Source organism: Bos mutus, chromosome 27 (assembly GCF_027580195.1).
Source record: "Bos mutus isolate GX-2022 chromosome 27, NWIPB_WYAK_1.1, whole genome shotgun sequence".
Taxonomy (NCBI): Eukaryota; Metazoa; Chordata; class Mammalia; order Artiodactyla; family Bovidae; genus Bos; species Bos mutus.
Genome location: NC_091643.1, coordinates 14,776,781 through 14,920,959, shown reverse-complemented (window position 1 = coordinate 14,920,959; position 144,179 = coordinate 14,776,781). Strand labels below are relative to the sequence as shown.

At 40.7% G+C, this 144,179-nt stretch overlaps 1 non-coding gene across 1 annotated transcript; it reads left to right on the top strand.

The window, feature by feature from the left end:
• Positions 1–45,091: 45,091 nt before the first annotated feature.
• Positions 45,092–45,228, top strand: LOC138986001 (small nucleolar RNA SNORA51). The gene has a single exon (XR_011462952.1). It is a non-coding gene; the product is annotated as a small nucleolar RNA SNORA51 (small nucleolar RNA).
• Positions 45,229–144,179: the final 98,951 nt, after the last annotated feature.

The following is a 144,179-nucleotide window of genomic DNA, read 5'->3' as shown; positions in this document are numbered from 1 at the left end:
AGAATACATTCTAATAAATTCTAATCACAAAATTAATGCCATCTAGGTAAATTCACCTGAAGGTGACCATAAAATATAACTTTATGCCACTAAGATTAGCACATGTTTTATTTAAAAACCAACATTTACTGCTGGAAGAAATATGAGATGGAAACGTTAATTGTTACTGTCATGTAGAATATGGAAATAAATCTGGCAAGAACAATTGAAAGTAAATATACACCATTTAATAATAAATTCCTACTCCTGGTAGTATTCTCCATTGGAAAAAGAAAAGCTTCAGTGTGTACAGAAGTATGCACATAGATGACTATTGCAGAATTACTTCTACAGGCAAAAAATGCAAGTAAGTTTCTCTTCTACTGGGAAGTAGAAGGATGGGGAAAGCATGGCTGCTCCCACACTAGCAATAAGAAAAACCTGAATCAGCTAAAAAAATCACAACTCTCTTGACATCATCAGAATAACCAGATGTGGACAGACCCCTTCTAGGTGAGACAAACTGGCAGACAGACTTGCTTGTGACAGACAAGAGGAAGAGGAGCTGGTTATTCAAGCTACTCAGATGGGCTCATTTAGGGTCTCTTTTTCATTGAATTCATCAGATGCTTACAAGAAATACTGGTGGCAGGACAGAATAGAGTGGCCCCGCCCCCTACACACTGCTTTTGGTGTCAATAGGCAGGAGGAGATTGGGAACACTATGGTGAAGTCATAGAGCCTCACCACCCCCACCCCCTCCCACAGACATTTATTTCATTTGAAACCAAAGCCTTAGGCATCTAAGAAGAGTTAATAAATACCATTATCTGAAGGGTACACATTAAGACTCATGGTGGCTGGTGGGAAAATAAAACATTACTAGGCATGCTTTCGAACTGTGGTGCTGGAGAAGACTCCTGAGAGTCCCTTGGACTGCAAGGAAATCCAGTCAGTCAGACCTAAAGAAAATCAACCCTAAACATTCATTGGAAGGACTGATGCTGACCACCTGACCTGCCTCCTGAGAAATCTGTATGCAGGTTAGGAAGCAACACTTCGAACTGGACGTGGAACAATAGACTGGTTCCAAATAGGAAAAGGAGTACATCAAGGCTGTATATTGTCACCCTACTTATTTAACTTATATGCAGAGTACATCATGAGAAACGCTGGGCTGGAGGAAGCACAAGCTGGAATCAAGATTGCTGGGAGAAATGTCAATAACCTCAGATAGGCAGACAACACCACCCTTATGATAAAAAGTGAGGAAGAACTAAAGAGCCTCTTGATGAAAGTGAAAGAGCAGAGTCAAAAAGTTGGCTTAAAGATCAACATTCAGAAAACTAAGATCATGGAATCAGGTCCCATCACTTCATGGCAAATAGATGGGGAAACAGTGGAAACAGTGGCTGACTTTATTTTCCTGGGCTCCAAAGTCACTGCAGGTGGTGATTGCAGCCATGAAATTAGAAGATGCTTAACTCCTTGTAAGGAAAGTTATGACCAACCTAGACAACATATTCAAAAGCAGAGACATTACTTTGCCAACAAAGGTCCGTCTAGTCAAGGCTATGGTTTTTCCAGGGGTCATGTATGGATGTGAGAGTTGGACTGTGAAGAAGGCTGAGTGCTGAAGACTTGATGCTTTTGAACTGGGGTGTTGGAGAAGACTCTTGAGAGTCCCTTGGACTGCAAGGAAATCCAACCAGTCCATTCTGAAGGAGATCAGTCCTGGGTGTTCATTGGAAGGACTGATGTTGAAGCTAAAACTCCAATACTTTGGCCACCTGATGCAAAGAGCTGACTCATTGGAAAAGACCCTGATGCTGGGAAAGACTGAGAGCAGGAGGAAAAGGGGATGACAGAGGATGAGATGGCGGGATGATATCACTGACTCAATAGACATGAGTTTGAGTAAACTCCTGGAGATGTGAAGAACAGGGAAGCCTGGCATGCTGCAGTCCATGGAGTCGCAAAGAGTCAGACACCACTTAACAACTGAACAAAAACAAGTACTAGGCATTAGCAAAAAAATAACATTGGGTCCTAGATTCTTATGTCAATGCTATTGGAGGTCACTTACCACTGGGGTGGGCTTCCCTGGTGGCTCAGATGGTAAAGAATCTGCCTGCAATGCAGGAGACCCAGGTTTGATCCCTGGGTTGGGAAGATTACCAGGAGAAGGGAATGGCAACCTGCTCCAGTATTCTTGCCTGGAGAATTCCATGGACAGAGGAGCCTGGTGGGCTACAGTCCATGGGGTCGCCAAGAGTCAGACACGACTAAGCAACTAAACTTTCACTTTCACACCACTGGGGAATATGGTGGAAAATCCCTCCTATAAAATTTTCTACCAATAAAAAGAAAGTTTTGATTCCTATGGCGAGGAGAGACAAGAAGGCTGAGAAAGCCCTACCTTTAAGGCCTGGCTAAGTGTGAATCAGGGCCAGAAACACCACCAGGAGCCTGGCAAAGCACTGAGTAATATGAACTGCAGTCTAGCAGTGGCAGAGGGAAAAGAACTTGGAGCAGTCCTTCCTTTGTCCATGGAAGGACAGGCAAGAAAGGCTGGATGTAAGACTGTAACCCCAGGTGGCTCAGATGGTAAAGAATCAGCCTGCAGTGTGGGAGACCTGGATTTGATCCCTGGTTTGGGAAGATCCCCTGGAGGAGGGCATGGCAACCCACTCCAGTATTCTTGACTGGAGAATCCCCATGGACAGATAGCGTGGTGGGCTACTGCCCATAGGGTCGCAAAATGTTGGCATGACTGAGCGACTAAGCACCAGCACAGCACAAGCCTGTAACACAAACACCAAGAAAAGCCTCTGACATGACAGCCCTCTCCCTAAACACAAAGGAACAGCAGACTAATGCTCGAATTTTCTTTTTTTTTTTTGGTAGCAGCTTTATTGAGATATAGTTTATACCACATGTAATTCATCAGTGTAAAGTGTACAATTCATGACTTTCAGGACATTCACAGAGTTGTGCAGTCACCACTACAATCAACTTCCAAACATTTGCATCAGCTGCCCCCCCAAATTCTGTACCACTTATATATCCTCACCTGTTCCCTTGCCCCCTACCCCCCAGCTCTTAGACAAGTAGACAGCTCGAATCTGCTCTCTGTGTCTGTCAGTTAGCTCATGTTAGTCTGTCAGTCATGTCCGACTCTTTGCGATCCCATGGACTGTAGCCAGCCAGACTCCTCTCTTCATAGGATTTTCCAGGCTAGAGTACTGGAGCCGGTTGCCATTTCCTCCTCCAGGGGATCTTCCCAACCCAGGGATCAAACCCATGTCTTTTGGATCCCCCGCATTGGCAGGAAAGTTCTTTACCAATAGCACCACCTTTTCTATTCTGGACATTTCCTATAAATGAAATCATATAGTTTGTGACGTTTTGTGAGTGATTTCTTTCACTTAGCATGATATTTTATGTGGTGGCCTGTGTCAGCATTTCATTACTATTTATGGCCAAATAAGAATGCCACCTTTTGCCTAGCAGTACAACACTTGGTGGGAGAAGGCAATGGCACCTCACTCCAGTACTCTTGCCTGGAAAATCCCATGGATAGAGGAGCCTGGTAGGCTGCGGTCCATGGGGTCGCTAAGAGTAGGACACGACTGAGCGACTTCACTTTCACTTTTCACTTTCATGCACTGGGGAAGGAAACGGCAACCCACTCCAGTGTTCTTGCCTGGAGAATCCCAGGGACAGGGGAGCCTGGTGGGCTGCTGTGTATGGGGTCGCACAGAGCTGGACATGACTGAAGCGACTTAGCAGCAGCAGCAGCAGCACAGCACTTGGTGAACAGGCAAGTTGTTTCCACGTTAGGGATATTATGAATAATGCTGCCGTTCTTTGAGGGGGTATACCTTTAGGAGTGGAACAGCTGGGGCAAATGGTGATTCTCTGCTTAACGTTTTGAGGAACTGTTCTCCAAAGTGGCTGTGTCATTTCTATTCCTGCCAGCAGTGTATGAAAATTCAAACTTGTCCACAGACTTGCCCAACCTTGTTTTCTGTCCTTTAGATTATACCCATCCTAGTAGATGAGAAATGGTATCTCAACATGGTTTTGATTTGCATTTCCCTAATGATGTTGAGGGCTTCCCTGATAGCTCAATTGGTAAAGAATCCACAAGCAATGCAGGAGACCCTGGTTCCATTCACGGGTTGGGAAGGATCCATTGGAGAAGGGATAGGCTGCTACTGCTGCTGCTAAGTCACTTCAGTCGTGTCAGACTCTGTGTGACCCCAGAGACGGCAGCCCACCAGGCTCCACCATCCCTGGGATTCTCCAGGCAAGAACACTGGAGTGGGTTGCCATTTCCTTCTCCAGTGCATGAAAGTAAAAAGTGAAAGTGAAGTCGTTCAGTCATGTCCAACTCTTAGCAACCCCATGGACTGCAGCCTACCAGGCTCCTCTGTCTATGGATTTTCCAGGCAAGAGTACTGGAGTGGGGTGCCATTGCCGTCTCTGAGGGATAGGCTACCCACTCCATATTCTTGGGCTTCCCTTGTGGCTCAGCTGGTAAGGAATCCACCTGCAATGCGGGACGCCTGGGTTCAATCCCTGGGTTGGGAAGATCCCCTGGGAAAGGGAAAGGCTAACCCATTCCAGTATTCTGGCCTGGAGAATTCCAAGGGCTGTATAGTCCTTAGGGTTGCAAAGAGTCAGACACAACTGATCGACTAAGTACAATAATGTTGAATATCTTTACATTTTCTTGTTGTCCATTTGTAAAATGGACTGAATAGGCCTATTTGGAAAAATTTCCATTGGAAAAGATGTATGAATAGGTCATTTGACCATCTTTAATAGGGTTGTGTGTGAGTGCTTAGTCACCCAGTCGTGTCTGACTCTTTTCGACCCCACGGACTAGCCTGCCAGGCTCTTCTGTCCATGGGGATTCTCCAGGAAAGAATATTGGAGTGGGTTGCCATGCCCTCCTCCAGTGGATCTTCATGACCCAGAAATGAGACCAGAGTCTCCTGCATTGCAGGGGCATTCTTTACCAGCTGAGCTACTATGGAAGCCCCTTTAATAGGGTTATTTGCCTTTTATTATTAAATTGTAAGAGTATTCTGTATGCATGCATGCTCAGTCACTTCTGTATCAGTTCAGTTCAGTCACTCAGTCATGTCTGATTCTTTGTGACCCCAAGGACCACAGCAAGCCAGGCTTCCCTGTCCATCACCATTTCTTGGAGCTTACTCAAACTCACGTCCATTGAGTCGCTGATGCCATCCAACCATCTCATCCTCTGTCATCCCCTTCTCCTCCAGCCTTCAATCTTTCCCAGCATCAGGGTCTTTTCAAATGAGTCAGTTTTTCACATCAGGTGGCCAAAGTATTGGAGTTTCTGCTCCAGCATCAGTCCTTCCAATGAATATTCAGGACTGATTTCCTTTAGGATGGACTGCTTGGATCTCCTTGCAGTCCAAGAGATTTTCAAGAGTCTTCTCCAACACCACAGTTCAAAGGCATCAATTCTTCAGCACTCAGCTTTCTTTATAGTCCAACTCTCACATCCATACATGACTATTGGAAAAACCATAGTTTTGACTAGAGGGACCTTTGTTAGCAAAGTAATGTCTCTGCTTTTTAATATGCTATCTAGATTGGTCATAGCTTTTCTTCCAAGGAGCAAGTGTCTTTTAATTTCATGGCTACAATTACCATCTGCAGTGATTTTGGAGCCCAAGAAAAGAAAGTCTGTCACTGTTTCCATTGTTTCCCCATCTATTTGCCATGAAGTGATGGGACCAGATGCCATGATCTTAGTTTTCTGAATGTTGAATTTTAAGCCAACTTTTTCACTCTCCTCTTTCACTTTCATCAAGAGGTTCTTCGATTCTTCTTTACTTTCTGCCATAACAGTGGTGTCATCTGCATATCTGAGCTTATTGATATTTCTCCCAGCAATCTTGATTCCAGCTTGTGCTTCATCCAGCCCGGCATTTTGCAAGAGGTACTCTGCATAGAAGTTAAATAAGCAGGGTGACAATATACTGCCTTGATGTACTCCTTTTCTAATTTGGAACCAGTCTGTTGTTCCATGTCCAGTTCTAACTATTGCTTCTTGACCTTCATACAGATTTCTCAGGAGGCAGGTTAGGTGGTCTGGTATTCCCATCTCTTGAAGAATTTCCCACAGTTTGTTGTGATCCACACAAAGACTTTGGAGTGGTCAATAAAGCAGAAGTAGATGTTTTTCTGGAACTCTCTTGCTTTTTCGATGATCCAACAGATGTTGGCAATTTTATCTCTGGTTCCTCTGCCTTTTCTAAATCTAGTTTGAACATCTGGAAGTTCACGGTTCACGTACTGTTGAAGCTTGGCTTGGAGAATTTTGAGCATCACTTTGCTAGCATGGGAGATGAGTGCCATTGTGTGGTAGTTATACAACACCCTTATCACATTTAAGACTTGCAAACATTGTCTCCCATAGTGTGGGTTATCTTTTCTCTTTTTCAGAAGTTAACTTACCTGTTTTTGGCTGCACTGGGTCTTTGTGGCTGCACGCAGTCTTTCTCTAGTTGCGGTGAGCAAGGGCTGCTCTTTGTTGCACTGAGCAGAGCTCTCATTGCAGTGGCTTCTCTTGGTGCAGAGCATAGACACTAGAGCATGCAGGCTTCACTAACTGCAGCCTGCAGGCTCCAGAGCACAGGCTCAGTAGTTGTGGCACATGGGCTTAGCTGCTCCACGACATGTGGAATCTTCCTGGACCAGGGATGGAACCTGCGTCCTTGAATCGGTAGGTGAATTCTTATCCACTGAGCCACCAGGGAAGTCTTCACTGTCTTTTCTTCCCAGGTTTCTTAAGATATAATTTGACATATATAGCATAAGTTTAAGGTGTACGATGTGCTGGTTTGATACATATATATATTATGAAGTGTTTACCACAATAAAGTTAGTTAACACATCTTCACCTCACATAATTACAATTTTTTGTTGGTGATGTTATGGTAAGAACATTAAAACTCTACTCACATAGCAACTTTCAACTATACAATGCAATAGCATTAACTGTAGTTACCACACTGTACCTTAGATCTCCAGAATTTACTCATATAACTGAAAGTTTGTAATCTACCTTTACATACATCTCCTGATTTCCCCCATTCCTTAACCCCTGGAAATAACCATTATACTCCCTATTTCTATGAGTCTGATGTTTTTGTGTGTTAGTCGCTCAGCCTGGTCCAGCTCTTGGTGACCCCATGGACTGTAGCCCTCCAGGATCCTCTGTCCGTGGGACTTTCCAGGCAAGCATACTGGAGTGGCTGCCATTTCCTCCTCCAGGAGATCTTCCCAACTCAGGGATCAAACCCATGTCGCCTGCTTGGCAGGTGAATTCTTTACCACTGAGCCACCTGGGAAGCCCATTCTTTTATAATATATACACTCAGTGATATGAATTTGATTCTAAGCACTGCTCTCCTTGCATTTCACAAATTTTGGTAAGCTGTGCTTTCATCTTCACTAAGTGACAATCAAAATCAAACTATTTTTGAATTTTCTTGAAATTTTTTTCTTTGATCTATAGAGGTGTGTTGTTTAGCATTGATATATTTTCTGTTGCCCTTTTTTTGGTTTCTCATTATTTTCTGTTTTGTGATTTTAGTTGAGCATTTTATGTGAATCCATGGTCTTTCCTATCTTAACATATTATTCATACTTATTTTATTACTTCTAAGGTATTTTTTTATATTGCTCTGGAGTTTGGGGCAACTTATCCAACTCCACTTTCAAGTAATACTATGTCACTTCATAGGTAGTGCTAATGTTTTATGATAACAAAGTGATTCTAAATCCTCCCTCCTGTTCCTGTAATCACTGGTATTATTCATTTAACTTAAACATAAACATATTTATAAATACATATACATATATGTATGTAATCCAGTATATTGTTGCTATTATTATTTTAAATAAGCTGTTATTTGTAGATTAATCAAGAGTAAGAAAAATAAAAGTCCTTATTTTACTTATTCCTTCTTTGATGTTCTTTGTTTCTATTTGTAGATCCATGCATCTGACTTACATCATTTTGTTTTGCTCTGCAGTTGACCCTTGGACAGTCAGGGTTTAAACCATATGAGTCCAATTATATGTGGAATTTTTTTTGTCAGTAGTAAATCCTATAGTACCACATGATCTCTGGTTGAATCCATGGATGTGGAATCATGAATACAGAGGAACCCCAGATATGGAGGGCTGACTATAAGTTATACTCAGATTTTCAATTGCACAGAAAGTTGGCACCCTGACACCCATGTTCAAGGGTCAACTATACTTTAAAAAAAAACATTTTCTGTAAGGCAGGTCTATTGGTAACACAGTTCCTTAATTTTTTTTCTGAGAAAGTCTATTTCTCCATCACTTTTGAAGGATAATTTCCGAGGATACAATATTCTAGACTGGTGAGGTTTTTCCTCTCAGTACTTCAAGTATTTCACTCCTCTCTCATCTTGTTTGCTTTGTTGCTCGGGAGACATCAGGTATAATTCTCATATTATTTCCTCTATAAATAAAGTATTTTTCCCCCTCTGAATTCTTTCAAAATTCTTTCTTTATCTTTGACCTTCTGTAGTTTGAATACAATAAACCTACAGTATATATATATGTGTGTGTGTGTGTATATATATATATATATATATTTAATTTACTCTGCCTGGTGATCTCTTAGTTTCCTCATTCTGTGTTTTGATGTTGAACATTGATTTTGAAGAACTATCAGTCACTATTGTTTCTAATATTTCCTGTGTTTCTTTCTCTCTTTCTTTTCCTTCTGGTATTCTCATTGTGCGAGTTATACCTTTGAAACCCATAGTTCTAGGATAGTCTGTTCACTTCGCTTTTATTTTCACGTTGCTTTTCAGGTTTTGAGAATTCTATAGATATATCGTTAAACTCAGAAATTCTTTCTTCAGCCATGTCCAGTCTACTAATAAACCTACTGAAGACATTCATTTCTGTTACACAGCTTTTGATCTTTAGTATTTAGTTTTCTTATAATTTTCATCTCTCTGCTTCCTTCCCATCTGTTCTTGCCTGCTGTTTCCTTGAGGCATGAGAGCCCTTAGCATTTTATTCATGGTTGTTTTAATTTCCTGTCTGACAATTGCAATATACCTGTCATATTCAAGTTTGGTTTCAACACTGTCTCTGTCTCTTTAAACTGTGTGCTATTGCATTTCAGGAGTTTTGCAATATTTTTTTTGATAGCCAGATATGATGTACTGGGTAGAAAAAACCGTTGTGTTGCATTTATTAATTTATAATACATATTACCACAATTTAAGAAAATAATAATGTGATAGACCAAACACTATTGTATACTTTATACAGGTGAATTACATGGTATGTGAATTACACCTGATAAAGCTGTTAAACAATTAAAATGGTAAAATTACAGAGATGGAGAACAGATTAATGGTTATCAGGGGCTAGTGATGAGGGGAGGGAAACTGTAAATGGAGTGGCACAGGGGTCCCTTTGTGTTGATGGAATGGTGCGGATGGAATAAAACTACACAGAACTGCAAACACACACACAGATTTCCTGGATTTAATATTTTACTATGGTTATTTTTTTTTTGGAATTACCATCTAGGGAAGCTAGATGAAGAATCCACAGGACTGTACAGTGTTTACACCGTCTCGCAGGTCTATAACTTGTTAACTAGAGGTAGGTGTAGAGAGAGAGAAAAGGTTATAACCTAATCTTAAAAAAGATAGAGAGAAAGAAAGAGAAAAGAAATAAATTAGTATAGCACAGAGAACTCTATTCAATACTCTGTAATGACCTATGTGGGAAAAGAATCTAAAAAAAGAGTGGATATATGTATATGTATAACAATTTCACTTTTCTGTACATCCCAAATTAACACACCATTGTAAATCAACTATACTCCAATAAAATTTTTTTAAAAAGAAACTAAAATACATAAAAGAAGAAATGATATAGCAGATATAAGCCAAAAAAAAAAAAACAGGTTCAGGAAAAACTCAAATTCTGAGAGTGGCAATCACTTTCCATCTTAGCAAGTGATTTTTGAGTGAGAGTGACAGTTGGAGCTAGAGGTGTAATTTACTGATTAATATCTGAAATCTACACTTTTCCTCCATCAGAAGCTGCTACTGTCACGTAAGGCCCATCATTTCTCACCTGCATGTAGCATCAGCTTCCCAACTCATCTCTCTGATTCCATCTTACATTCCCCAATCACTCTTCACACAATAGCCACAGTAACCTTTTTAAAATGTCAATCCTATCAGGTCACTGAAAACGTCCCTTTCCTATATTAAAATACCAAATTTAAAAAAAAAGTATTCTTTTGGGATAGCTTCTATTTTCTACAGTTTACTTTTTACAACTGACTTCTTAAATGCTCATTTTTATGTGAGTTATGGAGTTCATTTTTCTTCCAAACAATGGACTATTTTGCCTAGATTCAGTCAAGTAAGATTTTCTAAACATCTTTATTTGTGATGTCAGTTTTATCATTCAATAAATCCAATGTGTTCTTGCCTATTTCTGAGTCATTTACTGTCTTAAATTGGTCTGTTAACACATTATTTCATTATTTTAAGTTATAATATATTATATACATGTTAATATAGATTCTTCTTTAAGACTTTTAATATTCAAATTCTTGAATATTAATTTTTGAACATTGAACCAAAAAATTGGGCATGATTCTCCTATTTTCAGATAATTCTTAATTTATACTTTCAAGCTTAAAGACCTTTTGTAATTTTCAGTACATTTGTATTTATTCATTTTATTTTATTTATTTTTTTTAGTTTTCTGGGTTTTTTAAATTTTATTTTATTTTTAAACTGTACAATATTGTATTAGTTTTGCCAAATATCGAAATGAATCTGCCACAGGTATACATTTGTTCCCCATCCTGAACCCTCATTTAAACATATAAAGTAAATTGGCATCCTTAAATACTCAGTTGTCTTGTGCAAGAATGAAATGAGCCTACTGAATTGATTCCTGAACATTTCAGTATCTGCACCGATGGTACTTCCAATACAAAGTCTCTCAGTTACTTAATCTGTTCTCTTCTAATGATCTGATTCTCCTCCTGGCCTCCACCCACTCCACCCACTCCTATAGTCCTATTCTAGACCTCCTGTGCCAATAATCACCCCTCTCCTACATCCTCAGTTGCAAGTGTCACCTCCTAGCTTTCCAGTTTATTCTCCTTAGAACCCGAATTCCAAAGTCCTTAAGTCCTTAAATCCATTCATTTTCTCCCCTATATCTTACATCCTCACTGAATCTCCTATATACCTTCAATAACAGTATTTGCATTTTATTAATGATTATTATCTTTTAGAGATATGCTCAACTCAGCTGCTTTTCTCTCCATTAATCCTATTCACCTTGAAAACTTTCAGTTCAGTTCAGTAGCTCAGTCATGTCCACCTCTTTGCGACCCCATGGACTGCAGCATGCCAGGCGTCCCTGTCCATCACCAACTCCCAGAGTTTACTTAAACTCATGTCCATCAAGTCGGTGATGCCATCTAACCATCTCATTCTCTGTTGTCCCCTTCTCCTCCCTCCCTCAATCTTTCCCAGCATCAGGGTCTTTTCCAATGAGTCAGCTCTTCGCATCACATGGCCAAAGTGTTGGAGTTTCAGCTTCAGCATCAGTCTTTCCAATGAACATTCAGGACTGATTTCCTTTAGGATGCACTGGTTGGATCTCCTTGCGGTCCAAGGGACTCTCAAGAGTCTTCTCCAACACCACAGTTCAAAAGAATCAATTCTTCGGTGCTCTGCTTTCTTTATAGCCCAGTTTTCACATCCATACACGACTACTGGAAAAACCATAGCCTTGACTAGACGGACCTTTGTTGGCAAAGTGATATCTCTGCTTTTTAATATCCTGTCTAGGTTGGAAACTTTAACCCTACGTAAACTCAGTTCCCCTCCAACTCATACCATCCACACATGCCATGGAATGCAGCTGGAGAAAAGCAAAAACCTTGCAGTCATCCTCACTTTAAATTCATGACCATCATCCTCAAAGGGCCTTTAGTGCCAGCTGGCAAATCTACCACATTTCCCTATTCCATCCTATCTCCAAATCACCTAGTGACTATTTCATACCTTTATTACAGTCTCTAATCCTCTTGCCCTTCCTCCTCATTTTCAACTGATGATTTGGTTCTTTTCTATTAAGGAAATTGAAACAAAGGACTTTCACAGGCTCCCATCAGTACAACTTTAAATTCATCTGTATTTGTGCTCATATTTTCATTCCATTTCTAGAGTTTAACTATTTGTGTGGTTTTCTAAGACCACACAATGGTAGTGTAAATCTAAATGCAAGCTGGATCCCATTTCCTCTTGCCTGCCCAGAGACATTGCTCCAGTCAATGTCCCATCTCTTCCAGATCACAAAATTCCCCCTTTCTATAGATTCTTTCCAATCAGTATACACACTTCTCTCATTTTGAAAAAACAGATTATTTTCTTTTATGACATAAGGGTATGTGAAGTCCACTTTCAGATTTTCAAGACATAACAAAGTCCTTGGTTCTCTATCTGTGCTCTCAACCTTAGTGATCTCTTCCAATTCCAAAAATTTTTTATTAGGTTGAATCATATGAAACTGCCATTTTTTCCATCAAAAAAATGATCAGATGTTCCTAATAGTGTATAGTTAACCTACATTCCATTTATGCCACATTATGCCACACTCTTGCTTGGAAAATCCCATGGACGGAGGAGCCTGGTAGACTGCAGGCCATGGGGTTGCAAAGAGTTGGACACAACTGAGCGACTTCACTTTCACTTTTCACTTTCACACATTGGAGAAGGAAATGCCAACCCACTCCAGTGTTCTTGCCTGGAGAATCCCAGGGATGGCGGAGCCTGGTGGGCTACCATCTATGGGGTCACAGAGAGTCAGACATGACTGAAGTGACTTAGCAGCAGTAGCAGCAGCATGCCACACTCTCAATGTGGCAATGTCCTCTCAATCCCAATCAGTGTAGTCAAATGCCCCCTCAGCAAGCCCTAAGGCTGTCTAACAGAACAACCCTGACTGGTTATATCTGTCCTCCTGTTCATTTCCACCAAACCACTCTGTCTTCTGCTTAGCCCATGTAAACTGAAGGTGATTCCATCCTTCCAGTGGCCGACATCAAAGTCTTTGAGTTCGTTGCTGTCTTTCTTTTGCTATACATATCTGGGCTGCCAAAATTTCCATTGACTCTACTTTCAAAATAGGTTGAGAATTTCAAATCCCCCATTAGTCTCATCTTGGGACCAGTTACCATCATTTCTAACTTGGGTTATTACATTTACTTTTTATGTCTCTCTGCTTCAAACTACCCTCTATGAGACTATTCTCAACACAACAGCTACAGTCATCTTTTTAGAACATGTGTGTATGCTTAGTCGCTCTGTCATGTCCTACTCTTTTGCGACCTCATGGACTGTAGCCCGTCAGGGATCAATTCATGGGATTCTCCAGGCAAGACTACTGGAAAGGGTAGCTATTCCCTTCTCTCGGGGGTCTTCCAGATCCAGGGATCAAATCAGGGTCTCCTGCGTTGAAGGCAGATTCTTTAAGATTATCTGAGCCACCAGGGAAGCCCCTTTTTAGAACATATCTCAGGTTATCTCACTTTCCTTCTCAAAATCACCTGTCTCCCCATGTTACCTAAAATAAAAGTCATATTCAATGCGATGATTTTTAGAAAACCCTACTAACCTGGCTTCCACTGCTTTCATAGGCCCACACTGTCCCCTCCTCCCTCATTGGGCTCCAGCCTTGACCTTCCTCTGCCTGAAGTGCTCTTCCCCAGTCTGCCAACTGGTGCAAACTCTTGAACGCACCCCATTTCCTGTCTATCATCACATCCCCAGTGAGAGCTGCCTGAGAAAAAACAGCCCTCCCCACCCCCCACAAAGGCACTCCCATTCCCGCCATCCTGACGAATTTTTCATCATGATTCCACAGCATTAATCACCTTATAGCATACTACACAATTTACTTCGTTTTTATGTTTATGGCCTATTTTTATCTACTCCTGCAAAATTACAACTCCATGATTATCTGCTTTGTTTATTGATTGAATTCTAGGGACATAGAATGGTGTCTGGTACTGGTAAGTGATAGATACCGGTTCATACCATAAATGCTTTCCTTCTTTAATTTTAAAAGTATTATCTAAATATTAGAAAAGTCCAGACAGTCTTACTTTCTGTATTGATTGAGCTGAGCTATCTGCTATACAAAATTGTTGCAATTTTACATCTCCAATTAATATCACCCAGATACCCTTCTCTTAACATATGAACCATCCTCAGTTTGCACTCTTACATCTATCGTTTTCTATGAATGCTTCCTTGCTTTTCCCTTTGGCTTCCAAAATGCTGTCCACCATTTCAGCCACTATTGTGTGGACATCCAAATTTAAACAGAAATATCACCATATTTTACAGCCTTTAAAACTCTGAGCCAATTCACAATATAAAGTTTCTTTAATAACCACAGTTTTCCTAAACCAGGTTTACCAGCAATAAAATGTCTTTAACTGATTTTCCCCAACTTGTCCTTAAACTTTTCAGCTGACACACTAAATTGGTGCAAGTCATGTGATGTGCTGAAATATGAATCTACCATCCATCTTGATACAACCCAATTCAACGTGTCAGCTGAATTCATTTTCAAAAGCCCTGCAGCTCCACAGAAATGCAGCATTTTAAAGTCACATAAAGATAACAAAAGATTGGGTTGGATGTTAACTTTCTAAAACCCTGCAAGTAATGAAAATACCTCCTCAACAGGAAGTGCTCTCTGCCCATCCCTCAGGATGGCACTCCCTGCTCTGCAGCAATATCCATCCTGGACCTTTTCCATGTTCTGTTTCTACAATAAGCAACAGTATTTATTATAAAGTGATCTCATAGAATCTGCAGTCCTGTAGACAGACCTCTAAACTGCACAGAATGTAGCACTCCAGTGTAAAAGAAACTAACTCTGTTCTCTTCTACTTTGAGTAACAATATTCTTTCTTGTCACCCAAGTTGAGAGGTATGTAACTGGCAAATGTACCTTGCCATAGGTAATAGAGAAGGGATGGCAACCCACTCCTGTATTCTTGCCTGGAGAATACCATGGACCAACCTGGCTAGCTACTGTCGTGAGATCACAAGGAGTCGGACATGACTGAGTGACCAACACTGTAGGTAATAGAAGTAAATTGTGAAATCAGATGATGTATCTTAAATGTTTATCTCTGGCACTGAATCTAGATACAAGGTCAGTGTCATTTTGCCAAAGGGGGAAAAACCTTTAGAAGAAATATGTTCATTGTGTGTTCATTTTATGTGTCAAATTTGGCTAGGTCATATATGAGTACTCAGGCATTTGAGCAAACACTCTTCCAGATGTTGCAGTTAAGGTATTTTCAGATGAGATTAACATTTACATCAGTAGTCTTTGAGTGAAATAGATTACCCTCTATAGTGTGAGTGGACCTCATCTAATTAGTTGAGGACCTTAAGAGGAAAAAAAGACTGTGTTGTCCCCAAGGAAGAGGGAATTCTACTTTCAGCAGCAACATTGAATTGCTACGTCTCCAGCCTGCTGGCCTACCCTTAAGATTTTGGAGTTGCTAGCCTCCACAATGGCACCCCACTCCAGTACTCTTGCCTGGAAATTCCCATGGACGGAGGAGCCTAGTAGGCTCCAGTCCATGGGGTCACTAAGAGTCGGGCACGACTGAGTGACTTCACTTTCACTTTTCACTTTCATGCATTGGAAAAGGAAATGGCAACCCACTCCAGTATTCTTGCCTGGAGAATCCCAGGGACAGAGGAGTCTGGTGGGCTGCCATCTATGGGGTCGCACAGAGTCGGACACGACTGAAGCGACTTAGCAGCAGGAGCAGCAGCCTCCACATTTCTGTGAGCCTAGTAGTTCTATTTCTCTGAAGAACCCTGACAAACATACATGATGTTTAACACCATTAATGAAAAGAGGTCCAAATTAATATGAAATAAAGTTAAAATTTGTTATTGTTTTCCATTACCCTCTTTTCTTTTCTTTTTTCGGATTAGAAAAGATACTTTTATTCTGAAGGGTTATTATGAAGAGGAAAGGGGACTATTACAGGAGGATAAGAGTCCTTCAGGGAGAAGGACTATTACTCTAGAGAGGGTATGAATACATAGAGGTAGGACTTTATTTCTACAAGGGGCAATATTACTGCAGAGAGGTGACTAATATGATAGAGGGGAGATACAACAATAAATGGGGCTATGACCACGTAGGGGGGATGTTACTGTGGAGAAAGTGAAAGTTGCTTGGTCATATCTGACTCTATACTGGCCATGGAATTCTCTAGGCCAAATACTGGAGTGGATAGCCCTTCTCCAGGGGATCTTCCCAACCCAGGGAGTGAACCTAGGTCTCCCGCAATGCGGGCGGATTCTTTACCAGCTGAGCCACCAGGGAAGCCCTACTGTGGAGAGGGGACTCATAATAAAGGAGGACCCTTACTGTAGTGGGAGACTATTACTGTGGAGGGGGGAAATTTGTAATAGGGGGACTCTAATACCATGGGGGCAGTTATGAAGGGGAGGGGCTATGACAATACAGAGAACTATTATAATAAAGGGAACTATTACAATAGAGGGGGACCATTCTGTAGAGGGGGACTGTTACAGAAGTTCAGTTCAGTTGCTCAGTCATGTCCGACTCTTTGTGACCCCATGAACTGCAGAAGGCCAGGCCTCCCTGTCCATCACCAACTCCTGGAGTCCACCCAAACCCATGTTCATTGAGTTGGTGATGCCATGCAACCATCTCATTCTCTGTCGTCCCCTTCTCCTCCTGCCCTCAATCTTTCCCTACATCAGGGTCTTTTCAAATGAGTCAGCTCTTCACATCAGGTGACAAAAGTATTGAAGTTTAAGCTTCCACATCAGTCCTTCCAATGAACACCCAGGACTGCTCTCCTTTAGGATGGACTGGTTGGACCTCCTTGCAGTCCAAGGGACTCTCAAGAGTCTTCTCCAACACCACAGTTCAAAAACATTAATTCTTCAGCACTCAGCTTTCTTTATAGCCCAACTCTCACATCCATACATGACCACTGGAAAAACCATAGCCTTGACTAGATGTACTTTATATATATATATATATATAGATATAGATAGATAGATAGATAGATAGATGCAACATATAGTTTATAGAAGGAACATACCTCAACATAATAAAAGCTATATATGACAAACCCACAGCAAACATTATCCTCAATGGTGAAAAATTGAAAGCATTTCCCCTAAAGTCAGGAACAAGACAAGGGTGCCCACTCTCACCACTACTATTCAACATAGTTTTGAAAGTTTTGGCCACAGCAATCAGAGCAGAAAAAGAAATAAAAGGAATCCAGATTGGAAAAGAAGAGGTAAAACTCACTGTTTACAGATGACATGATCCTCTACATAGAAAACCGTAAAGACTCCACCAGAAAATTACTAGAGCTAATTAATGAGGATAGTAAAGTTGCAGGATATAAAATCAACACACAGGAATCCCTTGCATTCCTATATACTAACAGTGAGAAAACAGAAAGAGAAATTAAGGAAACAATTCCATTCACCATTGCAATGAAAAGAATAAAATACTTAGGAATATATCTACCTAAAGAAACAAAAGACCTATATATAGAAAACTATAAAACACTGGTAAAAGAAATCAAAGAGGACACTAATAGATGGAGAAATATACCGTGTTCATGGATCAGAAGAATCAATATAGTGAAAATGAGTATACTACCCAAAGCAATCTATAGATTCAATGCAATCCCTATCAAGCTACCAACGGTATTTTTCACAGAACTAGATCAAATAATTTCACAATTTGTATTGAAATACAAAAAAACCTCGACTAGCCAAAGCAATCTTGAGAAAGAAGAATGGAACTGGAAGAATCAACCTGCCTGACTTCAGGCTCTACTACAAAGCCACAGTCATTAAGACAGTATGGTACTGGCACAAAGATAGAAATATAGATCAATGAAACAAAATAGAAAGCCCAGGGATAAATCCACGCACCTATGGTCACCTTATCTTCGACAAAGCAGGCAAGAATATACAATGGAGAAAAGACGATCTCTTTAGCAAGTGGTGCTGGGAAAACTGGTCAACGACTTGTAAAAAAAATGAAACTAGAACACTTTCAAACACCATACACAAAAATAAACTCAATGGATTAGAGATTTAAACGTAAGGCCAGAAACTATAAAAATCCTAGAGGAAGACATAGGCAAAAGAGTCTCCGACATAAATCACAACAGGATCCTCTATGATCCACCTCCCAGAATATTGGAAATAAAAGCAAAAATAAACAAATGGGGCCTAATTAAAATGAAAAGCTTTTGCACAACAAAGGAAACTATAAGCAAGGTGAAAAGACAGCCTTCAGAATGGGATAAAATAATAGCAAATGAAGCAATGGACAAAGAATTAATCTCAAAAATATACAAGCAACTCCTGCACCTCAATTCCAGAAAAATAAATGACCCATTCAAAAAATGGGGCAAAGAACTAAACAGACATTTCTCCAAAGAAGACATACAGATGGCTAACAAACACATGAAAAGATGCTCAACATCACTCATTATTAGAAAAATGCAAATCAAAACCACAATGAGGTACCATTTCATGCCAGTCAGAATGGCTGCTATCCAAAAGTCTACAAGCAATAAATGCTGGAGAGGGTGTGGAGAAAAGGGAACCCTCTTACACTGTTGGTGGGAATGCAAACTAGTACAGCCACTATGGAGAACAGTGTGGAGATTCCTTAAAAAAACTGGAAATAGAACTGCCTTATGATCCAGCAATCCCACTGCTGGGCATACACACCAAGGAAACCAGAATTGAAAGAGACACGTGTACCCCAATGTTCATCACAGCACTGTTTACAATATAGCCAGAACATAGAAGCAACCTAGATGTCCATCAGCAGACAAATGGATAAGAAAGCTGTGATACATATACACAATGGAATATTACTCAGCCATTAAAAAGAATACATTTGAATCAGTTCTAATGAGGTGGATGAAACTGGAGCCTATTATGCAGAGTAAAGTAAGCCAGAAAGAAAAACACCAATACAGTATACTAACGCATATATATGGAATTTAGAAAGATAGTAACCATAACCCTGTATGTGAGACAGCAAAAGAAACACAGATGTATAGAACAGTCTTTTGGACTCTATGGGAGAGGGTGAGGGTGGGATGGTTTGGGAGAATGGCATTGAAACATGTTTATTATCATATGTGAAATGGATCGCCAGTCCAGGTTCGATGCATGATACAGGGTGCTTGGGGCTGGTGCACTGGGATGACCCAGAGGGATGGGATGGGGAGGGAGGAGGGGGTTCAGGATGGAGAACACATGTACACCCATGGTGGATTCATGTCAATGTATGGCAAAACCAATACAATATTGTAAAGTTTTAGTTTGTATTAGTTTTGCCAAATATCAAAATGAATCCACCACAGGTATACATGTGTTCCCCATCCTGAACCCTCCTTCCTCCTCCCTCCCCATACCATCCCTCAAAATAACATTAAAAAAAAAAAATTGTAAAGTAAAATAAATAAATTAATTAATTAAAATTGTTAGCCTGGAAAAAAAAAAAAATGGATAGCCAACAAGGTCCTACTCTATAGCAAAAAAAAAAAAAAAAAGAAAGAAAAAAGAATGGTGTGGTCACAAAACATTTTTTTTGTGGTGTAAAAGGAAAATGCAGTTAGTATCCCATACTGTACAGTATCATTGCCTATCCTCTTTTCTTAAAATGAGCATCAATAACCAAAAAGCTTATTTGGTTATTTTTTAGAATCAGTGCTTCTAAGAAGGAAATATTTCCTAATGTTGAGTTTACAAAGAATAATGTATAACCCTTTCTGTGATGTTATATTTCACAGATTTAAGAGTTTCTCTTTACCAGTGTAAGCTATTAGGTACTTTTTTTCCAGAATAGTTATAAAGAATGCAATCCTTGGCTGACATTGGAAAACTGTTTTCCAATGTTTGAGAAGTTAGGCTTAAAATTTATTCTCAGAAGGCTTTTTTTCTCCCAAGTAACATAAGAAAAATACATAGTTTTATGGTAGCCCATGTTTAATGTGCTTGAACCCAAGGGGTGGGGAGACATGAACTTCTTATTGGGTTGAAATATCATCTTCTATACCACCAGGAATCAAATTTGGCCATCCCCTGCTTTGTTATTAGCCAAAAAAATAATGTATAAAATGTTTTAAAGTTTTCCTGAGTCACAATTTCACAGAAAAGACAAGCCACCAGTATAGCATGGTGGTTACAAATGTCTCTGAATTGGAATCCTAATTTTACCGTTTCATAGACATGTCAGGTGGGGATCTTTCTTTCTCATCCACAAAGAAAGAAAATAATAATATCTTTCTTTATGTTATTTTGCCACTTAAATGAATGTAATGCATGTAAAACCCTTAGGATGTAATAAACTCTCAATCCATTTGGTCTTTATGTATAAATAGAGAGGCTTTAGTTTCTATTTCTGATTGTGTCTGTCTACACATAGAACTAGTTGAGATTACTAGACACATCTGAGGTCAATATAAAGAACAGGAACTAGTTACTCTTTGGTTGCAAAACTTTTGTTCACTACATGCACTTGTGCTTTTCCGCCAATTGAAACATGAGTTCTGTGTACCCATGCAGCAGGATTAGCCCTGTTTCTCCTTTATGCAGCACTTTGATGGGAGGCCTCAGCTTTCCGAATATGATGGCAATCATCAGCTGTTTTAGATACAGTAGGTCTTCTGCGAAAGTTTCTGAAAAACGTTCCCCTGGGCTTTAGTCCCACTTTCTGCTCTTTTAGCAACCAGTTGTAGGCAAATCATTTCTCTTCAAATTCATTTTGGAGAAATCTCCCATGGAATATTTGGATATTTTTCTTTGTTCTTCCACCTCCAGTCCCTCTCCTTTGCCGTATTCCTGATAAGTTGTGTTCTTTCTTTGCTCTCAGATTGCATCTCTTTTTTTTGTTTATGCTTTGACATCAAAATGTCCTAATGCATAGAAGAGTGGTCATTAAATGCTTTGCTGTCATTTTACTTTGACTTAACTTTAATTTTTCATTTTGTGGCTCCATTTGTATAGGGACAGAATATAAAACCAAAGACCACATGCAGATACCATAATATGAGTTTACAAAACATGAGTTATCCATTAAACAATTCCCTGTTAAGTAAATTAATTGAATCTCAGTTCTTTTTTAGTCTCTATTTCCTCTGTTGCCTTTTTAATCCATAAAATCAAGCTAAATTCAAATCCTCCCCCAACTACAAGAGAAATACAAATGTTCATCTTTCCCCCACTGTATCACCTTTACATAAGGTGGTTGCCATACGAACATGTAAAAATCACATCTAAAATTATATGCATACAGATGTTCCGCAAACACTGGTTTTAGAGAAATGGATTTTTTCCTCCTGAAAATCTGGAACATCAGACATGTTCCATCTTTATTTAATGGAACAGTCTAAACCTTGCTAAAATTAGAACTTTCATGATTGATTACATCATTGATCAAACCAAAGCTATTCTGGCATTAACATCTGTTAATCAACCAGATGTTCCTTATGGTCTCAGTGACTGAAGAAGACTCTTTCCCTGCTGGTTATGGACTAATGGGGAAGTGCTTTTTCCAACGGACTCTTCTCAATACTGAAGGAGAGACAATATAAATTCTAAAAATGAAAAAATGTGTGATGAGTCTCTTGATCTACACTTGCTACACTGGAGTTGTACACAATCTGTGTTCTTCTTTGGGTTAATAAGTCTGACTCACTTTCTGACATCAATCCTAGTCTTATTTTAAGGGAGCATATTTTGACTCCCTTTCAGTGAAACATCTGCAATCCACACACACACACACAAAGTAAGCTACTTGTAAATCAAAAATCTTTACCTATTTTATAACTCAGTTTCTTACTAACCCCTTGGCTTGTCCAAGTACAATGTCAATATGGAAATTTACCTACTGGCAGCTGCCAAATTCTCAGTAAGTGGCTCACAATCAGAATCTCTTTAGTTAGAACAATGACAAATTTTTAAAAATTGCTCCCATGAACTTAGCCTTATTGCATATATACGTATATGCAACAAGGCTGAAAGTTTAGACTATTCCATTAAATAAAGATGGAACATGTCTGATGTTCCAGATTTTCAGCCATATATATATGGCTGAATATATATATATATATACACATATATATTTATATGTATAAATAAAACTGAGTCACATTGTCATACACAAGACACTAATAAATTATAAATCAACTATACTTCAATAAAAAGCTTTTCAAAAAAAGAAAGAGAAAAGGAGTAAGGAAGGAAAAAGGGAAAGATGAAAGGAAAATAATTGCCATAATTTTAATCTTACCCTTAAGGATGTTTTAAATTGAAGCAGGGCCCAAAGCTTTTCCTAGGATACACAGTCAGAGGAAATTTTTCATTTTTTTTTTTAATCTCTCCTTACACTCCATTCCATTCCTAACATTTATATAAATTTTGCTTTAAATAAACCCAAAGAGCATTAGAAATTATAATAAGCTGCAGAACATTTTGGCCTTAGAGGTCTAAAGGGAAAAGGTACCAATAAATAAAGGGATAGACCCAATATCAAGGCTTGGCCTTCAGGTTATGGGAAAGCTAAAGAAATATTTGCACAGTTTTGAGCTCTGGCTTGCTTTAGCTGCAGTTAATAGATCAGCCTTGGCTCTCTCCTCTCCCCTCCATTTCCTTTAGATGCGCATCACCTGCATCTAATCCCTGTCCAGGTATCCTGACCACAGCAAAGGAAAAACAGGACTGGTCACGTGTCCCGGAAGGCTGTATAATGCCCCTTCCCATCACAACACTTCTTTTCTTACAGCATCTCATTTTCATCCTCACAACAAACCTGTGAGGCAGGCATTATGATTCCATAGCCCAGGGAACTAAGGTTCAGACTAGTCAAGTGAATGCCCAGTGCATACACGATGTGTGAGAGAGCGGGAATTCTAACCAGGTCTCCAAATCTCCAGTTCAAAGAGTTCTTTCTTTATCGCCAGAAAGGACGCGGCTCACTGAAATGACAAGGAAAGGTCGGAAGGGATCAGGGCTGAACAAACTGCCATTTCTCCTTCCTCTGCATCACGAATTCTGCCCTGATGGCGTACCCTGAGCCAGGGATACACAGTCCAACATGCTCACAAATCTAAGATGCTGGCTCTCAAAGCGGAGGAGGGGAGGGCGTCTCCAGAGACAGCAGCCCGGCCATGTGACAGTTGTTTGTCTCTTGGATCCGTGGAGAATGAAGGAACAGTGCTGAATTTACGCTCACAAGCAACCGTTCAAAACAAAAAAAGAGAACAAAGAGTCCAAATGTTCCTATTTCTGAGTGATCCTTGCCAGGTGAGACAATGACTGACCTTTTCTGAAGCCACACACGGCGCTGAGCTGTATGCATCTGTGTTTCACCTTAGAAAACTCACAGTGGGAATTAATAACAGCTTTCCTGATGGCGGGAGTGGGGGTAAAGGGACTTTGACTTCACAGCAGGGACCTGGCAGGCCCTTATCATTTCGGAGCTTCTCCTGCATTATGCCAGTGACACGATATTCCGGAGCCAGGGAAAGCTGGCTTTTAAGGTGAAAGTACCCGGGGAGAAATGTCTCGCCTTCCCAGCCAAGGACATTTCCAGTGGCAGCCAAACCCAACAGGGACCATCTCTCTTCTTTCCCACAAGCCGACCACAGACTCAGACGGTCTAAAGGCGAAAGGAGCGCCATGCGCTCATCCGGGCCATCTCACAGCTGAGACGTAATAAGAACTTTTTTCAGTTCACCATCAGGTCCCTGTTCATCTTGCTATCTTTGGTCCATCGCTTGTAAGCTTTCTTCAGCCAAGTTGCTGCATGAAAAAATCTTTATTCTAACTCCTTTAAAAACTTGATTTTTTTTTTTTTTTTTTTTTGCAGTTTAATTGTCTATATTAGGCTGTGCTGAGTCTTCATTGCTGGGCACAGGTCTTCTCCGGTTGCCGCGAGCGGGGATTACTTTCTAGTTGAGGTGCATGGGCTTTTCATTGCAATGGCTTCTCTTGTTGTGGAGCAGGGACTCTGGGGCTCATGGGCTCAGTAGTTAAGTCTCCCTGGCTCTAGAGCACAGGCTCAATAGTTGTGGTGCCGCCTGGGCACAGTTGCTCGGAAGCACACACATCTTCTCAGATTAGGGATCCAACCGTATCTCCTGCATTGGGAGCAGAGAGTCTTAGCCACTGGACCACCAGAAAAATCCCTAACTCCCTTAAAAACTTTAGGACCCATTCTGGATGGGTAGTACAGAAATTTCCAAAGACAAGTTCAGCTAATTGTTGATACATGGTTCTGCCTATCCTGAGTCTCAGTCCCTTTGAGATTAATCCGTTGGGAGCCTTTTCTTTAAATCTCTTTTCATGTGGTTATTAGTAAGCTCTATAGCCTCGTGATTATAAAGTGGGTTAACTTGGGATATAAATTTGTGTTCAAATTCCAACTTCCAACTCTACCAATTGTTAACCTCATATTATCCATGTGTAGCAGGGATCACAATAACTAACTTTTAGAATGATTGTGAAGATGATAAGAGTAATATATGCAGAGCACTTATCATGTTCCCCAGCACGTTTAATACATTTAATGAATAGTAACTATACAGATGGCACAGGAATACATGTATACCACAAAGAAAACTAAGGAATATATCATGCCTTTAATAAAATAAAGAAAACAAAATCCTTTAAAAAAAGGGACACAGCTGAACTCTAATTTTTTAAATATCGTTCTGAAAGTCTTTAATAACATTAGTAATACTGCATAGAGCTATAAAAAATGGTTATTACACTATATTCCTAGTCATACATCTCTTCAGTTGGCTTGGTCCTCATCCCTAGGTCCAAGGTTAGCTCTGTTAATTGAACTTGTTAATGCGATTGGCTCAGAGAAACAAGGTAGCAGCCAATGAGGACATGGAAGGCAAGGTTCTCCTCACATTGTCCTTTATCATTTAAAGAACTCACATGTCTTGTATACTCAGTGGGCAATTCAGAGCAATGTCTGGTTAATTTCCCAAAGGGTGGAATTCAATGTTATAATCATCACACACATGGAATACAGCTTCACATACTTGAAAAAGAGAGCAAAACTAGAATATATTCCTTGTTTGAAGTTAATTAAAGTGGTACTGAAACAGCATATAAAACACTGTCTGCAGCCAACTAACTCTGCTATACTGAGCATGTTGATTTATCGTGCTCCTGGTGCATATATTTTTTTTACAGTTCTCCTACTCAAGTAAACAAGAGTGCCTTTTTGTGTGAAAAATTAACAGGGATGCTTAAAACTGGATGTTTCAAGTGCTTCCTGCTGGTCTCTTCCAGGGCGCCCATTTAAGATTACAGAAAAAAGGAACAAAGTTTTTCCCATCTTATTTCCTCTCTGTGTTTTAGTAAGTCTTTGGCCTGTACATGCTCACACAATCATTTAGAGAACAAATTCATTCTTCATTGTTTTAAGGCCACCTAGGATACAAACTAGATGCAAGTTAGGCATTTATATGAGATTAACATGGAAATCAGACGTTTTTCTATGCATCTATGCCTCTTTTCCTCCCTGCACCAAAAATGGGGTCCAGGTAAGTTATAAATCCTCATGAATGTTTATTGAGGGGATACACAAATTTCCACTCTTGTTTTCTAATCTGCTTAAGCCAACACATGTTTGTTCTTTTTTATGTAATCAGTAAGGATCAAGAAACTCCTAGATACTACAAGCTGATTCTTTTTTCCCCCCAAATTTCACATGAAGAACCTTCTTTGAATTCACTCTCTATCACACTCGTCCCCACTGGCTTAACTGTTCTCCTGTTGTCTTGCTAGCACTCACACTTAGAATTATCTACTAAAGATCTGGCGTCATGCTTTGTGTTTTATAATCAGTAATTTTTAAATATCTTAAAACAAGGAGTTAAATTCTACCAATGCCATCTTTATTGAAGTATTGTTGACAACATTGTGTTAATTTTAGGTATACAGCAAAGTGATTCACCTATCAGTTCAGTTCAGTTCAGTCACTCAGTCGTGTCTGACTCTTTACAACCCCATGGACTGCACCATGCTAGGCCTCCCTGTCTATCACCAACTCCCAGAATTTACCCAAACTTATGTCCATTGAGTCACTGATGTCATCCAACCTTCTTATCCTCTGTCATCCCCTTCTTCTCCAGCCTTCAATCTTTCCAAGCATCAGGGTCTTTTCCAATGAGTCAGTTCTTTCCATCAGGTGGCCAAAGTATTGAAGTTTCAGCTTCAACATCAGTCCTTCCAATGAATATTTAGGATTGATTTCCTTTAGGATGGATTAGTTGGATCTCCTTGCAGTACAACAGACACTCAAGAGTCTTCTCCAACCCCACAGTTCAAGAGCATCAATTCTTCGGTGCTCAGCTTTCTTCACAGTCCAACTCTCACATCCATACATGACTACTGGAAAAACCATAGTTTTGACTAGATAGACCTTTGTTGGCAAAGTAATGTCTCTGCTTTTTAATATGCTGTCGAGATTGGTCATAGCTTTTCTTCCAGGAAGCAAGCATCTGTTAATTTCATGGCTGCAGTCACCATCTGCAGTGATTTTGGAGTCCCCAAAAGTAAAGTCTGCCACTATTTCCACTGTTTCTGCATCTATTTGCCATGAGCTTTGTTTTTTGAATGTTGAGGCTTAAGCCAGCTTTTTCACTCTCCTCTTTCATCAAAAGGCTCGTTAGTTCTTCTTCACTTTCTGCTATAAGGGTGGTGTCATCTGCATATCTGAGGTTATTGATATTTCTCTCGGCAATCTTGATTCCAGCTTGTGCTTCAACTGTCCCAGTATTTCACATGATATACTCTGTGTATTAGTTAAATAAGCAGGATGACAATACACATCCTTGACATACTCATTTCCCAATTTGGAACCAGTCTGTAGCTGATTGTGGCTCAAATCATGAACTCCTTATTGCAAAATTCAGACTTAAATTGAAGAAAATAGGGAAAACCACTAGACCATTCATATATGACCTAAATCAAATCCCTTATGATTATACAGTGGAAGTGAGAAATAGATTCAAAGGATTAGGTCTGATAAATGGAGTGCCTGAATAACTATGGATGGAGGTTCATGACATTGTACAGGAGGCAGGGAATCAAGACCATCTGCAAGACAAAGAAATTCAAAAAGGCACAATGGTTGTCTGAGGAGGGCTTACAAATTGCTGTGAAAAGAAGAGAAGCTAAAGGCAAAGGAGAAAAAGAAAGATATACCCATCTGAATGCAGAGTTCCAAAGAATAGCAAGAGGGATAAGAAAACCCTCCTCAGTGATCAATGCAAAGAAATAGAGGAAAACAATATAATGGGAAAGACTAGAGATCTCTTCAAGAAAATTAGAGATACCAAGGGAACATTTCATGCAAAGATGGGCTCGATAAAGGACAGAAATGGTATGGACCTAACAGAAGCAGAAGACATTAAGAAGAGGTGGCAAGAATACACAGAAGAACTATACAAAAAAAGATCTTCATGACCAAGATAACCATGATGGTGTGATCACTGACCTAGAGCCAGACATCCTGGAATGTGAAGTCAAGTGGGCCTTAGGAAGCATCACTGTGAACAAAGCTAGTGGATGTGATGGAATTCCAGTTGAGCTCTTTCAAATCCTAAAAGATGATGCTGTGAAAGTGCTGCACTCAATGTGCCAGCAAATTTAGAAAACTCAGCAATGACCACAGGACTGGAAAAGGTCAGTTTTCATTATAATCCCAAAGAAAGGCAATGCCAAAGAATGTTCAAACCACCACACAATTGCACTGATCTCACACACTACCAAGGTAATGCTCAAAATTCTCCAAGCCAGGCTTCAACAGTATTTTAACCATGAACTTCCAGATGTTCAAGCTGGATTTAGAATAGGGAGAGGAACCAGAGATCAAATTGCCAACAACCATTGGATCGTCAAAAAAGCAAGAGAGTTCCACAAAAACATCTACTTCCGCTTTATTGACTATACCAAAGCCTTTGACTGTGTGGATCACAACAAACTATGGAAAATTCTTCAATAGATGGGAAAACCAGACCACCTTCCCTGCCTCCTGAGAAATCTGAATGCAGGTGCAGATTCAGTTAGGCATATATATTATCTTTTTAATCTTTTCCACTTTAGGTCATTACAAGATGTTGAATATAGTTCCTTGTGCTATACAGTAAATCCCTGTTATTTATTTTATATATGGTTGTGTATATATGTTAATCCCATACTCCTAACTTATCCTTCCCCACTTCCCACTTTGGTAACCATAACTTGGCTTTCTAAGTCTGTGAATCTGTTTGTGTTTTGTAAATAAGTTCATTTTATTATATTTTTAGATTCCACAAATAAGTGATATCATATAACATTTTTCTTTGTCTGACTTACTTTCACTTAATATGATAATATCCAGGTCCATCATGCTGCTGCAAGTGGCATTGCTTTATCCTTTTTATGGCCAAGTAGTATTCCATTGTGTATACATATGGTACATGTTCTTTATCCATCCATCTGTTGATGGACATGTTGGTTGGTTGCTTCCATGTCTTGGCTACTGTGAATAGCACTGCTGTGACGAGAAGTATCAGTATCATTTTATAGAAAGGAAATGAAGTTTAGAGAAATTTAATGATTTGATCAAAGCTGCATCATAGGAACGAAACTAAGCAGAGTTCGTTTCTTCATTGTCATACGGCATTGCCTTCACTAATAATAGGACTCAAATTGGTGAGGAGAGAAGGAACTTGGAAAACATCGAGCCCAACTGCTTCGTTTCACATATGGAGAAACTAAGTGAGATTAAATGTTTAGCCCAAGCTTTCAAGGCTAAGCTGATCTAAATTAGAAATCTTAATCCAAACTCAAGTCTATTGCTCTTTTCACATTTTTAGAACTTACGATTTACAATGAAATTCAATTCAACAGGAAAATGCTCCTTGCCAATGCCAGCATTTGTTGCTAATTTATTGCATCCTTTCCTTGTTTCTGGGCCTTTTACTTCGCCTGCATTTCTCAGCAAGTGTTTCTTCACTCATCTTCATTTCTCCATCTTCCCTCTCCTCAGTCCCTCTATCTTGAAGTAAATGACCGTTTTCAACTCCTCTTACTTCTTGCTCAAGTTTGCTTTGGTTCCCTTGGCTGTCTTTTCTCCCCATTTTCTTTCTATTAATACATGCATGTGTGTGTGTTAAGTTGTTTCAGGCATGTCCGACTCTTTGCTGCCCTATGGACTATAGCCTGCCGGGCTCCTCTGTCCATGCGATTCTCCAGGCAAGAATACTAGAGTGAGTTGCCATACCGTCCTCCAGGGGATCTTTCCCACCCAGGGATCGAACCCGCATCTCCTGTGACTTCTTCAGTGCAGGCAGATTCTTTAACCGCTGAGCTACTGGGACAGCCCCTATTAATGCATACTCAACTGCTTTTTTTCAATCTCACTTCCTCTCCTCAACCAGGCCTTATAATGTATGGTCCCTAATGCTTCATCTATGGTTTTATCTTCTTTATCTCAATCACAACTTTATTTATACCATCACCTACATGCTCATGATTTCCACATCAGCAACTCCACCCTGATATTCAAACTCAAACTGAATACTATCTGCAGAATATTCCAACCATCATGAAATTATACATGCAACATTGACTCAAAATGCTCTTTGCTTCCCATCAGACTTGTTTTTTCTTTTTCTTCTTTTCTTGCTTCATGACATTACCATCTACTGACCACTTGAACAGTTACTTGCCAACTGTTCACCAATATCCGTGTTCTATTCCTTAATGTCACGTGGCTAGACTACATTTCCTGGCTCTCTTGCAGTTCAGCAGGCTTCCCAGGTGGCGCTAGTGGTAAAGAAGCTGCCTGCCAGTACAGGAGATGTAAGAGACACAGGTTCAATCCCTGGGTTGGGAAGATCCCCTGGAGTAGGAAGTGGCACTCCAGTTTAGTATGCTTGCCTGGAAGATTCCATGAGCAGAGGAGTCTGGCAAGCTATAGTTCATGGGGCTGCAAAGAGTCAGATATGTCTTTGTTGAAACTAATTGTCACAGAAATTAGCTAAACCCTGACCAACAGTATCACCTAGGTGATACTCACTAGGTGAGAAATGTTAGTCAGGAATGGCCCTGTCGCCTTACTTCCTTTGCATACACAACCATTATCAACACCAGGATTCTCCCTATTATCTTTTTTTTTAATCTCTCCATTTTTACCATTCTTATCTCCATGTGTGTGTGTTAGTCGCTCAGTCGTGTCTGACTCCCTGTTACCCCATGAGGTAGCCCACCAAGCTCCCCTGTCCGTGGGATTCTCCAGGCAAGAATACTGGAGTGGGTTGCCATTCCCTTCTCCAGGGGATCTTCCCAACCCAGGGATCGAACCCAGGTCTCCTGCATTGCAGGCAGATGCTTTACTGTCTCAGCCACCAGGGAAGGCTCTTATCCCCATGTAATTGTCCCCATTTATTCTCATGGTTTCATATCTTTTATTAGACCTAATGCAATTTATTCTCAATTGTACTTTGCCTCAAATATCTTGTGAAATTCAACCCTCTCCTCTGCTTTCTTCTTAGGTTAACATCTAAAATACCAATGCCTGGAATCATTTCATGGCCTAACATCACTGTTATGTGTGCAAAAACGGCATGGCACTCAAGTCTCTTTGAATTTCCTTCTCTATACTTTCGTCATTCCAAATGTTTCACATTTTACTCACACTATTCACTTTCTTCTTCCCTCACTTTATTTATTCTATTTATAAGTATGTAAAAGCTGACTCTTTGGAAAAGACCCTGATGCTGGGAAAGATTGAAGGCAAAAGGAGAAGGGGGCGGCAGAGGATGAGATGGTTAGATAGCATCACTGACTCAATGGACATGAATTTGAGCAAACTCTGGGAGGTAGTGAAGAAGGGGGAAGCCTCACGTGCTGCAGTCCATGGGGTCGCAAAGAGTCAGACACAACTTAACAAAAACAAACATTTATAATGGTAGAGAATTATATTTTTGTTCTACGCTGTAAAAATTCTACTTATTCTTCAAAGTCCAAAGTCTTTGTGGTACTGGGGTACTTTCTCCCACCCCAAGGTCAGGCTTGAATCCTATACCCTCTGTGTATGTAACTATTCCACCTCAGCTCCAAAAATCCTTTGTCTCCTCATTATTTTGAAGGATACTAAAAGCCTAGTATCAATGTCTGTTTCCAGTGTTTATTTCCTATTTCAAGGGAGCAAGCTTTGTTCTTAAAGAAAGGAGCCAATAAAGATTTGGCAAATAACAGAAAATGAATGAAAGTCAGATGCAAGGTCAAACATATTTCATCTGTGAGACGTGTTGCTAGGTACTGGTGTTTAGACAAATGGCTCACAGACCACTCTGCTTTCAAAACAAAGTCTAATGGTTTCTCTCTATGTATCCCAACTCATCAAAGATTTGTTGTTTTCTCCAGTCGTTCATTTATCTCAACTCTTTGAAAAGGTTGGAGTTCAAAGCTGTCTTTTAACTTTTTCTTATATTTTATGACATACTTTAGGCTTTTCTTGGACTAAGAAGCATAAACCACTTACCCTAGAAAATGCATAAGAGATCAAAGTAATGTACCTCTGAAGAGTACACTTAAGAACTCAGAAAGGGTAGTAATATTACCATATAATTATTTCAATTTATCTATCTCTCAAAGCCCAAGGAATCCTTTTTCACTTTTCCAGACCATAAGTGTATCACCTCCTTTTAGAAAGTCCAAGAAGATGGTATACAGCTGATTCATAATACTAATTAATTAATCACTGCTTTTATGTAACGTTCCATGTTGTAGCTTATGCTTTTCTTAATTAATTTTAGTATCCATACACCTTTATCTCCTTGCTATGTTTTAAAGACTTCAAGCATAAAATATCCCTTGGAAATTAGTGGTCTATTTCATGTTGTTTAAATAATCACTCCAGTTTTGTTTTGACTTGGTTTAATCCTTAGAACACACAGCAAACTATTCATGCTTCTTGTGTTTCATTTGGAGAAGGGGGTGTATTTCTTTTGCTTAGTCTGTTTAACTGTAGGTTATATATTCAACCTTTGCTCTTCCTTGCTTCTGTGATGATGATCAAGGTAGTTATTTCCAGCTGGGCTCACCTGGTGTATTTTAATTGAATAGGAACTGGTAGGTGGGATCATATTAAAACGAATCATATTGCGACTCATATTATTTTGCTTAGGACTTGAATGTCAAACCATACATGGTTCTAGAATTGGTTCTGAGAAATGACAGGAGGGAGAGAACAAGATCGCCTCTGTGTTCATAACAATGGAGTTTAAATGCCACGTCTGATTTTAACTCACGGTTTTTTACTTTTTTGTGCCCTGATGCGGTCGCCGTGGTTTCACTCATTTCATTGTTTGTGTTACCGCTCTACGCGATGTCAGGAAGGAATCTGCTTCCTTCATGGCTATGTACTCATGTCAGATTTAGATTCATATATTTTTTTCAAGGAGGAAGAACTGGAATCAATTGAGGGCCTGCAGTTGGATCCTTGAGGCTATTTAGTTAACATAAATAAATAATCACAGGAGTCATGGTTACATGGTGGCCATAAACCTGCTCCAACTTAGGGTCTGAAAGCACATAAAAGAGAACAAATGATCTCTCTGCCCCTAACCTTCGACCCTGGCTGTATCCTGCTTGAAACACCAAAATGAGCCATCTGTCTCTCTTCACTTCTAATTTTAAAAAAAATGCTATTTATTTATTTTTGGCTATGCTGGGTCTTCATCGCTGCATGGGCTTTCTCTAGTTGCAGCAAGTGGTACGGAGAAGGCAATGGCACCCCACTCCAGTACTCTTGCCTGGAAAATCCCATGGACGGAGGAGCCTGGTGGGCTGCAGTCCATGGGGTCGCTAGGAGTCGGACACAACTGAGCGACTTCACTTGCACTTTCACTTTCCTGCATTGGAGAAGGAAATGGCAACCCTCTCCAGTGTTCTTGCCTGGAGAATCCCAGGGATGGGGTCGCACAGAGTCGGACACGACTGAAGCGACTTAGCAGCAGCAGCAGCAAAGGGGTAGCTACTCTCTAGCTGTGGCGAGTGGAAACTGCTCTCTGCTTGCAGTGCACAGGCTTCTTTTGTTGCAGAGCATGGCCTTTAGGGCGTGTGGGCTCAGTAGCTGTGGCACCCAGGCTTAGTACCACCCCCCCCCCCAAGTGGCATCTTCCCAGGTCAGGGATGGAACCTGTGTCTCCTGCATTGGCAGGTGGATTCCTTACCATTGAGCCACTGGGAAGCCCTGTCACCTCTCATTTTGAATTCAGAGGGGGGAAAAAAGGGAAGGTGGTCCATCAGAAGCAAAGGGTATAATTAAAGCTGTTCCTAAGAAAAGCAGGACACGAGCATTCTTTCATTTCTAGGAATTTTTCTTTCCCTTCCCCCCATAAGAACAAAAATAAAAATAAAAAAGAAATTAGAAGTGACTCTAATAACATTTGAAAGTGAAGTCATTCAGTCGTGTCCGACTCTTTGCGACCCCATGGACTGTAGCCCACCAGGCTCCTCCATCCATGGGATTCTCCATGCAAGAATACTGGAGTGGGTTGCCATTTCCTTCTCCAGGGGGTCTTCCCGACCCAGGGATCGAACCTAGGTCTCCCACATTGCAGGCAGACGCTTTAACCTCTGAGCTACCAGAATTAAGGAAATATTGGTATTCAATGCTTTTCAGAAAAACAGTCAATGTGTTGCTTCTGAAAAACATTGAATTTTCTGCACAGTAGCTTTCTTCCCCCATCCGCACGGCCAGAATGCCTTCCCAAGCATCTAACAGAGCAACCATTTATCTGACTGGCATCACCCTGCCCAGGCTGCAGAGGCTGGACGGTGTTATATTTTGAACGTCAGTGCAACCTGCTCTCCAAGGCCTCTGAAACCCCTAAGCCAGAAAGTCTGCTTGCAGAATGGAATTCCTTAATCGAATGTTCAAAGCTCATTACCTCTAAGGAGCTCCGGACTTCCTGCCCCACAACCATCTGACAGATGGAAAAAGGAGAAAGCTCCTGCTGGGGTTTCCCAGGGACGAAAATCTTTGTTCATATTTGTTAATAACGTGAAACTTGGAATCCTCAGACAGCATTTCCCTTCATTGAGTCTGCAAATCTCCTCCCTGTCCTTTTTGTGTGTAACAGAGTTAATTCCCAGAGCCAGCACTAAACTAACACACGATGACAGCTTCTCCCTCAGCTCAGTCAGGCGAACACGCGGCGTCAGATTGAAAATGAAAGTCCCACGTCCTTCTGTTTCCTGGCAGTGAGGAACAATACAGGCCGAATCCAATGCAAATCCTTCTTTGAAGTCGGTTTGCATGGGTCCGTCCCCTGCCCTCTACTGCCGATAGGTGGCGCTGCTGCAAAGCAGATCATTGCACGCTAGGCGTGCGTGCAGGACCGTGGTACAGAGCTCTGGAGTCGGGTATGCAGCCTGGTGGATGTACCCTGGCACATTCTGACAAACAACAGCGGGACCGGCCCTCGTTCTGGCACCAAAAATGATATCTACTCGTCAAGAAGCAGATGATTCAACCACAAACTAAAATAGCATTTTTCCACAGGACCCAAACTTTGACCTATATTTAAATAATTCTAGGCTTCTCTTTCATCATTTCCAGATTCTTGTCCTTAAATGAGCTTAACTGTAGTTTACCTCATTAAAACATTTAAAAATATTCATTACATTACAATTCCCTCGGCACGTGCTGAGATTATTCTTGTTGTCTGTTTTAATATTTGAGACTCAAGACTTCATTTCCCCCTTTCTCCCCTTAATCTGGGAGCTGTCTTTCAAAGGATGGCAGGGACCACAGACAAGAACAGAAGCTCTGACTTCAGAAATATATCCATCAGAAACAAGGGGAAAAAAAATCAAAACCGGATCAAGAAGAGATACACACATATGCATATATATGTTTGTGTGTGTGTGTATATGTGTGTATTTATCTCCCCTACAGAATTTATCCATGTTTTATTCTTTAATGCCTTTCCCTCTCTTGACAGAAAAAATGTGGTTATTTTATTGAAATGATGTGTATGAAGATAAAGTGAGGTTAAAACAACAGCAACAAGTTGAAAATCATCCTTACCCATCTGTAATGAGTTGCTGATCAGCTCAAGAGAAGCTACAAGGAATTAAATGCTACGTAAGGCCCATTGTCCTGTCCACGCTATGCCTGTCCATCTTTTCTTCACAACTCGGGATCCTTAGCCAGTGAGTGATCTTGAAGCTCAGCTTTCTAGAACCATCATGCCACAGAGAATGGAATAGGGAACTAAACAAACTGTTCCAAATTCACAAGACATTTCTGAATTTTTTTTGCTTCACAGGAAAAAAAATCACTCTAAGCCTTCTAAAACTAGTTCTGAATATTTTTGCTCCTAATTCTGGCAAAACATCAATTTCCAGTGACACTCAACACATCTTTCCCATCACAACTCCCTCTCACCCCCCACTGCCCCCACCCAGATGATTCCCTTCCCCACAAAGCTACTTTTCAACTGCATAGTCTCTGGAAGCCAGCTATGTACTCCTTTCATGACTGAGCACAGGGCAATGTTAGTTTCCTAAGCTGGGAAGAACTGGGTAGAACAATAGTAATCAGGATGCAGCACAGGCATCAGTAGCAATGGTCCACATTACAGTTACTGAAACTCAGTTGGTTTTAACTCCATTTTCATTACTGGGAAGCTCATTTGTTCCTGAGAAGCTCAACCTTTCTAAGGGGGCCAACCCCCAGAAACACATTTGCCACATTCAGTGTTAGTGCATCTGGAACCTAAGCTGAGTACCATCATGAGTTTCTGGACGTTCTCAAGTTATTCTACTGGCCAAAGTTCCATGATTGATATCTTAAAATACCTACTTTCAGGAAATGTGCCTCTTCCTAGGTTAGGTAAATAATTTATTTCTGCATAAGAGAAGTTTGAGGGTATCAGGAAAACTGCTCTGATACCCTGACCTCCACCCAAATGGAAAGTTATTGAATCATAAATCTGATTTTATAAAAATCTGTTTCTAATCTTCCTGCAGCTAAACATTATTCTTTCCTGCTACTATGTTCAAAACTGTATGTCTCTCCAAAAGATGTGTTCAAGCTAATTCATAGTTTTCTTTTTAAAAGAATCATTGTATCTTGCATTTCTAAAGACAGGAATACTCGTAAGCCAATTGAATTATTTTTCCTTAATAGTACAAATATTATTCAAGTCACTTTTCATCAATACAGGGTCTATCTTAGATGACTATCAAGAAGTCCCCACTGTATAGCGCAGGGGATTCTTCTCAATGCCCTGTGGTGACCTAAATGAGAAGGAAATCCAAAAAGGAGGGGGTATATATATATATATATCTGATTCACTTTTCTGTATAGCCAAAACTAACACATTATAAAGCAATATACTCCAATAAAAACTTTTTAAAAATTCCTTCTACTTCTGGGACATTCCTGGTGGTTCAGTGGTTAAGACTCTGTGCTTCCAATGCAGGGGGCACAGGTTTGATTCCTGGTTAGGGAAATAAGATCCCACATGCCATGTGGTACATCCAAAAAAAGAAAGGAAGGAAAAAGAAATTCCCTCTATTTCTGATCTCCATCCTCTTCTGCCCCCCTGCTCTTTATTCTCAAAATTACATTTAAAAAAATATACATATAAACATAAAACAGATGCTCAAGTCTACTTCAAAAGATCCTTGTTCACTTGCTATGCAAAAAAGAGAGTTTAGAACCAGAGATCCAGTGAAAGATTGTAGCTTGCTGAATTTCCTTTGAACAGCACATTTCCAAAGCATCATATCAGAACACCCATGACATATCCATTGGTTTCAATGAATTTTTATTAAGTTCTTATTCAGTGGGGCAAATGAAATTTTAAGTCTGTAATTCTTCAAAGTGGTTCATCTCAATCTCAGAACAATCATCTTAATAGTATTCATCACTCTCCAAAATTATTTATTTATGTACACTTTTATTTTTCTCTTCCAGTTGAATAAATCTTTATTAAAATACACTGGAATACTGGTTGACACATAAAGACTTTATAAGTAATTGTGATGAATAAATAACGTCCCACACATTCTGCTGTTACAGGTGGAAATAAAATAAGAAGTTAATTCGTCTTCACTCATTGTTGGTAGGAATGCAAAGTGGTTCGGCCACTTTGGAGATCAGTTTGTTAGTTTCTTATGAACTTAAGCATACCCATAGTGTATGACTCATCATCTGTGGGACTGAGCAATCCTACTTCTGGTTTTTACTCAAATCAACTGAAAATTTACATTCATCTAAGAACTATGTTGTTGGAGAAGGCTCTTGAGAGTCCCTTGGACTGCAAGGAGGTCCAACCAGTCCGTCCTAAAGGAGATGGGTGTTCATTGGAAGGACTGATGTTGAAGCTGAAACTTCAATACTTTGGCCACCTCATGCGAAGAGTTGACTCATTGGAAAAGACCCTGATGCTGGGAGGGATTGGCGGCAGGAGGAGAAGGGAATGACAGAGGACGAGATGGCTGGATGGCATTACCAACTTGATGGACATGAGTTTGAGTGAACTCCGGGAGTTGGTGATGGACAGGGAGGCCTGGCGTGCTGTGATTCATGGGGTCACAAAGAGTCGGACATGACTGAGCAACTAAACTGAACTGAACTGAAGACCGGTACAAAACCTTTATAGCCACTTTGTTCATAATTGATGAAAGTTAATGTCTGTCAACAGATAAATAAAGTAAATTGTGGTGCATCTATACAGTGGAACATGATTCAAGAGTAAAATGGAATGAGTTCCTGATGAAACACATTCATTTTTGCTAAATATAGGAAACCAGACCAAAAACACTACATGTGTCCTAGGCCATTTGGTGTGATATTTTTGAAAAGGCAAAACTACAAGGATGGATAACAGATAAGTATTTGTATGCAGGATTTGAGGAAGGGGAGTGACTGACTCAGAGGGGACACAGGGGAATTTGTGGGGTGACAGGACAATTCTATATGGTCCTGTGTAGGGGTGCATATGACTGTGCATTGTTCTTCTTTCTTTTTCTTTATTTGGCTGAGCTGGTTCTTAGCTGCAGCACGTGGGATCTTCATAGCTCTTAGCTCAACCAGGGACTAAACCCAGGCCCCCTGCTTTGGGAGTGCGGAGTCTTAACCATGGACTGCCAGGGAAGTCCTTGGCAGTATACAGTGGACTTTATTATGTACAAATTAAAATAAACAAACAGAAGATGTTGGAGGATCCTGGATAAAATGCAGACTCTGATAAATGAGTCTAATTATATTCCAAATAAGGGAGAAAATCTCACTGGAGAGAGTGGCGGGGTAGCGGGGGGAAATGAGGTGACCTAAGTACAAAAGGTAAACAGTGGTTTGACTAAAAAATATGACCAAAGGAAAAAAATGACTTTGCCTAAATATCATACTATAGTTGGTAAGTTTGTTTTTCAGGGGTGCAGTTTAGCTATTCTGAAACTACATGTACACTAGAGTTTAACACACGAGTCAGTGGTTGTGAATAATGGGAGCTAAGGTTCTCACTGCCAAAGAAAGAAGTGACGAAATCAAATAAAGGTGGATTCGAGTAGGAGCTATAGTATCAGAGAGGAAGAGAAAATAGAGGGGCGGGACTGAAATACAGCAGGAATATAGACGTGGGATAGTGTCCTGATGTATATATTATGTAGTTCTGTGCAGTGAGAGAGCCCCAAAGCAGAGACAGGCCAGTAGCCACAAGCGCAACTGTGCCCAGATCTTTGTTTCTAAATGCCATTCATTGATAATAGGAACCCGGGCTCCTTGGAGAAATTGTTGATTCAAGGGTCCAGGAAATGCAAAATGATTCTGGAGCATCTGGAAATGTCAGACATTAAAGAAGTGCCCCCTCCCCCAAATAGAGGCATGTCAAAGACATCCAAGCTTCTGACAGCCAACACTGGAACAAAATAAAGAGAATATTGGATTATAACACAAATAATAATACAAAAGTTCATGACATGGTGGCATAACTAAACGATTAAGTAAATGAATAAGTGGGGAAACAGACAAATAGTCCTTACAGAAGAATCCCAAATATTAAATACAAAAAGAAAGATAGAAATAGGAAGGCGCCCCCGGTCCACCACAGTAATAACCGCTTCTTGCAGAATCCACTGAGAGATGCTAAAATTCTGTGAGCAAAATGTGAAGGAGAAATAGGAAAAACGAATAGCCTGAAATCATCTCTGCCATAACTTATTAACTACCGTCATGGTTTTTAATATATTCCCAGAAAGTCTTAGGTACTCCTCCCTACACAGGAGGTGGACCTTAATGCCTCTCCCCTGAAATGTGGGCTGATCTTAGTGACTTGCTTCTAATGAATAGAGTATGAAAAGAAAAATAAACAAATAGCAGCAGAGAAGCCTGGCAGACAGTAGCTTAATAAAGGGTTTGAGGCTAACATCGTCAATGATAAGTCACACTGATGTCATGTGCCTTCTGGTAGAATGTGATAATAAGGGCACTTCATCTCTTTAGTATTTATCCCTTAAACTTGTAGCCTCCATCTAATCATGAGAAAACCCAAGACAAACACAGACGGCGATACAGTCTACAAAACCCTTGTACAGTACCCTTCAAAAGTATCAATGTTACACACCAATATAAGAAAAAAGAAACATTGGTGGAATATAAGGTGACGTGATGACTAAATGCAATATGGAATCCTGGATCAGATCCTGGAGCAGAAAAAGGACTTTTTATTTATTTATTTTCATATTTGAAAAACTGGGGAAATCCAAAGAAGCTCTAAAGTTTAGATAATAGTTGTTTTAGTTGCTAAGTCGTGTCCAACTCTTTTGTGACCCCATGGACTATAACCTTCCAGGCTTCTCTGTCCATGGGGTTTCCCAGGCAAACATAATTGAGTGGGTTGCCCTCTTCCTGACCCAGGGATCAAACCCACGTCTCTTGCCTTGCAGGTGGATTCTTTACCACTGAGCCACCTGGGAAGCTCTTAGCTAATAGTAGTACTGCACTAATATGAATTTCTTAGTTTGGTAAACTTGCTATGATGGGGCTTCCCTGGTGGCTCAGATGGTAAAGCGTCTGTCCGTGACACGGGAGACCTGGGTTTGATCCCTGGGTTGGGAAGATCCCTTGGAGAAGGGAATGGCAACCCACTCCAGTACTCTTGCCTGGAGAATCCCATGGATGGAGGAGCCTGGTAGGCTATAGTCTGTGGGGTCGCAAAGAGTCAGACACAGACACAGACACTGAGCGACTTCACTTTCACTTTCTTTCAAACTTGCTATGATTATGTAAGATGTTCGCATAAAAGGAAACTAGATCTAGGGTATACAGGACTCTCTATACAATTTTTTTTTAAATGGGGCTTCCCTGGTGACTCAAAGGGTAAAGCATCTGCCTGCAATACAGAAGACCCGGGTTTGATCCCTGGTCGGGAGGATCCCCTGGAGAAGGAAATGGCAACCCACTCCGGTACTCTTGCCTGGAAAATCCCATGGATGGAGAAACCTGGTAGGCTACAGTCCATGGGATATACTGTATTTTCAACACTTCTACAAATCTGAATTAATTTTAAGACAAAACATTTTTTTAAAACTATCTGATTGTGCTGAATCTTAGTTGTGACAAGCAGGATCTAGTTCCCCAATCACGGATCAAACCCAAGCCCCCTGCTTTGGAAGTGTGTGGTCTTAGCCACCAGATCACCAAGGAAGTCCCTCAAGACAAAAACTTTAAAAAGAAAACAAGTTAGCTGGTAATATATGTCAAATGAATATTAAAGACCAAAACTGATAAAGGATAACCACTCTGAGTGTGGACCTTATCAACAAGGAAGCAGATTAGAAGTTGGGTGTTGGAGGGGTGTTTAGGATTCAAAAATCTAGAAAGTAAGAGGAAGGTGTAACAAGAACAGAGTTGTAGCAACAGAAGTGCTCAACTGGTTAAGAAAGTTCTGAGTGAACCAGTCCAACCGGATCTCAGGCTGGAGAATAATGGAGAGCAGAGATGACAAGACTTTCTTATGGTATAAATAATGGTTTTGCAATGTGGGTGCACGATTTGATTACCTGCAATATTTATTTTTCTCAATGAAATATCTTTGACTTTATTCCTCGGTAAAAGGGTGAGTTCCTTACGCTCACCCAGACGTTATCGCATCAGCTTGTGTAACTAGTAGAAATGTGTTTGTGGTGATTTGGTTTGGGGCATTTTTTTCAGCCACCAATGAACTTGTTACTGACCCAAATATTTGAGTCAATGTCTCAGAGGGCGTTTAGGCGGAGATGTTAAGATCACGACATTTGATTGAACTCTTATGAATGGGTTAGAACACTGAGAAATGATGTAGGCTTCCTGGATCCCTGGATCTAGTTTTCTCTTCTTTTCTTTTCTTTCTTTGCAGCTGTCAGTCAAAGACCCTCCCCAGTGCTCCTGAGTCACGGTCCTCAGACACTGGCCACTCTCACAAGGTGGCCCCTACCCAAAAGTGTTGTCATCTTTGTGCTCGAAGGATTTGAGCTGTCTTTACTGGAATGTTAGTAGTGTTTCTACATGACTTAACATTTGTTAGTTAAGGAGTCTGCCTAGAGCGACTGTGGCCTCGTGCATTGTCACATCCTATAATTCCTGTTCTTCCCACGCACTCAATAGCCCTCTGTGGTCTTCTTGGATGAGCAGCATCTTTTTCACTTCATTTTATGGGAGAAATGCAAAGCGAAGTCCTCTAGGGGGCCAGTTGCCTACTTAGTTGAAGTTCAACTAATGATAGGAACTGTAGCTGAAGCATGGAAGCTAATTCCCTTCACTATCTTCATTCCATTGGCTTTCATTAAATGTCACTGGCCATGTGTTTTCAAGTACCAATCCTGCCATCCAAATGTAAACAGATATTGACCCTCCTCATTGCAATCAGCAACTCCCCCCAACACACACACACACACACACGGACTCCCCATGGACTCACACACATACTTTGCTTTCATTGCAGAGAATCAAGCTTGGAAATAATTTTCTGCTTTGGGGCAGGAAAATTCTTTCCTGCTGGTAATGAAAACTGTAAAAATGTGCCCATGAAACCTCTGTCTCCTTGGAATTCACTGCTGCTCAAACCAAGATTTTGCTGGTAACAAGTTGCTGAGGGAGGGGCTGGGAGGGTGAATTTTGCATGATTGGAGGTGTCTTCATCTAGTCCCATGCTAAAATCCGGACTCATGTGATATAGTAGCCATGGAAAGTGAGCACAAATTTTGCACTCCCCACAATGTGATCAAACATGGATAACTCTTTTGTTCTTAAAATTAATTATGGGCTGGTCCAGAGAGCACTGAGGATCAACTCCCCCCTGACAATAGTGTCTCACTGTAGAGGTTGGCAGGAAAGCATTTCCTAGGATATGAACCTAATTAAACTGAAAATACAGAATGTTAAGGATAAAACCTCAGATTCACAGTGTGGTTTGAGCCAACAAGGAAAAAGGGAGGGGGCTTTAATCCAAGCAGAAAAAGAGGATGCATAAGAATATGAATTTGATGGTATTGAGGGATCCCAGACAGAGTCCCAGAGGTCAGGAGAAAGCCCAGGCAATTGTAACTAAGAGCGCTCATCATTTTTTTTCCCCCCTACCTGCTGGGCACCTTGGCCATGGCCCAGAGAGGCATCATTCATTTTACAGAGCAATGTGTTGCCCCCTTCAGACTTTGACATCTCTGTGAAAATTCAAACGAAGACTTCTTTGCAGAAGTGGTTTGCCTCCCGTGGACACCCCACATTCTGAAGGGAAAAAGGACTGTGCTGATGAATTTGCCCACACGAATTCTCATGTGCTCTCCCCATGTGCCTGAGTCCCTTCTCCCTAGCGTGTGCGTGCACGTACACACACACACACACACACACAACTCTTTGGAACTGAGTCCCCAAGAAATCAGAGACATAGGCTTCTGTTTTATGTGTGATGCCAAGCAGGAGCAAAAACTGTCTGCTCCTACTCATAAATTCTGTTTCACTGCAACAAGAAAGCATGCTCTTTCTCTGTCACTCTCGCACACACACTCACACACATCCACTCCCAGAAATGTTCCTACTTTTCAGCACATGATCAATAGGTGGATACCCACCTCAGGAAAGTTGCAGTTGCTGTTTGCATCTAGCAGGCAATGGGAACTCTGGCAAAGCTGTATTCTGGAAGAGCCATTGGAGAGGTCAGCATGAAGCCTGACTTCAGTCCCCAAGAGAGAAAACAAGTGAGCCCTGATGAGGGTGAGTTGGTCCCCATACCATCATATCATCAGCTCAACTTGTCACAGGGTGTCCTGACATGCTAGCTTGACATTCGAAAAATAGATACACTGGATGAGAAATCATGGAGGAAAATAATTGTACGTGGCAGAGAGGAATAGGAAGACATTTCTGAACGCCTGGCTCCCTAGGTGGCTCAGACAGTAAAGAATCACCTGCAATGCAGGAGATGCGTGCTTAATCCCTGGGTCAGGAAGATCCCCTGGAGAAGGGAATTGCAACCCATGACAGCATCCTTGTCTGGATAATCCCATGGATAGAGGAGTCTGGCAGGCTACAGTCCATGGGGTCGCAAAGAGTAGGACACGATTAAGTAACTAAACAACAACAAAACCTTCTTTTCTAAGAAAATCACTCCCTGGCACCCCAAAATGTCAAACTGAAAGTCTAATAAGGTTAAGGGATTTGATTCTCTCCAAAGAAAAAGGAAATAAGAGTCAAACCAAAATAATCGTTTAATAGGAAAACAATACCCTGGTCTCTCTCACACCTCAGATGAGAAACTCAAAAATCAATTTACAAAGAAAGTTCTTGCTTTCCTTGTGAACTAGAAACTCTGCAGATGAAAAATTCCTGTCTTTGACTTCAATTTCTGCCACAAACCTGAGAAGCAGCTCAGTTGGTGTTCTCGAAAGCTGCCCCTGAGGGCATGTGATGTCCAATTTTTTTTTTGATAAAATGATATTTTCCAACCTCATGCATATCCCTTCCATTTTCCTGGATGCTTCAGCAGATACATGCAAGACTCTGCATTCAAGTGGATTTTGTCATCTATGTCTCTCTAAACATCATTCCCAACCTGAATAGTTTTGAATACCACTTAATGAAATCATTTTCTTTGCTTTAAAAAAAAACAGTATCAAGTTTTGAAATGTGATCATTCTGTTATCTCAGCTCATTATAATTACCCTCGAAATAATCAGTAATTACCTTCTTTTAACCTTTAGTTCTATCTTGGGCTACAACTAAAGGATTCAAGTGAGAGGAAATGAGGGTTCTCACTCTCCTTGAAAAAAATCTGTTCTTAAGCAAATCTTTCAGTATACACCCTCTGATCCTTTTCTGCCTTGGTTTCTTTACTTGGGTAATTTTCTCTTCAATTGCATTCTCATTTTCAAAGAAAATGAGAATGTGTTGGTTTTAAAAAATAAATAGGTGACTTTCAAAAGGAGGAAAACACCACCTTCTAAAAGGAAGAGAAGAAATACATACCCCACTCACACTCTATCAGATATTATCTTGTTTTTTGCTCAGCATTGATCTCAAGTCAGTGGTAAAGACACAGGGTTTATGTTACTTATGCCCAGATCAGCTGAGAGGTGGAACTCCAGTCCAGACTTCTGGGATCCTAACGTCCCTGTCAAGGCCTCTGAAGCTTCCCGAGGTCATGAAATGGATGTGTGAGAACTATCAGAAAAGTTCTAGGATGTCTGAAATTGGGCATTTGTTTTTTTGCCATCTTTTCCAGTATTTGCATTGTTTGAGCTTCAGTATTGAATATTATGTTGTAAAAGTTTGTGTGTGTGTGTGTTTTAGCAGTAGTAGGAATCATTAATGTAAAATTATCTAAAATATTAGCATCAGCCATCTTGTTGCTTACTGCAAGCTGTGTTCTTACACTGACCATATAGAAACAGGAGGCAGAGTAAACCCACCCCATGTACACTTCAGTCCAGGCAGGCCCTTTGCCTGGTCTGTATTGTGAATGGGGGGACATGGAATATAAATAAAAATAATATTAATAAATAAAAATAAAAGTAAAAATAATTTTAAAATAAAGTGAAATTTTTAAAAAAATTAGCAGTGAATAAATGTATTTTTTAATGCTAAGAAAAATATAGAGAATTTCGCCCTTTTAAGCATCTCCTGGATCTTTATTTTTTTTAAATGCCAAGAAAAGAAAAATGGCAGTGCTGAAAGCCAGAAACTTAGTAGAAAGAATCCAAACCTTTAATTACCCAAGCTAAATGGAATTTAGAAGCACATCGTGAATGATGAAGAATCTTCCTTTTTTTCTTGGGAAAAGAAATCTATTTTATGTCACTAACAAGAGCCAGAAATAACTTTTAAATCTAAAGTCTTGTGTAAGGCATCTACAAATAGATCAAAAGGCAGAGTCACTTCTGCGGTTGTTGTTTAGACACTAAGTTATGTCCAACTCTTTCGCGACCCCGTGGTCTGTAGCCCGCCAGGCTCCTCTGTCCATGGGATTTCCCAGGCAAGGAGTGGGTTGCCATTTCCTTCAGAGGATCTTTCCAACCAAGGGATTGAACCTGGGTCTCCTGCATTGGCAGGTGGATTCTTTATCACTGAACCACCACTACCTACAAATATAAGTATAATCTCAGCATCTTTCTTCTGAAAGTCCAACTCATCCACTTTACCATATTAGAAGTATGAATTAAAACTTTCTTTATAGCAGAAGAAACCCATGTAATTGTATACCATAAAATTTATACACAATGAATATGTAATATCTAACTAAATTCTCAATTATTATTTTTTAAATTATAATACTGATCATGCTGCTGCTGCTGCTAAGTCACTTCAGTCATGTCCGACTCTGTGCGACCCCATAGACGGCAGCCCACCAGGCTCCCCTGTCCCTGGGATTCTCCAGGCAAGAATACCGCAGTGGGTTGCCATTCCCTTCTCCAATGCATGAAAGTGAAAAGTGAAAGTGAAGTCGCTCAGTTGTGTCTGACTCCCAGCGACCCCATGGACTGCAGCCCACCAGGCTCCTTCATCCATGGGATTTTCCAGGCAAGAGTACTGCAGTGGGGTGCCATTGCCTTCTCCAATACTGATCATAGTGAGTGAATATCAGAATACTATCACAAAGACCAGCTGAATATCATACTTGTATGAGAAGTAAACTTATTAAAAGTATAAAAGAGTTAGTAATATACTGCATACATATGATTATAATGTATACTGCTTCTATATCAGGAATTAGTAAACTAAACTTAAAGGCTAAATCCTGCCCCACTTCCTGTTTTTGTCAATAAAGTTTTATTGGAATACAGCCCTGTTCATTTGTTTACGTATTGTCTCTGGCTACTTTTATGCAAATGCAATGGAGAATTGAGTAGTTGCAGCAAAGATACTCCATCCTGCAAAGCCTAAAATATTTATTCTTTTACAGAAAAAGTTTGTCAATCCCTGATCTACATATTTTGTGGAATTGAGTTTCATTAAGGAGCTTTCCTGGATTTACTGCAGTGACAAATTCTGGAGTTAATTGATGAGCTATGATGTGCTTAGTCGCTCAGTTGCGTCTGACTCTTTGTGACCCCATGGATTAGAGCCTGCCAAGCTTCTCCATCCATGGGGATTCTCCAGGGAAGAATACTGGAGTGGGTTGCCATGCGCTCCTCCAGGGAATCTTCCCAACCCAGGGATCGAACCCAGGTTTCCCACATTACAGGTAGGTTAATTACCGTCTGAGCCACCAGGGAAGCCCAATTGATGAGCAGGTAAATTTGTATTTCTGGATAAATTCTGTGATTCTATTTCAGTTCAATGTGATGAAATTAAGTACATGTATAGACATATATAAATCCTAGAAGTATACCTAAGAGTTATATAAACAGATGTATATATACAGGCAAGTGTTCATATAAACTCTCCAAAAGATTTAAAGTTGCTACCTTTGTCTTTCTAAGCCTCAATTTCCCCATTGGTAAAAGGATAATAGTAACTGTTACATTATTTCACCATCATCATCATCATCATGATACTCACACTCAGTCATGTCTGACTCTTTGCGACCCCATGGACTGCAGCCTGCAAGGCTCCTCTGTCCATGGGATTTTCCAGGAAAGAATACAGGAGTGGGTTGCAATTTCTTCCTCCAGGGGAACTTCCCCACCCAGGGATCAAACTGGAATCTCTTGAGGCTCCTTCATTGTCAGGCAGGTTCTTTATTGCATATTAGCAAAATAATGCCATAATGATTAAAGGAAATGAATGCTGAACGGAATGCCAAGCATAGAATAAGCACTTAATAAATGTAAGTTACTAATATTTTAGGTTGCTTTATTGACAGTCTTTACCCCCAAGGAAGCAGATCTGTATCTGAGAGAAGGTATGTGATCTTTCTTATAGGGAAGATCAAAAGTCATTATCAGAATGCTTGTGTTGCCTTCTAGACCACTCATATATAAAACCAAACGATGTGCCTTATCAGTGGGCTGACAATCTGAACTCGATTCTTGTCAGAGCTTAATCCAGATTAGCTCTTCTTTGATGCATATAAAAAGAAAACTCAGAATGATTGGTTTGTACCAAGACAGAGTGCCTGAAGAATTATGGATGGGGGTTTGTGACATTGTACAGGAGGCAGGGATCGAGACCATTCTCAAGAAAAAGAAAGGCAATGGTTGTCTTTCAAAGACAAATGGTTGTCTGAGGAGGCCTTATAAATAGCTGTGAAAAGAAGAGAAGTGAAAGGCAAAGGAGAAAAGGAAAGATACACCCATTTGAATGCAGAGTTCCAAAGAATAGCAAGAAGAGATAAGAAGGCCTTCCTCGGTGATCAATGCAAGGAATGGGAAAGACTAGAGATCCCTTCAAGAAAATTAGAGATACCAAGGGAACATTTCACACAAAGATGGGCACAATAAAGGACAGAAATGGTATGGATCTAACAGAAGCAGAAGATATTAAGAAGAGGTGGTAAAAATACACAGAAGAACTGTACAAAAAAGATCTTCATGACCAAAATCATCACAATGGTGTGATCACTGACCTAAAGTCAGACATCCTGGAATGTGAAGTCAAGTGGACCTTAGGAAGCATCACTATGAACAAAGCTAGTGGAGGTGATGGAATTCCAGTTGAGCTCTTTCAAATCCTAAAAGATGATGCTGTTAAAATGTGGCACTCAATATACCATCAAATTTGGAAAACTCAGCAGTGGCCACAGGACTGGAAAAGGTCAGTTTTGATTCCAATCCCAAAGAAAGGCAATGACAAAGAATGCTCAAACTACTGCACAATTGCACTCATCTCATATGCTAGCAAAGTAATGCTCAAAATTCTCCAAGCCAGGCTTCAACAGTATGTGAACCGTGAACTTCCCGATGTTCAATCTGGATTTAGAAAAGGCAGAGGAACCAGAGATCAAATTGCCAACATCTCTTGGATCATTGAAAAAGCAAGAGAATTCCAGAGAAACATCTATTTCTGCTTTATTGACTATGCCAAAGCCTTTGACTGTGTGGATCACAGCAAACTGTGGAAAATTCTTCAAGAGATGGGAATACCTGACCACCTTACCTGCCTCCTGAGAAACCTGTATGCAGGTCAGGAGGCAACAGTTAGAACTGGACATGAAACAACAGACTGGTTCCAAATCGGGAAAGGAGTCCGTCAAGGCCGTATATTGTCACCCTGCTTATTTAACTTCTATGCGGAGTACATCATGAGAAACAGAAGGGATGGATAAAGCACAAGCTGGAATCAAGATTGCCAGGAGAAATATCAATAACCTCAGATACGCAGATGACACCACCCTTATGACAGAAAGTGAAGAAGAACTAAAGAGCCTCTTGATGAAAGTGAAAGAGGAGAGTGAAAATGTTGGCTTAAAACTCAACATTCAGAAAACGAAGATCATGGCATCTGGTCCCATCACTTCATGGCAAATAGATCAAGAAACAATGGAAACAGTGACAGACTTTATTATTTGGGGCTCCAAAATCACTGCAGATGGTGATTGCAGTCTTGAATTTAAAAGACACATACTCCTTGGAAGAAAAGCTATGACCAACCTAAACAGCATATTAAAAAGCAGAGACATTACTTTGCTAACAAAGGTCTGTCTAGTCAAAGCTATGATTTTTCCAGTAGTCATGTATAGGTGTGAGTGTTGGACTATAAAGAAAGTTGAGTGCTGAAGAATGAACAGTTTTGAACTGTGGTGTTGGAGAAAACTCTTGAGAGTCCCCTGGACTGCAAGGAGATCCAACCAGTCCATCCTAAAGGAGATCAGTCCTGGGTGTTCATTTGAAGGACTGATGCTGAAACTGAAACTCCAATACTTTGGCCACCTGATGCAAAAGAACTGACCCATTTGAAAAGACTCTGATGCTGGGAGGGATTGGGGGCAGGAGGAGAAGGGGATGACAGAGGATGAGACGGTTGGATGGCATCACCGGCTCAATGGACATGAGTTTGGGTAAACTCTGGGAGTTGGCGATGGACAGGGAGGCCTTCATTACTGCGTGCAGACTTTGTCTAGTTGCAAAGAGTGAGGACTACTCTCCAGTTGCAGTGTGTGGGGTCCTCATTACAGTAGCTTCTCTTGCTGCGGAGCAGGCTCTGGGGTGCGAGGGCTTCAGTAGGTCTATCACGCAGGCTCAGTAGTTGTGGCCCATGGGCTTAGCTGTTCTGACGCATGTGGGATCTTAGTACCTGCACCAGGGATCAAACCCGTGTCCTCTGAATTGGTAGGTGAATTCTTAACCACTGGACCACTAGGGAGGTCCCTAATCATCCATTCTTATAGCCTTTTAAAAGTTTGTTTAGAAGCTGTCCCCTCCGCTGCCGGAGTGGGGCGCTGCGCCGCGCGTTGGGGCCAGAAATTCCCGCGGCCTGAAAAAAAGAAAAAATAAAAAAAATTTAAAAAATAAAAATAAAAGTTTGTTTAGCATCAAGTTTGCTGATAAACAGAATACATCATCTAGGATATATTTCCTTCACTTGACATCAACTTATCAGGTGCCAGGGAAGACCTCTGGGGCATCACAAACACTAGCCTAGCTCTACATGAAATTGCTCTGATTGAGTGATTTGTCCATCCACTGACATTTGGGGTCTGTTTCTTTTTCCACCTCTTTCTCTCATCAGCTCCACCTGATTTTTGAATCACTGATGCCCAGTGATAATTTCTTGGCTCTAACTCTGGCTTCTCTCTTCTATGGCTTTTGTCATCTTCTGTATATCTCTTGATCTCAGCATTCAGCTCTGTTTTTCCTTCACTATGGGGAATGAATAAGATAAATTTGTTGCTTCTCCAGCAAAACCCTCCCCACCAGCTCCCACAGTCTTCATCCCTTTGGTGGTATCACACCAGATAGTATAAAATACTTTCACTGAGTTAAAAATCTCACCTTATATCCTTATTTTTGTTTAGGATCACTATAAAAAAAAGTCTATGTGAAGTACATTTTTGTACTTCTAGCCAATTTTCTTTTGAGGATTTGTCTGTTATTAATCAGGAACTCCAATGGGAAGATTTGTATTAGACTGTTTTGCACACAGTTTAATGCCAGACACTCTCTCTCTTCTAAATAACTCAAGTGTGTGGTTTTTTTTCAGACTATGAAGGCACTGTAACCTTTTCCTTTTATCTAACTACCTATCTGTTGGCTTAATAACTGGGTGCTCAGACTAAATATGACATTTGAATGTAATTACTGCCTAATCCAAGTTTCTATGCAAATTTTTGTTATTTTCTATGAAGTCACAAATCTGTTTTTGGTACTCAAGAGAAATATGAAAACAACCCCCCCCATACATTTTTTAAAAATTTCTACATGCCATGATTTCTAAACAAAATCTGAGAATTAATTATTACATTTAAACTTTTAGTGAGGTGATAAAGGTGGATCTGGGTGTATCCAGATGGTGTTAGTGGTAAAGTCCCGACTGCCTATGCAAGAGTCATAAGAGACGTGGGTTCGATCTATGGGTCAGGAAGGTCCCCTTAAGGAGGGCCTGGCAACCCACTCCAGTATTCTTGCTGGGAGAATCCCATGGACAGAGGAGTGTGGCGGGCTATAGTCCACAGAGTTGCAAAGAGTTGGACATGACTGAAGCGACTTAGCATACACGCACAGGTGTATCAATGGCTATTAGCCATCTTGAATTTCCCTGGAATCTTAGTTCAGCATATTGTCCAAAACTTTGTCAGTAGGAGGAAAGGAAGTAAGCACCTTTAACAACAAGCTAAGAACCATATACAGAGTGGAGTTAGGTATTATTAAATACCATGGCTATTGAGTTAGTTCCTCAAGGAGAGGCAGCTTCATTTCACTGACCAGTAATCCCTGGAAACCATGGAATCTCTCAGTTTTGAGCAGACATTTTAATTGAGATACAAGTGATATATAACATTATATTAATTGCAGGTGTACAACATAATGTTTCAACATTTGTATATATTATGAAGTGATCATCACAAAAACTTAACAGCCATTACCATACTTTGTTACAAAGTTTTTATTATGGTGACAACTTTTAAGATCTACTCTCTTAGCAACTTTCAAATATAAACACTATACAGATGTCCCTTTTATGAGTCATGGTTTTCTTTCCCACTGCTTGTCTCCTACAGTCAACAGCAGTCCAAAAATAATAAATAGAAATTTCTAGAAAGAAACAATTCAAAAGTTTTAAATTGCTCACAGTGCTGATAAAATCTCATGCCATCCAGCTAGTCACTTGGTAATCCTCTGGTTATCAGATTTACTGTCAAAGTATCACAGTGCTTAAGTTCAAGTACCCGTAATTTAATAAATAGCCTCAAAGTGCACGAGAGATGAGGCTGGCAATTTGAATATGCCAAAAAAGAAGTCATGGTGGAAGTTCAGCTTTGCTGTTGCACCTCAAACTGCAAAAGATACAGCTACAGAACATCATAAATTCTTAGTAAAGACAGCTGTTGTCATTGTAGTTCAGATGCTCAGTCATGTCTGACTCTTTGTGACCCCATGGGCTGCAGCACACCAGGCTCCTCTGTTCTCCATTATCTCCTGGATTTTGCTCAAATTCATGTCCATTGAGTTGGTGATGCCATCTTACCATCTCATCCTGTGCTGCCCCCTTCTCCTTTGCCTTCAATCTTTCCCAGCATTAAGGTGTTTTCTAATGAATCAGCTCTTCACATCAGGTGCCCAAAGTCCAGGGGTTACAGCTTCAGCATCAGTCCTTCCAGGGAATATTCAGGGTTGATTTTCTTTAGGATTGACTGGTTTGATCTCTTTGTTGTCCAAGGACTCACAAGAGTCTTATCCAGCATCACACTTCGAAAGCATCAGTTCTTTGGCCCTCAGTCTTCTTTATGGTCCAACTCTCACATCTGTGCATGGCTACTGGTAAAACCAGGCCTTTGACTATATGAACCTTTGTTGGCTAAGTGATGTCTCTGCTTTTTAATACACTGTCTAGGTTTGTCATAGCTTTCCTTCCAAGCAGCAAGCGTCTTTGAATTTCATGGCTGCAGTCACCATCTGCAGTGATTTTGGAGCCTGAGAAAAGAAGATCTGTCACTGCTTCCACTTTTTCCCCTTCTATTTGCCATGAAGTGATGGGACTGAATGAATGCCATGATCTTAGTTTTTATAAGACTGAATTTCAAGCCAGCTTTCACTCTTCTCTTTTCACTCTCCTTTTTCACCCTCATCAATAGGCTCTTTAGTTCTTTTTCACTTTCTACCATTAGTGTGGTATCATCTGCATATCTGAGATTGCTGGTATTTCTCCTGAAAATACATTAAATATATACAATAAGATATTTTGAGAGAAAGACAATTTTCACCTAACTTTTATTACAGTATATTATAATTATTCTATATTGTTATTAGTTATTGTTGCTAATCTCTGTGCCTAATTATAAATTAAACTTTATCATAAGTATGTATGTATGGGAAAAAACATATGTAGGGTTCAGGCATCCACTGGGGTCTTAAAACTTATCCCCCACAGATAAGAGACGACTTCTGTGTTATTATCTGTAGCTAACACTGTACATTATATTCCCAGGACTTATTTATTTTATACCTGAAGTCTGTTCTTTTTGGCCCCTTTCACTCATTTCACTTGCCCTTCCTCTGTTCCTGGCAACCACCAGTCTGTTCTCTGTATCTATGAGCTCGATTTTATTTGATTTTTTGTTTTTAGATTCCATTTATGTATAAGTGAGATCGTACAGCATTTGTTGTTCTCTGTCTGATTCATTTTGCTCAGCACACATAATGCCCTCAAGGTCTAGCCATGTTGCTGCAAAAGGCAAGAGTTCATTATTTTTGTGGCTTAATTGTGTTCCGTTGTCTGTGTGTATATTTCCTGTCTTGTTTATCCATTCATCTATCAGTGGACACTCAGATTGTTTGCTTATCCTGGCTATTGTAAGCCATGCTGCAGTGAACCTTGAGGTGCGTGTCCTTTCAGGTTAGTGTTATTGCTTTCTTCAGATAAATGCCCAGTAGTGGAATTGCTAGGTTATATGGTAATTCTAGTTTTAAATTCTGAGGCACCTCCATGCTCTTTTCCATAGTGGCTGCACCAATTTACATTCCTACCAACTGAGCACAAGGGGTCCCTTCTCTCCATATCCTCGCCAACACTTGTTATTTCTTGTCCTTTTGATGATAGTTATTCTAACAGGTGTGGGGGTGGTAACTCATTGTGATTTTGACTTTCCTGATTATTAGTTATGTTGAGCATTTTTTTTTATCTTGGCTATTCGAATGTCCTCTTTGCAAAAATGTCTATTCAGATCCTCTCAGCATTTTTAAATCAGATTGACATTTTTTTTTTTGCTATTGAATTGTTATGAGTTCTTTATATAGTTTGGATAATAACTCCTTATCATCTGTATGATTTGCAAATATTTTCTGCCATTCCCTAGGTTGCCTTGTCATTTTGTTGACAATTTCCTTTAATGTAGCCCCATGTGTTTATTTTTGCTTTTGGAGTCAGATCCAAAAAATCTTCGCCAAGACCTATACATATTTTTACTGTGAGATTTTTTTCTGATTTTTTTTCTTACATTTTATAAATGAATTGGTCATACTATTAACATTCCATATAGTCTCAATAGATAATCACTACTTTAAAATGTATGTGATTATGCCTTTATACACATTTGAAAAAAGAGAACCCTTGGTGAAAATGCATGGAGAGAAAATCAAGCGTTTTGAAATCTGTGTATTGTTACAGAGATCCATTGATATGGTATATTGGTATTTTCGTCTAATAAAAATATAAAAGGAAACTAATAGTCCACCTGTAAATAGTGATTTTTGCATCAGTTGGGGGCTAGATCTTGGGAAATACAAAGCATGTAATAAATAATGCTTACTTAAAGGAAATCACAATTATTCTTCTTTTTCATAGCTTAAAACAAACATTTGTTATTATCCCTCTTGGCTGTGAGAGTTGACTGGGCCTCCTTGGATGGCTCTGATTTTGGCCTCCCATGCTGTTAGAGCCACATGGCCATGAGGCTGGAGTCCTCTAGAGGCTCCTTCCCTCCTGTGCGGTGCCTGAGCTGGATCTGCTGATGTGGCTGGGGGATGGCTGGGTGTTTCCCCTCACTCTCATGCTTTCCACACACAGCCTTTCCACGTTGCTTCCTTTACTGCATGGCCGAACGCTCAGTGTAGCCAAACTTCTCACATGGCTGCTGGCTTCCCCAAAGCAAGTGGACTGAGAGTTTAAAATCATTTTCCATGGCTAAAATGAAATAATAGTCACAGTTTAATGAACACCAATTCCCATGCCAGATATTATGGATATATTTTATTCTATTCTCATAACCACCCAGACCCAGAGATCGAACCTGGGACACCTACATTGCAGGCAGGTTCTTTACCATCTGAGCCACCCAGGAAACCCTAAGAATCCAGGAGAGGATCACTATTCCTATATTAAAGATGAAGGAACCGAGACTCAGAATTGTTATCTAATTGCACCACTGCACACAGCTGGAAAATGGGCAATTCAGGCTGTTTTATCCAATTCAAATCCAGATTTGTTCTCTCTTTAAAACCCATATCCTTTCTCCTCTGCTGAGCCACCTCTTATGAACCCAGGAAAAGTTAAATGGCAATACAAGAGATAAAAAACAGTTCAATAAATGGGATGTCATGAATATGTAAGTTCTCTAGGACTTCAGCACAGGTGAAATTCCCTATGAACTAGAATTTCTGAGCTTTCTTACAAGGGATTAAATGATCTAAGTGCTATAAACTTTTGTTCACAAACTGAAGATAATTCTACAAGGTATATATTTTCTTCTTATCAGACATTTTTGCCTACCTCAAATTCTGTATCTTCCCTCCTGACACAGATATTAAAATTCCAGATCTGCTAACGGCTGAGCAGATATAGTTTTCCTTAAGTAGCTTGGATAATAACTCTTGGTTATCTTGATATTTTTGCTGATTTCCTTTTTGCTGTATTAGACTATACCTAGATGATATGAGCATTGTTATTTAAGCCTAAAAGAGAGTCCAATCCACTGATTAAAGCAGGAAGAAAGGGTGATTCCATTAGAAGAGGCAGTTGCTAAACTGATGGAGTATTTTCTCTGCTGGTTGCAGACAAAGAGAGATAGCCTTGTAAAATCCTAAAATGCACCTCAAACTTTGCCTTACGCTCATTGGGTGTGACCACCAGGTTTATAGCTTCATGTCTGGTTGACTCTTATTTCCTACTGTACCCCCATGTGGAGTGAGAGCCCCATTGAGGGACTATTCCAGCATGTACGGATTCCAAAGACGGGGAGAAAAATGGCACATACCCATATGGGACATGCAGCAGATTCATCTTCATGCTGATTTGTTATTTTTCTGTTGCTCAGTTGTGTCTGACTCTTTGCAACCTGATGGACTGCAGCACGCCAGGCTTCCCTGTCCTTCACCATCTTCTGGAGCTTGCTCCAGAAGTCCATCAAGTCAATGAGGCCATCCAACGATCTTGTCCTCTGTCAGCCCCTTCTCCTCCTGCCTTCAGTCTTTCCCTGCTCCAGGGTCTTTTCTAAAGAATCAGCTCCTTGCATCAGGTGGCCAAGGTATTGGAGCTTCAGCATCATGCTGATTATATCCCCCAAATCACAGAAAGTGGATCCTTGTCAAATTACGCAGTGGAATCTTTAATGAGTTTGCAAGAGCTAATATCATTGGCTACATCTGAGGGAATTAAGTTGGCCTGGATAAAGGCTACACACAAGTTATCCCAATCATTTTCTTTTCTCATGATGCTTTCTAATCCTAGGCTTGTTGTTGTTCAGTCACTAAGTCATGTCTGAGTCTTTGTGATCTCATGGACTACAGCACACCAGGCTTCCCTGTCCTTCACCATCTCCCAGAATTTGCTCAAACTCATGTCCATTGACTCGATGATGCCATCCAACTATCTCATCCTCTGTCACCCCCTGTCTCCTCCTGACCTCAATCTTTCCCAACATCAAGGTCTTTTTCAATGAGTCAGCTCTTCTCATCAAGTGGCCAAAGTATTGGAGCTTCAGCATCAGGCCTTCCAATGAATATCCAGGGTTGATTTCATTTAGGATTGACTGGTTTGATCTCCTTGTTGTCCAGGGGGCTTTCAGATATTTTAATATGTCTGTGCCACCATCCAGAGTTTTTTGGTTTGGTAAAAAGAGGAATCCAATGATACTATCATGCATCTGGACTATAAGTTACTGGAGGTAGGGATGCAGGCAAGACCACCAGATTCTTCTAGGCCTCTGAGGTGGTGCTTGTACACATCATATTTCCTTTATAGACAATTATCTTTTGAAGGTCTGCCCGCTGAACACTTTACACTCAAGTGATACCAAACTCTTGTGTTGGCTTTACACCAAAGTTGGTCTCTGGAATTTTGTTCAATTCTTTGCTCTGTCATTCTTTACTCCTCTTACTCCTGCCTAGCTTCAAGTTCTAGCTCAGATATCTTCTCCCCCAGGAAACTTTCCAAAGCCCCCTTCCATGCCATGCACACTTCTGCATGTTCCTGGAATAGTCCACTGGAGGCATCTGTGTATCATGTCTGTCTCCATAAATCCATTAAGAATAAATATCATTTCTCACTCGTCTTTGCACCCCAGTGCCCACCTCCATGCCTGGCTTGTAGTTTGAGCTCAGTAGGATTTGTTGAACTAAAGAATGAATGAGCAGGAGCTCAATGAGGCAAACCAGAGGACTGGCTGTCCCAAGCACAAGCGCTGTTCTCTGCATGGCTCAGAAAGGATCTCTTGTACAGGGATTCTAACGGAGTTATTCCATGTTGCCTCACAGAAGCATAAATCCATTCTTTTACCCTTCTAAAGTTCAAAATTGCATGGAAAACACAACTGGGAAGGTCTAACAATTCAGTGGGGGCTTCCCTGGTGGCTCAGTCAGTAAGGAATCTGCCTGCAATGCAGGAGACCTGGGTTTGATCCCTGGGTAGGGAAAATCCCCTGGAGAAGGAAATGGCAACCCACTCCAGTATTCTTGCCTGGAGAATCCCCTGGACAGAGGAGCCTGGTGGGCTACAGTCCATAGGGTCACGAGAGTTGGACACAACTTAGCGACTAAACCACTACCAGCCAACAATTCATTGAGTCTAAACTGCTTCCCTTCAGAATCATGGGAAGAGCCAAGAACAAAGAGGTAGGAACTGATGTAACCAAATTGGGAGTTTCTGATGATACCCATACAGGCATTAAGTCCAGGAAAGCAGACAGAGCAGAGTGATACCAAAGTAAAGTGGTGTGTTCCCCTGGCACAGGGAAAGAGACAGCAAGCCAAAGGGGTCAGACAAATAGACAGGGATTCAAGTTAATTTCTTAAAAGAACTGACTCTATTTGAGACTTGTTTGCATGTGCCAAATTTTCAACAGCCACAGGCTGAGTGGATAATGATGCTGACTGCCTTGCTGTGCTTTCCAGAGATGGGCAGCATTCTCTGGCCAGCTCCATGGCAGATCAGAAATGAGGAACCCCGGGATGTTAGCTGTGAATGATCCCAGTGCTGACCGGCAGATCACAGATTTATTTAAGATCAGCAGGAAATGAAGTGGGTATCATGGCCCCCTAAGGCTTTCTGATCAGCTTAGAAGGCAGGACGACAATGAGATACAGTAGACAGCCCTTCGAAATCAGTGAAGTGCTATTTGCATCTCTTTGGGGAATAAGAGCTGGTGCCGATGGGGAAGGACAGGAGGTTCTGTCTTTCATTGTCAAGCTGGGAAGCGCCTAGGAGCTTAATCCCAGCCTCCCTTGCTCCAATGCTACTATTGGAATGAGATCTTCTGCAAAAGGCTGCTTTGGCAAAAGATGCTACTAATGTTTCTCGTTGAGTTTAAAGAAAGAGAGTCAAAGAATTGCTGTATCTCCTATAGCCTCTTCGTCAGTGAATAGGATTCATGACCCTGGAGTGAGTGAGATTTGAGTTTCTTCAGGTCAAATACTATCCATGAGAGCAGGCACTCGGGTTGCCCCAAGCTATCGAGAAATTCTTATGGACAGAAGCGATGAACTGCAGTTCCCAGCTGCATACTGAATGTTTCCTATTAACTCACTATCCTTTGCAGTAAATCAACTTACTCTCCATTACAATAGATGGCAATAGTGTATTACTTGTCAGCAACAAGCTGCCATAATAAGGCTCTTTCAGACAGCCTCTCAGATACAGATTGTGATGTCTGGAGAAATAGAATTGCTTTTTTAAAAAAAGTATGAGCCATGACTGTGTAATGAGGTCAGATCCAGTATTTCAACAGGAGGGTCCCTGAATTTTCTTACATCACAAAAAGAAATTGACTGCAAAGAGCATGATGAACATTCATTATTTTAATTGAAAACTATTTATGAAATTGAGGTCCTATGAATTCAGCAACAGAAATATCTTGTCCAAAATGTTCAAAGCCTACAGAAACTACAAATTATCCAGTGGATTCTGGAAACAGCCAGAAGGCTTGGATCCATTGATTGCCTCTGCAGCTTACCAGCTGTGTGACCACAGGTAGGGTGAAAGTGAAAGTCGCTCAGTCGTGTCCAACTCTTTGCAACCCCATGGACTATACAGTGCATGGAATTCTCCAGGCCAGAATACTAGAGTGGGTAACCTTTCCCTTCTCCAGGGGATCTTCCCAACCCAGGGATTGAACCCAGGTGTCCCACACTGCAGGTGGATTCTTTACCAGCTAAGCCACCAGGGAAGCTCAAGAATACTACAGTGAGTAGCCTATCCCTTCTCCAGTGGATCTTCCCGACCCAGGAATAGAACTGGTATCTCCTACATTGCAGGCTGATTCTTTACCAGCTGGGCTACCAGGTTACTTGGACCCCATCCTTACCTCTCAGGTCTGATGAAGGCAACAATCATCTCTTCTATTGGAACACACGATTGTGGTTTAAATGAGATGACATCCTTAATGTGCCCCCACAAATCCCTGTAACACAGGTATCAGATCAATGTCAGTTAGTGTTGTCTTATGCCCAGTGTTTCTAAGTCTGTACAGTCAGAAGCTCCATTTAATTCAAGGAACCAGAGCATGCCTGCTCCTTATCTCTTGCCCTTCCCCTCATGCCAGCGCAGATTTGAACTCTCAGGAAATATTCCATGGGGGTTGAATGTTGAGCTTCCCAAAGGAACAAATAAAGAGACCAAAGTCAGCTTGTCCCCACTGGGTTGGCATCTGACAAAGATTTGAAGTGGCTCTGAGGCATCACAGAGAATGGCTGCAAATCACGTTGTCAGCCCGAAGTGCATCAAAGCCGTTCGCTGGCTTGAGCCACCCCAGGGAGCATCTCCATTCAACATCGTCCACGCACAATCGTGCTGGGCCCTGGCAGGATGGGGAGGAGCTCGCCATCCCATATGGCCCCTAGTTTGTAGCAAGCACTTGACGAGGAAGAAATAATGACAGTAATAACCCTTCTTCACCCACAAACAGGACCCAGTTATGGACATCTGTCACCATTAGCACCACTGACACAAAATCTGATATTACTCTGTGCTGCAGAAAATGGGAGGAAACGCACTTTGTAGCTAATGGGAGGTTTCCTTGCCTGAGCGATGAACATGGAGAGCGTCCACTGATGGTGACAAGCACGCCCCAGCTCTCTGTGTGTGTTGCTAATACAGAGAAAGAGCCGATAGCTCCACTTGAAGTCATTTTGCTTTTGCTTAGTTCTACTTTTCCAGCCACAATCTTCTTTATAATATCTTAGTAGAATCCTGACTCAGTGGCATCCTTCTTTTATCTCGTCTGGACGATGGATGCACCCGCTCCTATCAAAAGGCCTCTGCAAACTTTGGGAGGAATTTCTGACTAAGAGAACCATAACTGGTCCCTCCCTGCTCTCTGGGTATAAAAAGCCCCTTCTGTCACACAAGTCTGGCTTCCCAAGTGGTTCAGTGGTTCAAAGAATCCACCTGCCAATGCAGGAGACCTGGGTTCAATCCCTGGGTCAGGAAGATCCTCTGGAGGAGGAAATGGGAACCCACTGCAGGATTCTTGCCTGGAGAATCCCATGGACAGAGGAGCCTGGAGGGCTATTGTCCATAGAGTTGCAGAGTTGCACATGACTGAGCAACTGAGCACACACACACATCATACATCACATGAGCCTTGAATAAGTCAGCTTCTTAGTGACTAAGGGTGGACAGTCTCTCTGGATCAGTGGTTTGTAAGAAATAAAAAACTACTTTCAATGTCCTCATAGGTTTAAGGCTGCACTATTTCTTCACAGAAGGAAGCAGGTTAGTAGCAGAAAGAGGTAGGTTTCCAACCTCTTGAGAATTTGACAAAGGTCAGCCCAATATGGAGCCAGTTTTTTCTTTCTTGATTTCTTAGCAGGAGTTGATATTCTGGTTAGCTGGGAGAAAATAGAATGTTTTATGCCTGATTACTCCAAAGCAATGAGCCAGTCCAAGTCCAGTGAAAGGTCTTCAAGCGGGACCAATGTGATCCACAATGTACATGATGTCCTGTTGCTTGGACATTGATGTCTTTGGGTTGTACTTGGTGGTGTCTCCAGTTTGATCACACACATTTTCCTGACATCCTCATCATTCTGCATAGAAGACTGGGCTAGTGGTACAATGATCTGAATCACAAAACCAGCTGGAAAGTTCTAAATTAGATCGTTCAGCTTGTCACTTCAAATTGTTAGCCTACATGAACCCAATTCCATTTAAAAAAACTGCATGATGCAAGCTAATATATTTTACATTAAGTATGTTCTGTGTGGATCACAATAAACTGTGGAAAATTCTGAAAGAGATAGGAATACCAGACCACCTGACCTGCCTCTTGAGAAATCTACATGCAGATCAGGAAGCAACAGTTAGAACTGGACATGGAACAACAGACTTGTTCCAAATAGGAAAAGGAGTACATCAAGGCTGTATATTGTCACCCTGCTTACTTAACTTGTATGCAGAGTACATCATGAGAAACGCTGGGCTGGAGGAAGCACAAGCTGGATCAAGATTGCAGGGAGAAATATCAATAACCTCAGATATGCAGATGACACCACTCTTACGGCAGAAAGTGAAGAGGAACTAAAAAGCCTCTTGATGAAAGTGAAAGAGGAGAGTGAAAAAGTTGGCTTAAAGCTTAACATTCAGAAAACGAAGATCATGGCATCTGGTCCCATCACTTCATGGGAAATAGGTGGGAAAACAATGGAAGCAGTGTCAGACTTTATTTTGGGGGGCTCCAGAATCACTGCAGATGGTGATTGCAGCCATGAAATTAAAAGACGCTTACTCTTTTGAAGAAAACTTATGACCAACCTAGATAGCATATTGAAACGCAGAGACATTACTTTGCCAACAAAGGTCCGTCTAGTCAAGGCTATGGTTTTTCCAGTGGGCATTTATGGATGTGAGAGTTGGGCTGTAAAGAAAGCTGAGCGCTGAAGAATTGATGCTTTTGAACTGTGGTGTTGGAGAAGACTCTTGAGAGTCCCTTGGACTGCAAGGAAATCCAACCAGTCCATTCTAAAGGAGATCAGTCCTGGGTGTTCTTTGGAAGGAAAGATGCTGAAGCTGAAACTCCAGTACTTTGGCCACCTCATGCGAAGAGTTGACTCATTGGAAAAGACTCTGATGCTGGGAGGGATTGGGGGCAGGAGGAGAAGGGGACGACAGAGGATGAGATGGCTGGATGGCATCACTAACTCGATGGATGTGAGTTTGGATGAACTCTGGGAGATGGTGATGGACAGGGAGGCCTGGCGTGCTGCGATTCGTGGGGTCACAAAGAGTCGGACATGACTGAGTGACTGAACTGAACTGAACTGAACTGAAAGAGATCTAAAGACAAATGTTCCAAAGGCCTGAAAATAATAGCTGGACGTTGGATGTTGTTGTTTATTTACTCATTTGTGTCCAATTCTTTTGCAACCCCATGGACTGTAGCCTGCCAGGCTCCTCTCTCTATGGGATTTCCCAGGCAAGAATACTGGAGTTAGTCACCATTTTCTACTCCAGAGGATCTTCCCGACCCAAGGATCAAACCCATGTCTCCTGCATTGGCAGGCAGTTTCTTTACCACTGAGCCACCAGGAAAGCCCAAGCCTTGTGTTGATTAGTAAGAGATTGAGTTCCATGCTCTGCCTATTGTTCAGGGGTGCCCTGCCATCTATCCCCCAAGTGACCTGATCCCTCTAAGCCTCTATTTTCATCTTCAAATGAGAATAATAATATTCCTATCTCCTGGTGGTGGTGATGGTTTAGTCGCTAAGTTGAGTCCGACTCTTGTGACTCTGTGGACTGTAGCCCTCCAGGCTCCTCTGTCCATGGGATTCTCCAGGCAAGAATACTGGAGTCAGTTGCCATTTCCTTCTCCAGAGGATCTTCCCATCCCAGGAACCAAACACGGGTGTCCTGCATTGGAGGCAGATTCTTTACTGACTGAGCTATGAGGGAAGCCCCTTCTATCCCCGAGAGTTGTAATAATGATTAAATGAGCTAATCTACAAATGACACTTACCCTTGTGCCCACAATAAAGGACGCCTTTATGAGCATCACCCATGACGATGGTGATGATTTCTATTTCTCTTGGCATTTACTACTTTACATTTTTCTATTTCACTTGGCATTTCCATGTATGTAAGCATGTGGGATTTTTTTCTCCTGACTGGCCCTGACTCCAGGTATAGTCACATTGAGATTAGAACTTGAATATGTGAATTTCAGGGCAGCATAAATACTCAACCTATAGCATATATCATTCTGCATGTAGATAGAAGTATTGAGAGAGAAATATCTGGGTCTCTGCCCCAACATGTCCAATTCTGTGTATTTTTTATGTTGTTCACCCTCTGAGAGTTATTTTGTCTGGGTTATTTTTGCAAACTTACATGGTTGATTTCCCATCAAAGGAAACACACCATGCTAGGTTAGTAGTGTGCTCTGGACCCACAAGAGTGGTTTTCTTGCATCCACTCAGCATGTGGTTTCTATAGGACCTATTCTATAGAAATATCCTTACATGCAGTATAGCCTTACATACTGCTTATGACACCATCAATATACTGCAACTTTTAATATCTTGACTGATGGGGCTAGTGCAGTCTTACATTTCTATTCCCACTGGACTGACTGTAGCATTCACAGGCTGCTGGTTGAGAGTCTGTGCTCATGGGAATTCAATGTAACATTTCACTGATTCAGAAACAGTGGATGGAAGCGGCCAAACCCAAACTTTGCACTGTGGACCTGCCCTCCAACTTTATCCCCTCAACAAGGCATCAGTTGACAAAGGAAGACATTGTCCCTTTTCTCTTTTCACTTAACACCTCCTGATGTGCACTCTCAGTGATCATGAACACTTGAAGAGATCCTCTTCATCAAGGCAGTGAACCACTTCTGTGAGAACTGTTGCGTCTCCTTCCATTTATCTCCAAAGATGCTCTTCAGGCTGATTCTTCATCCCAGGGTTGTTTTACTCCAAGTCAGCAGGGGGCCCCCAAATCACCTCTACTTTCACAATTTTTTATATTAAATATATAAACACATTTAGTAATTATTTTTTTACTATTTATTTTTCTCAACCAACTTTCCAATAGATATTCCAAGGTTTAAGTGATTTTGAAATAATGACATTTAAGGTGATCCCTTCCCTGCAGGACAGCTTAATCCACCTTAAAGTGATGTTTATTTTTCTTTGTTCATTATTCTAGTTATATAATGGATATATGACATCAGTGCCTATGTTTAAGATGTGCAACATGAGAACTTAATAAATGTATTGGGTTGGTCAAAAAGTTGGTTTGGGTTTCCATACAATGCTATGGAAAAGCCAGAGAATGTTTTGACCAGATCAGATCAGATCAGTCGCTCAGTCGTGTCCGACTCTTTGCGACCCCATGAATCTCAGCACGCCAGGCCTCTCTGTCCATCACCAACTCCCAGAGTTCACTCAGACTCACGTCCATCGAGTCAGTGATGCCATCCAGCCATCTCATCCTCTGTGGTCCCCTTCTCCTCCTGCCCCCAATCCCTCCCAGCATCAGAGTCTTTTCCAATGAGTCAACTCTTCGCATGAGGTGGCCAAAGTACTGGAGTTTCAGCTTTAACATCATTCCTTCCAAAGAAATCCCAGGGCTGATTTCCTTCAGAATGGACTGGTTGGATCTCCTTGCAGTCCAAGGGACTCTCAAGAGTCTTCTCCAACACCACAGTTCAAAAGCATCAATTCTTTGGCGCTCAGCCTTCTTCACAGTTCAACTCTCACATCCATACATGACCACAGGAAAAACCATAACCTTGACTGGACGAACCTTATATATTACAAAATGATCATTGCAATAGGTTTAGTTAACATCTATCACCTCTCACAGTTACAACTTTTTTCTTGTGATGAGAAATTTTAAGATCTATAATCTTTGCAAACTTCAAATATAAATACAGTATCATGAACTATAAACTCATGCATATATGGTGAACTAATATTTGACAATGTGAATCACAACAAAATGGAAAGTTCTTAAAGAGATGGGAATACCACGCCACCTTACCTGCCTCCTGAGAAATCTGTATGCAAGTCAAGAAGCGACAGTTAGAACTGGACATGGAACAATGACCTGGTTCAAAATTTGGAAAGGACTACAAGGCTATATATTGTCACCCTGCTTATTTAACTTATATGCAGAGTACATCACATGAAATCCTGGGCTGGATGAAACCAGGCTGCAATCAGGATTGCCAGGAGAAATATCAACAACTCAGATATGCAGATAGTACCACTCTAATGGCAGAAAGGGAAGAGGAACTAAAGGGCCTCTTGATGAGGGTGAAAGAAGAGAGTGAAAAAGCTGGCTTAAAACTCAACATTCAGAAAACTAAGATCATGGCATCTGGTCCCATCACTTCACAGCAAACAGAAGGAGAAAAAGTGGAAGCAGTGACAGATTTTCTTTTCATGGGCTCCAAAATCACTTCAGACAGTGACTGCAGCCATGAAATTGAAAGACACTTGTTCCTTGAAAGGAAAGCTATGACAAACCTAGACAGCATATTAAAAAGCAGAGACATCACTTTGCTGACAAAGATTGGTATAGTCAAAGCTATGGTTTTTCCAGTAGTCATGTACGGATGTGAGAAAATGTTAGTCGCTCAATCGTGCCTGACTCTTTGCAACCCAATGGACAAAAGAGAAGCTCACCAGGCTTCTCTGTCCATGGGATTCTTCAGGCCATAATACTGGAGTGGAGTGCCATTTCCTTCTCCAGGGGATCTTCCTGACCCAGGGATCAAACCTGGGTCTCCTGCATTGCCTGCAGATTCTTTAGCAACTGAGCCACCAGGGAAATCTTTGAGAGTTGGACCATGAAGAAGGCTGAGTGCTTAAGAGTTGATGCTTCGAATTGCAGTGCTGGAGAAGACTCTTGAGAGTCCCTTAGATTGCAAAGAGATCAAACCAGTCAAATCCTAAAGGAAACCAATCCTGAATATTCATTGGAAGGACTGATGCTGAAGCTCCAGTGCTTTGGCCACCTGAAGAGATGTGGCTCGTTGGAAAAGATCCTGATGCTGGGAAAGACTGAAGGCAAAAGAAGGGGGCTGCAGAGGATGAGATGGTTAGATGGTATCACCAACTCAATAGACATGAGTTTGAGCAAACTCTGGGAGATAGTAAAGGACAGGGAAGCCTGGAGTGCTGCAGTCCACGGGCTCATGAGAAGTCAGACATGACTTACCAACTGAACAACATATATTTGACAAGGGAGCCAAGAATACTCGATGGAGAAAAGAAAATGTCTTCAATAAATGGTGTCAGGAAAGCTGGATTTTCACATTCAAAAGAGTGAAACTAGACTCCTGTCTTATACAGCTCCCAAAAACTTAAAATAGATTAAAGATTTAAATGTAAAACCTGAAACTATAAAACTTCTAGGAGAAAACATAGGAAAAATCCTTCTTGACACTGGTCTTAGCAATTATATATTTTATATATGACATCTAAAGCACTTAAAAAAAGCAAAAATGAAGAAGCTGGATTATTGCTTTGTAGATAATAATGATGATAGCTATATGTACTTGTTCTTACTATATGGTAATAATATGCTAATTAGTTAACATGCCTTATAACATACAACCTTCATAACGGCTCAGTGAATTATATACCATTGCTATCATCATTATGTAGATGAAAAAATTTGAAGTTAGGAGGTGTTTAATGACTTGCCAGGTGACAGAGAAGGAGATGGTAAAGTCAGGATTTGAACCTGGGTGGGTCCAAATTCCAGTCTCTGCTTGTAACCACTATGTTCAGATGATGCCATGACCTCACATCCTTCTAGTCACAGATTTTTTCTTCTATTACTTTATTTCCTTTCCCTACATTGTACTAGTGCTGGTGGTTGTGATTCATTGCAGCGTAAGGCACTCAGGTGTTGAACAAATATTTATTATGGCCCACGAATGTATAAAGGTGGTTTTAGCTGGTAGAGAGGAAATAAAGTGGGTACATGAAGAATTATTTTCTAAATTCTCCCAGATAATTTCTTTCTCCACATTACATGTTAAGTACGGTTTCTCTATCCTACTTTCTCCTATAGAGACTCTGCAGCTTTTTGTACTTAACTCCTATTTTACACTATGCGGTGCTGTGCAAAACAGTGTATAAGCTATTTTAAAGACCACCTTGGGTAACTTTCCTGTAATGCTTGAATCTGAAATATTTTCCCCTAAACCTTCAATTTTCCATATAGTCAAGCTGCTAAATTGCCTCTCTGAGAGGCAGAAATTACCCTGTTGATTTGATTTCCTTTGTTTTCTTAAGCAAGTATAAGATATAACCAATTTCTTTTTAATCCCACCACTAGTCCCATGTCTCTCTCCTCGGATCTAAAACTCTAGACAATTTTGAATATTAAGTACTTGCAGGAATATTAACTTTTAACGAATGGGAAATAAGTTATGTGTTCTAATTTAATCAGCATCCTTAACCCTCTTTAAGGATTTTCTAGCCCAGGTTCAAAACAAAAGTCAAGTCACAAACAAGCGATCACAACAACCCGGACCTGGCATCCTTGTCTTCCTTCTGTGCTTCTGTGTCTATTGTTTCTCAAGCAACTCTTATAAGGCTGCCTTAAAGATCTCCCTTAAGAACCAGAGGCAGGTGTTTTTGCTACTGTTTTTTCTTTTTTAAACTTTTAAACTTCTTTATGTGGTAATGAATCAATATGAGAAGATACAGATCTTTGTGTTTTGAAAATTTATCATAGAGGTGGTACTCTTTTTGGAAACGATGCATTTGAACTCTTGCTTTCTGTAGATCAGGGTTACTTAAAATTAGAAGCAAGCAAGCAGTTAATGACCAGTTCCTTCCCTGAACCTGAATCATGATACAATTAAGTCAAGAGAATATCAAGTAGGGATAATTTCTCTTGGTTACAGAACAAGTGAAGTATTGTAAGGATTTATGCCACTTTAAATAACGGAATCCGATGATTCAAGAGCCCAAATTTGATTATGTGCTTGTGACTAGAATCTCAGCTCTGTGTCTATTCTACTGACTATACAACACCTCCTATTATATTCTGCTTTGGTCAGAAGTTTCTCTATGGAATTTGGTTAGATTTAGAATGTCTGTTCACCTTCAATTTAAAACATTCTGCTTATTCAATCTCAGAGTGGGTTTGTGATGGAGGCCTATGTTGGCTTTGTTCTGTGCAGTCTGATTTGGGAGGTTTCAGAACCTCAAAGGTAAGGATTTCATCAGTTTACATGAGACATATATTTGTAAATAAAAACATGTGCACTTCTATAAATAAAAACAAAGATTACTTGTAACAGAGAAGAACAAACCTGACTCCATATTGGATCTACTCCTTTATCTCTAACCCCTGTGCTCTGTTGCCTGTGCTGAGTCATGAGGGCTCTGCACCTTTTGAAAAAGAATGTTTCCTGTGGCCTGAAACATACAGAGTAGCCCAGTTCTCAAGGCACTGCCTCCAATGCTTGTCCTTTAAAATATAACACTTTTCCATTCACATTGAGGTAAAAAGTCACAGAACAGAAAACGAGTGTCCTATTGCAAGTGTATAGGAGCATTGTGATCAGACCTGCCTGGATAGCTGCAAAAAGATTCCTGCACCAAGAAATTTGCAACAACCAGCCACACCCCTTCCCCTTTCAGTATAAAGGAAGTCTGGTGGCTCAGTGGTAAAGAATCTGCCTGCCAGTGCAGGGGACATGGGTTTGACCCTTGGTCTGGGAAGATCCCACATGCCGTGGTGCAGCTAAGCCTGTGCACACATCTACTCAAGCCATGCTCTAGAGCCTGTGCTCTGCAATAAGAGAAGCCATCGCAATGAGAAGTCCATGCACTACGATGTAGAGTAGCTCCTGCTTGCCACACCTGGAGAATAACCTGCATGCAGCAATAAAGACCCAAGACAGCCAAAAATAAATAAATAAATAAATGCAATTTTTAAAAAGATGTCTGAATTCTACTAATAACTGGTAAGATAGTTCTTTGGGACACTAGTCCACCACTTTCTTAGTGTGATAAATTTCAGGATAAAGTCACTATTCCTTACACCCCAACATCTAATCCTTCAGTTTATTGGACTTTTTTGTGGTAAGAAGTACCAGCTGAGATTTGGTAACATATTTCAAAATTTCAGGCAAAAACACATATACATTTGTATTACATAGACATCCTAAACTTGAAATATAAACAAATTTCACTGTCACACAGACACACACACACACACAAAACTTTGGATTTCTTCAGATTAAATTAGAAAGCACTAGAATATATTCTTCAAATAAAGTGATTCTTTTGAACCAAAATGTTTTCCCTGGTTTAAACATACCTGCAATGAGTTTCATATTGAGATAAATCAGAGCACTTAACTAAAGAATGAATTGAGTATTATTGGCCATAATCTTTTATATAGAATTTTAGACTTTAGGTAATATTTATGTGGATGCTCATAACTATGAAAAATAGCCAGAGAAGTTCATTTGTCCTTACATTATATCAAGCCTTTCTTCTTTATTACTGTGTAGGCTGAACAGAGCAGCGAATGACCTGTGGTTGATGGAGAGGGTTTTCAGTGGAGGCCAAAGTGCCAGACACTGGCAGACGCCCTCCTCCGCCTCATGAACGGTCTGCCCTTTCTGTACCAACTCTTAACCCTGAGCCTTTCATCTTTCTTTCTTTCTCCCAATCTTGTAAGGCCCAGAGGCTGAACCTGAAAAGGTGTGAAATTTCCTTTTCTGTCATCTCTTAACACATCTCTCCAAGTTCACGGAGGTGCCTGGACTGTGCAGATAGACTTTATCTATCTCATGTTAACACCTTCAATGTCCCACAGGAGATGATTCTAAATCCTTCCCAGAGTTACCTCCATCTGCCTAACTCTTAAGAGGTGGCCTTTTCGTTTTCCTCTTTACCTTGTTGAAAAGTGCCAGTGTATCTAGCTTCAATTCCTAATCTCATCTCCACTTCAACTAACAACAAAGGCTTTCCATCATCCCAGGATCCCCAGGGATGGTGCCCTAATCTCACTTCCCTTCTGTCTCGAGAATGAGACCTCTCTCTGTGTGTAGTCTTGATGCTGTAGTCTTTTGCATCTCTCAAGAATTTATTTCTTGAATTAAAAATTCTTTTTAAAACAATTTTAGTTTCTGGCTTTCTGTTGGCTTTTTTTTTTTTCCCCTTTTGCTTTTTTCAGTGTTCAGGTCTCCTCACTTATAACTAAAAACTAACAAATAAGAAACACACTAGTATGTACTTTTAAGAATATAAATTAGAATCTCCTCCTTTCCTTTTGGAGATTGTAAACTGTAGAAAGAAATAATGGGGGAAAAAAGTGCAAGCAAAAAGTTTCACACACTCTGAAATGAAACGAAAATCTGGAAAACTGATGGGGCAGGGTTGTAAGGGAGCTGGCATGGTATTGGACATCAAGAGTAGCAGTGAGTTGTGAAGGAAATGGTGAGGAATCTGAGTGTGGGAGACCGCAGAAAGCACTGGTAACAGTACTTTACTCTTGATCCTGAGGATCAAGGGCATATTCCAAGCTACAATGGCTGAGAACAGAGCTGAGCATTATCCAGAAGCCCCAGTGAGCAGAGACGGCAAGAAAAGTGATAAGGGACAAGACATGGCTGATGCGAGAAATTATTTTATGAAATATCCCTTAAATAAATCCCATGGAAACAGCCTCCTGTGAGCCCAGAGCTGGTAGCAGAAATCCCTCCTGGACCAAATTAATTTTGGAAAAGTGTGGAAGCTTGTTGAGAAGTCACATAGAAAAACACAAAGGAATATCATCCTGGAGTCTACAGTCTGTTTTGCAGGCTGCAGAAGATGGACCCTTGATTTGTACGATTTTTTTCCTTGCCCCACATAGCCCCAGTCCCACCCACCATGGAAAATTGCACACAGCAGGTCCAGAAGCATCTAACCCATTTAACCTTGAGTCATAAAAAAACAGCGGCACAGAATCCATACAAAAATACTATTACAAAGGTGTAAAAAAGTAGTAAAGCTTTCCGACAAGAGAACAGTCACCAGAAAAATACTGCCAAGTTGCGGCTGAAGATTTAGCCAAAGATCCCTCCATTAAAATGAGTTATGAAGCAATCACTGGAAGAAGGAAGACCACAAGGCAGAAAAATAAGAACACGGAGGAAACGGCCCCATGACAGGGAGCGGCGAGCATCTGCTGACGGAATCCAGAGAAAGAAGAGAAGGAAGACTCACAGAAAGGAAGATTACTGGAAAGAGTACAAGAAAGACAGTTACTCTGGCTGTCAGTAGCCACTGCAGCACAGAGTAAAAATGAGAAAATAAAATAAGTAAAATGAATGGAGAGTTAGAAGAGATACAGAGGATAGATGCAAAGGGCAGGCGACATATTTATATATGGAATTTTCTTTTAAGTGAACTAGAGTTGATTAACAATGTTGTGTTAGTTTCAGGTGTCCAGCAAAGTGGTTCAGTTGTATATGTGTATTGGAATTCTTAAAACCAAACAAAAAAGCAAATATTTTAAAACGTAATTCAAAAGTCTTCTCTGGAAACTCCCCTGGTGATCCAGTGGCTAAGACTCAGTACTTCCACTGCAGGAGTCACAGGTCACAGAAAATAAAAAAATACATATATTAAAAGAAACTTCTCTGAAAATAAAGAAACTTTGAACCTACTTTTTGGTCCCCTGAAAAAATGGGCCAGAATAGTCAACTCTATGTAAACTTTACTAGTAAAGTTTTTGAATGTTAAAGATAACCAAAGAATTTTTCCACATATAAGACACGAAAAAAAGTTAATTCTAACAGGAAAAAAATATCCTTTATATAATTAAATTAACATCAGATATCTCTCTAACATGATACCCAGTGCCAAAAAACAGTGAAGTAGCCCCTGAAAAATACTGAAGGTGCAAAGAGTATGAGTCAAAGATTTTCTGTCTAGCCAAGCTATCCTTTAAGCATATAAAAGATTAAAGCTATGTAAAATAACTACCAACTAACAGTTTATTTTATTTATTTATTTATTTATTTATTTTGCCACATCATGTAGCATATGGTATTTTAGTTCCCGGACCAGGGATCAAACCCTTACTCCCTGCAGTGGAATTATGCAGTCTTAACTACTAGACTGCCATGGAAGTCTCCAATACAAAATGTTGAAAATGGAAAAAATTCAGAGAATACATTTTCTGTAAGTTCTACTTGGAGAAAATAACTATAAACTTGGGAAAGGCTTAGCTGCAGACTTGTGTTAAATGGAGACTCTATTTTGCTACAATTAAACTTAAACCAAGGTGCAAATAACTATAACAGAATCATTGGAAATATAAGATGGCTTGAAAACAGAAAATAGCTAACATGAAGAAGAGAAGAAAGCAAGAGGGTGCAAGTAAAAACTTGCAGATGCCTCATCATTAGTAGCTAGGAGGCAAAAGATAGCCTTTAAAGCTGGCAAACCAAATAGTGGAAATACACGCATATTTAAGAGTACAGTGGTGTTGGAGAAGACTTTTGAGAGTCCCTTGGACTGCAAGGAGATCCAACCAGTCCATCCTAAAGGAAATCTGTGCTGAAAATTCATTGGAAGGACTGATGTCAAAGCTGAAACTCCAATACTTTGACCACCTGATGAGAAGAGCTGACTCATTTGAAAAGACTCTGATGCTGGGAGAAATTGAAGGTGGGAGGAGAAGGGAATGACAGAGGATGAGATGGTTGGATGGCATCAATGATTCGATGGACATGGGTTTGAGTGGACTCCGGGAGTTGGTGATGGACAGGGAGGCCTGGTGTGCTGCAGTCCATGAGGTCACAAAGAGTCGGATACAACTGAGCGACTGAACTGACTGACTGAAGAGTACAGTGGTGAACATGAAGGGAAAATACTGTTAAGTCAATTAGGGGGACACTGAGGCAGAAAGGAGGGAGAGAGAAAAGGAATATAAAAGTATCTATTTATTTTTATGAATAGATACAAGATATGAAATTAAAAGACGCTTACTCCTTGGAAGGAAAGTTATGACCAACCTAGATAGCATATTCAAAAGCAGAGACATTACTTTGCCAACAAAGGTTCGTCTAGTCAAGGCTATGGTTTTTCCTGTGGTCATGTATGGATGTGAGAGTTGAACTGTGAAGAAGGCTGAGCACCGAAGAATTGATGCTTTTGAACTGTGGTGTTGGAGAAGACTCTTGAGAGTCCCTTGGATTGCAAGGAGATCCAACCAGTCCATTCTGAAGGAGATCAGCCCTGGGATTTCTTTGGAGGGAATGATGCTAAAGCTGAAACTCCAGTACTTTGGCCACCTCATGCGAAAAGTTGACTCATTGGAAAAGACTCTGCTGCTGGGAGGGATTGGGGGCAGGAGGAGAAGGGGACGACAGAGGATGAGATGGCTGGATGGCATCGCTGACTCAATGGACATAAGTCTCAGTGAACTCCGGGAGTTGTTGATGGACAGGGAGGCCTGGCATGCTGCGATTCATGGGGTCACAAAGAGTCGGACACGACTGAGCAACTGATCTGATCTGATCTGATGATTATAATGGTGACCATCTGAAAATGTAAACTTTTAAAATATTAAATGATGCACAATTTTTGAAAAAAAAAAAAAAAAAGAGTCGACATATGAGAGCTCGTCCTCAGAAGAAACTAGTTAACCAGAGCCTAACCTTCTGGGGTGTTAGCAGAGCTTACCTGACCTGGAGGAAAGCAGACACCAACCCTATCTGGCCAGCTCTCACCATCTTGTTTCCTCTATACCCGCGACCCCTTTCCCAGGGACTTTTTCAGTTTTTTTCTCTCCACTTGTGGGGAGAGGAAAAGCTGAGAAACATTTGTGACTTTCACAGTCCAAATACATGGACTCATGAACAACGTGAAATCTGATCAATGACCATAGAGTACTTCTCCTTCCTCCCCACCTCACACCACGTGACAAAGAACCTATTTATAGTAGTAAAGACATATATTCAGAGTTGCTTATATTTGCATAAAGAAAAATTGGGAAATATATTCAGGAAAATAATACATGTGATTACCTGCTAGAGCCAACAGGCAAAAACCAAAATAAATGAGGGTCTACCTTAAAAGGAAATAGGACCTTTTTATGTTGGTTTGATTTTTTTTCTTATCAAAATGAATGTCTTACCTGCAAAAAAAAAAAATGTATTTTTATTACTTAGAAGTTTAAAACTTAAACATCAACTATTTTAAAATAAAGTAAATTGCATTCTAACTGCAAAAATTTCATCAGAAAACTGTCCTTTTGGGAATTCCCTGGCAGTCCAGTGGTTAGGACTCTCTGCTTCCACTGCAGGGGGCCCAAGTTCGATCCCTGGTAGGACACAGTCAAAAAAAGAAAAAAAGAAAAGAAAAAACTGAATTTTGAGCCTCTTGTTCCTTCACACTGCCATTCTACCTCTTTTTCATATACACACAGACTTGTTGAAAGAGTAATAAATAGTATTTCAATCAAAGTGTAAGCAAATTATATCAGCTTTTTTCCACTTCCTTCCCATCTGTTACATGCCACATAAATACTGCAGTTGACTTGACTTCCCAAGGTCATCCATGATCTTATATGGACAAAGCTATAAAAATTATTATTGTTAATAAACCTACTTTTGGTGAATTGAGAATGTTAGAGAAGCTTGTTATTTAAAAGAAATCAGAAATGAGTCTTTTTCTTAGTACATGATATCTAACTCCTAATTTGTTTTTTTCATGTTGCAATTTTTGGTAATTTCAATGCTGTTAAAATAATCTCAGATGGAATGATTTTTATTCTTGAAATGAAACTTCAGGAAGAATATGACTTGTTGATTCCATTATTTTAAAAAGATCTGTGTATATAGTTAGGTGTGTGGTTACAGAGCCCTGCTCAAAATGTCCATACTCTAGTTCTGCAATTCATGTATTCCAATTCAGCCACCCCAAGCATATACCACACAGTGTCCATTCATGGGAGCTCCTTCATTCTCCACTTCAGAGTCTCTTCTTAAACCTCCCCACCCACACACCCACCTGTTTTGAAAATGTTTATCAAATCCACAATTTCATTGGTATGTACTTGCTTCCTCTCACTAATGCTAACTCCATTTTCCAGGCTTAGTGTGCTGTAAAAGAATCTGAAATTGCATTTTGTCTGAGGTACTTAAGGAGCACTCATTTTCATGACACAATTGAAAGGAAATGTGTTTTTAAAGTAAAAGAAGAACATATAGCCTGGAAAATGCCTTTGTTTTCCTTTTGGTGCCAGAGCTTACTTCATTATGTTAATTCCAGAAGGCCTGCAAAAGAAAACTGACTTCAACCAAACAGTAATCCATAGTGAAATTGACTAATCCAGTTTCTACTTATTACCAACTCTGTTAAATACAAAAGGTAGTACATTACACTGGGGGAAAAAAAAAGAGCACACGCTGTCTCTAAATTGCTAATAAATTGGAAAGTCAAGATCTTTTTTCATGGGGTGTGCATGAAGCAATAAAGGACGTGTGTGCAAATAGGAATTTTGCAGCCTGTCCTTATAAACACCTGTAGGAAATTCTATCAGAATTCAAGAGTAATCTTCAACTCAGGCAAATCAAAGAAGCATTTTTATCTGGCAAAACCAGGCACAGAGAAGAGCAAGTAAAGAGAAATTAAGAATTTCATTAGGAAAAGCCATGAAACAATACAACTGTTCAGTATACTATGTAATGAATTTCAGCTTTGTATTTGCCAGATACCTCACATCCATACATTCCCTGCCCTTCACTGTGCATCAGCTTCTTAAGTACAGACACAAACGCAATTAAAAAAGCATTCTCAAAGATACAGAAAAGTATGTATAGTTTATCATGTTTTAAGGAAGAAGGGAATATAAATATATGTGTGTAGTATATATGTGTATACATCTGGGTATACAGGTATATACATATAAATATAAAAGTATTTGCTGATATTGTTAAGGGTACCCATGGTAGGTAGGTGGGAATACGATAAAGGGAACAGAAATTCAAGCTAAACTTTTTTGACTATACTTTGCTTTAGAAATTAGACTTTGAAATCATGGACATGTATTATGTAATTCTAAAACAAAAATTTTTGAAAGAACTTAGAAATAAAAACTAAAATGAAATAAAAAATAACTGTGATTCAATTTTTGGCATAGCCAGTCAGAGAGGAAATATTTCAAGGGACTTTAAAACATGATAATTTGGCCGTAGATCCACAGTGGAATAGATCCCAAAGGAAACGAAGTGCAAAATAAAAAATGTGGCTGTTTTCGCTAACCATATCATTGGTGGTAATGTGATATTATTCTTAGGAGAACTTTGTGTGTATAATGTGAGATGAGCAAATGAGTAATTACATTGGCATTATAGAGAACTAAGATTTTGAGGCATAGGACAAATGAAATATTGATGTAAGATCAGTGGTATTAAGTAAAATCTCTATAGTCTTGATTTTTAATTGGAAAATAAGTATAAATTAAAAATTCATCTTATTTATTTTATTTTTTTAATTAATTAGTTATTTTTGGCCATGCCACACAGCATGCTTCATCTTAGTTCCCCAACCAAGAAATGGAACCTGCGCCCCCTGCAGGGGACGCCGGGAGTTGTCCTGAGCCGTCAGGGAGGTCCCCTGTCTTATATTTTTTTAATGTGTGTTTTCTAGTTCTGCCTAAAAACAATGAATGACTAAATAGTGCCTAAAATCCCTAGTGCCTAATTGTGGCTTTTACATGCTAAAACCAAGTGGAAAAAAAAAAAAAAAAAAACAGGACTCCTCAAAGAAATAGCTATTAACGGAAGGAAAATGTCTTAGATACTTTTCCAAATAATCAAAGACAGGGTGCCTTGAAAAGTGGATGGAAATATAAAGGAAACAAGATGAGCATTTCCACACCAGTAAACAAGGAAGCCATCAGAGAGGATCACATTGGGTCGAAAGAACTTGGGAGCCAACTTAGGTAGTACTGCCTGTTCAAAGATGAGCCAGTTTGAGCATTGATCAAGAAAATAATTGCAGTGGCTTGAAAAATATTAAACTATTTAAATCCATGAGTTCAGAATGATACAAAAAAGTCAGCCATCACTTTTGAAAAATATTAAGACCAACTCATTATTTTGAAAGCTCAGAGATGAAAAAAAAAAAGTCAAGCATTTAACCTTTAAGAGCTATACCTTAGGGCAACCAAACAGTTGATGAAGACAAATCTCTCTTTATAGAAGTATTCACACTAATGATCAAAGAAAGAATGATAGATTACCTATCTCTAACCTCTAATGAATTAATGCAATTAGTGATTTTTGGTTGCTAATACTATCATAATGAGCGGGAAAACAGGAGAAACTCTGCACCTTCTACCAGAGGGATACACCACCACCTGGGTATGAATTCGTCTGGGAAAAAATCAAACTTGGTAATGATAATTACCAGTGTACATGAAACACAGAGAACAACAGAGCATGTCAGTGTTATGGAGATGAACTCCACAACGCAGTCTGCAAGAAATTCTACCAGAAAATGACGATTCTATAACAACCACCAAAAAAAAAAGAGAAATGGAGGATGAATCCATAAGTCAGAAGACACTTAAGAAACACATTTCTGCAACTAACATGACATTATAAATCAACTCTACTCCAGTAAAATTTTTTTGAAAATCTCTATACAATCCAAGGAATATATTTTGTATTTAAAATGTGGTATTAATTGAAATGTGACTGGAGATATTTAGAGAGAAAATAAATTGAGCCTATTAAGAATTCTCATGCTGCTGCTAAGTCGCTTCAGTCGTGTCCGACTCTGTGTGACCCCATACAAGGCAGCTCACGAGGCTCCCCCGTCCCTGGGATTCTCCAGGCAAGAACACTGGAGTGGGTTGCCATTTCCTTCTCCAATGAATGAAAGTGAAAAGTGAAAGTAAAGTCACTCAGTCGTGTCCGACTCCTAGAGACCCCATGGACTGCAGCCTACCAGGCTCCTCTGTCCATGGGATTTTCCAGGCCAGAGTTCTGGAGTGGGATGCTATTGCCTTCTCTGAGAATTCTCATAGGTTACCAAAATTTTCAAAGAAACGTATAAAAACATAATGTGAAATGACATTCATATATTATAAACTTGAGGCAATTTATAAATAAGAATTTTAAAGTTTCAAGCACTTAAAAAAAAAAAAGAAGGTAACCAATCACAATGCATGGCTCTTGCTTGGCTCCCAGTTCAATAAGCAAAGAGTGAAATAATATAGAATTTGTGAAATGGGAGTGATGCATGGCATGCTGGCTGTGCCCCAGCCACTGTCTCTCAGTCTCCCCAAGAGATCAGAGGTTCTTGGGCTAGCCAGAATCTTCCCGAGTCTCTCTGGAGACAGGTCAGAAGGCCCAGGAGATAACGCTTAACCTGTGAGATGTGACGGTGGATGAATGCCCAGTTTCCTTGACCTTCCATGGCACAATTCTGACATGTGCCCCAGAGAGTGTCTCCCAGGGTCTCCAGGGGGACTGACTCCCTCCTCACACGACAGTGTCATTAGCACACTCTTTCTTGACTTCTGTCACCTCCACTTGGCCACTTCCTCCCACTGGTGTCACCCTCCAAAGTGACACCCCAATCTGTCTTAGGGTCTACTCTTTTGAGGACCCCAGGTTAAGACAATGAGAATTTTGTAATAATAACTTATTTTTTATTTGTCTGGAGTGTGATTATAGCATTGATGCTATGGTTTTATAAAGGAATTCTTCTAGAGGTAATTTTTTAAATAATTGCAGATAAAATTATATAATGCCTAGACTTTGTTTCAAAATATAATTATGAGAGAGTTGTTGGAAAAGTGGGTGGAGTTACAGATATGCAAAACTGCCTCTGATTTTATAATTGGTGAAGTTTTGTGATAGGTTCATGGAGGTTTATTACACTTTTACCACTACTTTTATAGATATTTAATATTTTACATAGTAGAGCTCTATGTAATTACATCTACACCAAAGATATTTCTGGAAGGATTCAAATAAAGTATCAAAATTGGTTACATCTAATGAGGGGCAGTAGGGAGGGAGGAAAATAGAGTGGGAGGAAGATTTTTCAATATATAATTTTTAAAAACTATTTGGTTTTTTTAATTTATGTGGCTGCTTCAGGTCTTATTTGCAATATGTGGGATCTAGTTCCCTGACTGGAGATCGAACCTGGGTCCCATGCATTGGGAGTGCAAAGTCTTAGCTATTGGACCACCAGGCAAGTCCCTGTGTAATATTTTTTAATCCTTAAAAGCTGAACCAACAGAAAGCATAACATTTTCAAAGAGTAGAAAAAATGTTGTACATAATAATAAAGCTACAGCAGTTAGAGGAGAAAGTAAAACGCAGTATGATTGATCACAGCAGTTTCCTGCATAAAGTCTTTCAAATGTAACCCACTGACCTAAAGACAAAAACCGAAATCTTCTAACACATCCCCAAAGTCCCTACAGGATCTAGTCCATGTCCACCTGTCAAGTTTTAGCTCTTAAGTACTTGATTCGACATGCCCAAACATTTTTTTCATTTTTGTTAATCTCTTTCTCTCCTCAAAACCTTTGCACAAGCAATTTCCTCTTCCTTAGGGCAGCATTCTCTAACCCCAGACTAAATTCTCACTTCATGTACATAAACAGTACCCTGTGTCACCAGTCATCACAATTGTGATTTCATTATTTTAATACAATAATCTATAGAGTAGTTGTGATTTTAGTCCACAAATCCAGCTGCGTAAGAAAACAAACCTTTCTGTAATGTCTCTTTCTCCCCTGTTATAACGAACTTCATCTTAATGAGCACAGGAGCTCTTGGTCCCTTTGGAAATTCCAGAACATGGTAGATGCTCACTCAGTATTTACTAGGCAGAGAATGATGAATGGATGGATGGATCAATGGGTGGATGGATGAATTGAAGAACAAATAAGTAAATGAATGGATGCATCTATGAGCAGAATCTTTTGAAGTCCAGCCATCAGTTTTGTTGCCCAGTGAAAGATTTGAATTAACGTGTGGCTGATCTTTGTATTTCACTGTTTCTGAAATCTAATGAAAGGTTTGGTTTTATGCTACAAATAAGGAGAAACAGAATACCCTAACTGAAGCAGATGCCTCTACACTGGGGCTGCCCTGGTGGCTCAGATGGTAAAGAATCTGCCTGTGATGCAGGAGACTTGGGTTCTATCCCTGGGTTGGGAAGATCCCCTGGAGGAGGGCATGGCAACCCACTCCAGTATTCTTGCCTGGAGAATCCCCTTGAACAGAGAAGCCTGGCAGGCTGCAGTCCATGGCATCGCAAAGAGTCGGACACAACTGAGCAACTAAGCACAGCACACAGCTCTACACTGAGGCCACTCCATGCCTGGTATCATAGTAATCACTCTCTTTTTTAACACTTTAATACAGCAGGCAGTGCGGAGGGAATTCCACCATAATATGAGAATATTAAAACTTCTTTTCAGTATTATTATCAGTGTTGATAAGTAATAATATATGTCAAAGTGCTTTGCACATATCAAGGACTTTAAAATCTAAGTCTGTGCTAATTCATGGTCCAGACTCCCTAGAGGAAATCCCAGGTTTATTTTAAATAACCTTGCTGCTTGCATCATATAAAGCAAAAAACTAACATATCTGTTCAAATTCACTCTGAGTAAGCAGGGATATTTAAGCACACACAACCAAAAGTGGGACTACCTGCAAGACCAGTCAACTGAAAAAGGTAAATTGACTGAAAAATAGTGTTGAATAAGTAGACTCTTCCTAGACTTTCCTACTTTTGAATTCAGTTAAAGGGCTTCCCTGGTGGCTCAGACGGTAAAGCGTCTGCCTACAATGTGGGAGACCCAGGTTCAATCCCTCAGTTGGGAAGCTCTCCTGGAGAAGGACATGGCAACCCACTCCAGTAGTCTTGCCTGGAAAATCCCATGGACGGAGGAGCCTGGTAGGCTACAGTCCATGGGGTCGCAAAGAGTCAGACATGACTGAGCAACTTCACTTTCCTTTCTAAAGGGCTAACTTAAAAATCTCTAGTTTTTGTCATGCTCACATAACCTATTTTTCCATTTAAAAATATTTGTGTCTATATGGCTAAGAAGTACTTCCTCATTTCTTATTTTTAATATATTTTATCTATCGATCTATTTCGGTTGTGCTACGTCTTTGTTGCTTCAAGCGGCTTGCTCTAGCGCACCGGATACTCTGTTCTTCATTGTCACGCTCAGTCTTCTCACCGCGGTGGTTTCCCTTGTAGGGCACAGGGTCTCGGGTGCTCAGGCTTCAGTAGTTGTCATGCAGGCTTAGTTGCCCTGTGGCATGCGGGTTCTTCCCACATGATCAGCAAGGTAAATGGATGCTTCGACCCAGGACCTGGCCATGCTTCACTCCATTGATGTTGCAGAAGGTACACAGCTCTTGGTCAACTGGAGTTTCAGCAAAAATGTTAACCCTTTACAGAAGCAAAACTATCACCCGAATCACTGAAGAAGCATGACTCTTTTGAGTATTGCCTCTAATGCTGTTTGTACCATCAAAAATCACTGAAAACAAGGCCTTTTAATTTTGGTGCAAATTCTTTGTGGCAAGTTCTTGATGCTACAAGATATAATATATGCTCATGGAAACTATTTTCTTTTAATAAGCACTTAAGAAACTATTCCTTTTAATTTCTAAAACCAGCAGAGCAGGTGCAAATTTATCCTCATGTACTGAAGTGTATTTTAAGTTAATTAAAAAACTTTCTAAAGAGATTGAATATGGTGATTCCCCTTTGAACTAGTTATAGTGACTCATAGACTCATTCTTCCTCCTCTTTCTTTGGTGCTAACCCATACATCTGACTCAGCCACAAAAATCAGTTGATTCATCAAGTTGAATTTCACTTTGAGACAATCCATAATCACTGTAAGAAGTTCTTCTTCATCTTAAGAGGTTTATTTGGAGTAGCTAACCTAGACTCTGTGCTTATGGTGTTACTAATAGTTTGACCCTTGTAGCCATCTATTTTACTTATTGACATAAGGATTTTGATTGTATGTTCAAATGGCTTCTTAAATTTAAATAACCTTCAATTAGCTTATTCTCAATTCCTCTGCTTCAAGCCATGTTTTCTTGGGGAGCTTCCCTGGTGGTCTAGTGGTTGAGACTCCACGTTTTCACTGCAGGGGCCATGGGTTTGATCTCTAGTTAGGAACTATTATCCCACATACCACATTGTGTGGCCAAAAACCCTGTTTTCTTGGGTATTCAGGTATTAAGTTATGTCTGGTTTAACTCCTTGCCTTTTATTTGATTGTCCAGGAAGTAGAAATAGGGTGAGATTGGTCTTTAACAATTGAGTTGCCCAGGGCTCAATGTCATGGAATTCCATCCTCCTTCATTATATGTGGAATAAGCCCAGTTGATATTATATTTGAGGTTCTTCAACAAGACATATAGGAGAGATATTTCTGTGGAAACAACTGGAAGCCAGCATTAGCAAGACGATGTGAGCTGAATTCAAACAAGACCCAGTTACTCCCATATCCCTAGAATACAGGCTGGAGAACTCAGTGTAGCCAAAAGGCAGATCTGTTTAGCAGCAACACTACCATTTAACTCAGTTCAGCTCTCCACCACACATGGATCATGGATCATTGTGACAAGTTTTGCACCAGTAATTGTGACTGTTCACCAGAGAGTCTTGCATGAATTATTCTGTCAGATCTTTGCTCTCAGGTCTTATATGGATCATAATAATGGGATTGTGAAGGAAAACACACTCAAAATGTCAGTTGGTACCGAGGCAGAAAGTCAGTACTAAGTAAAGGTTAGCTCATGTGGACATGTTTATATATCTATTGCTTTTTTAAATTTTTAAAATATTTTGTTAATTAAAGTATAGTTGATTTACAATATTGTGTTAATTTCAGGTATACAGCAAAATGATTGTTTATATACACATGGGTATATTATTTTTCAGATTCTTTTCCTTTACAGGTTATTACATGATATTGAGTATAGTTCCGTGTTCTATGCTGTCCAGTAGGTCTTTCCTTATTACTTTTAGGTCCTAACTCAAGTTATTACTCTCATAACACAAAACCTATCATGTCCTCTATATCTAAAAAGTAGAGGAGAAGAAAGCTAGATCTAATTTTCTTCTTTCACATATATATATATCATATAGATGTATATATATGCATATACATATCATACACATATATCAATCACATACATATATACATACATTATGGTGCTCCATCGCCCACCTCTTTGCAACCCCATGGACTGTAGGCCAGGCTCCTCTGTCCATGGGATTTTTCAGGCAGGAATACTGGAGTGGATTGCCATTTCCTTCCCCAACATATATTATATATACACACACACATATATAAGGACTGTCTGACTTCCAGTCAATACACTTGCATTTATTGAATTGTTTATTTCTATGACTGAGCACCTTGAAATGCTTTATACCATTGAATTATATGCTATTAATTACATAACTTTTTTTCACGGAGAAAAAAACATACCAAGCAGATGTCATATGCTCAAGGTATGTCATATTTATTTTACAGATAAAGACAACTGTACTAGTTAAAGTAGATATATATTTAGCTCATTCTTCCCCATGCTGTGTTTGTGCCTTTTCTCAAATCATACATATTCTACACCATGAGTGTTTATCTGTTTCAACCCTGAAAGCCTCTTCCACATTGTCAGTAAAGAGCGACCTGATTCCCCTTGTCCACAGCATGATAAGTGAAGACCTGAAAGGAACAGGTCACTTTCACAACCAGCATCCAACCATCTGTCCCTCTCTTTGTGTGTGTGTATGTGGTTTGCAGTTCATACTTCTCAAGAAACAGAATCCTCTTATACTAATATTCTTGCGTAATGCAATTCGTTCCATTGATTTTTACCAGATGGATTTGCCCTGACTTGTCAGTCTTTGCAAGTCTACCTTGTTTACATTTATTTTTCTGAGTTTACTATGAGTCCTGCTCATCATGAGGACCCCATAGATAAGAGAGACACTTCCTGCCTTGTATTAAAAAAAAACCAATTGGTTACCTTGTCAAACACATTTTTCTATAATGTAGCAATAGCAACATTGGTTGTGGCCAAGTTAAATGCTGTGATACACAACTGTGTTCATTCGATAGGATACACAAGCAATGTACCATAGAACTGCTTTAAGTTATAAGGCAATAACTATGCTGGCCCAACATAAACAACAAGAACACACACATAGTTCATTTTGAAATAAAATTAAGCATAACGTAATTGAATTAGATATTGCTTTGGCATAAACCTAACTGCATTTTGCTTTAATGTATGTAATGGATGCCAGTATATTGTTGTATAAAAGTAATGTGACCTTAAAACTACAGAGGGAATCCCCATCTCCACCTAGGAATTTGGTTATAAAGTTGGAAACTATTCTACCCTTACATTTTATTACCAAAGAATCAACAGATATTTTAGATTAGTCATTAAAAGAAATCTCTGTGCTCAATCACTGAGTTGTGTCCAACTCATTGTGACCCCATGGACTACAACCTGCCAGGCTCCTCTGTCCATGGAATTTTCCAGGCAAGAATACCCAAACGAGTTGCCATTTCTACTCCAGGGGATCTTTGTGATGCAGGGATTGAACTAGAGTCTCTTGAGTCTCCTGCATTGCAGGCAGATTCTTTACCACAGCACCACCAAATCTTTAAAAAGAAAGTAGATCAGCTGTGATTGATGACATCTGGGATACCTTCAAAATTATTTTATATATACATTATTTGGAAATGTCATAACGCCAGAATATTTTGATGACTCAGCAGCAAGGAAAGGAGATCCACAAATTAATTTGGCATTGTGTTTATATATTTTCCAAAACACCCAGTGCAGGGGATGATTCTCTTGACCATGAATATATAGTGGAAAGACTCTAAAATGAAGAATGGCAGTTTACATGAATGATAATGTGTCAGAGATGTCACAAGGGGCTCCCGCATCTTCAATTCTGTGCCTTCCAATAACCACTGCCTACAGAATGGGGGCTACTGATCGGAATTCTCCAGCATACATACTGCACACCACAATCCCACAGTAATGGGAGGATTATTTATTTAGACTTTCCCATACATCGTAATAATTGGGCATTCTTGTCTGTCAGTTTCCTATGGGCTTGGAATTATAAAGCAGCCAAGTCATTTCAGGTCAAACCACTGAGAATAAGTTCTTGAACCCATCCAGGTGAGACGAGACTTTGATTAGCAGTGACAAAAATGAAGTGCAGGTCATCCCTGTAGCCATGCTTTGAGTTGAATGCCAAGTTCTTTTTGTTCAATGTAGCAAAATTACTATATTTTTTCCACATGCCTAGTTAGTACAGAGAAGGCAATGGCAACCCACTCCAGTACTCTTGACTTGAAAATCCCTGGTAGGCTGCAGTCCATGGGGTCTCGAAGAGTCCGACACGACTGAAGCGACTTAGCAGCAGCAGCAGCAGTTGGTAAGCAGTTAATGGAAATACTTACAAATAGCATGACTTTTTTTTTTAACAAAGCCAAGCAGATTTTAGTTTCTGTGTCCTCAACTCACTTATTCTAAAATTGTATCAGTATTCAGAAATTTCTCTGATACTCTGTATTTCTTTCCAATCATGATTGTTATCAAAATTGTCCTCATCACATTTATACAGACAACAGAGTCCACTCAAAAAGACATAGGCAAAGAGAAAAAAATACTTGCAAAGAAGTGCCTTCCTTTACAGAGTGGAATCAAGACGTTCTTTTATCTCTAAGAGAATGACCATGAGTCTAAGGACTGGGGTAATTTACCCAATAAAATAGCCTCAAATATTAAAAAAAAAATGTGTTTGGTGATAGAATGATGTTATTTACATAAAAAGAAATAAAATAACATTTTGCAAAAGAGTTTTAATTAAAATGTTAATTATCTATTAGACATAGTCTTTATTATTTTGTTTAACGAGGCTGACCTCCAGAGATCAAGATTCTTGCACTGAAATTTACCAATGGACTCATGTCATGTGATGTGTCCTTTGAATATTCATGCTTTTTAGATAGCTAGATAATTGGTGTATCAAAGCCTGAAGCACCTCTTTGTCCTGTCAGGAAAGATGTAGTTGTTTCTAAGGACTTGCGAGGAGAATATTAGCTGTTGTGACAAAGATAAAATTTTTTTTAAAGTTTCACTTCCATCTATTAACCCATAGGAAATAAATCAGAGGTGATCTTTTACAAAAAAAAAATAAGAATATGCCCCTTATTCAAGTTTATGAATTCATAGATTTGGGGAGCTGGAGTTTAATATATGTTTTATATTACTTTATATAATATCCTGGGATTCTGGAAGGCCCCCTAGAGGAGAGCATGGCAACCCAGTCCAGTATTCATGCCTGGAAAATCCCATGGGCAGAGGAGCCTGGTGGGCTATAGTCAACAGGGTCACAAGGAGTCAGACACAACTGAAGCGACTTAGCACGTGTGTACACACACACACACACACACAATATCCTATTACTAATTTCTCAGAGCCTGAAGCACTGCACCTATTATTAAAATACCAACTTGAATTGTTTTCACTGGATTAGAAGCAAGAAACCATTGTATACTCTGAGTCCAGAAAGGAAGGTGGTAACTGAGACTTAGAAAGATTTACCTGCCACTCCGTGTAGGATTGGAGGGGAGAGAGAAAGTCGAGCAAAATCTTGCAGGAAAGATATGAACCTACTTGCAGGGCAAGAATAGAGACACAGAGGTAGAGGAAGGACATGTGGACATGGTCGGGGGAGGGGAAGGTGGGATGATTGGGAGATAGATACACTGTATACTCTATATACATTACTGTGTGAAAAACAGATAACTAGTGGGAAGCTCGGAGAAGGCAATGACACCCCACTCCAGTACTCTTGCCTGGAAAATCCCATGGACGGAGGAGCCTGGTGGGCTGCAGTCCGTGCAGTCGCACAGAGTCGGACACGACTGAGCAACTTCACTTTCACTTTTCACTTTCACTTTTCACTTTCACTCACTGGAGAAGGAAATGGCAACCCACTCCAGTGTTCTTGCCTGGAGAATCCCAGGGACGGGGAAGCCTGGTGGGCTGCCGTCTATGGGGTCGCACAGAGTCGGACATGACTGAAGCGACTTAGCAGCAGCCACAGCAGCAGGAAACTGCTGTATAGAGCAGGGAGCTTGGCTCGGTGCCCTGTGATAACCTAGAGCGATGGCATGGGAGGCTGGCTGGGAGATCTAAGAGGGAGGGAACATATGTATGCATATACCTGATTCACTGTATGGTACAGCAGAAAGTAACACAACATTGTAAAGCAATTTTACTCCAATAAAAAGCAAGAAAAAGTGAGAGTGTTAGTCATTCCATCGTGTCCGACTCTTTGGGACTCCATGGACTGTAGCCCACCAGGCTCCCCTGTCCATGGGATTCTCCAGGCAAGAGTACTGCAGTGGGTTGCCATTCCCTTCTCCGGCAGATCTTCATGACCCAGGGATTGAATCCAGGTCTCCTGCATTGCAGGTAGGTTCTTTTACTTTCTGAGCCACCAGAGAAGCCAAAAGGTAATGAAAAAAGACCTGAGAGCTCAAACTAGTTGAGTTGTCTGAAAAAAGCAAAAATAAAAACAAGAATGAAAAAGACATCATTAATTATTTGTGCATCTTATATTGAAAATTAAAAAGGAGTCTTTATTCAAGGCATAATCTATGAGAAATTCAAAAATGTATAAAATTAAAACACATTCAAAATATAGAGTATTGGATAATAGTTAAGGATATGGGCTCTGAAGTGAAGAAAATCACTTATTATATGGTTGAAGCTATTTTCTGAGTTTTTAATTTTCATTGAAAGTGAAAGTCACTCAGTCGTGTCCAACTCTTTGTGACACTATAGAGTCCATGGAATTCTCCAGGCCAGAATACTGGAGTGGGTAGCCTTTCCCTTCTCCAGGGGATCTTCCCCACCCAGAGATCGAACCCAGGTCTCCCGCATTGCAGGTGGATTGTTTACCAGCTGAACCACAAAGGAAGCTCAAGAATATTGGAGTGGGTAGCCTATCCCTTCTTCAGCAGATCTTCGCAACCCAGGAATCAAACCGGGGTCTCCTGCATTGCAGGCAGATTCTTTACCACCTGAGCTATTAGGGAAACTCTGATAATAAATTTAGTAAATTTTCTAAATTTAGTAAAAATTTATTCAGTTCAGTTCAGTCGCTCAGTCATGTCCAACTCTTTGCAACCCCATGGACCACAGCATGCCAGGCCTCCCTGTCCATCACCAACTCCCGGAGTTTACCCAAATTCATGTCCACTGAGTTGGTGATGCCATCCAACCATCTCATCCTCTGTCGTCCCCTTCTCCTCCCGCCTTCAATCTTTCCCAGCGTCAGGGTCTTTAATGAGTCAGCTATTGTCATCAGGTGGCCAAAGTATTGGAGTTTCAGCTTCAACATCAGTCCTTCCAATGAACACTTAGGACTGATCTCCTTTAGACGGAATTTTCATTACTTAACATAAATTGCTAGAAATTCAATTTAGTACTTTTAAATGTGTAACTCACAGAAGACAATATCCAGTTATTTTAAGTAAACCAGGCTTTTAAGAAAATGTATGAAGTGTTGTAATTATCACAATTCAGTTTTAGAACAACTCTATCACCTCAAAGCGTTACCACACACAGGTTTACAAGCAGTTCTTGTTCCAACCGTGCCCTCCCAACCCATAACCCCAAGAAAACACTGAAAAGCCCTGAGTGAAATTGCTAGATTAGATATTAAGTGTATGCTAATCTTTTGAGAAAACTAGTAGTTTTTCAAAGCCACTGCATCCACCAGCAATGAGTGAGGGTTCCAGTTGCTGCATATTCTCAACCCACATTTTATATTGTTGATCTTTTATGTTTTAGCCTTTCTTGTAGTTTTATAATGGTCTCTCATTGTAATTTTAAGTTGGATTTCTCTAATCACTAATAATGTTCAATGCATTTCTCTATGCCCGTTGTTCATTCAGATATTTTCTTTGTTTTTTTTTTTTTTTTTTTTTTAGATATTTTCTTTGAAACTCTGAACGTGAAAATGGACGAGGGCCTGACCATTTATGACAAATTCTGCAGCAACAAGTCCAGGAAAGCCAAACAAAGACCTCTGCAGCAATTGGCCCAGAAAGGTCAGGAATTGGTAAATAACCGCCAGATTTCTTTATTTTTGCTTCGGCTTTCAACTCAGGATCAAAGGAGAGCTCTGTTCTTTTTTTTTTTTTCTTTCATTTTGTTTTTAATTATCTTGCCTAGTCTTAAGCTGTGGAATCTGTCTCCTACTCAGTGCAAGGGATGTTTCTTCTTAGTTTTTGATTTTTCCATTTCATTTTTTTTTTTTTGTCTGGCTCCCTAGGGCTTGCTTGTGTTTACATAGTTTAGTGGTTAGCCAATAATTTGCCAAGAGCTTATATTCAAACACCTGAAGCCCATAAGGCTGTCATCCTAGGCAGTTCGATGTCTCTGTGGTTCCGGGAGTATATTCATATTTCCAGCCAGTTCCCACAACTCCGTCGCCTTTTACTTCTTGCTGGATTCTCTCAGGTCTACTTTGCTGTTGTATGTAATTCCCAGTCAGTCAGGTATATGCAAGGAACCTCCTTCAGCTCTTCTGGAGTGCTCACCTTTGCAGAATCTCCCATTAATTTCTGCCTGGCTGCCTGCTTGCCACACGGGGCCCTCAGTCCTGGAGTAGCACGCTTGCAGGTGTTTCCCATTCATTTCCTATTGAGTTTGCCGTTTACAGCTGACAGAGCTACACGATGTCACTCCTGCCCATGTGAGTCTCCCACTTGCAGCAAATCTGCTAGGATTTGGGGCCAGTCTGAGGCTGGCAAACCTACAGTTCTCACCAGTCAAACTGGGTGAGATAAGAGTGTATTGAGGCCAGTGGGCCCCAACTCCCACTGTTCTGCCGCAGCTCTTCGCATTTTATCTCCTTGGTTTGTCTCACTTTCTCCCAATTCAGAGCCTGAAGTGGCTCTTTTTATCCAGTTTTCTTTATCAACTTTGGAAGAGTCTGAACCAGCTGTTGTATTCTACAGCACACCGAAGTTAAGTTAGATAAAACAATTTCTCTGTGGATTTTCTTCTCTTTTGCTTCTTAATGTTATTCATTTTTGGTTTCATATATTCTGCCCTGTCTTCTGTTCCTTTGGGGGCATCTACGTCAACCACAGGAGAAGGCAATGGCACCCCACTCCAGTACTCTTGCCTGGAGAATCCCATGGACAGAGGAGCCTGATGGGCTGCAATCCCATGGGGTCGCTAAGAGTGGGACATGACTGAGCGACTTCACTTTCACTTTTCACTTTCCTGCATTGGAGAAGGAAATGGCAACCCACTCCAGTGTTCTTGCCTGGAGAATCCCAGGGACGGGGGAGCCTGGTGGGTTGCCATCTGTGGGGTCACACAGAGTCGGACACGACTGAAGCGACTCAACAGTCAACAGCAACGTCAACCACAAACACGTGAGGGGCAACTCCTATCTACTAATTTTGCACTGGATTGTAGTCATGTGGAGAAGACAACGACACACCCCTTGAAAGAGAATATCCTGCAACCCTCCTAAGGCAAGTGATCTATTTTGTCTCTTTTTCATGTCTTTTTGTATGATGTTTTGGTCATTGCTCATGTTTTCAATTATTTTGCTTCACTAGATACTATAAAAAGAGGCTTGTTTCAATTTTATTTAAAAAATTGTGATATGTGAATTCCTTAGGAACATGATTCTTTAGCTTGTTGATTCTGGTGATGTGCTCCTTTTTCAAATTTTTATTTTATTTTTCAATTTTTGGCTGCATCAGTTCTTTCTTTAGTTGCAGTGAGTAGCTGCTACTCTCTAGTTGCGGTGCTCGGGTTTCTCATTGTGGTGGCTTCTCTTGCTGTGAAGCGTGGGCTCTAGGGCGCTCAGGCTTCAATAGCTGTGGCGCATGGCCTTAGCTCCCCCATGACATGCGGAATCTTCCCAGACCAGAGATCAAACCCATGTCCCCTGCATTTTTTTCCTAGTAAAAATTTATTTATTTTAATTGGAGGCTAATTTCTTTACAGTATTGTATTGGTTTTGCCATACATCAACATGAATCCACCACGGGTGTACACGTGCTCCTCATCCTGAACCCCCCTCCCACCTCCCTCCCTGTAACATGCCTCTGGGTCATCCCAGTGCACCAGCCCTGAGCACTCTGTATCATGCATTGAACCTGGACTGGTGACTCGTTTCACATATGATAATATACATGTTTCAATGCCATTCTCCCAAATCATCCCACCCTCGCCCTCTCCCACAGAGTCCAAAAGACTGTTCTATACATCTATGTCTCTTTTGCTGTCTTGCATACAGTTATCATTACCATCTTTCTAAATTCCATATATATGCGTTAGTATACTATATTGGTGTTCTTCTTTCTGGCTTACTTCACTCTGTATAATAGGCTCCAGTTTCATCTACCTTACTAGAACTGATTCAAATGTATTCTTTTTAATGGCTGAGTAATACTCCACTGTGCATATGTACCACATCTTTCTTATCCATTCGTCTGCTGATGGACATCTAGGTTGCTTCCATGTCCTGGCTATTATGAACAGTGCTGTGATGAACATTAGGGTACGTGTGTCTCTTTCAATTCTGGTTTCCTCGGTATGTACGCCCAGCAGTGGGATTGCTGGATCATAAGGCAGTTCTATTTCCAGTTTTTTAAGGAATCTCCACACTGTTCTCCATGGTGGCTGTACTAGTTTGCATTCCCACAAACAGTGTAAGAAGGTTCCCTTTTCTCCACACCCTCTCCAGCATTTATTGCTTGTAGACTTTTGGATAGCAGCCATTTTGACTGGTGTGAAATGGTACCTCATTGTAGTTTTGATTTGCATTTCTCTGATAATGAGTGATGTTGAGCATCTTTTCATGTGTTTGTTAGCCATCTGTATATCTTCTTTGGAGAAATGTCTGTTTAGTTCTTTGGCCCATTTTTTGATTGGGTCATTTATTTTTCTGGAGTTGAGCGGCAGGAGTTACTTGTATATTTTTGAGATTAATTCTTTGTCAGTTGCTTCATTTGCTATTATTTTATCCCATTCTGAAGGCTGTCTTTTCACCTTGCTTATAGAATATACAATGGAGAAAAGACAATCTCTTTAACAAGTGGTGCTGGGAAAATTGGTCAACCACTTGTAAAAGAATGAAACTAGAACACTTTCTAACACCATACACAAAATTAAACTCAAAATGGATTAAAGATCTAAACATAAGACCAGAAACTATAAAACTCCTAGAGGAGAACATAGGCAAAAGACATAAATCACAGCAGGATCCTCTATGACCCATCTCCCAGAATATTGGAAATAAAAGCAAAGATAAACAAATGGGACCTAATTAAAATTAAAAGCTTCTGCACAACAAAGGAAACTATAAGCAAGGTGAAAAGGCAGGTGGATTCTTAACCACTGGGCCACCAAGGAAGTCGCTGATGGTGCACTCTTATTGAGGCCAATTTCCTGCTATTCATCATGCAGATTGTAAGCTCATATTTGTCTGGATTTTCTGGAGGAAAACCCTGTGTTCAAAGGTTTGTTCTCCAAACAGGACATTCTTTTCCTTGGCTATATACCCTTGAGACACTACCCATCTTGCACAAGTTAATTTCATGGTTTCGACTTTCTATAACCACATAGGTAATATATTTTTGACCCTGAAACCTATATTTAGAAAAGCCTCATTTAAAATTCTTAAAAACTCTTCTAACCTAGATCTTAGGCCAAGACAGATGAGTCTTCTTGTGGCCTCTCTTTGTTAAGTGGATATTTCTGGTTCACATTTTCAGTTTTGTTGAAGTACTTTATGGGTCCCTGGTTTGTATACAGGTCTCATGTCTAATTCCTCCCCTTCTGAAGATCCAAGGATTAGCTTCATATGCCCAGAGTGAGCATTAAAATGCAATCCTATAGGCTGTAGACTTTGTTAAATCCCCCAGGACAACCCCAGCCTCAAAGGAAGCTTATCTTTCCAGATTTATTTCTGGCCTCTGCATTTTCTCCTTAATTTGAAGGAAACTTTGAACTATAGAGAAGTATATGATATTTTATCCAGCATTTCTAGCTTTTTTGTTTGTTTTTCAGATGCCACAAGCAGAAATCTCCAGGGGGGTTTTAGTAATTTCTAGAATTTAGTTCTGGCATCTTCTAAGTAGGAGAATCATACACGTATGAGAAATGTTTGTTCACTAGTGTCCTTTGGGCTCAGTATAACTTTAATGTATTGCATTGGCTGAATCATCTTCAACATCATTCAATACTGAGAGTGACAGCACTCTAGCTCGTTCACAGTTTTAATGAGAATGACATGCACTTTGCTGTATCAGTTTGGCTCTGGCTTTGGAATAGTCAATCACAAGAGTGCCTTACTCTTTGTAGTTTGATCATTTTTAGTCAGAATATATATGCAAAATGTCTCAGATGCCCTTTTAGCCCCTCCCGAGGTGACTGCAAGGTTTCAAGTACTTAAATATTGTAATGTGTGTGTCGCGCAAGTGACAGCTGTTATCACCTCCAGGGGAGGAGGCTTCCTCTACCTGAAGCAGCTTTCCCCCTGTTGCTCAGTCAGCTCTGCACTGTCAACTCACTCCATGGTTTGGGCTTGCTAAAAGACAGGAGTCACAGAGATATTACAGAGTAACAAGGCTTACTCCCCCAACAGAACAGACAGAGCAACATCAGCTTCAATAGAGGGTGTTAGGCCCCCACCTCAAACTGACACTGGGTAATGGTCTGCATGCACCTCCTCTTTTTTTTGCAAACAATGGACCCTAGCCCCATCCTCTGTACAATCTGAGATACAGAAAGATGAGGCCTGCATAGAGGTCATGTGACGCACACCATTAAGCTGAACAAAGGAGTGTATCTGGAACCAGGTTAAATGCTCCTAAACTGGGTGATGTGCTCAGCACAGGGCTTGGGGTTCTTTATCTCTCTGAAATATCCCAGGCGCAAGGCCACTCTTAAGGGGTCATGCAGGGGTCAAAAGACCACATGCACAAAAGAGACAAACATCTTTTCCCAATTTTTTCATTGTTTACATGTACTATACATATATATGTAAATATATCTATATCATATATAGTCACATATATACATATACCATGCAGTTGTTTTATTAGACTTTTGTAATTATATTCATATAGAATTTATTTGGTATGAAGTTTCTGTCTCTGGTACATACTGTACATTTAAGTGTATGAATTATGTTAGTTTTATAATTAGAAAGGGATTTCTTTCTTAAATTTTCTTTGTTGAAATTTGAATCTTAAAGAAATAATGTTCATTTTGTCTAGTAGAAGAATATAAAGATGCATAAAATAAATTAGTAATCTCTTCCTACTCTCTAACTCTCCCCGCTTCATTTCCACATTTTTCTATTCATAACAATACACACAAAGTTTACATATTTATTTTTGGTTGTGTTTTGGGGTTTTGTTGGCTTGATTAAAATGGAATCCCTATGACTCATGATTTATTTTCCTGAATTATATTCAGTATCTTGTAATAACAGGCTTCCCTGGTGTCTCAGATGGTAAGGAATCACCTGCAATGTAGCTCAGTCGTGTCCGACTCTTTAGATCACCAGTCTCCTCTGTCTGTGGAATTCTCCAGGCAAGAATACTGGAGTGAGTAGCCATTCCTTTCTCCAGGGGATCTGCCCAACCCAGGGACTGAACCCCGATCTTCTACACTGCAGGCAGACTCCTTACCATCCGAGCCACCAGGGAAGCCCATTATTACAACATACTGAATATAATTCAGGAAAATAAATCATGAGTCATAGGGATTCCATTTTAATCAAGCCAACAAAACCCCCCAAAACAACCAAAAATAAAGACCTGGGTTCAATTTGTAAATTGAACAAATTTACAATTTATATATTGTAAATCAACTATATATTTCAACTTTAAAAAGAAAAAAAAAAGAAACAGTAATCATGTAAGTTTCAAAAATATTCCCCATTCTACTGTTTGTTTTTTGATGTTATACAGTTATGACGTTTAGATGTAGTTTTAAAAATCACTTTAATGAAGTGTAACTTACATACAGAAAAATGAACAGATCATAATTATACAGGTTAATGATTTATTACAGTGAACAAAGCCATAAAACCATCACCCAGATCAAGAAATAGGACAATATCTGCAGCCAAAAAATTCTCCCATTGTCCTCCTTTATTCACAATGCCTTTCCTCATTCCTCACTTTTAACAGATATGGATTAATCTTGCCACTATTAAGATTTATATATGTACACATATTTTAAACACACTATGATTTTGTTTGATGTGATCAATTTTCATTTACCTAAAAATGTCACCTTTTTATTGCTTTTTTCCTCTATTTTCATATTTGTCTTTTCACATGGTGTCACTGTCCTTCTGCCTGAAGGACTGTCCTTCTGCCCTTTAGCACATTCATTGATTTGCATCTGCCGATGATAAATTCCCTCATCTTTTATTTGCGGGAAAATGTTTACATGCTTTACCTTCATAAGGGTATTTTTACTGAATATAGAATTTAATGTGGAGCACTATACCGAGTCGCGTGGAGACCTCTACCAAGGTCACAGATATGGAGCCCTGTACCAAGGTCACAGGACAAAAATCTTCAGAACTGACAAAGCTCCATAGCAACTGTTGCTATGTGTACCCCTGGCCTAAACCAGCATTCCCCGACTCCATATTAGGTAAAATATCCACCCTATAGCACCCTAACCAATCATCTAATGCCACCCTTCCAGCAGGAATTTTCTTTGTCTTGAGGCTATAAAACTTGGACACCTTCCTAAAGGAATTGATCCTGAAGGAAACCAACCCTGAATATTCATTGGAAGGACGGATGCTGAAGCTGAAGCTCCAACACTTTGGCTACCTGATGTGAAGAGACAACTCATTGGAAAAGACTCTGATGCTGGGAAAGATTGAAGGCGGGAGGAGAAGGGGATAAAAGAGGATGAGATGGTTGGATGGCATCACCGACTTGATGGACACGCGTTTGAGCAAGCTTCAGGAGATAGTGAAGGACAGAGGAGCCTGTTGTGCTGCAGCCAATGAGGTTGCAAAGAGATGGACATGACTTAGCGACTGAACAACAACATAAAAATTGTCTACCAACATATGAGAGGGGTTGGCTTTCCCTGATCTGTCAAGAGGTCGACCTGTTGCTTTTGCAGTGCCTCCTCATCTTTGCTCTTAATAAGGGCTTCCCTGATAGCTAAGTTGGTAAAGAATCCGCCTGCAATGCAGGAGACTCCGATTCCATTCCTGGTTTGGGAAGATCCGCAGGAGAAGGGATAGGCTACCTACTCCAGTATTCTTGGGCTTCCCTTGTGGCTCAGCTGGTAAAGGATCTGCCTACAACACAGGAGACCTGGGTTCGATCACTGGGTTGGAAGATCCCCTGGGGAAGGGAAAAGCTACTCACTCATATATTCTGGCCTGGAGAATTCCACTGGCCTGTATAGTCCATGGGGTTGCAAAGAGTCGGACACAACTGAGCGACTTGCTCTTAATAAACTCATTCCCTTCTGAACTATTCTTGTGCTCTTTTCTCCACTTACTTTTGTTGGTTTGTTTCTCTATGCTTCATTTTGGGCATTTTCTTCTGATCTCTCTTTCATATCACCAATTATCTCTTCATCTGTGTCTATTACAATATTACCCATCCAAAAAATTCCTATTTTCAATGGCTCTTATCTTTAAATCTGAAAATTTCAATGGATTATTTTGATTTCTTTTGTTCATTGGTAAACTTTTCCATATTTTCATGTAATTTACCAAAAATATTAATCATATTGACATGCTGATCTGTGCTTTATAAAGCCTCTTAATCTTTAAAGTGTGAGAAATTCCTTTAAATGTTCTATACTATAAAGTCATTACATTTTACACCTATATTTATTTCACTGTAATAATCTGATGGTATTATTCTGAGGTCTTCAGCACAAATCTGTTTCTTTCTACAAAATATTTTTTAATATTTGATAATTTTAATACAGTCACTCAATCATTGGCATTCTGTTATACCTTTGATATTCTATTCATTTATATATCATTATAATGTCTTAGTGGGTTTATTTTTATGTATTGTACTTAATAATTTGAGTGTAATATTCAGATGAATAATTATTTATACCTTTAATCCTAGAAAAATTTCATCTTGTAGCTCCTGAAAGGGCTTCCCTGATAGCTCAGTTGGTAAAGAATCCACCTGCAATGCAGGAGACCCTGGTTTGATTCATGGGTCAAAGTCTCCAGCATTGCAGGTGGATTCTTTACCAACTGAAAAATTATTTCCCCACCATTTCTTTTATGGTCACTTTTTAAAACATCTTATTAGCAGAGTATTTAAATCTAGGCTCAAAGTCTCTTAATTTCTCTTACATGTTTGAAATCGTACTTACATTTTTTGTCTATATCTGATGTCTCTTCAATACTATTTTTAAATTAACCAATTATCTCTTCTCTTTGTCAGCCTTGAGCCCTGTGTTTTATTACTTTTCTTTTTTTAAAAAATTATTTATTTATTTTAACTGGAGAATAATTACCTTACAATATTGTGATGGCTTTTGCCATACATCAACATGAATCAACCATAGGTACACATATGTGCCCTTCATCTTGAACTCCCCCTCCCCTCCCACCTCCCTCCATCCCCCATTCCTCCAGGTCATCACCGTTTATTACTTTTCAAATACCATTGTTCAATTCCAAGAGTTATGTCCTCTTATCCACTAATTTGATTTATTTCAGCTTAACTTCAATTTTATATGATTTTTATGATTTTATAACAAGTGTAGTTTTTCTTTTTATACCTTGAAGCTTTCCAAATAAAGATATTTGATAAAAAAAAAAAAGATATTTGATGTCCTGTGATGTTTTTTTTCATGAAGAGTAAGTTAACATTCAAGTTGATTTTATTTTTATGTATTTTTAGCATTATATTATTTTTAAGTATTTTCGGATATTGGTTAGTATGATCATTTTAAGGCATAAAATTCTTTTTCTGCTCCCCTCCCCCACTTCATCTCTTTTCAGTGATTACCATTCTGGATTTCAGATTTGTGGCTATCTGCACCTAAAACCAAGTTTAAATTAGGTCTTATAAAAGTCATTCAGGGCTTCTGAGTTGTAGAATTATTGGGAGATGTGGCATTCAGCCAATATGAACCAATATGTCAATATTAATATTAGGTTCACCTCCCAATGAGAGATTTTGTCTTTATAATTCATCTTTCCCTAAAGACTCATCTTAGATTGACTGAATTTGCTAGATGGGCTTTTCTTTTGAGTAGGAAAATTCCAACTCAGTCTCTTCAAGTTGCTCCAACTCTGCTATCCATGTAGCAAGAAGCCATAGATTTCCTATCGCGCTGGATTATTTGGATTCCCTCATGCCACTTCCTGCTTTGGGAGCGAGAGCCCAGAATGTGCGTGGATTTAGCTTCACTCACCATTTGTCAGTTCTGTTCTGTTGATGATCCATGAAGATATTTACCTTGGCTTTGAGCCAGGCTATTTGTCTTCAGTTTTGTTTTTTTATTGTTGATGTTGTTGTTGCTTATCATTCCTATGTGTCCAAGTAGAGTAGGATTAAAGGATAAAATTACCAGGTGGTCTTGGTCAGAACTCATTTCCTTTTCTTCATTCTTGAAGAACATTTTCTAATATTTCAGTTCTCTTGTTTCACACACACCGACACATACACTCTAGGTATATGAACTAGTTCATTCATACACACACATACACACACATATATGTAGGCATATGTCACATATGTGATGCATCGATGCATTTATACAGATATGTATTAATTCATTTATTTATATATAAATGAAACACATACAAAAACACAAACAGTTCATTTGTACACACACATATACAGATCTTCATCAACTTACTATGGGGTTCTGTCCCATAAACTCATCATCAATGGAAATACTGTTAGGTTGAAAATGCACTTAATATAGCCATAGAACATCATAGCTTAGCCCGACCTACCTTAAAAGTGCTCAGAACACTTCCATTGGCCTAAAGTTGGTCAAAATCATTTAACACAAAGCCTATTTTAAAGTAAAGCATTGAATATCTCATGTGTTGGTTGATGACTATATGCAAAGTGAAAAACAGCCTGATTGATGGGTCCAGAATGGTGGTGTGTTCATTGTTCACTGTTGTGATCACAACACTGAGCTGTGGCTGTCAGCAGAGCCCATCAGACTACATGTCAATGGCCCTAGATAAGATTAGAATTCAAAAACTGAAGCACAGTTTCTACAGAATGCATTTCATTTTCACATTATCATAAAGTCAACAAATTATGTCAAACCACGGAAGTTGGTGACCATCTATATAAATAAATGACATGGTACAACCACTCAGATGCCCAGAGTGTGTGTGTGTGCATTTGCGTGTATGTGTACATACGTGTGTAATTTACTTCCTCTTTTCAACAGAGTAATATATTGTCAGTGACTGAGTGCAAGAGAGTCAAAGGAATTCTACATTTGTTTTGTTTGGATTAGTTTCTTATAAAAGCTCTAATAATGATCATGGCCCTCTAGTGATCCCCAAAATCTACTCTTAAACTAGATTGTCTTTCTAGGGAAGCTGGGACTTGGATTGGGATGAAGTCATCCTTATACCTGACAAGTTGAGTGGAATATGTGGTTGAATTAAATTGCAAATGGTACTCTTTTAAATTTTATTTTCGGTAAAATACTACTTAACATGTAAAGCAGATCTTTTCTCCTTCAGAATGCATGACAGCCATTTACTAATGAATGCTTTTAAATCTACTGCCTGAGCCTTAAGATATAACAAATTATAAATTCATAGTTTTTTTCCCATAAAGATGGATAAAAGGAAGCAGGTATATAGTAGGATTTGGGTCAGAAAAGTCAAAGCTGTATTTGAAAATTGGAAATGATCCTGTGTGTTAAGCTAGCATTTTCTCTTTGTACACCATTGATTGGAATCATGCAACAGTTACTTAAATAGTGCTTTGAAGGATCCAAAGAAGTTGTCATCCCTCTATTAGTGACAGGTAGTCATTTATGATGTTTTATTCCAGAAGGGAGGTCAAGGGAACTGAAGGAAAAAAGAAAGTGAGAGAAGAAAATTTAAAAAAATGAAAAGAAACCTTATTTTGCTTATTTCTTTTATTTTACTTCTCAGAGAAGCCATATTTTTCTTAGTGATTGGCATTGGTACAAGTGGCTTCTTAAGATCAAAGGCTCTTTGAGAAACTTCTTTGATAGCATAATCCACCCCCAAATGCATACACTACCATTCTGTTCATCATAATTTGTCCCAGAGGCTAGACTCCTTTTTCTTCTCTTGGTCCTGGTACCACAAACAGGCACTATTGACATTTCTAGTCTCCAACTTTGACAGATTGCATCCATCTATTCCTTAGCCCTTGTTCTGCAAGAAAACAGGCAACTTTAGTGTAGAAAGAAAGCCACTGGCTCTGTTCATCGCTGGATCCCAGAAACTGTGCATCTAACCTTATATTTCCCCAACAATTGACTTTGGGTTCCAGGAAAATAAAGCAGCTCTGAATCTTGTAATATTAATGAGGGAATAGAGAGGTTAGAATATGAGTTTGCTCTGCTTGTCATATTTTTGGACTCTTGATTCTGTTCTTGACCAGAACCTGCAGGGCAGTCATCTCTTCATGGGTTCAGCTGTCTTCTATTTGGGGTGTGAAGAAAGAATGCCATCTACCAGCTCAGTAAACAAAGGACATCGCAGCCGTCATGACATCAGTCACTGACAGTGCACCCTGAGGGGATTCAGGATGCAAAAGAGAAGGACACTGGCCCAAAATAGTTAACACTAACATCAAAGGATTGATTTCAATGAGCCCAGACTCTGCATCTCCCCATATATAGAAAAGCACTAAGTTCATTGACTTGAGACATCTGAGTTTTTTCTTTAATTAACAGTAATCTTTCAACGTTCCAGCTACCTGGTTTTTGTTACAAAAATTCCCATATATACTGGCTCCTCACTCACCTCTTCAGAGCAGTCCCTCAGAGCTACTTGAGAGGCTGCTGCCTGTGCTTAAGTCCTCAGCAAGTCCACTGAATAAAACATCATTCTCAACTTCTAGATTCTGCTTTTTTTTTTCAGTTGGCAGGAGACAGGTGTATGGTGTAGTGAAGGTGACATGGCAGTCATGTGACCTGAAATATACATTTACTTTATCTCTGGAAGTCTCTTCCCCTATTTTCTCTATTCACCAGCAGGCATATACCTACCAGCATAGATCAAGAAGAAGAAATGAATGAATGAATGAATGGTCCTCCATGGCAGCTTGTGGAAGGAACACACAGATACAACCTGGGCAGTAAAAACCTGTCACAAACACAGACTCCACAAAGGTTTGGTGGAATCTTCCACTTGACAGTTAAGAATCATAGCCTTTCCTCCCAACATGGAAAGATACCAGGCTCTCCCCGAGCTACCACAAGGTGCTGGGCTGAGAAACTGGCACATTTCTGATGCTCTGTGCCAAGGTCAGGTGACTCAGGGGTTGCATGTGACACTGTCATCAGAGGCCACATCTTTTATGAATTAACACATCTTGTCTTTCTTCACCCAGTTTATTATTTTCTTAAAGAGCTAACACATTAATTTTACTGCCAAAGAATTGTGTTTCTTGTTATTATTTTTAAGTTTTTCATTCATCCATGTCAGCAGCTACAGTCCAAACTCCTAGATGCCTGATTCCAGGAAGAAAGTCCTGGAGTAGAAAACAAGGAAGGCATACTTGTGGTGTCAGGAAAAATGTGTTTAGTTAGAGTCTTATCTGAGTGCCCCACTGCCCTTTCTAAACAAATGTATTAGATTTCTGCACTTTATTGCTGCCTTGTAGCCCAACATCCAAAATAGACTTCTCTAATTTTGTGTGTGTGAGAGAGTGTCCTTAACAAACGATCCCATATTGCCTTTACCAGGGAAGGTTGTTAACCTGGATTATTGTACCCAGACAGAACATCACATGTGGAGCGCTCAAGCCTCCCCAGCTTTCAGCATCCTTTTCTCCCCCTGTTCCAGCAGTTTTCTGAACCATAAGTAGGTTGTGAGCCCATAGTGGTGAGTGAAATCCTGTCTGCTCTCTGTAAGTCATGTGCATTTCTGAAATACGCTGCTCTGATTGAACAAGACCTTTCTGGGGAAATGACTGACACCGAGTATTCCCAATGGCAACATTGTTTGCAGACTATCTCATTTAATTGTACTGCCAGGTTCACCCATTGCAGTCGCCAGCTGTTGCTCTTTCATCTGTTGATTTCAGGTCTTCCCCTATTAATGATCATAACTGTATGATGAATAGAGACAGGGCCTTTTATCAGAAACATCCGGCAGTAGCAGAGCTTAGAAACACTTGAGTCGAGAAATGAGAAATAGTAGTCAGGTTCCTGGAGGAGGAAAGCCACAGATGTGGGAAGACTGCCTCTCCATGGTGCATGCTTAGGAAAGGATCTGTGTGCAGCCTGCAAAGGCCCCAGAAACCTTATGAAAGATTCTGACAGTGGTTGTAACTAAAACTGCCCATTCAGTCCCGAAAGTAAAGCAAGATGTACCACTATGCGGTAGAATTCTTTTCTGCTCTTTTCCCCCTAAGTTTTCCCCCAATATTCCTAAACCCATCTTCTCCATCTCCTCGGTTAAAGCTGAGTTTTATTCCCAAAGGTCTTGATCTCACTGACTTCTGACACCTGGCTTTTGTTCAGATTTTCAATAGGCATCTCCTGCTCCTAAACTAATCCAGTTCTATTGTTAGGGAGGCCCCACAATGTCTCCATACTTTTTTGAAAGCTTCCTCATCTAAGGGTCTTCCTCTCTCTTCTGAGTGTGTTTTGTCTTTAGTAATCTAGATCCAAACTATAGTTCCTTTGCTATTTTTCATAAAGAATTCACTCGCCTCCATAACTTTCCTGATGATTTGGATCTCCTAGAAGAAAAGTCACTTGTTGATAGGTATGGCTTTCCACCCACCTCCGGCTTCTTTTTCCCTCTCCATCTCCTGGAACAAGTTCTTTCCCTTACTCTTTTTTTAAATTTAAGATTATTATTATTGATTTTTTTTTGGATGTGGACCATTTTTTTAAAAGTCTTTATTGAATTTATTACAATATTGCTTCTGCTTTATGTTTTGGTTTCTGGGCCACGAGACATGTGAAATCTTAACCTCCAACCAGGGGTCAAACCTAATCCCCTGCATTGGGAGGCGAAATCTTAACCATTGGACCACCTGGGAAGTCCCACCCCTTACTCTTGCAGAATCTCTACATTATTTAACGTCTTTTGGAGTTTTACCACTTCTACCAAACAGGTTCATTAGATCATTTAAAATGTTTTTTTTTTTTCCAGGCAAATACTCAGGATTTCCTAAGGAGTTATAATTAACAACTTAAAAATCATTTATTATATTCAGAAGGGCATATCTTGCCATGCAAAATCTATTTTCTCCTCCAAATTACACTCAAATATTTTCTATTTCTTGAGACTAGTTTGGCTAGAGATAATCAAAAGGCTGCGAAGAAAGAAGGAAATCCTACCACTTGAAACAGTAAGAATGGACCTGAAGGGCATTATGCAAAGTGAGGTAAGTCAGAAGGAGAAAAAGTACTCCATGTTCTCACTTACATGTGCGATCCAAAACAAAAACAACGAACAAAATGAACCAAACTCACACATACAGAGGACAGATTGGTGTTTGCCAGAGGTAGGGGGTGAGGGCTAGGTGAAATAGGTGGACGGGCTCAGAAGGTACACACTTCCAGTTATAAAATAAATAATTCCTGGGGATGTATGTACCGTATAGCATGGTGACTGTAGTTAAAAACGCTGTTTTTCTTATGTGAAATTTGCTGAGAGTAGATCTTAAAAGTTCTCATCACAAGAAAAAAGATCAAACTATGTAATGTGACAAATGTTGACTTGTGGTGATCATTTCATCATACAAATATCAAATCATTGTTTTGTACACCTGAAACTCACATAACATTATATGTCAATTATACTGCAATAAAACAGGCACTGGAAATATTCTACCTCTTGATCTCTAGGTATCAACTGCTAGAAAATGCTATGCTATGCTGTCACTTCAGTCGTGTCCGACTCTGTGTGACCCCATAGATGGCAGCCCACCAGGCTCCCCCGTCCCTGGGATTCTCCAGGCAAGAACACTGGAGTGGGTTGCCATTTCCTTCTCCAATGCATGAAAGTGAAAAGTGAAAGTGAAGTCGCTCAGTCATGTCCGACTCTTCGCACCCCATGGACTGCAGCCCACCAGGCTCCTCCGTCTATGGGATTTTCCAGGCAAGAGTACTGGAGTGGGGTGCCATTTAGTCATAGTCAATCCAAGCAGCAAAAACGAGAAAAACACTTTCCTAAGCCTCTTCCTTAAATGAATATTCCTTGGTTACAGCTAACGCTTATAGATCGGCTATGATCCAAAATAATTTCTCTAGAACACAACGCATTTGCTACGTAATTGTCCCAGTTTCAGAAGGAGTGGCTTAATTTCCAACTTGATTGTACTGGGCATTCAAGATCACGATATGCTAGAGTTGAAAATGATGGATCTTCAATAGGGTTGGTCTTAAGCTTATCTAGTGAAATACCCCCATTTTACAGATGAAGAAACTCAGAGGAGGGGCTGTTGACTTGCCTCAGGCCACACAGTCAGTCCCCGGCAGTGTCAGGGCCCAGCACCCTGGCATCCTGATTCTCAGATCAGTTCTTCCACGCTGCTCCTCAGCCAGAGACCATGATCTCAAGCAGTGACCACTCAGTGTCCTTCTCCAAATGGGTATGGATGGTTCTCCAAATGGAACGGAGTATGATTCATGCATCTTAAAAAACAGCCAGAGTTAGATTAACAGAGGGTGTATTGAGATGCAGAACATGATTAATATGAGACCTAAAATGAATACCTGGTCTGTGATGTGTCGTAATACGGAAGACCCCACCTCTCCCAACCCAGTAGTTAAACAGTTTTGAAGAAAATAAGGCAGAAGGTCTATCTCTGATAAACCCGACAGACGGGACACAACCTCAGGCTTTATCTTGGGTTTAGAATTGTTCAAACTGCTGCCTCATTCTTGATGGTCAGTCACTTGGTTATGTGAGTGAGTGAATGAAAGTCACTCAGTCCTGTCCGACTCTGTGACCCCATGGTCCATACAGTCCATGGACTTCTCCAGGCCAGAATACTGGTGTGGGTAGCCTTTTCCCTCTCCAGGGGGTCTTTCCAACCCAGGGATTGAACCTAGGTCTCCTGCATTGCAGACCAATTCTTTACCAGCTGAGTCACGTTATGTGACCTTGAGCAAATCACTCTCTACTCAGCTTGACTAGCTGCCCGGCAGGGATAATAGTACCTAACTTCCAGAGTTTGGTTCTTTTCTGAAACAAAAAACAAAAATATATAATATATATTTATATACAACAAATATATGAACACATAATATATACATGTCCATATGTAATGTACCTATACTGAGCAAGGTATGCACTCAAAGATTCTTAGTTTCTGTCCTCTCTTAATTGTCATCCCAATTTTACTGGACTTATTAATCTCACCTGTTAACCTTATTAGCTCATCTATTTCCTAGATATTTTTTTCAAAATAAAATTATTATACTTTTGCATCCCTTTGAAGTCAATAGTACTTAAATACTATCTCAGAGAAACAGTCATTCCTTTTTCTTTCTTTTTTTAAAGAAAATACTCATTTGTGATATACCTGTCACATAGTCTTGAAGAATAAGGAAAGTTGGAGGATGAATGACTATTTTCCAGGAGACAGGTAAAGCATATTTGGTAGATTAATTCCCAATTCACCTTCTCAGAGGAAAAGGACAAAACCCTCATTTACCAAGATTCTAAAGAGATTTTCAGACGAGTCCCTGGCCAGTCCCACATCAGTCTTTGTTTCCAAGCCTTCATTCCCCAGAGCTTGGTTTTCTTGACCGGGTCCCAAACCTTTTATTGAACGGCAAGAAGACGTGAGGAAGTGATTGCTGACAGTCACGTGTCTGGTGGCACTCCGGAGAGGGATGGCCTGCGTGCTTATCAAGGAATCAATCTTTCTGCCTATCATCCTCTTTTTCCTGGGAAGAAAGCTATTTATCGCAATTACCTCATCCGGAACAATTACCTCACTTTAAACTGTTTATTCTCCTGAGAAAGGTGTTTGGGAGCAGGTAACAACTTCATCAGAGAGATGGATTTTTGTAAAAGTTCTATATCGATGTTGAACGTAGGCAGTGGGGAGCCGTTGACAACTTTGTCTTTCTTTCAAGCCAAGACATCATTTTCTTTTGGGTCCACCAGGCAAAAGGGGACACACATTCTGACCAGCTGAGTTTAGACACCATTTGGGGGCGGGGGGCTCAATACTGCGAGAGTATGAGATGCCTTGTCTATAGAGCCTTGAACTCAGGGCCAAACCCCCTGGGGTGTTCTTTGCTCTGAAACTGTGTGGCCCAAGGCAGTGTCTCTCAAATGTCTCCTTCTGCAGGAGGGACACTAAGAGGCAACCACAAGGTACTTTCAAAAGCAGTTAAATAAAGATTTGACAGTCTATTCAAAACAAACCACACTTTTAAGAAAAGTCTTCTTTCCTTCTTACAAAGGCTCAGCACGACTGCCTTTCCCTGATGCTTAGGAGGAAAGCAATTGCCAGGGCCCAGATTAAAACAAAACAGGAGCTGTCAGAAACGAGGTAGCTTTCTGAAAAGTTGGGGGGATTCCAGCGTGATTAGATCCGCAGACAAGGAAATTGGGGGGAAAAAAAAAGAAAACTCAATCACATCCTCTGAGGGCACCCATGATCCCCCACCGCTTTCTGTACATCCTTGCATATTTCGCCTAGCTGCAATAATGGGTTTATTCTAGTGATATTTTTTCCCCCACTTGGTATTTGAGTCTTTTTTTTTTTTTTTTTTTAATGCTTCAAGAGTGTTGCCTGATTTGATTTAAAAAAATGGAAGCTAGAGAGGCAGGGCTGCGAAAGGGCTCAAAGTTGAACAGAACAGTGGTTTCCAAGAAGCAGGAGACTCAGGCTGCCGAGATGCTCACATCTTTCTGCGCCGGGTTCGCCTCTAAGAGGCCCGTCGGCTCTGCTCGCATCTTTGGAGCGCGCGTGACCTCCGCGAGCCCCGCTCAGGCCCCGCGTCCGAGCTCCCTGAGCCGAGGTTTTTTTGCGGAGCGTGCGGGAACCTGGGGCGGGGCGGGGGGCTGTGCGCAGCCGCCGCAGGACTCACCTGCGCCTCCCGCCGCCCGCCCCACCCAGCGCCGCGCGGCCGGCCGCCCCCGCCCCTCCCGCCGCCCCGCCCCGGCCCGGCTCATTGGCTGCCGCTCGGAGGGGAGGAGAAGGGGCGGCCACGGGGGTCTCATTAGGGATGCGGGTTCCCTCCTTACCTCCCTAGTCCGGATCCCGGCGGCGGCGGCTGCGGCGGGAGAGCTGTTCGCGAGCGGTGCGGAGGGGAAGGCGGGCGGCTCCAGCAGTGACCGTGGCGGCGTCGGTCGCCCGCCGTGGGAGGCTATGGGGACGCGCGCATCCTCTGGGTGCCCAGCGCGCGGCGACTCGGAGCGCCCTGCCCTGCTGCTGTAGGGAGCGGCCGTGGAGCAGTCACTCGCTGAAGACCCCCGGGACCCACTCTCCTCGGACCCCCTGGCTCGTCGAGTCTTTCCCGGGGCGCGGAAGAAGACCTGTACTCCCAAGTGGGGCGAGCAGTATGGGGAGAGCGGCCGCCGCAGGAAGAGGCGCTGGAGGGGCGCGCCAGTGGCTCCCTTGGCTGGGGCTCTGCTTCTGGGCGGCGGGGGCTGCGGCTGCCCGAGGTAAGCGCGGGGCCCAGCGGGCGGCGGGGCCGGGCGGGGGGAGGAGGGGACGGGGGAGAGGCGACTGATCAGGACCCGCACCGATGGCCTTGGCTTCTCAAGTTGCGCCCTGCACCTCCCCGCGCGCGCGGAGCGCAAGGGGTGGCTCTCGGGTGGAGGACCTCCGAGGGGACCACTGTCTGTCTCCCACCCCAAGTTTGAGATCAGCTGCAATCCTACAGGTTGCTGGGACCGCTGGGCCCCTACCCTGCCTTGATTCTCTTCGTTCGCTCCCTTTTCCGAGCCCTCCCCAATTGCTGCAGACTGGAGTCCGCCGCTCTCTTCACTCCATTCTCGCTCTCTCGAGTCCACTCCACTTCCTTCCGAAGCGAGCCCGTTCTCGGGTGGGCGCCCGGAGGGGTGTCCGAGAGCTCCTGGGGAGTAGGGACCGGGTACTGGGAGACTCGGTAGGGTGGGCTTGAATGGAGATCGCGCCTTTTCCCTTTGGGGAGCAGCACTTAGGTTGAGGTCCGCGAAGCTCGACACGCCTTGGGCGACAGCAGCCCGAGGTCGTGGGCAGCACTGGGCTGTCTTTCGAGAAGGCCGCCGTGTACCCGGGAAAGCTGTGTGCGCGGCCCGCGCGTAACTGCGCCTGCAGTGCCCAGCCGGGTTCGCAGTTGGCCCGAGGCCGGTCACCCGGCGCCTGGTTTCCCTGCCGGGTGCCGGCTCCTGCCCGGGAGCTAGCCAGCGCGGGGCCCCTGAGCGGCAGGGAAGCCGCTGCTTCTTTCTACTTAGAGACGTAGACCCCATTTTTCCTGGCTCCTTTGGACTCCAGTAGGGGGAAATTTTGCAACTGGTTTCAGCTCCACCTTGAGCGAGGACGGGGAGCATCAACTTAAAACCCGCGGACTTGTTTGAAGGTGATCAGAGGCAGTGTTACGCATAGCTTGAGGACTGTGCCTTTTACCTTTGAAATCACCAGGAAGCTTCTCCTTCCCGCTCTTCTTTACCTTTCTTTATTTCCTGGGTGTCATCCATTAGGCTTAGAATTTGTAAATTACATTCAGTGACTTACCTAACGCTGGTCTGGCGAGAGGTGAAACTGACCAGCCCACCTCATTTCCCTCGAACATACTGTGAGTAGCCGCGAGACAGAAAAGGGTGGAAAGGGTTGAGGATGATCATAAAAGAACCAGTATCATCTCATTTTTATAAAAGCTAACGGTGTGTTAAAAGCAGTCTTGCTGCCTGGAATGAAAAATTAAAAAAAAAAAAAAAGATGGATAGAGGTTTTTCCCCTTTTATGATCCTGTTCAGTGACTATTTGCATTTCATTTCCTGAAAAGTTTTTTTTCCCGCTCCTTTTAATGGAGTAGGCTTTTAAAAAAGCAGGAAAGGCTTAAAAATGAGCCAGTGATTGCACACGCTGATGGTGGGGAGCATAGTTCTTTTCCTTGCTGGAAGAAGCACAAGCTTCAGCCATTTAATTTACTACGGAGAATGCCTCCTTGCAAAGTCAGCTCTGAGTTGTTTTTAATACACTGTTCTGGGGGAAAGCGGGCCTTTTCTGTCCTGAATGTTGATTTTAAATGTCTGAGTTTCCACTTGGCTATTCTATGCTGAGTACCTAAGAGTGACTGATGCCACATACTGACCTTTGGAATTTGGTTGATGGGTCTGTCTTGAATCTAGCTTGAAACAAGAGGTGCGGACCTGCCAAAAAGCCTCTTGGATGGAGTTTTGCTGGCTGTGAAACTAAGGCTAGCACCTCTTGTCGGCAAGCTGTTCTTCGGAGGACTCCTGGAAAACATACTGTACACTCTGCCGGCTTATTTACAACAAATGTCTTGCGCAGATCATAGTGGTGTTCAAGACACATGGAGTGGAGCTGTACATCTGACTAATATTTCCCTTGTAATATTTTACTTGTTGGGGGCAGCAAGCCCATTACCTTTAGCACCTGTCAGAGATTCCCCAAGAAATGAGCAGTAAACAGGCTGCAAGTCTGTGAAGCCACACGCACCTGACTTGGGACAGGTGGGCACAATTAAGAGTTTTTCAGAACAAAGGGTGGCTTTCAATGTTACTTCAGTTCTCCCAGCCAAGGATGGTGCCCTTTCATTGAAAGCAAGATGAGGTTCCCCTGGGGACGTGTTTACTAAGTGGTGTCTCTGGGGTTGGCCTCTTGTCGTTCTTACTTATCCAAGTAAATAGTGTTTTATGTTGTTCTTTTCACATTGTTTTGAACCAAGCTTCTCTGCTTTCCCTAAACAACAGGATAGACAGAACTAGGCTCTTGACTTTGACTATATAATACTATTGAACAATTCAGTAGCCATGTCTTTACAATTAGCTATCATTTATTTGTTTCCAAGATGATTGTACCATACTCCTTTCCCTCCCCTTTTCTTTCACTCCATATTTAAAGTAAAACCGTCTGAAAATGGGGAATGAGATTTCAGATGATTGGCTTTGAATGTCCTCAAAGAGGAAACTACCTGGGGCAACAGACTGCCTGAAGATACTACATTCTGGTTCTCTTCTTTGTAAACTAGACTGACTTCAGATTTATGTTCCTGATGGATAGCATACTGTAAGGAAGGCACTTGGGTACCATGATTACCGTATATTTTAACACTTTCCAACTTAAAAGAAAGTGGTTTAAAAGTTATTCATGACCTGCCAAGTGCTAATTGAATCCCCATCATGTTGTCACACTGATTTGTTTTTGTTCTTTGAAAAAAAGGAGCCCCGCTGTTGATCTGGTTGTAATTCCTCTATTAGCTACTGTACTTACGAGATCCCAGTCTGAAGGCAGGGAGGAAGATGATCTCAGGTAGGCTGAGCTTTTACCCAATTTCTTTAAAAAATTTTTCTGGACAATGCAATCTTCCTTACCGTAACCATAGCAATGCATTAAGGGCAAGAGAAATACATGTCTACTTTATGGGCACCGTAGGTCGTGTGGTTTGTGCATACTTAAATCCATTTACCTCCCTCATTCCTACAGTTTTAAATCTATATTCACTTTCTCCTTAACGAAAATTATTACTGCCTCCCCTGCCCTACATTCTGCTGCTTTTTCCTCCAAAATCTTCCCCTCCACAGCGGGGCTATGAAAAAAGAGCATTTTCTCCCAATTTCTCGATGGGTTTTTCTTTTTGTGACTCTTGGATTGTGCTCTTAGTTTGAGCAGTCCAGTGACACATTCTTTTCCTACCCAACAAAGGCTTCAGCTCAGGAACTGTCTTTAAGTATCTCAGTTGTTAAGAAATTTCATTGTTTTTACCTGTCCATATAATAGCAGCACCTATCACCATTTTTTTTTTTTTATTCTTACTAGGAAAATAGTAATGTCAGCCTTCCATTCTTCTCACTCTTTGAGTGACCTGTCTGTGGTTTTTTAAGTGGTACCCTGCAGGCTGGGAAAACCTGTGGAACCCCAGGAATCCTCAGTGAGTTCCATCAAAACTCTCTAAGTGGGACTGGTAGGTCCATACCCTGCAGTCTCAGTCGTTGGGGAAACCCTTTCCTGTTGCCTCAATGACTCATAAACTTTTCACCATCCTCCTTCCACCCAAGAAGGACCCAGCTTAAAGTATTGCCGGCTTTCAAGGTTTCTCAAAAAATAGCCTGTTCAGGAGTTCATGAAATTTGATATCACTTCCTTGGGTCTGTCTTCTTTTTAAATATGGAGGCTGGGAACCCAGACCATAGTGGTTATAGTCTAATCCCAAAGACAGGTGTACGAAGAAAGATTTATTCCATCACATCCTCTTAAGGAAGGTGATGGTGATGTTACAGGGTGTCTTCTTAACAGGCAGCCAGAACATGTGCCCCTTCTTGTTATGCCTTAGCCGTGAATTCTGATCGTCCCTTAGCCGTGAATTCCGATCGTCCCTTAGCCGTGAATTCTGATCGTCCCTTTCGTTGGGTGGTACCACTTGATCCACTGCGTTATTGTCTCGTCTTCTGTCCTCCTCATTCAGCTGCCTCCACGGACAAACAGCCTCAAATAACCAAAGGGAGCTTTCTTCTGTCATTCTTGGCCACAGGCTCTAGGTCACAGCACTTCCCTGTTCACCCGCTAGTGTGTTCAGTACCTGCCATTGGCAGGAGACCTAGCATTGCTGCTCTTTATATCATGCCTGTTCTTTAAGAGAAGGTGTTTTTGCAGCCTTGCTTGAATATTAAATAATACTAGTAGTGACTGTATTTATGGGCTTCCCTGGTGGCTCAGTGGTAGAGAATCCTCCTGCCAATGCAGGAGATGTGGGTTTGATCCCTGGGTGGGGGATGATCCCCTGGAGGAGGAAATGGCAACCCCCTCCAGTGTTCTTGGTCTGGAGAATCCCATGGACAGAGGAGCCTGGTGGGCTACAGTCCATAGGGTCTCAAAGAGTTGGGCACTAAGCAACAGAGCATGCACCCACACCTTGGTTAATTAAAGAGTTTTACATGTGTTAACTCATAGAATGCTTAAAATAAGTCTTTGAGGTGAGCGCTCTTAAGATTTTTCTGTTTAAGACAAGAGAACAACTTCACAGAGAGGTCAGGTTCCTTGCTCAAGGCCATGAAGTTTATTTTGTGGTGGTGCCTGGATTTGAACCCACGCAGTCCCGCTCCAGAGCCCACGGCAAAGAGGCTTTTCTAAGCTGTGCTGAAAGCAAAACGGCTCTGATATTTTGGTGACACGAGGGCTAAAATTATCTCTCTAACTATGAGATTTGCAGAAGAATTTAGAGGAGCTTAAATAAATCTATAAATGTATTCAGCTACATCTCAGAGATTTATGTTGTATGGAAACAGCCACCCTCTCACCATTCAGCTTAATATACTTTGGGATCAGATTCACACTTAAAATTCCGAGCACCAGCTTCTAATGTGATAGCTTGTACCCCCCACCTCCAATTTTGAATTTCAGCACAAAATATTGCTCTGATTGAATACGCCATCCATGGAATGGCAGATCCCAAGAGACTATTTGTTGCCTGTCTTGTATTTTTAGCCTTGTTTGCCGGGGAAATGTGAAGCATGAGATTCAAGACTAGATTGTTAACACCAGAGGTTGCTGTTTCTGCTGTTTTGGGTACTCCTGCTGCTGCTTCTGCGAGGCAGATGGCTCGATTCATTTATAGAAGAGAGAGATTCGTTCTGTTTTGCATCTCCACTTTGAGAAGAACTTTTAATTATTTGGTACCACATTGCGTTGTCTGCTCTTACTGTGTGCGTACACATGCTGTGCGTAGATAACGGGCAGAAATTAGGCGGATGTTCCCGTATTCAGTTTGGACTGCGTTGGAAATCCACCGACTCTCATGCTTCTGGAGGATTTCTTTGAAAAGTGGATTTGTGCACAGGACGGTGGGGACCGATATGTTGTTCTCCACACCCCTGCCCTCTCTGGACTTCCCTGGACTAAGAAATTAGGGGCAGAAATATTAGGGTTGTGTTGATGGGGCTAAAGTAGAAACCAGAACGTGGAGTCCGCTTGTTGGCTTACGTCAGACCATGACAGATGTAAACTGTTCCCTGATGTTTCAGGTTGTCAAATGTTTCTTAATACGGTTTCCAAGAGGACAGGAGTTCAGGGAGGCCTCTATTTCTCCTATATGATCAGTTTCTTCTGACAGTTTCCTTCCTAATTAAGGAAGCCGGAAGCCAAAAGCTGTCTTCCAAGTGAGGTCAGTTACAGCCTCACTTAAAGCAAGTATTGACTTTCTGCCCCCAGATTTCTGGTTCATAAAGTGCTAAAGAGCCTCTCTCCCCAGAATGAGAGACCTTGACACTCTATCTGCTTCTGCTGGAACCTGGCTTATAAGGATGGGAGGAAGCATATGGGTAATTTCACTGCAACCCCATGGAATTTGACTCAGGATGGGTTTTACAAGATGTGTTTTTTCACTTCCACTGAATGGTGTAACTTCTCAATCAGGTAAGTCCAAGGGAAAATGACACTGCAGACATCCCCTGAAGGTAAGTGATTTGGCAGGCAGTCATAGGAAGCAGGAGATACTAGAGGTTAAAGCAAAGAAATCCTGATGACTTCAAGGGCCCAACCAACATTCGGATGACTAGGCTTAATGTCATTCATAGATTTTACTATAAAAGCAAGTGTATTTACTAAATATCGGATGAGAAGATTTGCCTCTATAAGAAATTTGTGGCACATTCTGTGGTGTTGTTTTCATGAGATTGGTGGTTCCTGCCTTGTCACAGTACTTATTTAGTAGTTACCGTCTTTATTTGAATTTAATTTAATAAAATCTCCTGGAAGAGGAAGGGAAACCAAATGATCACGGGTTATGAAAGCTAAGCTGGTAATATTTGAAACACACAAATCAGGGCTTTTCAAATGTTAATGTACATTTGAATCACTGCACATCTTGTTAAAATGCACATTCGGATTCCATAAATCTGGGGGGGGGGCTGAGTTTCCATTTTCTGACAAACTTCCAGATGACACTGTCTGACCACACTTTGAGTAGCAGGTCATGGATGGTAGTAATTCAAGATTAAGAAAAAAAATTTTTTTTTTAATCTTCAGTATTGCTTTTCACTTGGAAGACAGTATGAAGTAGAGTCCTATGTAAGAGTATTGTAAAAATGCCAATAGAAGAATAGGCAAAGACAAATGTGAGTTTTAACACAGAGAAATGTAGAACCACTTATAAAGCATTCAGGAGAGCCCCATTCTGATGGAATATCGTGTCTTGCTTCCAGCATTTGGAATGATGGGTGTAATATTTTCAAAGGCTTGGGTTTTGTTTTGAAGTAATGGAGGACATGTCTGTGCCTAGTTCATTAAGAAACTGAGTCCCCCAGAAGTTGAATAACCCAAAGTCAGAGTTTTGTTGAATTAAGGACCTTTTCTACCTCCTTTCATCTTATCGTATCTCTTGACTTGCGCTGTACTTAAAAAGGTCCTGAGTTCAGGATATTCAAAGTGAGGCTGTACTGAAGGGAGAAGTTGAACAGAAACAGTTGGTTAAAAAAACAGAGGAATGTTCACATGGGGCACATTTGCTCCCCAAGCAGCTGGATCCTGACATGATGTGAGAGTAGGTTTTGGGTCCTCCTTTGCTGTGTCTGCACTTCCCTGGTGGCTCAGACGGTAAAGCCTCTGTCTACAATGTGGGAGACCTGGGTTCGATCCCAGTTGGGAAGATCCCCTGGAGAAGGAAATGGCAATCCACTCCAGTACTATTGCCTGGAAAATCCCATGGATAGAGGAGCCTGGTAGGCTACAGCCTATGGGGTCGCAAAGAGTCGGACATGACTGAGTGACTTCACTTTCACTTGCTGTGTCTACTTGGCAATGGCCGTCTTACTTAATGTTACTTAACCCTGCACTGGCAGGGCTGGTCCCATAACACATGCTAAACAATATTTTTTACTTTAACCTTATTATGTTAAGGTATCAGATCAGATCAGTCGCTCAGTCGTGTCCGACTCTTTGCGACCCCATGAATCGCAGCACGCCAGGCCTCCCTGTCCATCACCAACTCCCAGAGTTCACTCAAACTCACGTCCATCGAGTCAGTGATGCCATCCAGCCATCTCATCCTCTGTCATCCCCTTCTCCTCCTGTCCCCAATCCCTCCCAGCATCAGAGTCTTTTCCAATGAGTCAACTCTTCGCATGAGGTGGCCAAAGTACTGGAGTTTCAGCTTTAGCATCATTCCTTCCAAAGAAATCCCAGGGCTGATCTCCTTCAGAATGGACCTGTTGGATCTCCTTGCAGTCCAAGGGACTCTCAAGAGTCTTCTCCAACACCACAGTTCAAAAGCATCAACCATTTCTAAAATTTACTCAATATTGTGATAAAATATTCAGGAAAATTTAGTTGCCATAATAAATTAAATAACTGTAAGAGGGTTTTATATACGCCACCCCCCCCCCAGCCCGACAACAGATTGTAAAGCCGACATTCCTGGATGCATGCATGCATGCTAAGTTGTTTCAGTCGTGTCCGACTCTTTGCAACCCCATGGACTGTAGCCCTCCAGGCTTCTCTGTCCATGGGATTCTCCAGGCAAGGATACTGGAGTGGGTTGCCGTGCCCTCCTCCAGGGGATCTTCGCAATCCAAGGATCAAACCTGCAGCTCCTACATTGCAGGCAGATTCTTTGCTGCTGAACCACCAGGGAAGCCCACATTCCTGGATACGTTATTCTAAAAAGACGATTAAGTGTAAGATGTGACACTATCATGGAGTGCTGTTTTGAATAATTCATTTGCATGTAATTTGACATTTTTAGGTCCATTCACAGTTGGGATAGTTTTGTATTTTTACATCCACCCTGATATGGAGCAGATGATGAAATTAAGGTTTAGAGACTTTTTTTCCCAACCAAGGCTGGACAGAGAGTCATAAATAGCACTAGGACCAGACGCTGAGTCTCCAAATGGTTTCTGGGACTTTCTGACTACCTTGTCAGTCTGTTCTATTTATTTTGGTACCAAATAAGTTGATTGCACTTAAGTTGGATCTTACAACATTCTGCTCGTACTACTTTTGAGACAGGACTGGGAATCCACGAACAGGTGTGATAGAAGGAGAAATAAATGAGTAAAAAATTTCAATGATAGCTGTTGACTTTTTGGTTTATGTGGAGGTATGTTTCTCATGGTTATGAACATAAGTGGTCCCCTCTGGGAAAGGGAACAAGTACAAAAGTGTCAGGAGTGACAGAGGCAAGTAAAATTGTGAATATATGAAAAATAGTATACTGGGTACCGTATATGTGCTTCCTACGTATTCCTTACGTAGCTCAGCTGGTAAGGAATCTGCCTGCAATGCAGGAGACCCCAGTTCAATTCCTGGGTGGGGAAGATCCCCTGGAGAAGGGATAGGCTACCCACTGTTGTATTCTTGGGCTTCCCTGGTGGCTCAGATGGGAAAAGAATATGCCTGCAATGCAGGAGACCTGGATTTGATCCCTGAGTTGGGAAGATCCCCTGGAGGAGGGCATGGCAAGGCACTCCAGTATTCTTGCCTGGAGAATCCCCATGGACCGAGGAGCCTGGCGGGCTACAGTCCATGGGGTTGCAAAGAGTTGGACACGACTGAGTGATTAAGCACACACACACACACACTGTAGTATGGCCTCAGTGGTATGTAAACTATCCTGAGGAGTTTGCTAACTAAATTTCTTAAAGGGATTAAAATTTAGTTCATTAAAGTAACATCACAGTTTGTTCTTCTGCAGTTTTATTTTAAAGATTTCATTATAGGCACAAAGCACTCTTTAGAAATACAGTCCTGGCTTCTTAATCTGAATCTTTTTCTAAATATATTGTGTTTATTAGTATTCGGTTGGCCAAAAGGTATGTTCGTAGTTTTCAAACGAACCTTTGGGCCAACCCAGTAATCTTGTGCTTTTTTCTCCCTGTATACAGTTTAGAGATAAGATTAAATTCTTTTGATTTGTGCTGCTGCTGCTAAGTCGCTTCAGTTGTGTCCGACTCTGTGCGACCCCATAGACAGAAGCCCACCAGGCTCCCCGTCCCTGGGATGCTCCAGGCAAGAACACTGGAGTCGGTTGCCATTTCCTTTTCCAATGCATGAAAGTGAAAAGTGAAAGTGAAGTCGCTCAGTTGTGTCCAACTCTTCGAGACCCCATGAACTGCAGCCTACCAGGCTCCTCTGTCCGTGGAATTTTCCAGGCAAGAGTACTGGAGTGGGGTGCCATTGCCTTCTTTTGATTTGTACCTACAAGTTATCTGAGAGGAGGAGAAGGGGATGACAGAGGATGAGATGGTTGGATGGCATCACTGACTCAATGGACATGTGTTTGAGTAATCTCTGGGAGTTGGTGATGGACAGGGAAGCCTGGTGTACTGCAGTCCATGGGGTCCAAAGAGTCAGACACAACTGAGTGACTGAGCTGAACTGAACCGTGTATTTGGACTTGAAATAATAATTTTCATCAATGTGTCTTTAAGAATTATCTCCTCTATTTTTGAAAAAGAAATAGGAAAAAAATACAGACCACAAAATGAAATTCTTTGCTGGAGAAATATATATGTTGTAAGCCTTTTGAAAGGAGCTGGGAAAATTGTAACTGTCCTTCATCCGAATAGTCAACCCTTGTATCTCCCTCAGCCTACAGACCTGCAGCTGCAGTGATTGCCAGAAGCTTGCATCAGGAAACTTCCCAAGTTATCTCCCTTCAAAAAAAAAAAAAAGGCAATCAGGAGGTTCACAGGTTTTGTCAGTGTTAGGTGTGTGGGTGGGATGTAAGTGTTTGGGGGGTTTGCTTTAAAGGAAGAATGGTTTTAAAAATATTTGTCATTTTTTTTTTCACCTTGGAGCAAAGAGTACATAAAAATAAAACGCCACCCACCCATCTCAAATACAAAAATGAAAACTGAAACCCATTGGCTATTATCGCAAGTTTAGCAGACAGCTTGAAATGCACATCAATCTTGGAGAGCAATGTGGAAAGACAGCCCTCCCCTATCATATCCTGCAGCAGACAACACCATCACTTGTGCAGTCAATTATTAATAATTGTCAAGGGGATAAGTGCCTTAATGTGCAGATATCTGTATGTATGTATTATATATTAGTAGAATGTCATATATCATCATCATTGCAAACTTACATCATTAAAGTTCTATGCTATTAATTTAAATGCCATTAATAACACTTAAACTTGAGATGGAGACACAGTTTTGACTTGATCGTCAGGTTCTTAATTTGAGTGCCCCGTTTCTTGCTTTCTCCCTGATCTTTCCCATCCAACCCCCAACCCTCAGTCTCCTCTTGCTCCCTGTCTCCTCGCCAAGTCAAAACTGCCTTCCTGGGACTTCCCTGGCGGTCCAGTAGTTAGGACTCAGTGCTTCCACTGCGGAGGGCACGGGTTCGATCCCTGGTCAGGGAACTAAGATCCTACATACCATGTGGCGTGCCCCCCCCACCCAAAAAAAAGTAGCTTTAAAAATAATAACAGGAAAAAAAACAAAAACAAAACCCTGCCTTACTATTTGAGCAGTGTGGTGGGCTGCAAATTAAAGGCTGCATGTCCTGCAAAGGTCACTTTTTTCCTCTCGTTCTTTTATTTCTAAAATAAGAAGAGATAGCTTTATCATCAGACTTCCTTCCTGCTCTAATATTATTGTATGATGCTACCTGGTTGTTTTAAGTACCATTTCTTCACAGTATTTTTGGCATATCAGGTGGCATTTCATGGTATTTTAAATGTGTCAAAACCTTCAGTAACAAGTACTCCGAAAGAATTTTTAGGACAAGTTAGTAGGACTTCAGGAATGTTGTTGGTAAGCCTTGGCTCAAGTGTTTTCAAGAATCATCAGTAAAAGAAGTGTGATTTTTACATATGAATTTCTCTTAAATCAGTGGTTGTAAACTGTTGCACGCATGTGCAACTCCAGCAGCAGAAGTAGGGTGAGTGTGGAGAAGGGCTGAATGGGTTAGAGTCCATCCAAGTAGGGTGAGTGTGGAAAAGGGCCGAGTGCATTAGAATCCATCCACGGCAGCCTGTTGTTGCCCAGCTGGGCGCATGGACCCACAATTGCTAGGGTGACTTCTTATTTTTTAGCAGAAACCATCTATATGCTATTTCATGGTACATTTCTAGATTTGAACCTTTCTCAAGTTATTTTAGTAAAACGCCTTTAATTCAAACAAAAGTCACAAGATACAGCACTCAACCTTCCAGTTTGTCTCAAGACAAGGACTTTTGCCGCCTTTTGTTAGATTTAAAGGGTCAGGGAATCAGCTGGTCCTCATTTTCAGCGATGGTCTTTGAGCTCTGCTAATAAAGCTTTTTATAGCTTTGTGGAGGACTGTTGTCTATTGTCTTCCTTTCCTCTTTTGTTTTCTTGCAGTTTGATGACCATCTTTTAGTGTCTGGGTTGCTTTTTCTTTGTGTGTGTCTGTGTATCCATTGTCGTTTTTAGGTTTGCTAACCCCATGAGGTTTTGATACAGCAGTCTATATATTGGGTTGGCCAAAACGTTTGTTCAGGTTTTCCCATATCCGAACGTTTTGGCCAACCCAGTTTGTACAGAATTGGTCTTTTTCCTGTCTAGAGAAATTCTGTTAGCATTTGAGGAGCATTGTCTAAAAGCAAAAGATCGAAAGCATGTGAGTGGCCTTTATTTAACACATGATAAACACTAATTTGATCAGTAAGTTTCTGTGTGCCACTGCATCCCATTTGTAAAGAAGAATCATAAAATTGTATTGCTGAAAATTTATGGGACCTTAACATGTCTAGTGAGTGAGTGTTAGTTGCTCGATCGTGTCTGACTCTTTGTGACCCCATGAACTGTAGCCTGCCAGGCTCCTCTGTCTGGAATTCTCCAGGCAAGAATACTGGAGTGGGTTGCCATTTCCTTCTCCAGGGGATCTTCCCTACCCAGGAACTGAACCTGGCTCTCCTGCATTTCAGACGGATTCTTTACCATCTGAGGCACCAGGGAAATCCCAAAATGTCTATACTGAAGCTCAGATCTCTGCATAAGCAACTGAGGTCTAAATAAGCAGCATAGATTGCTTGCCTTGTAGGAGATCATTTCTATGAATGTTTGCCTATGAACCCAGATCTTCATTTTCTCAGGGTTCTTGCCTCTTCTCCTTTTTGGATCCATAATAACAATCACAATCAGTAGAGGCACCAAGGAACTCAAAAGAATGATACCCTGAGACTAAAGCCTATTGATTATTTCACCGTGCTGTTAAAGGATGTTTCCCTTTTGTTTAAAATATTTGTTTTTCTAAATACTTTTGAAATAGGATAGATTTTTCATCTTTGGTACTGTTCTGAATCATAGAACGATGAGGCTGTGATTTAAGGGGCTCACAGTTTATCGTAGCAGAGCTAATGACCTATATTACATTTTCTGTATCTACATCATAGATTGGTTTTGTGTTTTTATGAAATTTAGGGTGAGTCAAGCTTTTGTTCAAATTACTTACCCTCTGCATCTTTGGTAAAAAAATTTGTTCAATCAGTACGAATTCACTAGAAGACCCTAAATGTGTTCTAAATGTGGTCATTAAAAATTCTGTACATAGGATGAAGATAGTCACTTCTCTTCAGCTCAGACTATGTGATGTTACTGCCATGAGTTAGAAGAGAAAACCTTATGCTTTATCCAAGGAAATAACTTTAGTATTAATATTTGCCACACAACTCCTAATTCTTATCTGGATAAGGAAATTGCTTCCACTTTCCATGTTTCCCTATTTAAATCTGGATATTCATGTGTGGTGAGAAGGTAACACTTTCCAGTTGGAATGGTGAGCTAGGTCCATTGTGATGCTGCTGTTGCTGCTGCTGCTAAGTCGCTTCAGTCGTGTCCGACTCTGTGCAACCCCACAGACGGCAGCCCACCAGGCTCCCTCGTGGTGTTAATTCAGATGGATTCAGAGGTTGGGTGCTTAGAGGACCACTAGATGGAGCAGATTCTAAATGTGCACAAGTAATAGACTTCCTGGGTAGGAAAGTTCCCCTGGAAAAGGCTACCCACTCCAGTATCCTTGGGCTTCCCTGGTGGCTCAGACAGTAAAGAATCCACCTGCAATGTGGGAGACCTGGGTTTGATCCCTGGGTCGGGAGGATCCCCTGGAGGAGGACATGGCCACCCACTCCATTGTTTTTACCTGGAGAATCCCCATGGACAGAGGTGGGCTACAGTCCATGGGGCTGAAAAGAGTCGGACACAACTGAGCGATTTAACACAGCACAGTTGACTTGTACTTCTTAGAAGAAAGCTTTTTGAGGCTGGCAGCAAGTTGCCAGTGATACCCTCAAAAGGTCATTTGGATCCAAAGAGAGTGACTGGATGTAATTTTGAAAACCTCAATTGCTTCCCCTTCTTGCCATCTCTGGTCGTTTATTTTTGGCCACACCTTGTGGCATGTGGAATTTTAATTCCCTGACCAGGGATTGAATCCTCACCCCCTACAGTGGAATCTGAGTGCTAATCTCTGGACCACGGCCAGGGAAGTCCCATTGATCTTTATCTTAGAGTGAATTTTGCATCTCTGATGGCCACGATAACTTTCAAAAAACAATCCCTGTAGTTGAGCTGGAGCTTATAAACTCCAGTGACTCTAATGATTATTCATGTTGAAGCCACCTTGTTGGGAAAGTGTTAGACGTGGAGGGTGTGGAAAACTTCCGATTCTTGGAGATTAGGTGTCAAAATATTCAGGGTTTTTGTTATTTTTAGCAGTTATCAGTGAAGGTTCTTGCTGCTGGAAATAATGATTAGGTTTTAAAGCTGCAAATTCCCAGCCATCACCCAAAGGACCCCCTGCCTGTCCACCCCTTTTTTTTTCCCCAAACTGGTAGAAACGCTGACCTCTGTAATATTGTCACCCAGGTTAAGTGAAAAGATGACAGAGAAGTGCTTTGAATGTGTGTGCCTACTAGTTTTAAAGTTTGAAATTGATATTTAATATTTTAGCAGTTTCATTGAAACATAGTAGATGGAAAAATGAGCACCAAATGTTGAACGTCACCTCTGTTTAGAGAGATTCGTATGTGTGTAATTTAAATTTTGAAGAGAAAATTTAATCCTCATGTTCTCAATCAGCTGATGCCAGGACCTCCATCTCAGAAAAACTTACTCAGCATCTCGGGGGAGAGGATCCACTGATACCGTTTTTAAGTTCCTCAGGTGAGTCTCAGTTTGAGAACCAAAGATTGAGAGCCACTGGTTTAGTGGGTACATTGATTTTGAGCAAATATAGAAACTGATCCTGTTTTTGTCTTTTGTTTCATTTGAGATTTAGAGAAGATATTTGACAATCCTGGTCATAGCAAAGTGTAAAGGATTAAGGTGGCCACCCAGGTTTCTTCTCCCCATTGAATTAAGCCTTAGGTTTTCATGTTGGATCACAAATAACTTGGATGACTGGCATTGGATAATGGTACTCAGCATTTCAGTCTTTAGGAACTTGCCTCTTCCTGCTAGGATGGAGGAACTGAGGTATTGATCAAAAGGATGTGATTAAATAAGAGACATGATATAATAAAGGAACAGAGTTTTAAGAACTCAGGGTTGGAGGTTGCACCATATGTTTCCCTCCCGACAAGAGCTCAAGGGCCCACAGATGGAGAGTCCTACTAGGGCTCATCTGACGTCTCTTAGGTCCAGGATATAAGTGATAAGTGATCACAGTTGTAAGTGGGTTTCTATCTTTGTGCTCATCGTGGTATTGAATGAAGGCAGCACAGTCCCTGTTACAGTGTTGGGCGCTGTTGACGGAATTGGGTGGGAACAGCTGGTACCTCTTTGCCAATTTAGGAGCTATGACATAGCGATTCTTTCTAAAGCAAGTGTTTCTTAAAGTTCTATTCTGCTCACGGCTGCCAATGGTTCCTTCTTTGTCTGTGAAATCAAATAATTTCATGACCAGTTGTTGCACATGAGTTTAGTTCAAAGAATCAAAATGGGTATCTGTGCACTTCACCACCATATTGATAGAACGTTATCAACCCTTAACTCATCTCTGTGTTTCTCCTTTATTCTCATCCCGCTGGTTCTCCTTCAGAAATAATATTACTTGAATTTTGTGCCTATCATTTCCTGGTCTTTAAAACTACTTTAAACAAATATGTAGGTACTCCTAAACAGAGTTGACTTTTGCCTCTTTTTGACGTATATTTATAGTCTTCAGCAATTGTTTTTTTCACCCAGTATTAGTTTTCAGCTATGTTATGTTGAATCGCTTCCCTCCCTTACAGTATTTGGTGCTGTGACTGAACCATAATTGACTTATTTATTGTACTCTCAGGGATATTTGGCTTGTTTTCAGGTTTTTTTTCTATTATGAAAAGTGCTACTAGGAACATTCATGTACATGTCTAATGGTACCCAGTTTTCAAGTGTTTCTCATCTGAGAGTAAATTAGTAAGACCCAGAGCATGAGTATGTTAGAATTTCCAGATAAGCCAAAGCATTTTTCAAAGATGAGTTCTCATCACTTCACATCAGCCAACAGTTAATATTTCCAGGCCTAGAGATTTCTGCTAATTTAGTGGGTATAATATGATTATCTCTGAATGGACTTAATTTCCATATCCCTGATTACTAATGAAGTTAAACATTGTTTCATTTATTTCATTGCCGTTTATATTTCTTCTATAAACACCTACTCAAGTCTTTTGCTCATTTTTTCTATTTGTCTTAATGAATTATAGGAGTTTTAAATGCACATGTGTGTGTGTGTTTGCGTGTACTAAGTCACTTCAGTTTTGTCCAACTCTTTGTGACTCTATGGACTGTAGCCCGCCAGGCTTCTCTGTCCGTGGGGATTCTCCAGGCCAGAAGACTGGAGTGGGTTGCCATGCTCTCCTCCAGAGGATCTTCCTGACCCAAGGATCAAACCCACATTCTCCCGCACTGGCAGGTGAGTTCTTTACCACTAGTGCCACCTGGGAAGCCCGTGTGTGTGTGTGTGTGTGTGTGTGTATTTTAATAAGCTTTAATGTTATATGTGGTTGGAATGTCTTCCAGTTTTTTTTTTTTAACTTAATGGTATTTTCTGATGACTTGACTTTTTAATGTTATCTTCTTATGAACTCAGGTTTTAATTTTATGCTAATCAGTGTTGTCAGTCATTTTATGTTCTTCTGTGTATGTTTAGGAAATCCTTCCTGAATCTCATGAAGTATATTCTTCTAATAGTCTAAAATTTTATATTTTGGTCTTTCATATTTATGCCTTAGTCCATCCAGAATAGATTTTTTTTCCTGTGTAGAGTTTGAGTTAGGGATTTAATTTCATTCTTTCATGTGAATAACCAGTTGTCACAGAACCATTGATTGAAGGGGGTCTCCCTCCTTTTTCTAATGATCTGTAGTGCCATCTTTGTAATGTATGAAAGTTTCATAGATGCTTGGGGAGTTTTTCAATCTGGGGTTAAGTGTTCTTCCAACGAACCTTTCTGGTTTCATTTCCCACTGCCCTTTCATGTCCCCCCTACTCATCCAGACTCCATGCTGTGCTTCAACATTGTCTCATGATTTCCTTAGTCTTGTGCATCTTCTCCTTTTCTTATGTCTCACATCCTGCCTCATGCTGTTGTTTTTAGGTATATTTATTTCTCTTTTGCGTCACATTGCGTATCAGTTTTTGAAAGCAGGCTTTGTTTTGTTCATCTTTGATACTTGTGAGCAGAAGCGGATGTCTTTTACTGAATAGCTATTTGATAAGTTGTTGACCTAAAGTGTATCTTAGAAATTATCCAGGCAGTCTCATTTTATTTGCCCACCTACGGTCATGGGATTTGCAGTGTTTAAATGCAGTGCCTAAGGTCATAGAGTCAAGGGTCCCATCTTTTTCCCTTGAGCTTATTCTAGAACACCTTTCATTATCAGTTCTGTTAGCAAAGAACTAAAGTATCAGACACTGTCCAGAAATAGGAACTAATCCTGAAAATCCTGGAAAACCAACACACGTGGTAGGTCCATGATTCCTTGGCTTGTTGAGTCAGTTTTGGACAGTGATGTTCACACCACATCCAAATATTGAGCATTTCCCAAACATGTTGTACTGGCTCCCATCTCTGGGCTCTTGTTCATATTCCTTGTTCAACAGAACTGTTTTTATAGACCACTGTCCACGAGTCTTCTGTACTCCTAGAGATTAATTTCTTGTTGAATGCTCTATTTCCATACTTTGGCATCACTTCCGTTCCTCCACCAGATAGTATTTTAATTTATTAAAAACATTTTTTTTCTTGATTTTTGTCTCCTTAGAGGTGAAAGGCAATTTACTATTCTACCATGTCTTCTCAGAACCTAACCCAGGGCTGTGTCGGCTCTAAGTTAGGGTTTTTTATATATAATTTTTTTTTAAGTTTGTTTGTTTTTGGCTGAGCTGGGTCTTCATTGCTGTGTGGGCTTTTCTCTAGTTACAGCAAGCAGGCATTACTCTCTAGGTGCGGTCTGCAGTATTCGCATTATGGTAGCTTCTCTTGTGGAGCAAAGGCTCTAGGGAGCACGGGATTCCATAGTTGCGGCTCCGGGGCTCCAGCACAGGCTTAATCGTTGTGGCCCACGGACTTAGTGTGTCCTTGGCATGTGGGATCTTCCCGGACCAGGCATTGAACCCTGAGGCTCCTGCATTGGCAGGTGGATTCTTTACCACTGAGCCACCATGGAAGCCTTTAAGTTAGGTCTTTAAGATGCTCTATATGCAAAAACCAAACAAGCCAAAAACAAACAAACAAAAAACCCACAAAATCTTCAAGTAAGCTTATAAATATGTCCTGTCATTCCACCTTGCGATGTGTAATTTGGGTGAAATCAAATTTTATTTAATTCACCTATTTAATGCTGGGAACTTCTGAGCAGGAGAACATGCAGAAATGGAGTCAGGGGGCTAGCAGGGGCTGACACAGAATGTCTAAGGGCTTCTCCACTCTTTTAGTCACATGTGGGCTACATGGTTAGAGTAACACAACTATTGAGCCTGGAGAGCTTTATTTGTGCCTATTCCAAGTAGCTTTTTTGGGTGAAAAACATTTTTTTTCTGACTTAGAAGGATGTTCTGTGCTCATTGTAAGAAATTTGAAAATATGGGAAGGTACTAACGAGGACAGAAATCCCCAACAGAGCATTCAAAAATAGCCATCTTACGGGAGTTCTTATGGTGCCTCTGGTTGTTGGCAGATCTCTACCGGTCCCTCCTGCTCTTCATCTTTTGGAAGGAGAACCAGTTACGTGATTATTAAACCAGATACGTCAGTTCAGCTCTCCTTGTCTTCTCAGAAAGCTGACATTGTGGTGGCAGACTTAGTGCCTCCTTGCTGAATCTTGTGTGCTCTGGGTAATGTGCAATGATCACGTTGTTATTTTTTCCACAACTGACCACAGCTGGTGTGCATACCCTTTGTTGTGCCCAAGATCATGAGTAGCAACTTCTTTAGAAGTGTTACACAGTAGGGCTTTGTGTTAACGGAACCAAGATATACACTAATTTTTTATCTCTTCAGTATGAGAAAGGCAAAGTGATCGAAGTACTCCTTTGACATTCAGAACAGAATTTTTAAATTTTTTTTTAAACTCTTCAAGATAGCTTTGAAGGATGGTTTTCTTATTCCCAGTATGTTACCATATACTGGTTTTATCTCGGCATCAGAATGAATCAAACTTTGGCCAGTATGGACAAATAGGGATACATTTATTAGAATATTTATTGTTCTTGTGTGGTTGGGGACTATCTCAGTTGTGGTAAAGTCTTATCTCTAGGTAGCCAAGAGCAGTGATCACATTACATGTGCTCAAATTATATTCTGTGTTGTTTTATTCCTTGGAGTTGAATAGGAATTTTCTAGGCAAAGTTAATTAAGATTAGAGCAATTAGTCATTGCCAGGTCTCCTTCCCACCTTCTTATGCTAATTTATTAATAAAATGCATGTGAAGTAATTAAGATGTAGAAAATGAAAATCAGAAGACCATATATTTTGGCATAGCATGACTCAACATATTCTCACTTCATCCGTCTCTCCATCACCACCCTCCCTCATAGCCAAAGTACTTACCTCCAGAGTGAAAACATCAACAGTTCCTCACCTGTAGAAGTGTTTTCCTCTCTGTGTGTGTATACGTAATGACATCAGAGTTCTGTAGCTGTAGTGGTTTTGTAGTGAGTTGGATGTCTGTTTCCTCATTTGATACCTGCTGACAGGGGCAGTTTGTTTTCTGAATCTTTGAATACTTGTTTGGCCTATTTTAGTAATTCAAGGAATACATGAAGAGTAGAATGGATGGATCATTAGCACCACAATGAGTATTTGTGTGTTAGTTGAGCTCTGACTTGATAATTATATGTTAATGTGAATGTTTCTATATGTCACCATCACACTAGAGGCTTAGCATATATGTGCTTTAATTCCTACAACAACCTGTGAAGGTAGGCATTATTATCTGCTTTACAAATAAGGAAATTAAAAGTCAAGTATACTTATATAAGTCCAGACTACTGATAAGTATGACCGTAGGGATTTGTCACAGGTCAGCTTTGTTCCAACACATGCATTCTTTCCTGCTATCATATCAGGATGTCTTCTAATTTTGACGTGTGTGTGTGTGTGTATATACACATGTCTATACACACAATGGAATGAAAAGAGTGAAATAATGCCATTTGTTGCAACATGGATATACCCAGAGATTATCATACTAAGTGAAGTCAGAGAGAAAGAGAAATATTGGGTGATATCACTTATATGTGGAATCTATAAAATAATACAAATGAATCTGTATACAAAACAGAAACACTAACAGAATACAAATTTATGTTTACCGAAGGAGAAAGGCAGAGGGGAGGGATACATTAGGTGTATGAAATTAACAGACACAAACTACTATACATAAAATAGAGAAGCAGCAGGGCTTTGTTGTATAGCATACGAATTGTGTTCAATATCTTAATAACCTATAATGAAAAATAATCTGAAAACAGTAACTGGATATATTTTGCTGTACGCCTGAAACTGACACGATATTGTAGAAGTACTTATGTGAGCAGTATGAGGAATACAATTTGTATCCTCCAAACTAGGTTTTTGTCATTTTAATACATGAAAGTAAATTTAAATTTTAAAAAATGCCCTCTACCTTTGTAATGAAGATTCTCATGAGTGTCCAGGCTTCTTTGGATATAATACTCCTTTGAGAGCCAACTATGGTTGGGTTTCCAAAGTAGCTTTCCCGAATCACTGTGCTGTCCATATGAAACTAACACAGTATTGTACATCAGTTGTACTTCAATAAATAACAATGACAAAGAGCTTTCCCAGCCCCTTCTTAGTCCCCAGGTATGGTAGAGGTTCCCTAAGAAAATGTGTGTTGAAATTCAGCTTCTTGATTCTGTCTTTGGCTCCTGTCTCAGCTGTGAGCAGTTTATCAATTACAATTTTTCCTAATGTGTAAGTGTCCTTGAATGTCAGTCTTGTTTTCCCCTTTGACAGTTTAAGCAGTGAGCATGGACATGCCAGTGTCTGGCTCTCTGGGCCTGGCTGGATGACAAGCCAATTTTGCTGATCTTATACTGGGGGAAACTGGACCCAATCTCCATGGCATCTTCAGGACCTGTCTGTGCTTCATGTACATCCAAAAGAAGATTGCAACAGTAAGCCCCCTGCCATGGATATGGTATTATGTATGGCTGACCTTGCTTTGGGCAAAGAATATGCGTGCATTGATGTACAAACTAATAATAGTTGGCAATAGTAATTATAGGCCAAATGATTACCTCAGGTAAAATTAGCAACCTGCATTTTAACAGGGCTTTCATCACCTGAAATTCACTAATAGAATTAACCCCATTGGTGGGTACCAGGAATTCACATGTATTTAACACATCCATGCAGTGTGCTATCCAGATTATGGGACCTTTTAATTTTAGTCCTCAAAGGGAAGAAGCTGAGATTACAGAGAAGGAAGTAAAATTGGAAGGTATTAGCTAGATTTTCCTGGGTCATTACAGGTTCTAAGTGACACATCTGAATATTAAAATAAAAATCTCTTCCAAAAAACATTTATTGAGTATATTTAAGGTTCCCTGGTGGCTCAGACAGTAAAGAATCTCCCTGCAATGCAGGAGACCTGGGTTCGATCCAAGGGTTGGGAAGATCCCCTGGAGAAGGAAATGGCAACCCACTCCAGTATTCTTGCTTAGAGAATCCTGTGGACAGAGGAACCTGGCCAACTACAGTCCATGGGGTTGCAAAGAGTCAGACACGACTGAGTGACTGACATACAAAGTGTATAGATATTGTTTTTGAAAGCGGCAACGAAGAATATACTTATAAAGCACAGTCTCTCTCTACAATCAGACTGAGTTAGAATTTAGTTTTTAGCACTCATCAGCTGTGTGACCATAGGAAAATTAATTAACCTTTCTGTATGCTGTCTCCTCATCTGTAAAATGGAGATAAGTAATAGTATCTGCTGCTTAGGGATATTGTGAGGATTAATTAAATTCACTTATGCAAAGTACTTACAATTCTCATATGTAATATTTTATCTATCTTCATCACTGTTACTTCCATATTGAATCACTGTGCAAGAAACTGGGATCTAGAAATAAAAGCTACTGTACCTGCCGTTGAGGATCTTCCAGCCGAGTGAGGGAGATGCTGGGATCCACTCTACAAGGCATTGTGGGAAATTCAGGGAGGGAGTAGAACTTGGAACATGGGCTTACTCCGAGGAAGAGTTAACCAGGCCAGCTGAGTGATGAATTTTGAGAAGGAAGGTTTGGGAGATAGAGGACATTCAAGGCAGCACAAATCAGGACAAGATCCCTCCCCTCTAAGAAATGACTTCCTCTACTTACCCCCAGCTGGCCAGGCATTTGACAGAATAGAAAATATTATATTCCATGGAGAAATAAATATACAGATGTCCTTGGAAGAGGATTCCATTGATTCGTTCTGAGATGTTCAGTCCTGAAATCCCATCCTCTTTATAAAGTAGTTTCTAATAGTGAGGTAGTAAGGGCCGACGGAAGCTGCAGCCATCCTTTCAAGATGAGACTTCTGACGGGAAGGAGAAGGCTCACACCGAGGACCAGCCCCCAGGGAAGGGAGAGCCTGTATTTAGTGGTGCTGGCTGGTGATCAGAACGGGAGAGGTCGGGAGTGGACCTTAGTTTTACACGCGTGACAGTATGGTCCAGGGTGGAAATTAACGCAGGCTAGACGCTCATCCTCATTGTAGCCTGGAAAAGACTTGATTCCATGAGAAACAGACCCCACAGACGTTTGAGAGTGGCCGATACCTCGTTTTGTTTTCTAGCCCCGGACTCCAGGGGGCTATATATATATCACTCTAGATGCTGTAACTACTCCCCATCACATGGCTGGTTCATTTTTACCTTTTCCAAGTGAACACTTTAAGCAGACTGATTTACTTTTTTTTCCTCCTCTCTGAAATAGAGAAGTGCTCTTTAGCACTTTTACCCTTTGAAAATATAAAATCACTCAAGGGCTTTCATATTTTCAAAGGGCAGAAGCAACTTTAGCGAGAGAGAAGAGTGCAAAAAGCCCACTGATCTTTTTTTTTAAGTGCTATAATGAAAACATGTCTAAGACATATCCTCCAGGCCTCTGTGTGGACGCTGGTAAAAGGGGTGGCCGAGGTAAAGAGAGGGAGAAGGCAGAGATGGATGCAGATCTGCAGAGTGAGGTGGCTTTCTCTGTGGCTGGGATTTTATTCTTTTCCTTTTTAACTTACTGGGGAAGAAATAATCCTTACCATTTTCCCCAAAGCACATGCTAAGATCCGCCTAAGTGGTAGCCCTCCATATTTTTTGGCCTTCGTTGGATCTTAGTTCCCAGCCAGGGATCAAGCCCACACCCTGGAAGTGAAAATGTGGAGTCCCAACCACTGGGCTGCCAAGGAAGTCTTCAGCCCTCCATATTTTATTTTTTAAATATTTTTTCATATGGACCATTTTCAAGTCTTTATTGAATTTGTTACAGCATTGTTTCTGGTTTGGTTTTTTTTTTTTTTTTGGCCCTGAGGCATGTGGGATCATAGCTCCCAGACCAGGGATCGAACCCACGCCCCCTACAAAATCCTAACCGTACCACCACCATGGAAGTCCTTGCCTTCCATATTTTAATCGAGAAAATGATGGCTTCCTTCTTTGACATGGATTTGCCAAATCTCAGACCCCTGAGGATGAAATCATAACCATTAGGAACTTCACCATGTTATTCCTGAGTGAGTTTGCCTTCGGTGTGACAGCTATAGTTATGTCTCCTCAAAGATGCAGAGAGAGCAGTTGACCTGTCAGGTTATGAAACAAATAACAGAGCTACCAGCCAGGCCCATTATCTTAGCGCTGCACCACACCTGCGCACGGCAGAGACCTCCGGAGTGGTCCATCATTCAAAAGGGCCGTATTTTACCCAATGAGGTGCTTACTACGAACTGCTATAGAAATGATCTACTAACTCCAGCTTCGTTGGCAGTCCTGGATGAGGGCATTCTGTGTCTCTTTACCTCCTCCCCAAATCACAGCAGAGTATTATCTGCAGGCAGGATTTTACTTATGTTAAGTGTTAAATGTAAACATCAACAATGTCATGAGGCATTCCTGGCAGGTATGATTCTTCAATGCTGTGTGCCAGAAATGGGGTCCTCTGGTGGGGACCCCAGGGGTTACAGCGTTAACTAGCAGGCCCTAGAATTGTCACGGACTTTGTTCTAAGAAGACATCCAGGACACTGCTGGCTCTTTCCAGGTGGAGTTGGGTTGGATCTGTGCATGCGTGCTAAGTTGCTTCAGTCATGTCCAGCTCTTTGCGACCCTATGGGCTGTAGCCTGCCAGGCTCCTCAGACCATGGGATTCTCCAGGCAAGAATACTGGAGTGGGTTGCCATTCCCTTCTCCAGGATTGGAGTTTACTGGAGTTTAAAGCCAATGAAGGGTACATTTACCATTTCGGTGACTCAAGGGTATTGTGATGACTTTTTCTTTTTATTAACGCAGCCTGCACTGCTGAGTTTTGGAGACAGGGGGGAATCTTCTGAGTAGTAGAGTCCCACTCTTCCCTGGCTTTACAGCAGGAAAGTGATTTAATTGTGAAACCATGTGAGGGTTTATGATGTTACCTTAGAGAGACTTGCCCATCCAAGGGCAACTTAAAATTCATGCACAGTAGCCACTGTAAAAGAATACCTAAGACTCATAAATAAAACAAACCTACCTTAATTTATGGCCAGGACCTTCTCTACCCATTGAGCTATTCAGAACTCTGCACAATTGATATTTCTTTCCTCCAGTTATTTCAGTAAAAAAATGAACTCTATTTTATGCCATACAAGCATACTAATAAACCAGTGTTTTGCTGCTTATAAAGGCAAACTGTCACCTGTTAAAATATGTAACTGTCATAGAAAGATAAAAAAGGATCATTTAATAATGATGAACAATGTGCATGTGGCATAAATAGAATCCAAAAGGTAAACAGCAGTTTGTTATGCCAGAGCCAGCCAGAGCTATTCCTCAGTGTGGAGGGCTCTCCACTGATCTGTGAGCTCTTCCTTTTAAGGGAAATATAACCTGGCTTAACAGTGATGCCTGTGTGTGTATTTAATGGAAGCTCATTGCTGGTGCAAAATCTGGACTGTTGCTCTCATGAGGGAGGGAAAAGTGGCTCTCAGGCATATTTCCTTAACTGATGAGGAAAATCTTAAGTGTTACATTGTTTTCTCGAGCTTGATAATAGGGAATATTTAGAAGTTTCATTGTTCTAGTAGGTTTGGAAAGGAGGTTGTTTTTAATTAAGCTATTCAGCTGCTTCTCAGTGTTTGAAGCCAAATATATCCTAGCAAGAGTATATCTGATGTGACTAAATAGAGCCAGTGTTAGCAAAAATAGATGTGGGTTTATTGTAGCTGCCTGGGTTTCTTGATCTCTTTTTATCGACCCATACAAATAATCCGTCCAAGATACAGCATTGAAAACTCCAGATTTCCTTTATGATGTCAGGGCATGGTTGTAGCCAGTAGACAGTATTAAAGTTGCATCCTTGTACACTGAATTTTAAGAGGCACTGAAGGGTTCTTTGGTTTTGGTGCAATGAACAAGAGATTGTAATGAAACTTTTTAAAATTAATACATTCTTCAGTTGTAGTCTGTTCCACTTCAGTGAACTAAAAACCAGAAGGGTAACCACAAGAAGAGTTTCTTCTCTTCTGGAGTCATTTCTACTCCCTGTTTCCAGTTAGCATGTATTTATATTGACTAAAGTCTTGGGAGTGACAATATGGTTGGCTCAATAAATATTGAATGTTTTAAAGATTTGTGTAAATATTTGCCCAACAGACAGCCCTGCCTTCTTAAATATTTGGCCTTTTATATTAGGTTCAACGTGCAGTGATTTAAAAGCTTATTCAACTATTGAACAGAACCATACCAGTTTTAAAAAGTCTTTCCAAGCCTAGTTAAGTGGGAAAGCATTGTATTCAGTGAATAATAGATTTTCACAAATCAGAGCAGATAAGACTGCATTGAAAGGATTAAGAAGGGCTTCATTGGAAAGCAAGGGTGAAGGTTTCTGGGATAGGAACGACCATTGCCTTGTGTCCCAGCTCCATACCCAGTGTCCCCATCATAACAAGATTTCTTGTTCTGGAAATGTCCCTTCTCAGCAAAATTCTTAACTGAGTTGTTTGCCAAAGTGACTTATAGACTTATAGCAAAACAATCAATTCATGAATTCAAGTTGGAATCCTGAATATTAGGTCCCAGGGCAAAATTTGGCTACCTTCTCATACCCCCTAGTCAAGTGAATCTTTTTCAGTATCAGCAATCTGTTTCTTCATCCCTCGTTTTTATGATTCTTACCAAATGGACAGCAGTTCTTTTTGCCTTTATGATAAAGTATAGACTCTTTAATGCTGTAGTTTGGCCTCAGTCTACTCTTCTTTAATAGAGAATTTTTTAAGCCAATTCTCTTTTTTTGGCCACACTGCTGGCATGTGGGACCGTAATTCCCTGACCAGGGATTGAACTCAGGCCCTCTGGTGCCCTGCAGTGAAAGCGTGGAGTCTTAACCACTGGACCACCAGGGACGTCCCTCAACTTAGTTTTCTAACTTCATGCCTCACCACTGTCCATTGTCTACCTTACTCATCACAAAAATGTACCATGAGCTTTTTACAGCTCTGTACCTTTGCGTATGACTATTTACCAAGACATCCATCTGCCTGACTTCTCTATCAGGCTGTTGAACTCCTACTTAGTCTTCAAAGCCCATTTCAAAGATGACCACCACTGGCAATTCTTCTAAGGATTCCACTGGGCAGGACAAATCACTCTTCCCTGAAGCCAGTACTTCAGGTAGGGCATTGCCATGAATGGCAATTCATAGATAGCTTATTTCTGTAAGTTTGTTGACATGTCAAGATACCTAATAAATTGGTATTCTTCTTTGTTATGAATAGTGGACTTTTTCATTCAACCTGGTGGTGATGGAACTCCCTGTCTGTGGTTTTGTATCCGAACAGGATGGGTATATTTAGGCTTTAAAAGAGCATGTGAGTGTTAAGCCTCGATTGCCGGATAGTTGGATGTGAGAATACAAACTGAATACATCCTTAGCCTGTTAGCCAACCTTGGGGCTGTCACCTAATTCTCTAGCCTGTAACTGTCTTATTTGGCAAATAGGAATAAATAATAATATTCTTTCCTTCTGAACTGGATGCAAATTCTGAAGTGACAAAAAATTGACAGAAATTTACCTGAAAATGATGTTCACATGTGTGGTTTTTTTGGCTCTAATTAATACCAGTATTCATTTTAATACATTTCCTGGAAAAAAGCCGTGTTTTATTTTTTTGTGGTGAAGCTTATGTGGGTTGTCCTTTATTTGGTCCAGGAACAAACATAATCAAACCAGGTCTTGTGATCTCGAAGATCTGGCGACATTTTGGAGAGTAAAAACATGGGCTCATTTATATTCAGCCACAGAATATACAGACCAGATTTACAGCATGACCTGTAGCTTATCAATTCATTGATCTATTTGCTCAGCACTGCAGATGGTATAAGTGCAAATGAATAGAGTGATAAAATTCCTCCACAAGCCTTTGAAGTGGAGCTTGCAGTATAATCTCTTGGGCTACAGAATATCTTTTTGGGTGAAATGTTGCCAATATAGAGAAAAACAAAGAGAATACTATATAGTGATTATCCCTATGGCTGTACCAAGCTTCATTAAATATCTACTTTGAATCTAGAAATTAATCTTAAAAATTAAGCTTTTTAAATATATAAACCACAAATTGATTCTTTTGCCCACTAAGCCTATAGGCAGGGCCATCCTGAGATGGAGGAGATAGCATGGAAAAGGTGGGATGACACAGTCCAAAGGGCTTGCCATGGTGCTAAGTAATGTTCTGGTTTTCACTCACCTGCATGAAATGGGAAGATAGCTTATAAATATTCCTGTGAACAAATATAAACAGTCCTAATAAGACAAGCACAGATGAAACTAGAAGAAAATGGCAGAGCTGTACTTCCCCAGATCTGAGCACAGATTCCCTGTCACCCAGGTTGGGAGGGAAAACAATAACAGTCAAACCAGGTTTGACAGAAAGTCAAATCATTTTATAGTGATGTTATTTTGACCACAGTTAATAATAATTCCACCCCTTTGTGGTAAGACTGCTACCTAATCATCAATTCAGTTCAGTTGCTCAGACATGTCCAACTCTTTGCGACCCCATGGACTCAGCAGGCCAGGCGTCCCTGTCCATCACCAACTCCCAGAGCTGGCTCACATTCATGTCCATCGAGTCAGTGATGCCATCCAACCATCTCATCCTCTGTTGTCTCCTCATCTTGCCTTCAATCTTTCCCAGCAGCAGGGTCTTTTCAAATGAGTCAGTTCTTCACATCAGGTGACCAAAGTATTGGAGCTTCAGCATCAGTCCTTCCAATGAATATTCAGGACTGATTTCCTTTAGGATTGACTGGTTGGATCTCCTTGCAGTCCAAGGGACTCTCAAGAGTCTTCTCCAACACCACAGTTCAAAAGCATCAATTTTTTGGCATGCATTGGAGAAGAAAATGGCAACCCACTCCAGTGTTCTTGCCTGGAGAATTCCAGGGACGGGGGAGCCTGGTGGGCTGCCGTCTATGGGGTCACACAGAGTCAGACACGACTGAAGCGACTTAGCAGCAGCAGCAGCAGCAGCTGTCTTTATAGTGCAACACTCACATCCATACATGACTCCTGGAAAAACCATAGCTTTGACTAGATGGACCTTCGTAGTATGAAGCTAGTGTGATACCTAATCATATCATGCAGTATATTTAGGTATGGAGGTATAATAACTAGTAAGGCATTTTGTGTTACATCTTTTTTTAAAAAAATGTATTGGATTATAGTTGATTTACAATGTTTGTTCCAGGTGTACAGCAAAGTGAATCAGTTATGCATATACATACATCCACTCTTCTTCAGATTCTTTTCCCATATAGGCTCATTACAGAGTAGTGAGTGGAGTTCCCTGTGCTATACAGCCTGTTGTTAGTGATCTATTTTATATGTAGTAGTATTTATGTCAATCCCAGTCTCCCAGTTTATCCCTCCACCCTTTCACCTTGGTAACCATGTTTATTTCTATATCTGTAATTTTATTTCTATTTTGCAGATGAATTAATTTGTACCATTTTTTTTAGATTTCACATATAAGTGCTATCATATAATATTTGTCTTTGACTTCACTGAGTATGACAATCTCTAGGCTCATTCATATTCCATTATTTTTTTTTAAAGATTCTGTATTCTTTAGAGAAGGATTGACCTGCATTTTCTGAAAAAGGGCTAGATATTAAAAATTTTAGGCTTTGCCATAGGGTTCAGGCCACAGATTCACTACCACAACTACTTTGTTAATGAAAGCAACCAAAGACACCCCATTAATGAGATAAAATTAATATGTAGTGGCTGTGTTCCAATAAAAATTTATTTGTAATAGCAGGTAGCAGGCAGGATTTGACCTGTAGAATATACTTCACTAACCTCTGTTAGAGATACATTATAGAAAGGCTTCTGGAAATATGATGTTTGGGACTAGCATCAAAATACTCTGGAAGTGTAGGGAAAGTTTATACAGATATAAATGAAGAACGTTGGACCATGTGATAATTATTGAAGCTGGGTGATACATGAGGGTTAAAGATGTATTTCTGACTATATATATTTAATAAACCTCCAGAACATTAGGAAAGACCTCATTTTTTTTTCCCTCAGGATGTTTAAAAGTCAAGCTTTCCTCCAGTAACTTAAAAAATTTTGCTGTTTTGGATGATAAACGCTCAGAAGCTTATTTCAGGTTTCTTGAGACCAGAAGATAGTCTGCCATATACCATTGGATGAAAAGTTTATTTCTTTTCCCTTGGTACAAATGGCCAAAATAATGTGCTCCAAAGATTACAACATTCAATTGAAATGCATTCCTTTGTTGGCAAGTACTGTTGTAAAACAGATCATAAATACACTGAAGACTTGAAGGAACAAGTATTAAAAGACACTAGACCACATGGGAAGCTGGCCAAAGAGTTAGATAAAAGTACAGAAATTTCAACATCTTAGAGCTAATATTTGTTGGATCATACTCCAGTAGTGAGATATAGAAAGACCTATGTCAATTCCTCTTATTGTATAATGAACTTCGCCGAATTTAGTGACTTAAGACCACTGCCGTTTTATTATGCTCTTGGATTCTGTGGGTCGGGAATTCAGTAGGGTTAATAGGGTGGCTTGTCTTCCACTGAAAGATGTCTGGGGCTTTGGCAGGGAAGGCTTGAATGCCTGGAAATGAGGGGACTGGTTAGGACTGGAATCATTTGCTACTTGGTGTGTATGTAGCCTCTGAGTAGTTGAGCTTCCCACAGCATGGCAGCTAGATTTTTTTTTTTTTTTGACTCACTATAAATTTTTATTTTTATTTACTTATTTATTTTTGTCCATAGCACGTGGCATGTGGGATCTTAGTTCCCTGACCAGGGATCGAACCTGCACACCCTGCTTTGGAAGCATGGAGTTTTAACCACTGGCCTGCCAGGGAAGTAGCTAGATGCTGAAAGGTAGCATCCCACGTGGGGCATCTGGAGAGTGAATGTTCCAAGGTAACAGACAGAAGACAGGCTCTCATGACCTAATCTCAGAAATCACTTCTGTCAGTGTGGATGGAAGCCATCAGAAGCCCACCTAAATTAAAAAACAGGAGCATAGACCCACATCTAAATGGGAAGTGTCGAGGTATTAGGGGCCATGTATTAATATAAAACTGGTTTCCCAGGTGGTGCTAGTGGTAAAGAACCAGCCTGAGACTTGGGTTTGATTCTTAGGTCTGGAAGATCCCTTGGAGGGGAGGGCACAGCAACCCACTCCAGTATTCTTGCCCGGAGAATCCCATGGACAGAGGAGCCTGGAGGGCTACAGTCAATGAGGTCGCAAAGTCGGACATGACCGAAGGGATTGAGGACGCACACAAAACTTTATGAATTTTCTGATTTTGGTTCTGGCTATATTGAGTTCCTTTTTGCCTTTTTCTTATGAACAACCTTAATAGCAACAACAACAATAATATAATAGATTGTTGTACTTAATTAGTTATTATGATCCATTGATAGACTGTGTAATAATTGTCCTTAGGGGAGTGGTTGGTGTGATTTAGTACATTCTTCAAATTAAAAGTAAAACCTTGTGTCCTGTCAGATCTTAAATTACAAGATCTAAGACAGAGCTGCACTGTTCATTTATATTTTTATGAACCTCTTAGCTTTGTACCAGTCTCCAGCAGACACCTGCTTCGTGGCCATTTAAAACAGTGGCTCATAACATACAGTAAATTTATAGGCAGTCATTTCTTGCAGTTGCCAACTTATGGTACTGTACTTGTGACTGCAATAAAAAAAAAATCACTATTTCTTTCTTTAACTTTTAACATCGAAATGTGCCCCTGAGGTGCATTATGGAGATATTACTGTGTCACTGAGGATGGCCTCCTGCCATTTCTCATCAGTAGTACACATCTGTTTGGGTGAGCTTTGTTTGTAAAATACACAAATGTCGTAATAAACACCAGTGATCTCGTTTAAATTTTATATTGTAGTATAGTCGATTTACAGTGTGGTGTTAGTTTCAGGTATACAGCAAAGTGATTCGTTTATACACATACATATTCTTTTTCAGATTCTTTTCCCATATTGGTTATTACAGAGTACTGAGTAGAGTTCCCTGTGCTCTACAGTAGCTTCTTACCGATTAACTATTTTATATATAGTAGAGACACCGCTGGTATTTTAAGAGATTCATGAATTCTGAATTGTACGTATAGGAGAGTCACTGATCCTAAAGAGAGTGCGAGAGCTGGGTTTCAGATTCTCTCATTTAAATACATGTATTGGGTACCTCTAATTTTCTAGGTGCTTCTCTAGGCTTTGAGATAGATAGACAGGTTTCTCCCGCCATGGGATTTCCTTTTGCCTGAATATGCTTAAAATGAGTTACAACTCTAAGGATAGCTTTTTGCAAGCTTTCGTGTCTTCCTCTTTGACTTAGATAAAGATAAAAGCTCTTTTCAGTTGCATTGTTCAGTGTGGCCATGGCTAGGTATAGTATATGGTCAGTCTACCCACCACTGAATTAAAAGTCCAGAACTCACAGCAGTGGTGGAGAGGAGTTATGGCTCTGCTGTTCTTGGAATTGCTGGATTTTCAACAAAGAAGTGATGTTGAATTGCTGAGTATTTGTACAGCCCCAAACAAAACTTAAAATGATGTTTTTTAAAAAATAAGTGTTGCTTAAAACATAATTTCAGTTGTCCTGCTGAGGAATGTGATCTTTGCTTCCACTTAAAACATTTTTCCTTTTAAGTGTCCCTCATAGACTGGATTCCCTGGGATGCAGGTACCAAGAATACTATGGGGGTGAGTCGGGGGAGTGGGATTGGAGGAGGGTGAAATTGAAGGACACTGTAGCTACGACAGAGGTTGCAGAGATTCCATGGGCTCAGAGTGGAATGGGCCATTAGAATTGTCCCAAATGGAAACCAGTGCCTATGACTTTAAATACACCCCCATGGCCATCTTCTGCCCCTAACAGTCCCCAGATCTGGCCTGCCCGTGGGGATAGTGGGGCTTACTTTGAATGAGGAAGACTCTTGAGTGAGAAATTAACCCAGGGCTGGTCTCCAACGTCTGCACCTAAGTGCCCATAGTTCCCCAGTGTATTCACAGGGACTCTGCTTGAACTACCAGGTTGACATACTTCCCAGTTTCCCCACTGTTTTGCTTTTTTTCCTTTCAAATCCAGATTTTCAGAAATCGGTATGAGAAAAAGCAAGTACCATAGAAAAATCAATGTAAAGCAGAAAAGGAGAGTGGTGGTGTCCACTTAACCAGGGCTTGAAATTAGAGTGCCCAATGGCTGCTAAGTGGTTAGGACTTGAATACTTACCAAGTTGTAAACAGTAGGTTGGCTGTCTCCTTAAGACTGTCATGAAGGACTCTCAGAAGTTAGCAAGTTTGAGGAGCTCTGGCCTTAGAACAGTTGTTGGGAAAGAAGGGCTCATCTGAAAGCTGTCAGCCACCAGTGCTTCCAGTTGGAAGAAAAGGTATTTTGTCCTGAAGTTGGAATCTGAATGCAACCCCTAGTGTTCATTACAGGGAATCATTATTGAGTAACCTCCTTGCCAGATACAAATCTTAAAAGTCAGACATAGCATCAAACCAAACACTACTTCTTCAATTAATCTACAGGAGACATTTAAAGCAATCATGAAAGTGTGGAGATGCATGTGTCCTAAGATTCTCTGGTTGCTGTTCATCATGTGAACATGTACCTAACAGTCAGGAAATATGTAAGCATTTCAAGATGGGATCAGGAGGTGTGATTTTAGTGCCCGAGTTCCTGGCTGCAACTTTGTGCTTTGGATCTTTATGTTGGATCTTGTTAGGTGAAAACACTTATAGCCAGGCCTCTTTTGTTCTTAAGGAATCCAACTTCCCTCAATGGGAGGGAGTTGAATTCTGAATTTTGCTGTGAGACATAGTGTTAAAGAGTTTCCTCTATATTGGAAAGGTTCCCAAAATATTGATTTAAGAAATATTTTTCCCCAGGGAAGTTAGAGGAAAAAAAATAGCAAGAACTCAGCAAAAACAGACTCAATTTTGAGGTTTTAGTTTTACAACATTGCCCCTTCAGGTGTGTGTGTATGCGCTCAGTCACTTAGTCATCTCTGACTCTTCACAACCTATGGATTGTAGCCCGCCAGGCTCCTCTATCCATGGAATTCTCCAGGCAAGAATACTGGAGTGCGTTGCCATGCCCTTCTCCAGGGGATCTTCCCAACCCGGGATCGAGCCCCTTGTCTCCTGCACTGGCAGGCAAATTCTTTAGCAGTGAGCCACCTGAGAGCCCTCCTCCAGGTGGATATATTTGAAAATCTCCTATGTGACAGTTATTATTGGTTTATGTAAATCCAGTTGTTTTTCCATTGTAGCCTGGATCAGAAAACTCTTACCAAGTGACTGCAGAGCCTGAAAAGTCTGTTAAATGCAAATTTACCATTTTCCACATAAATTTAGTTTATAACTCTGGGGAAAATACACGCCTTAACAACCCAAAGCATTTCATTTCTTCATAGGTCTGCTAGTATAATTTTTATGCCTACTATGGACTTTTAATCAATTTGTAATTTGTTTTGTTTTTTTTTTTTTTTTTGCTTACTGATGGAGTATGTGTTTGTCTAATTCAGTTGATTGAGCATAATTGTGGTTTGAATGGTGCTCATGTTTACCACTGAGAACCCCAAATCTTATCTCTTAAAGTTAAAAAGCTGCTCATTACCAGCTGGCATTTAAAGAGTAAAATCTTTTCTTAGTCATCGTAATATATAGGTTTCCTCTGATGGGGGTGTGAATTTGTTTTTTTAAAAAAACTTTTGGCTGTTCTGGATCTTCATTGCTGTGTGGAGTTTTTTTTCTCTAGTTGTGGTGGGCAGGCTTCTGATTGCAGTGGCTTCTCTTGTGAACCACGGGTTTCTGGACACACAGACTCAGTAGTTGTGGCTCCCAGACTCAGGAGCACATGCTCAATAGTTGTGGTTCGCCAGACTTAGTTGCTCTCTGGCGTGTGAGATCTTCTTGGATCAGGGATCGAACCGGTGTCTCCTGCATTGGCAGGGGGATTCTTTACCACTGAGCCACCAGGGAAACCCCAAACATGAACCTTTTAAAAGAGACCTTGGGAAAATAAAATAAAGACACCGTAGTGCAGAAGGACTGCCAGAGTGAAAAGCTAAGAACAAACTGTTTCTTCAGATGATGTAGCGAATCTCTAGAGAAGGATTTTTCCTAAGAACCTGTTGCCTAACTCAAGCACAGCAGTGGTCATGTCCTAAGAAGCTAAACTGCGTCTCAAGGGTCAGGGAGAAAATGACTCACTAGCCAAACTGAATTTGTAACCTGTAACTTTTCCAGCTGGTATCGGCAGAGGTGCAGCACCTCTGGGTTCAGTGTGTGTGTGTGTGTGTGTGTGTACAGGCACACACACGTCCAGCTTCGATGACGGTGACTGGTGATTCATGACACGTCCTTTGATCAGCCTAGAAACTCCAAATCTCATTGCTTTGTGAAACACCCCATTTTGTCCTTTGGTGGCAGAGTTTGATATCAACTTTAATTCGTTATATGTCCAATAAAAGAGGTAGGTGGTTAGCAGCAGCTTCATCCCCTCAAAGTTTGTCTGTTTGTGTCTCAAATATTGAATATGTATGTAAACCATAGGTGAGAACAGCCAGAGGGAGTTTTAGTAGGCAAAACGCCTTGGTATTTTATGTTTATCAATTCTAAAAATCTCTTTGATTACAATGAAATAGGAAGATAAATCTGCACATTTCTTCTGTCACTTTTATTTCTTATTTTGCCTTTCAAATCACCAAGTTTCTGTTTATCTTCGTACTCTGCTTTCTGTTTTTGTTGCCAGGATTCTTTCCAAAGGCCCAGGGTAGAAGAAATCTAATATTTTGGATTAAAAGTTCATAACATATGTCACCATCTGTTATAAGTAAATTAGTGTATCCTAATTTCAGGCAAAGTGTGTTGGAGAAATACTTTTATAAATTCAAATCAATATTATTGTGACAAAAAGTGTGGGAAATCATGTCTTTCATGCAGAAAAATGGGATCTGCATTTCTTGTCTCTGGGGCAATATAATTGAAAATTGGTATTCCTGTTCTTGGGGCTTCCTTGGTGGCTCAGGGATCTCCAATGCAGGAGACCTGGGTTCGATCCCTAGGTCAGGAAGATCTCCTGGAGAAGGTAACAGCAACCCACTCCAGTATTCTTGCCTGGGGAATCCCACGGACAGAGAAATCTGGTGGGCTACAGTCTATGAGGTCACAAGAGAGCGGATATGACTTAGCAACTAAACAACAGTCTTCTTTTTTGTGATATATTTTTATTCATGTTTCAGCTCCATGA